Source organism: Embiotoca jacksoni, unplaced genomic scaffold, assembly GCF_022577435.1.
Source record: "Embiotoca jacksoni isolate LCO1_2020_lvr unplaced genomic scaffold, fEmbJac1.0.p SCAF_8, whole genome shotgun sequence".
In the NCBI taxonomy this organism is placed as follows: Eukaryota; Metazoa; Chordata; class Actinopteri; family Embiotocidae; genus Embiotoca; species Embiotoca jacksoni.
This window is the reverse complement of record NW_027185436.1, coordinates 2,740,955-2,862,850: the sequence shown is the minus strand read 5'-3', so window position 1 is coordinate 2,862,850 and position 121,896 is coordinate 2,740,955. Positions and strand designations below refer to the sequence as shown.

At 39.1% G+C, this 121,896-nt stretch overlaps 2 protein-coding genes across 2 annotated transcripts in view; one reads left to right on the top strand and one right to left on the bottom strand.

The window, feature by feature from the left end:
- Positions 1 to 11,834: 11,834 nt before the first annotated feature.
- On the bottom strand, positions 11,835 to 117,265 carry ksr2 (kinase suppressor of ras 2). Its single transcript, XM_069138386.1, is given in 22 exon segments — positions 11,835 to 15,958; positions 18,934 to 19,063; positions 21,544 to 21,678; positions 23,609 to 23,742; positions 23,834 to 23,930; positions 29,136 to 29,491; positions 30,381 to 30,429; positions 36,244 to 36,313; positions 38,601 to 38,642; positions 38,901 to 39,069; positions 41,396 to 41,505; positions 41,760 to 41,780; positions 43,289 to 43,374; positions 43,741 to 43,824; positions 45,005 to 45,074; positions 61,773 to 61,945; positions 87,736 to 87,968; positions 87,970 to 88,238; positions 89,150 to 89,185; positions 100,830 to 100,980; positions 102,093 to 102,233; positions 116,564 to 117,265. Coding segments are annotated over 22 exon segments (2,877 nt in total). The 5' UTR covers positions 116,738 to 117,265; the 3' UTR covers positions 11,835 to 15,811.
- A 1,867-nt stretch (positions 117,266 to 119,132) lies between these two features.
- The window catches only part of rfc5 (replication factor C (activator 1) 5), a 5,792-nt gene continuing 3,028 nt past the window's right edge, over positions 119,133 to 121,896 (top strand). The window contains exons 1-8 of the mRNA XM_069178535.1: positions 119,133 to 119,261; positions 119,869 to 119,933; positions 120,189 to 120,325; positions 120,426 to 120,505; positions 120,656 to 120,729; positions 121,164 to 121,323; positions 121,622 to 121,703; positions 121,785 to 121,896. The exon at positions 121,785 to 121,896 is cut by the window's right edge and continues 18 nt beyond it. Of these exons, the coding sequence (XP_069034636.1) occupies positions 119,215 to 119,261; positions 119,869 to 119,933; positions 120,189 to 120,325; positions 120,426 to 120,505; positions 120,656 to 120,729; positions 121,164 to 121,323; positions 121,622 to 121,703; positions 121,785 to 121,896 (757 nt within the window). The 5' untranslated portion in view covers positions 119,133 to 119,214. The remainder of the gene's footprint in view (positions 119,262 to 119,868; positions 119,934 to 120,188; positions 120,326 to 120,425; positions 120,506 to 120,655; positions 120,730 to 121,163; positions 121,324 to 121,621; positions 121,704 to 121,784) is intronic.

The following is a 121,896-nucleotide window of genomic DNA, read 5'->3' as shown; positions in this document are numbered from 1 at the left end:
TGCATTTGTCATGGAAAACTGCTTCCCCACGGATGACTGTGCCTCGTGTCACCTGAAAATATTTTGTTGGAGAGGGATTTAGGCGAGCAGGGGAGTTGAGAACATCTCATTTTACAGTCTAGTGCTGCCTTTCTTCTGCAAATTATGTTTTTTTACCCCTTTGATTTTTTTTTTTTGATCTCCTGCCACTGTGTTTGATCTCCACAGGGCCCTATTAGCCAAGTACATGTAGGAAGGTTAAGAGGAATTGCAGAGAGATAGGTCTAATGGCGTTTGTCCTCTGCCCACACTGAGTAGTCTCACGGAGGAGGCAGAGTTTCATCGTCTAATAAGATCTGCGTTAAATCAGCAGGACCTTGTTTGGACTTTCAAACTTTTCAATACTAGTGTGGTTGAATTCATATTTACGTCGGGATCAAGATGAGCATTTCCTTTCCTTTCCACTACAAACACAATAGAAATTTACATAAATACAGAAAATACGATGATTTGCATATTTAATATAAATCAATGCGTCAAGGGCTGAGTGCCACAGACGGGGCAGGGAAGTTACTAAGTAGTCAAACTTTAATGCCAGGAACACAGATGAAGCAGAAAACCCATTATCATGCCAAAGCATGTAATACACCCGCCAGTCGACTAGAGGACAGCGTGTCAATGTCACGACTACGCCTCATCTACGCATGAAAAAGCATTTGGTTAGGTGTAGGAAAAACAAACATGTGGTTACGTTTAGGAAACCATGTGGTTATGGTTGGGTACCAAAACTACTTGGTAAAGGTTCGGAAAAAAAATTCTATCAAGAAATCCATTTCGTTTTCACAAACTCAAACCCCTGCCTGCTAGGAGAAATAAATGACCCGCACCTACAAAGTTTTACACTTTTGTACTTATTCATTGACCTCCGCTACATGACCTTTTTCACATGACCTTTGTCACAAGACATGCGTATACTCCAATGGTCACACCAACCTCTCGTGAACTGGCAGGTGTATCACATGCTTTGGCATCTAAGTGGTCATGCACCAGGTTTAATTTAAAGGCAGTATGTAGTCGGAGTCTGTAATGGCAGGCCACACAATGCAAACATCTACCATGTTTGTACAGTCTGCTCTGCCTTGAGCTTTTAAACATCGGGCACATTGAAAAAAAGCTCTGTATTCCATGTGTAGTCATCGTTTCATTCTGTCAGAATTGAAATAAATAATAATTACATCACTCATGAAAATGGTATTATTAATTGAAGGGAATTATCACAGTATGAAACCATGTCAAAGGCTTAATCAGGCTCTTGTTTTGCTCACATTATCAGTTATAATGTCATCATTGTGTGCGTGTAGCCAGTGGAATGGCAGGGCAATGACAGGGTAGAGCTTTTATAATTAATTATGTCCAAGCACTGGCACAATGAATTCTTTGCTAAGGGTACAGTGAAGATGTGCTACACTGTATGTAGTTACTGTGGCCGTGAACTGAGTGCCTCAACCATGAATGGTTCGAGTGGTTTCCAGGCAGTCTCTGTAGACTGATATCAGATTTACCGGGGTGGGAGAGGGTGGTGGGGGGTACTTCTGGTGGATGAGGCTTCAAGGGCTCTCACTGAACAGGGAGGTCACTGAAATCTCCATCTTAATCAGCAAGTCAAAAACAAAAGAAGATATGTCTCCCTTCCAAACCTTCAGGATGTGGAATATAAACAAATCACACCTTTCAAATGCATGTAGAAGTTACACATATAATAAGAGACAAAAGAGGAGTTGAACTTGGTAAAAGAAATGGTAAATGCTAACTCAAAACTGTTAAGGATTATTAATTAAATATATCAAATCAACACTTCAGTAAAATATTTACCTCTTTAAATATGTAGCTGTATGTTTGTTTGTTTTCATTGCATAGCCTTGAGGTCATGAGACAACTCCATGACAGGGGGAAGAGTTTGAATATTCTAATAGCTCACAAACACATAAAATATTCTATCCAATTGTCTTTATTTTGTGCCTTTGCAATTGTGTCAAAGAGCATGGACACTGATTGCCAAAACAAATTCCAGTAACTGGGAGATTTTTAAAGCAAATTCCTCAAAAAGAAAACTCAAATTTATTCCACTCGATGGGAATATTAGTGAAGATATCTTAACGTCTGAGTTTTTGGAATTCATTCCATTCCTCTTCAATCACTTGAAAGATACTAATTTGTCACTTAAGACAATAGGGTGTACCAATTTCTAAGTTAGGAAACCATGTAATACAATCAATTAAACTGACATATTCTCATTGGAGAGTTCGATCCCCACCACCAGAAACAGGTAACTCTCTATCGTTTTCCTAGGTGATGGCTTACTTGAGCTCGCCTGTTAAAAGTTAAGCAGCTTGTTACAGAGATAGCTTTTTCAGTTTACAATTTCTCTGTGAAAGAATGAAGAAAGTGACTGACAAAATGACTTTCAGTATGTAAAGATACTGTATGTTGGTGAGATGTCAGCCTTTGGGAGCTTTGTGCAGGCACGTTCTCACTTGTGCACTTTAAGATGAAACTAGTAAAAATCTTGGAATCAACTTGGGAAATTTGGGAGAAAAAATGAAGACTTACATTTTTCTTAATAACACCTGCTGCTGAGATGTTCTTAATAAAAGGCAGTTTACCTCCCGCCTGTGCAGATGCAACTGCTCAGTGGATAAATGTCCAGCCCGGTATCACGCCAAAGCATGTAATACACTCCTCACTCCACTAAAGGGTACCATGCCAGTGTGACGTTTTGTCTCACCTAGCCGTGAAAAGTACACATATGTATGACCAGGATCAAAGGAGGTCAAGTGACAAAGGTCATGTGGCAGAGGTCATTTGATAAGATATATTTGATGTGGGAGGATAGGTTGGGTGTGGTTGGATTGATTTTCACCCAAGAGATAAGGGTTCCAGTCCGTGAGAAAAGGACATGGATTTCTTTCAAGAAATCTTTTCCGAACCACAGTAGGCCTAGTTTTTCTTTTCCTAAACCTAAGTACGTGGTTTGTGGTGGCAAAGGCACTTTCTCTGTTCTCACCTATAGGCAAGGCAACAATGTGACACCTGTAGTGGACTTGCAGGTGTATTACATGCTTTGCCGTATGATGTGTTACAACATTGTTTTTCCAATTACAGTTTGGTATTAAACTTAATCACCGCCTTGCTTAATTCTGTTCACAGTTTTTTCTTTTCCAGTGAATGAAGCAGCACATTTCTGTACTGCACAGAATCTGTGGGTAAGTGGTCAGGGTCAATGGTGGGTACAGAGTTGTGATACCAGAAAACTGGTTTTACATCTTGAGAAGCATTTTACTCTATTTTGGGAAAAGATCAAGGCTTTGCTTCTGTTTCAAATTCAGCCAAAACCACAATCTTTCCCTCATCAAATCCTTTGAGTGCTTGAACTTAGCCATGAAAATGTTATTAAGGCTTTAGTCATTAAAAGAGGAAAAAAACAATCAAATTCCTTGTCAGTGAAAGTTTTGCAGCATTTCATTGTGCTCAGTACAATTTACCAAAGGGTATTTGCCTTTTCAATATAGTAGTATATTACCATCATTTCTAGAGGCCATGTTTCCATGCTGTGGTGAGGGACTGTTTTGGTTATAAGCACAGTGAAAATAGTAAAAAAAATTAAAAAAAAAACAAAAACTGGGTTAAAGAAACAAAATGCAGCAGTTGCAATGGGAGTTTTACATGAGTTAGGCATTACTACAAATATGCAAATGTGTTGATTTTAAGTTGTTTGATTGATTTCTGGGAAAAGATTAGATGTTTCTTTCAGGGTTGAATTAAATATTTCGACAGCTTAGGCCAATAATACCCGAAAACATTTTTTTTGTAGTTCATGTCAATATATTTCAAATAGATTTTTGATGGAACTTAAAACACAAGTATCATCAGTAAAGTCTTTCAAGACTAGAGACCAAAATAACTTCAAAAAGTGTAAAAAAATAACTTCATTTCTAAATGAGATGTTGTAGTTGTAGTGAGCAGTTTTGGAGGGTGATCTGTTGTGAAAATGTCTATCGGGGATGAAGCTGAGAATGATATGTTGGACAATCATTGTAATAAAAAACATATTTGCGGCTGAACACGATTTGCAACATGTCGTTAATGGTGTTGTATGAACGTTGAAATTCCTCAGAAACAGAAAGACAAGAGTGTTATTTTTAGGGTAGGGCTTCAGGCATAGAACGAAGAAAGGCCTCTCTGTTTGAAAGTCTGCGGTGTGTTTTATCACCCGCCCTGGCAAAGTGGGCCAATACTGACCACTAAAGGGTCCAAACAGGCATGAGGGGAAACATGTATGTGCCAGAGCTGAAGCAGGAGAGCAAGGAAAGGTGGGGGTTGTGGAAGCAGGGTGGGGCAAGAGAGGGTGGGCGGGCGGGTGGCGGGCGGGCGGGTGGGCGGGCGGTCGGTCGGTCGTTCGGTGGAGCAGATGTGAGCAGAGCTGAGGACGAGCTTCACGCAAAGACACAGTTCCATCGATGCTTCTGTTACAGCCTGGAGCGGGGAGGGGGAGGGAAGGAAAACAGAAACAACATGAAATTGGAAGCGGTCCCAACGCACAGCCCTGCAGGACACCACACTGTTCGCAGACCGTGTTCAGACAGACAACTAACAATCCAGGTCACGTTAAGTCAACTCAACAATCGACTAGTGTTGTAATTTTTGGTATGAGGACAGGCTCTTTTGGGCTGAGGGATTAGGCATTAGGGGAATGGGCCAGTGTTTTATGCTAGCAGTGTGTCATATGTGTCTGGTCCAGTAATTTCCTGGAGTCTCTGTTGAAAACTTTGGATTGACGACAAGACAAGATAAGACTTGACAGGAAGTGACTCATAAAACGATAACTTGTAATTTTTACTCTTTAGTTTTTATACAGATAAAAAATATAACAGTTTATAATACAGCCTGCAAATGACTACATTTACTGAGTAAGGCTTCTCTTTTTAATTAGTTAGCTTTAGAGGTGCTAGGTGACAGATCCTGTTACCTGTGGACAGAGCTGAGCTATCTGTTTCCCTGGTTTTATGTGTTTGTGCTAAGCTAAAGCTACCTGTTAGAAAGCAAGTGTTCTATAGAGGTTAAAAAGGAAAGGCTAAAAGGAAAATTAAATTAGCCAGCTGTCTGTCCATAGCTATACAAGAACATAAAAGCCTGCAGTGGCACCCTTGCTATAGATAAATACAGTACAAACCACCAAATGTCCCAGTAAGGAGATAAAAAGGAGATATAAGGTTAGTGAAAAAGTAAATCTCTAAACATAGTTATCACTTCATACTGTGCAGATCAGAAATCCAAACTTTGCATCCAGGAAAACCACAATGGAATATGGTAAGTCTCAGTGGCACTGTCTTTGCACATTATCTGCCAGATGGGCCAACATAGGGCCCGCTGGAGGGGAAGACAGGGTCACATCCTCCATCCTCACGCATTATGTAAGATTTATTTTTGGGATGTACAGTTCAAACCAGTGTGGGTTTGCCAAGTGGTTGTCAGATAGTCAACCACTTTCAGGCTCTTGAGCATGATGTGAAATCACCAGAATTTGACCGCCCAAAAAAAATTCTCCCCCAAATCTGTCAGACAGACCGCCTCGCTGGTTGTAATTATTCAGTCAGTAAGACATTTCCACCTGATTTGACAAGAAGAATATTTCTGGCATCAGTGTTAAATTTATTTGCTCAGCGAAGGAGGCCAACAGTTGCGTGGGACTTATTGCGTTGTACATACAGGTGTTGCCAGCATGTTTCTTAGCTCCAAGGCTTAACAAGCGTTTCCTAACTGGCACGACTATGGGCTCAGTAAAGCTGAACCTTTAGGACAACCCCCTTATATGGCACACTTTGTGGTGCTTCTGCTCTCTCTCTCTCTCTCTCTCTCTCTCTCTCTCTTTCTGTCTGTCTTCCAAACCTCTGGTCTAATGGAATACATCTCCAGCATAATAAGCCACGTGGGTGTCTTTAAGTGAATAGAGAAAACCCCATAGTCCTTGGAGGCTTTTTGGCAGAGCCCGTCTGTGGCTCTAAATCTGCTATTTTCAAATGTGTATAATGTGGGTTTTTTTGTAGACGCACATCATGTTTGTGAAGGTGAGAACACAGATGATATAATTAGCCTCATTAATCCAATCAAGTACCAACAAGAGGAAGAGACTCTTTTTAGATGATGTCCCATCAAAGAGAAATTAAGTTTTAATGCCACTACGTTTTCAACTATCTCTGGAGTGAAAAGGTACCATTTTAGAACATACCCAATCATCATTATTTATCTACTGTATGGTTACAAGTTTTAAATCAGAGCTGAAAAATGTCTGCATTTATAGTAGATATTTACAAATAAAAAAACAGTGTTCTTGGTTCAACTTTCTCACTCTTATCCGCATTTTCGTCTGTTTTGTTCCCATGACTGACCTTCTCCTCTTTTGTCACTCCATTTTCCCCCTCCTCTCTGTCTTATACTCTGTTACATCTTGTCCTTACTCATGTCCCCGTAAAACCCCTTTTGCACTGGTTGTTTTGGTTGTCTATGCCTGGATGTTTTTCTGTCTGATTCTGTGTCTGTATGTTACATGAATGTCTGTGTTCTATGTTATATGTGAACATCACGCCTAACTAGAGTTCATGTTCAAGTCCCTGCTTCACCTCTCATTATTTCTGACTCCTACAATATGTAGTGGTGTTTCCATGGACTTTTCCACATTTCATGATGGATCACAATGCCTAGAGATTTATCATTTGTATTGATGGTTATAGTGATTGTGAGTATGATGTTAATGACAATAATGACAACATTTCAGAAACATTAATTCTAAACATGTTAATGTTTATTATTACATTAATCTCTTTCTTTTTTAGCTTGAAAAAAAAAAAATCTAAATTCCTGTGCCACTCAATTAAATAACATAACTGCGATAACATCGTAACCATTTCAATCAGCTTAGTGGAAAATCATACAGATCGCCTCCCATCCACTTAATCCCCAGATTTGTTATATATTTGACCACCTTCATATTTATGGAAAAGTAAAGGAGTCACTATCTATTTGAAAACGATCAACTCAATTGACCATCCCTCAACAAACACAGGAATATGATCAACCCAACAAAACGTTTTACAATATCTTTAACTTAAGAACTCATAAAATATAATCTTCCAAAAAGGACTTTCAAGCACAGCCATTAAAAGAAAACATATAATCAGAAACGGTTATCTAAACTATATAAACTCACATCATCAGCAAAATAAGAACAAAATCCATCCCATATAGAGACTTGGAAAGAAATGATACAATCAAGACTGATCTCAACTTTTGGAAAAGAAAATATAGCAAAAGCTACTCCATCGTGAACAAATCCCAACTATGACTGATTCAGTGTCAGATTATGAACTAAACACATCACCACAGTGCACGTCAGGGGCTTCACCGATTCAAATATCCGACCACAATGCACCTTCAACACAATGGATTGTTGATATCACGTTTTTTTTTGACAAAGCACACCGGCCCTCAGGTAAACACTGGGTCATAATATCCCACTGTCCCCATCTCACTGCCTTCGAGGGGATCTCACAGCCATCAGTCATTCTCACAAATATCACTGAAGCATCCTTATCACCTTGACCACAGCCTCCACAAAAAAAGATACTCCTTAACTGGAAATACAGAGACAAACTCTCACGATAAAAATAGATTTCATTTTACTGTTTTTTTTACCTGGTTAAATAAAGATTTAAAAAATGATACGACTACCTCAGTGGAAAGAATCATCACTGAACACAATAATTAATCAAAATCGTCCAGTTCAGTGAGTACTGGGAACTAATTATTATTATTAACTTACAGACAAACTGACCACCTGCAATTCTTCTTTTTGTTTCCTCTCTTAATGGATGTTGTTGTTATTGTTTACCAGCATTCATCTGCTGTTATCATTATTAGCAGTAGTAGTAATTTTGTTTTTGTTTACGGTTATCACTCATTATTCACAACTGTTTGTATTATCACTATTTATGATGATAATAATGAAGATTATGATTATTTTTTACTATTATTATTATAATCAACATTGCCATTGTGATGATTGATGAGGAAATTATTACTTGTGAACAGCAACACAGTGGGTCAAAACGTAATCTGAATTCATAAGACAATTGATGTGATGTTTTGTTTTCTGTAATTAAACTTCAATGAGTTTCTGCTGGGAACCTGCTGTTTAATATTGTTCTTTTTCCTTTATTCTCTCGTGTCGTGTTCATGTTTGGACCTATAGGAGGACCAACTCCATTCACAGTGGAGTGGAAAGAGCAGTCAGATATTAAGTTTTAGTCTTTCCTTGATAATCAGCTAAGACAGTAATACAATTAAAAAATGGAAAAAAAAATTAAAAAATGGTGACAAAGAACAAAATGTGACAAAGAAATTGACGAAGCATGAACCAAAAGGTCATATACAAACATATGGACAAACGTAAAGGATTATCCTCTGAATTGTTTTACATGTTTTGTCTTGTGAGGAATTTTTTTTTTCCTTAATGTGATCTTATAAACACATATATTTGGACACACGTTAAACTTTCCCTATCTCTCCTTTCTTTTGTTACGATTAATATATACGTACGTACAGCTGTAACTATAAATAAAGCTCAAATGATCTCAGATCAGTTTGTACATTAACTTGAGTATCAGTTTGTGATGCTTTTAAACTACAAAATCTATTGTTTCTTAGGGGTTTCTTTGGGAGTTAAACATTTTCATTGTTTCTTGACTTATTGTAATTGTATTATGCACTGTAAGCTCAGCATGTGAATGTATACCGAATGTGGTTATCTCTTGAATCCCAATTGTTTTCATTTTTGCTCTTTACGTACTCTAATGAGAAATGCACTGGACCTTTGAAACCAAACATTCATGGTCTGATGGGCTTCAGGCCTTCCTGAGATTGGGTGATGTGGATTTTTTTTTTACGCTTCGGTGGGCGAGGCTGGACTTCAGAGTAGGAGGTAGAGAAGAAGGAGAAGAACTGGCTACACAGATGGGTAGAGCTCTCATCTATCTATCTATCTATCTATCTATCTATCTATCTATCTATCTATCTATCTATCTATCTATCTATCTATCTATCTATCTATCTATCTATCTATCTATCTATTGTTCCATTATCCTGCTCCATGCCCTCACTAACTCAATCCCTCTTCAACACTGAGTCACACGTTTAACATTGTATGATACACTCACACTCAAACAAAAAAACACTATCATCAGCGTACCAGCTCGCTCACAGAGGAGTTGAAACAAATGACAGAAATACACAAAATCTCAGGATTTGTCCAGTTTGAATAGTTTCACTGATGATATTTCACCCGACATTTAGTTTATAAAGATAACATAATAAATAACACTCTTGGTTTTCAAAAATATTTGCCCCAAACGAGCTTCCAGTCAAGTTGCACAAAATAGCCATTACATGCAGATTTTTGGGAAGTTGAGAGAGTTGTTCTTTGATATTAAAGACCCCGTTAACACCTGGCATTAACAAATGAAACATGAACTGGCAATGAGATCTTATCTGAATAAGGACAAATTTGACTGCTTTGTCCCTGCAATGCAATCAGATAGGCAAGCCCACATCTGTAGATGTTCTGGCTTGTGATTGGCTTTCAACCAGGTATAAATGTAAATAATACAGCATGACCGCAAATTTAAGAAAAATCCACAAGAAGGGTCAGCTCTGATTCTTTCCAGTCTGGTACTGCCTCAACCACTGCCTTTCAAAACCTCCAAACTACTTTTATTTAGTTTTACAAGAGAAAACACTTGGCTAACTGGCTGGTTTTACAAACACTTGGTAAACTGCCCACATCTGTTAGAGGGGAGCGCCCAGCCTTTACCCTGTGCTTTTCTATTAGAGCATGTGTCAGTCCAAGGGGATGGTACCGTGTCAGTGTCACACTTTGCCTCACCTAGGCTTAAAAAGGAAGATACCATAGGCTGAGGCATAAAAAACAACGTGGTTACGTTAAGGAAAAGGTAATGGTTTGTGATAAATATGACGCAGTTACAATTTGGTTAGATTTAGGCACTTAATTAGGGTTAGGAAAAGATCATGATTTGGGTTTAAAATAAGTCACGTCACGTAAGTTAAATGTGTTTCGTTATATAGACTAAGTAACTTACATTGTGTAAAAGAAATCATTGCTGACTTAACCCAAACAATGGTCATCTGGGTGAAAGTCTTTGATAGCAACTTCCAGCTTGTGTCAAACTAGTTTAAGCTAGAAGGAAGAGAATTTAGGTGACCTTTCAACTTACTGAACAGCTTTATCATTTATTAATAATGTAGCGACAATGTACAGATTGAATTTATATCTCGCTGAGATCTGCTCACGGTGTAAGGCAGACTAGTCTCATCCTGATCACAGTGTGTTCTGCATGCACGAACACTTTGCATTAATATATGTTTGTATGTGTCGGGATTCAACGTTATGCCAAATTAGAAGTCATAATTACAATTGTAAGATCTGATATATCTGACTTGGCACTTAAAAACAAAACAAATATGGATGCCTCCCATATTGTCAGTGCGACAGTATTTTTAACTCCCACATGCTGGTGTTGTCAGAAAACGTGAACACTTGCAAGTCGATAACATTGCAGTGTCAATTCCAAATTATCTGAGTGCAGCTTGATGGCAGGTGTAAATGTCTTGAAGGTCACACTCCCCAGCCAAACTTTGTTTTGAATGAATCAACTCTCCCTGTCGTGGAGGGCAGCTACAAAAAATGTCCCTTTCAACCAAAATTAGCAAATCAGTGCTTGTACTTAATTTTGCATGGTGGTGATACTTTTATTACATTTATTCATTTCTATTGGCTCTGCTCCAATTATTAATCTATGCTGCTGTTCATATTACTAAATTAGAGGTCATACTGTGCATTACTTAAAGTAATAATTAAGTCTCAACTGAATTGTACTCTTATTTGACCTGCTTCCAGTAAGATAATGTGAAATCTTTGTGATGTTAAATGCTTGCAGGCTGAAGCGTTTCCAAGCCCACCTCATGGATGTCATGGAAACAGGTACACTGATAGAAAGAGTGGAAATAAACCTGTAAACCTCAGAAGTTATCTTTAACCTCAACCTTGAAACATCAGTTCAGTCGTCAGGGCTTGTCGAGGGCTAGAGGTTGTTTTTCAACCTATTTACGCAAGGGTTTCTTGAAAGGACACCAGTCCAAACTTATTTTCACTCTAGTTGTTTTCTGTTCACTGCTGCACGATGACTTGTATTTTTTACAGTTTATGTGAGGTTTTTTCATACGGTGGACAACTGGGAATATTCATCAGCTAATAGAAAGTGCATTCATTGTTTGAGCTCCCTGTTAGGTCACTGTTTCACAGACTAGTTGCCCGCTTTGACATTTGCTCACTGCATAACAACCTTAAAGTTACTTTAACAACGGAAAACTGGATGTTAATGTCGAGAATGCTTCTATGTTTTTTAGTTTTGTTTCCATGTGTTTATTTATGAGTTTAGTTTATGAGTTCAACCTGACTACAGCCACTGTCAATAATCAAAGAATATATTTTTTTCACATATTTTGGTTGTAGTACGACTATTTAAGAGTATACCATCAAAAGTTGCACTTATTAAAATCAGAGCAAGAGAAAATAACCGTAAATGACTAAAATAAATATTGAGGGATCAAACACTGACTATCTACCAAATTTTCTCGATGAAGACGAGTTAAACATTTTAACCAAAGTAAAATATGGATAAGGGTTGACTCATATAAAAGATGACATAAAAGAAACAGAAAACATCCAAAATGAAAACATCTTTTTATTGTCATACACTTTGTAAAGGATGAGTGCAAATAAAAGAGCTAAATAAAAGATCAAAATCTACTCATCACTAAGCCATGGACCATAAGGCATCATTAAATACAAGCTTTTGGAGCTATCATCTACAATACAAGGACGGAATCAAGGAAAAGAAACAACACAGCATCATTGCTTATGCAATTAGAAGGAAAATGGAGGAAAAGGAAATTAAATGAACAGAAAACAAAGGCAACAAAAAAACACAACACAGTTTGTACATTCAAAAGAAAAAAGAAAAAAATCACAAGGAATATTGATATTACGGCAAGTGACGATAAAACATAGTCTACAATCTGTTATGTACACTTGGCACTAATGTTATATCTTTGATTGTTGTCCAGTCAGGTTGTTGTCAACTCTAGCATGTGCACAGGTCGTAACTCTTTTTTATTTAAATGCTAGATATATAATCTAATATATCATCTATAAATATACTGAAACAATCATTCTCTCAAACAAAGATGTTGAAAAGTTTTGCAAGGCCTGACAATAAAATTTTAGATCAAACTGCTCAATGGACAACAGTTCATCAGAAAAATGCTCACATACTTTTTATATATAGTGTTGAAGGATTATTTTTTTCATAACAAGAATCAATCTTTGATAGTCCATCTCATGCACTTGAAAGTTGTAAACAGTACAAATATAAATGATCCACTTACAATATTTGAATCCCAGCAATTCCAAAATAGACAGACAGACTCCAAAAAACAGCAGCAGATTGTTTGAATGCATTTTCCAACACTGGCAGATGTATATGAGGTGGAAAATGGCTATTTAACATGATTGGATTGTCTCTATCTATTCGACGTGGCTAGAGATAATCAAAAGCAGTATACAGCTTGAATGGTGCCACAGCTTCCAATTCTTGATGATATGACTCAGGTTTGCTATATCTCTAAAACATACATGTAAAATATATTCTGATATACAGCATGAAGTAGAAAAAGGGCCTGGGGTGGTCTTCAGTATCTTGATATGTCTTTTCTGATATGTTAAAGGGAAAGTTCAGCCAGATTTAAGTTACTTTTACTTTGACATGTATGTTGCCTTAATGCAACAAGTCAATAATTCACACAGAGTTTGTGTAAATAAAGAAATTGTTGTATTTAAAAAAAGATAACGAGTTTAACGTTATATTCAAATGTGCCTGCAATCATCCCTACAGCAGTGTTGTAGTCAAAATCATGTCAGGTGAACATAAAAGATTGTCATGTGAAATTAGAAACAAATGGTTCACGACAAAAATATCAACTCTGTGAAAATCATGCCAATTATTGCAGTGATTAATGAAATATGTTTGTTTTCTACTTAGAGTGTAAAAATCTAAAGTTACAGCGCTTCACTGGGAACCTATTTAATATCCCAAAATGATGGATACAATTAAAATTATGAAGAATTGCAGGCACTGGCCTTTAATGTCCCATCAGACAGGAATGTTGCCTGCTGCACAAATTATATAGCATATGATTTCAAGCTGCATTCAGATTGAACATAAAAATATTTATGCTTTAGCTGTACATATATAGATGTTAGCTGCAGGTTACTAACAGCTCGTTGCAAAGTGCAAATGTTGTAAACTAAGCTGAACTTTGTCCTTTTGATTTGTTGCTTAAAAGGAGGACTAAGTAACATTTGAGAGGAGATATAACACAATACCTAACGTAAAAATGAAAAGTTTAACTTATTAGCAAGGAAATAAACACTTATTCAATTCAATTCACGAAAGAGTTTTGGCCGCTAGTCTTACTTGGTCTGGTGTGACCAACTTATGGAGACTAATGTTGGCAAATTTTAAATGAATATTGCTGCAAAATAAATGTTACTGAGCCAATTCACTGATCTTGCCACTCCTGCACTGCTGTTACAAAAGCTTAGCACTTTAGCATTATCCCCTGTCTCTTGCAGCCAGTGTTCACTGTTCAGCAGAAGTCTTGCTTTAATTAGCTCCAACCTTCATGAACCCAGTGTTTGTTTTGATCTCCTTTCAGCTTTGAATCAAGGTAAGCTGCCACCAAAATTCACTTTGCATTCAATTTAAGTTTTGTCAATGGTTGGAAAATTTCTTTCGGAAGCTTGTACTTTTATACTTTTATGTTTACTGTATTTAAAATCTTCACGTTTTACTTGTAATGTGTTGTTTACGAAATTAACTGTCTACTAAATATAGTAGTTCTCAAACATACACAACATAAAAGTAAAAGATAATAAGAAATGTTTTGTTTTTTGTTGTTTTGATAAACATTCAAGATTAGTCAGTATGAACTTGAAAAGTTCCATTTCGGTGACTACAACACTGCTTTAAAGCAACTCAGTGACAGGACAAATCCAAACACACACGGTTTCTCTCTTTTTGTATCCAACAGTCACATCATTGCAAAGATGAGAACCTTTTTTAGTTTGACACACTACTCTGAAGGCTAATGTGTAACTTGCAGTACTTTGTGATCAGGGTCGACAAAGTTCAAGTGTTGAATGAATAAAATAACTACTGCACTGACTAAACAGTAGCAAGCTTTAGCATTTCATTTGTATCTATAATATTCTGTGTCTATTATTAACCTATTTAAAGTAAAATAATATAAACCTATTTCTGGGAAATGGGGGATAGGGGTCTCAGTGACAGCATTTCTAAACGGTAATTAGTTCTGCAATAGTTGATGAGATACATTTCAAGTGTCAGCAATTTCACAAAACAGCGTCAAGTGGGGGAGTCCTGGTCTGACCGGCGCCTTTTTTTTTTTTTTTTTTTACCGAAGACTGTTATTGTTCAAACATCTAGCTTATGTTCACAGGCAATATTCGAAGCACAAGCTGTTCAGAGAACAGTCTCCCATCAAAGAATTGGGCCTACAAATCCCCACACAATCAGGGACGCTGGCTTCTTCACATTCAAATGGTACGGTGTAAATAAGAGTGCATTTTAAAGGAGCAGTGTTTAGCATTTAGTGGCATTTAGCGATGAGGTTGCAATGGAATACCTCTCACTTCACCCGACCCGTCCAAGCATGTAAGAGAATCAACAGTAATCACAAAACTCACGAAAAACATGAAACGCCTTTCTGGAGCCAGTGTTTGGTTTGTCCCTTGTGAGCTACTGTGGAAACATGGTGGTGCAACACGGTAGGCTCCATGGGAGAGGACCCGCTCCCTATGTATAAAAGGGCTCAATCTAAGGTAATACAAACAAATTGATTCTTAGTTTCTGGTGATTATACACTAATGAAAACATAACTATGACTATTATTTTCCATTTCTGCCACTAAATCCTATACACCGGACCTTTACGTTTGAAACCTTTCAGACAAACGTGTAACCTGGACATCCACACATGAGAGACCATGAGGTAACGCTGACAAAATGGTCTACACAGTTGACAGACATAAAGAATGGCAAGACAATGTTATGGAAATATACATGTGATGTACAACAGTTACATTCATTCAAAACAAAATAAGCGTAAGACATGGGGGGGGGGGGGGGGGGGGAACTACATTTGTTCTCAAACATGTATTTTTTTTATTTTTTTTTTAAGTCCAGGATGATGATCTGTTGAAAGTTACAAGCAAGATACATCCAAGAAATAAACCAAATATAATGAAGGGAACAAGTCAATAGTAAAAGACAAAAAAGATAAAGGAAAGATATCCAGTATGGTTTAAATCAAACCAAAGGAAATATGAGTCCCAACTGCTTTGAGAAACTGGACAGTCAACTTATCTGTACACACACATGCCAACATTCCATGAAAATACACACAGCACGGGCAGTTTTCATCACTGGGCTGGCTTTTGGATTCAGTGCATTCTTTAAGGAGGTGGGTTATTTATGTGGAGTTATGGCGGCTGCTTTTTTTTTTTTTTTTTTTTTTTTTTTATATATATAGTTGCTGATTGTTTGCTGTTTTACGTCCCTAACTCATTTGACATACTCAGCTGACTTCCAGAAGTGCCCCGGGTGGGAAAGGCGGCGGTTCCTTTTTGGCAACTTTTCCAGTAAATCTACCAGCTTGGAGAAGCTGGGCCGCTCTTCCTGCTTGTACGCCCAGCACAGGAGTAGAATGTCCTGGAAGACACAGATGCATGGAAAACAACATTGTCAGACATTTCATGTCACCATCTTTAGAAGTATCACAGGGAATGTCAAGTTACTGAACATATTTATGTGAAAATAATTTCAGTTTACTCTCTACAACTCGGTGAAAATATACTTTTCGTTCTTTATTTGGTCTAAAACAAAAATTTTCAGTCTATGATGTACACCAGTTGAAGATGAGTCATGACGGTAGAGATGTGAGGCAAAGACACAGCATGTGGTGTAAGGGATAGGTGCACGCAGGTGGTCTAAAAACAATTGGAGGTTCGTAATTGTAGTTTGGCGCCCTGATTGTGCCCACAGAATCAACACTGCAAGACATGTAGCAGCCGCGGTGGCCTCGACTCATGGCTCACAGAGGCATTTAAGAAACTTGACGTAGCAAAATTAAACAATAGCTATGTTGTGAAGCCTGAAAAATCATCCAGCTCAATGCTCTCAGATTTATGCGGCTGTAGATTATATTCAATTCAATTGCATATACGGTGTAAAACCACTGTGGAATATGGTCTCAATACAGTTGACAGTTAAAAATAACTTGTAGTAGATTGCATGAGGAGCCAAAGGAGAGCATAACTAAAATATTAAGTTATGCACTTTACTATTATAGTCAATGAAATAATAGACAATCACATTAATGCATTCATGTTAAAATATCAAAGTTAAGGAAATGTTATAACATAATGCATTAGTGGCAAGTGCATTGAGAGCAAAAAAATAGCATAGTAAAGGATTGTTTTAGCCTGCCCTGAATACAACCCTGTTTCCAAAAAAGCTGGGACACTGTGTAAAATATCGGTTAAAAAAAAAAAGGCGAGGGATTGCAAATTACATAATTCCATATTTTATTAAAAATAGACCAAAAACAACATATCAAATATTGAAACAGAGAAATTCTATTGTGTTATGAAAAATATATGGTCATTTTGAATTTCTTGGCAGCAACACATCTCAAAAAAATCTGGGACAGGGTCATGTTTACCACTGTGTTGAATTTCCTCTTTTTTTAACAACTCTGTAAATGTTTGGGAACTGAGGAGACCAGCTGTTGTAGTTTTCAAAGTGAAATGGAGTCCCATTATTGCCTAATGTAGGATTTCCGCTGCTCAACACTTTGGAGTCTCTTTTGGCGTATATTTTGTTTCATGATGCGCCAATTGTTTTCAATGGGTGACAGGTCTGGACTGCAGGCAGGCCAATTTAACATCCACACTCTTCTACTACAGAGCCATGCTGTTGTAATACCTGCACAATGCGGTTTGGCATTGTTTTCCTGATATAAGCAAGGCCTACCCTGAAAAAGATTTTGTCTGCATGGCAGCATATGCTGCTCCAAAACCTGTATATATTGTTCAGTATTAATGGTATCTTCTCAGATGTGATAGCTACCACTGCCGTGTGCACTTATGCATCCCTATACCATCACAGATGCTGGCTTTTGAACTGTGCGCTGATAACAAGCAGTTTTCCACCTCGCCTCAGTTCATCATAAATTAACTTGGGCCCAGAGAAGGCAATTGTGTTTCTGGATCATGTTTACATATGTTCTTTTCATGGTTTTTGACCTGCATTTGTTGATACACCGATCAATTGTGTTGACAGACAAAGGTTTTTTGAAGAGTTCCTAAGCCAGTCAGTGAGTTCCACTACAGAATTGTGTCTGTTTTTAATGCTGAGAGCCCGAAGATCACAACCATCCAATATTGGTTTTCGGCCTTGTCCATGGCATACAGAGATTTCTCCAGATTCTCCGAATCATTTAATGAAATGATGTACCGTTGATATGAAATCCCCAAATTCTTTGCAATTTTAGGTGAAGGAACATTATTCTTAAATTGTTGCACTATTTGCCCACACAATCTTTAACAGAGTGGTGATTGCCTCCCCATCTTCCCTGCTGAGACTCTTCCTCTCTGGAATGCTCTTTTTATTCCTCATCATGTTACTGACCTGTTTCCAGTTAACATAATTAGTTGTGAGATGTTTCACAAGGTGTTTCTTTTAGCATTACACAATTTTTAGAGCCTGATCCCAACTTTTTTGAAAGGTGATACTGGCATCCAGTTCAAAATGAGCACATATTTTTCATAAATCCCCAAAAAATTAACAATTGATATATTGCCTTTGTCCTACTTTCAACTAACATGGGTTTACTTGATTTGCAAATGATCAAAATCTGTTTTTATTTAGATTTAAGCAGCATCCCAACTGTTTTGGAAAAGTTGTTTAAGCTTCATCAAAAAAGGAAGTTTTAAACGTAGTCTTAAAAGTATACATGGTTTCTGCCTCCCACACCCAAACTGGGAGCTGGTTCACAGGAGAGGAGCCTGGTAGCTAAAGGTTCTGCCTCCCAGTCAACTTTTAGAAAATCTCAGACCCACAAATGAGCCTGCATCGAGAGCAAATCACTCTAATGAGAGAGATCTTCAAAATAAGATGGGCTCGGTTATTAAGAGCTGTGTATGAATTGAGTATTTTAGATGATGCTTCAGAACAGCTAGACTGTGATTTACGCAAAAACATGGATTTTGTGAATTAATTTTGTCTTCAACTTCAAGTTCTGCTGTCTTTCTGTGTGACTCATGACATAAGTTTACAACCACATAAAGAATGATTTAGCAGGCACCCAGGCAGATCCGACTAAACTTCATGCAAGCTTGTTTAAGTGAATCTATGTAAAATAAAAATAATGCTGGCTGGAAGGTTTCTAACTGTCCTCTCAGAAAGTTTTGTTCCTTGGTAACTTTAGGAACGCTTCTGTGAATTCAGCCCTAGATTGCTTATTTTAGTTACCACGCAAAGCTAATGTCTTAAGTTTACAGAACGTGTGGGAGCAAAATGAGTCAAAGATTCAAAGAGTGCTTAAACATGAAATCTCTGCAGCAATTAATTTTGAAAGGAGTGACTCATGAATAGTGGCACATTTATATGAAAAAAGCCCTTACTGATATCTCCTTCCCCATGCCGGTTTGGGCAAGATTGGGCTTCATCCCACTGCCGATTTGCCATATGATCACCTCTGCTGGCTGACTCTTGTAAGGCCACTCACGTGCGTGTAACTCAAACCAGATGGTGCTGTGGAGACAGAGGAACAGAGCGGGTCAGTGTTTTGGACTGTCTGGTCAGGAGAACAATACCACCGTCTTCAGGAACACACCAATAGGACGGTTCACATCCAGGCCAGTGCAAACACGACCAGGCAGGAATTTCAGTCACAACAATGACTAACCATCTAACTGAATGCTTTCAGATTCATGTGCAGCTGCAGATGATGATTCTGCACAGCTGGTTTGGGATCTACACCAAATCATCTATTGTGTGAATGAGTTTTGTCTTCAACTTCCAGGTTTTGAAGAATAATTTCATCCAGAAGCAACAGAAACAATACATTTTTAATTACTATTCATGCAAAATTTGCATACTCCTTCCCTGTGCTAATATGTTGTTTTCACTCTGCTGCTGTAAGGCAAGTTTGAGTCAGGTAAAAATAGCTCTTCACCAGGAGTGCAGTAAAAAACTGACGGCTGATTGTTGATGAATATGCAAAACCAGCCATGGGGGTCACCTCTAGGTAACACAAGGGCTAACAGAGCAGCTGGACATTGTTCACTCTTCTTCCCTCTAGAATAATATAGTGATGAAACCTCCATATGGGGGACCATCTGAAAATGCAATTGTGTTAGGAGTCAACAGAGCAGGGTCCACCCCCACAAATGAATCAGTAATGGCAGCTGAGGAAGAACAGGAGCCATGGGGGATTTTTTTAATCAACTTAGGACAAATTTAAAGCTGGGCTTCAGAGGAGGAGATGGAGAATACCTCAGTTTGACAAACCTGAGTGACACTCAGAGAAGCAATTTGTATGTATTAAGTGAGGTAATCATTGAGATGATATGGGTCAAAATGTTTCCAATACCACGTATTTTTGACAGAAGAGATTCAGGATGAGCTCATGTTTGTTACATTTTGAGTAGTTTTGCAAAACAATATATACTGTATACTACATCTGCCCGAAAAATATATATTGCAACAAAACAGACTGTTTAGGAACATTGCAAGAAAAAGTTGCACCAATGTGAACGACCCGTCTCAGTTCAATTTGAGCCAGCTGACTGTGTCGACAGCGACTCGAGAAAAGAACTCTGCTGAACAAGGAGACTGTTTTGGAAAAAGAACGGAGAAACTGACAGAATGGGAGATCTCCTGTCTCAAACTCATAGCATAAATTTGCATAAACACCCTGGGTATTCTATTGAAGCACCCATGGGTGACTCAAATTTTTCAACCCTTATTTTCTTTTTTTAAACGTTCTTTCACATTTTCACTACTACAAATGCAACTGTTGCTATAACTCACTATCACTATCCTCATTCATGTTTTAAAAAGCTACAGATGATACAACCACGTCACACCAAAGTGTGTAATACACCCACCAGTCCCTGAGACGATTTTGTGTCTGTGTTATGTTTTTGCCTCATGGTGGCCACGTGGTTCCGGTTAGAAACAAGAAAACATGTCTACTTTTGATACCGTCAAAAAGACACACTACTCTATAGTTAACTGGGAGGTGTATTACATGCTTTGCTGTGATGGTAGCTACACCAAAAAGAAAATCTGTCAGTTAAAAAGAAGTACAGAAAGATATTGCCCATTTAGCTGGTTTGGTGTAAACTGGCAGATTTCAGAATGTCTCGTGGCGAATTGTAAAAATCTTGTCGCGATTCTTTGGTCTGAACTGGCCTTTCAATGTTCAGTTGGTAACGACTGAATTCTTCCATTTGTTTTACCTGAACTGCTGAACATGGAAATGATGACCCCCACGCAGCAGAGACCTTCGCCTAGTAAATACCTTCAACCAGAAAGCTGCTTTATTTGTAACTCTTTCCTCTCTGCTCCTTTGTCCAAGCCTCCTGTGAGTTGACTCCTGTGTCTCCTTGCCATTCATGCATTTTAACCTCTTCCTGCAGTTATTCAGTCAGAAGGTAACTCGGTCTGGGTTTGCGTCATTCTCTCCACTGAATCAGCTTCCCCAGTATCCAGCTGTCTTCCAGCCAACATTGCTAATTTGTGCAACACATCCTCCCCCACCTCCATTATAAACAAGGGTCCGTTCATAAAACATATGAGCCACGTCACAATGACTTCACTGCTTATTAATCAGGTAGGCCAATTGGGGTCTTTGTCAAAATCATAGTTTTTAAGTAATTATATTTTAAAAATATTAATCTGCTCTCATTAAATGATTAAAAGTTGGATCTAAAGTCTGAAAATAACAAACAAAATTGTCTTTTAAAATATCAGGTTATTACAATATATATGTCTTTCTTCAGTAAGCAATGACAATCTTCATCTATAATAAGATCTGAATACCTATAAATGAGAGCTGACTCTTTGTCATATGATGAGGAGTTTTAGGAAACTGCTCCATAAAGTCAATAGGAGTTTACTGAATTGACACACATATTTGGGGTTTGTCAACAGTGTGCTATAATCGTCCGCGCTCAGACGCTGTCTGGACAAACAAACAGGAGGGCATCTGGCAAGAGGACACTCACCCAAAAGCAAAGACATCTGACTGTTTGGAGAAAGGAAGCTTGTCCTCCTCTGTGTCCGGAGAGAGCTGCTGGATGATTTCTGGTGCCAAGTGGCACAGCCAGCCGTTGGGGATCCTCAGTTTGTCTTCTCTCCGGCTGCAGAGAGAAAATGTGGAGACGGAGATGTGTCAGTGTTTATTGATCTGCTGTGTCATTCTGCCGAGTCTTTACACCGATGTATTTTCATTATAACACACTGTCATTACAGATACCCCCAATAAGAAAAGCCTGTGATGGTTTTCAATTATCACATAACTGTGAGCTTTCAGCTTTACAGTTGCATCACTGCCATATTGTTGTAATTTCAATAACATCATCTTTTACATTTGAGCTGAAACTATTACAATGTGTTAATTAATTCATCAAATTGTCTGTGTGTTAATGACAACCTTGTAACTTTGTCACACTGCAGAATGGCTCTAATCAAGTCACAATCTGTGTTAAACTGCAGAGTATAAGTTTGGAGGCGCATTAGATGCGACGATAGCCCACTGAATTGTAACGCTACAATGAATGAGAGAAGAGGAAGAGACAAGCAAAGACGTGTCATCATCTCACTCCATCTGGGCCGCTGTCATGTTTTGAAATTGTACATACACAGTTTTGGCCTCACTGCTGGCACTTATATTCATCAAAAACGCATACTTCTTTGTTGTGGTTCTTGGGACCAGTCAAGTTGTGAGATATCATTTTGGATCTTAAATTTTACATCGTTCAATGATTTGGACACCGCTGGTGTTTGGTAATCTCATGTTATGTGTATGTATATGTATATTACTGCCTCTCCTGATGTTAACGGATATGTTGTTGGGTAAAATAATATAATTATTTATAGGGATCAGATCAAATAGATTAGTCAGCTGTGAAATACCACTCATCGCTTTTTACCGACTCTATACTAAACTAAGCTAAGCAACTGCTGCTCATAATGTTACACTTATCACGCAGACATGATAATGGTGTCAGTGTTCTCATCTAGGTCGCAGCAAGAAAATAAATATGTGTATTTTACAAACTGAAAAATTGTACTCAATAATAATGTGATTTGTCAGATAGTGTAAAATTTTAGACTAATTTAGCAACATAATCTGTTTAGTATAATTGACATTATATTTGTATTTATTGTTTAAATGAAATATATTATTGTTAATATAATCCTTTGGATGTAGGTGTATTCAGACAGTCTCACGGGTCTGTTTCCAACAGGCTCTCACTACCTCCACACAGTCTCTGGGACGTCGAGGACAGCCCTGTCCTCATGAAGTCAGTGTTGAGCGGATACAATATGTGATTACTGGTGTGCTCAGCCATGACATGGTAAATTACAGACAATTTACTCTTGGTGTTTTGTGGATTGAAAGGCAATTTATAGCACTTTGATGATTACCAGTGATTCACCGTTTTCTTTATATGACATTACTGTTTGTACTGACTGTACTGACAAATGTGTCCAACCACGACTGAATTTCTGTGCTTATCCATCACCTGCTTTTTTTTTTTTCCTCCCTTGAACTCCTCTCTTTAAGAGCGTTTGCGTTTTTTACTGGACAAGTGGAATTTTTTTCCATGGCAACAGTAAAGATGGAAAAATGACAAAAGTTTTCAATTATTCTCCACCAAACTTCACTTAATTGACCACATTCGTGTAAATTAGACATGTTACATTGTCAGCACAGACTTTGTTTTAAAGAGCAGCAGGGATATTAGCGGCAAGAAACAACATATGATAACAGCAAATGTGCTCATACCGTATGTATCGAAAGATCTAAAATACATTCATATTTATGATTAAATGGTCTCAAAATGAATGTATTGGTTAAACAATTGTGTGAAAATACATGAAAAACAAAGCTGACATATTGTCACTTTGTAAATATTTGCGTATCCACTACATCCACTGAAAGCTGTCGTCTCTGCACCATATGTGTTAAAAATAATGGCAGTCTGTCTCTTCTACTTCTTGCACTCTACACGCAAAAAAAAAAAAAGAGCGCCCCTCTCTCTGATGTGTATTGAACATAATTACCTGCCAGCCTGCAGAACGCCAGATATGGTGAAGAGTCCAAAGTCGGTGATGACGACTTTGCCGTTGTCGTAAAACACGTTCTTGGACTTCATGTCTTTGTGTAAGATCCCCTTCGCGTGGAGGTAGCCCATCCCCTGAGGACAGGGAGAGTGGAAGATGTGACGCTTCTGTAATATGATGTGCACCACTGAAGTGTTCTGGGAAATCAGCTTTGAGTTCTTTTACCTTGACCATCTCTTGTGCGATCTGTCGGGTCTTGTTAACATCCAGGACAACCTTGGCATCCCGCACCACAGAATAAAGTGTTCTGCCTTTACACAAGCTGAAAGAAAGAGGAGAATTCAGGGATTATAGGGTAGAATCGTCAAAACTTAAAGAATAATTTAATTAATTCAGCTTTTTTCAGAGAACATTAACGGGCAGTCAAAGTAGGTTTAAGACAAATAACCGTGATGGTCATATTGCATCGTTTCTAATCTCTTTATTATAATCTGATGTCCATGTCAGCTGTTTTCTTCTTGGTCATCCTTTATACTCCTGTTCCATTATGTGGTATGTTTCCATATTTAAAGTGCGGATGTTTATCATAGTTATAAAGAAGCAATGGTGATGGATGGAAGTAGCTGAACACGACTGACAGGAGCAGAACCATGTTCTGCAAAGAAGTTAAAATGAAGCATCCTTCTTCCATTAATCTTCTTCAAGACAAACCCTACGGAGCATCAAGTTCACTTTGAATGCTGCTCTTCTGTCATCCTGCTAATTGGAGTACCATGTAAGCAGGAGGAAAAAAAAACAACTGGTAAAGTGCTCCATTGTTGTGACTTGGAAAAGTTAAGAACACAATAGTCACATAAGATAAGTGTCTGAAAATGTATTCTATTTTTGCTGTTACATATTTCTATTGGTTTGTTAACAAAATAAATCAGGGATAAATAAAATAAGTATGACTTATATATTGTTCCTTTTTTTAGTTGCTGTGTCAAATGTTTTATAATTTCACTGAACTGCCAGCGAGGATGGCTTCGCGCCATATCGCTACAAGTTTGATGACAATCATGTAGATCTTTTGCAAAGAATATTTTTAGCATATCTACAATAAATTACATCTCAGCAGGCTGACATGTTTATGGTCTGTACAACAGGATGTAAAGGTAACAACATTCAAACTGCACCACATTTCGACTTGAGTCAGTCAGACACGTCTTACGTAATCAGTTTCTGGATTCTGACTGAACGTCCAGTTTAAAGGCCCTCATGGAATACTGATACAGTCCCTGAGGCAGCATTAGGTGTTTCCTCCCTTTTCACAAACCGAAACACTGATCAGCTGCTCTAATGCATCTAACCACTCAGCTGTTCAAGGTTACAACCGATTTTATGGTTTGATATTGGCCTATCACAGATAAATTGATATTGGCGTATATGTTGTCTGATACGGAAACCTTTTTTTTTTTAACAGAACATAATACAGTAAAAGGTGCTTGGAGTAATTTTTTTTTTTTATAGTTATTTATAGTTATTATGTTCCCTATGTCGTTTATTATTTCAAATGAACTGATGCAATTTTGGACAATAAAGTGTATCATTAAAGTGTAAAATATCTTTCCTCTATTACATGTCTTTGTCACAAGCATTAGTGTATAGTGCTACCAAAGTGCACCTGAACAACTCTATTCTCCAGGTGAATGAATAAAATGTTTGCAGTTCTCTTGATCTGCTCCTGTTTGCCCTGTTTAAATTACTGCATTAAACTGATAAGACACACCCAACACTTCCTGTATCTGTTTCAAATTAAAAGCCCTTGAGTGTTTCAATAAACAGAGACCCTTCATTTCTTAACAAGGCTTTTATTTTGAATCATTTGCAGTGATGTGTTGTAACTAGAAGGTGGCAATAACACTTTAGATGAGTAATCCAGAACAACTGTTGAAAATAGCATGAATATCATGTTGACTTTATTCAATTGAAGCGATGAAAATGTACTATTGTATGTCAAATTTCCGCCATATGAATAGTGGTTACACAACCTCAGAAACAAGATACAACATGGGCCGATGTGTCCGCTCGTGCATGCGCACATCACAAGTGTGCTCTACTACAAATCCAAATAGGACTTTGCCCCAGGTAACAATGGTTTGATTTCCACAATTTGATCGATATCAGAATTTGCTAACATTGGTATTGGCATTGGCTCCAAAAGTATCCAGTATCAGTCAAACTCTATTCAGTGTGTTTTACTTCACTTTTAACTAAAACACAAGCTTGCCCTCAAGTTTCAGTGAGAGCATGCACGTGAATTTGAGATGTCGTTAGAAGATAAAATGTCTTCATTCAAAACATAAACCCACTCTGTGCCAGGATGAAACTGATACGCTGCATTTCAGCTCAGCAGTGTCATATTTCTGGAGGGGTGCCATCACAACTGCGTTTTAATAGACAGGTCTACAACCACCCCCTGCCTCATACTTGAAGACCTCAACCCCGACTGTGCCACGCAGGTGACCAACAAAGGACCTGAAGCTAACAGTTCATGCATATTCATCCTACGAACAACCTGACAGAAGCCAAATATTTAGCAGCTCTCTTCCTTTGTCCTTTTTCCAACACAGAAATGAAGTCTACAGTACGGGTTTGGTGTCACGTCGCTTGACACCTTTAGACAAACATTATGTCTTGTGACACCTCTGCACCTCTGAAAAGCAGGGTGTAGATAATCTATGCTCAGGAGAGAGAGGCGGAAATTTATGGAAGTCAAGATGATGAAAAGCTAATGAGGGCACCTCAACATGCTGAAATAAAGTCACCTCTCTGCTTTGAAATCAAGTAATTATGCCATTTCCATGAAAAAAAAAAAAAAACACTAGCAACATCACAGACGACCCTATGTTCTGTGCGATCTGCAAAATCAATCCACAGTCGTGACAAAGGAAACAATCGAAGGGAAAAAGAAGCAATCAATATTTATGTTTCCACTAATGCAACCTGAAATCCCACATCCCTAATAAACTAATACACCTCCTGTTGGTTTCATGTTACAGATGCTGTACTTTTGGCTGCAGGAGTATGATGAAGACTGAATGTTTTCGTTAGGTTTTTGTCACCAGTGTAATAGGAGCAGCGGAGTATATGATGGATAACAAAGCCACCTGTTGCACTGACATTTGTTATTACTTTCAGCAATCAACAGCGAAGATTTCTGGATTTCAGCTCCCCTGCACTCACAGCAATTTCAGCTGATAACAAAGGCAATCACACATCTCAAACATCATACAATCACTTATTTTAAACATACGACACTGTGAATGGGATGGAAATGGAGTCATTTGTTGTGCATAAAGCTTTTTTTTCTGCTGTAAAACTACAAATCCAGCGATAATTTCCCCCTTCTCTTTTCAAAACAGAAAAGACAGGAAATAAAAAAGGACAAATTATTATTTCTTTGTGAGACTTCCTCTTTTGTTCGCAGCTTGTGTAGATAGCATTGGGAAAAAGGCAAATATCCAAACAATTTCCTTTTAGCTCTGCTAATTAATTAAATGAGAGTTTTCCATGTGATGTTCTTTAACAAGAACACAGCCCCGTCTTCCCTGTTATAACTGAGAAAATACTTTTTAAATTATGCAAAAATATGAACATTTATCTGTGAAATAATTAAGGGTGTCTCACTACGTTAGAGAGTTCATTCACTCCAACCCTGTACGCCTTCATTATCTGCTGTCAGGCTGTAGTCAAGACAAATGCACCACTGCTGTGAAGAGTGGGTGCTTCACCTATTCAGCAACAGTAGCATCCTGCTCTGATCATAACCTCCGCAAGTTTCATTGTCAACCACTCTAAACTCATCGGGTTGTAAGGACGCAGATCTGTGGCTGATCTAAAATGAGTGCCAGGGGAAAAGGACCTACTGCGGAGGCCAAACAGCTGCTGAACCACAGAGCCACAGCTAACAGGTCTGCAGCAGAGCAGACCTCTGATTTCAGAGCTGTGATGTAAACTTTCAGGAGTCTCAGTGGTCTTCAAGTGATGAACACATGACCCATGAAAATACAGTTGTTGTTTTTTTTAATGATTTTTCATTCTTTTCTCTTCGTTTGAAACATACAATTACCTGTGTGGCAATTAGGCCTGGACATTATCTACGATGTGCAATAACAATACTGTAATGACGATATGATAAATGTACAAAGTGTGCATATTAGCTATACAGTTCCTATGTCCTTCTGCTTGAATATGTACACAAATACATGAACTACAAACAGTGAATAGCTTGTGCCCACCGAATAAAGACATGAAATAAATTATTTTGAACAAAATGCACATGAATACCAGTTCAACAGAACATCATTGCCATGGCCCATGTATCCAGGGATCCATCTGATTGGTCAAATGCTAGCATGTGTGTAAATAGAATACATTTTTATTCATTGCATTTAAGGTAGTCTACTCCAATGTGTTTATTGCTTATGTTCATGTCTTAATGAGGATCAAAATATGATTAATTTGTCAGCTTTAGTGTTAATTAAACATGCTTTTCTCAACACATTTGATCAGTGTGTAGGGCGTCGATAGTGTACCCATACAGAAAAGAGGTTTTGCACATGTAAAATGCATGTGTTTTTTCTGTAAGGGTATAAAGATAATTGCCAAGCCTAAAACACTTTAGTGGGCATTATCCACACTTTTAATTTAATGCAAATTTGTATTTCATACTGTACAGCAGTAGATTCCTTTATCTCATTCAGTATAATGTAATTTTATACAATTCAAATGTGGTTATATTAATTTCAGTGGCAACATTTTAAATTACACATATTTTGAGATGACAGTGTTGGTTATGCACACTTCTGCTTATATAGATCCAATATAAAAACTAAGGCAGTAAATCTAATTACTCAACTAGATTTGAAAAATGTATATGGCCTTTATTGAATTGCTGCAGTATGGTTACCCTGGTTACTCTAGTTAAATTCCTCATAATGTTTTGGTTTCAGCTCTCAGAGCTGAAATGTGCATTTGTTTAAAATCATAATAAGCTGCCTTTTATACTCTAAATGAACTGCACTTTTTCCATGTTTTATGGTGTATTTATTAGATTTGTTGATTCTTCAGAGTTGAAAACTGAGAAACTACAGGTTCTTTATAGAGTCACTCTGAATACTAAAATATGCTTAATTTTTTTTACTTTGTTGATGGACATCATTGTAATTGCAATTATCAGAGGAAACAGAGGTGTGTTGAAAACAAAAATAACACACACAAATGTAGTGGAGACAATATTCATTCTCCACAGTGACATTATAAATGCACTATAATTCATGTAAATCAGAGGATGCATTTGATGTACTGTATGCACTGTATGTTTATGTCTGTATGACTCACAAAAACAAAACACTGTAAAGATTAATATTTATTACCCATTAAGTGACAAGAGCCAAAATATGATTTAATGGTAGCAGTGGAGTATTGTATCAGTGTTTGTGGACATTAAACTGAGTTATGACAACACAGCATGTCCAGTCCTTACCTGGTAATGATGGCCAGATGTGGTGGGCTCATGCAGGCCCCCATAAACAGCACCACGTTCTCATGGCGGGTGTTGCGGTAGGCCATCACCTCGCGCTTGAAGGCCTTCAGCTGGTCCTCGTTGTCGCGCTCGATGTCGATCAAGCGGATGGCGACCTCGCCGTGCCACCGTCCGTGGAAAACCTTGCCGAAGCGACCCTTGCCGATCATCTCTCCGATCTCCAGCTGCTCAAAGGGGATGTCCCACTCCTGCAGGAAGATGCTGGTCTGGCTGGCCTTGCGCGGGAAGTTGCGCGCCGACAGGAGCGACAGATTCATCTCCTCAAACTCATCGCCGGAGTCCTCGTCGTTGTCATTCTGTAACAAAGCAAAACGGAGCTGTTGTTTGGTAGCTGAAAGCCTGCGTTTCACAGATGTGCTTGTGATTAAAAAAAAAAAAACTTACGCACAACAAAGAAGTGGTGTTAAAATATTCTACCAAGATGTCCAATTAATATGACAAATCCAGTTCAACAGCTGGAGGAGTACAATCTGCTTCTCCAAACTATCTTTAGTAGGAGTTTCAGATGAAACCAAATATCATCATGTATTCCCTGGATGAGCTCAGTTCTTTATCTGTCTGAAATACCATGAGGTATCAGACATTTTATACATTGCTAGATACAGACAGACAGATAGATAGATTACACATAGTGTATGTTACCTCTATATAAAATTGTGTATAATTTATGCCTCGCTGTGTGCGCCTGAAATACTGACTGCAGCTGTTACCGATAAAAAAAAAAAAAAAACTGAGTTATGAAAAGCGAAAACCACCAGAGGGAAAAACTGGCTGATTCATTTTGATTTGATTTTAAACATAATGTACTGCAAGAGTGAAAATGACCTATTCAAAGACGCCTGCTGGAATATCATTCAAAGCAATCTGCATCGCATTTCCTCAAAATATATCATTGTTATTGAAACAGCGATGACGAACGGTGAAGATGCGTCTTTTCCTTCTTGCTGCTTTTGACGCATAACTTACCTGGAGGCTCTTCAGGGTGCTGAGACAAATTATACTAAATGAGACAGCAACGCAAATGACTGTGACAGGTGATGTGTTTTGTCTTCATTCAGATTCACAAGTATTTTCACTCAGATATCACTGACAAAAATGTAGAGAAGTAAAGCAACAAGTGGGAAACTTACATGCACATTCAAAGTATCACACAGGTCACACTTAGAGATCGAAAGAAGGACTCACGTCTGATGTAGGTTCAACTTCGATTTGAAGTAAAGGGTTGCTCTCGTTCCTGAAAAGAAAAGAGAGAAAAAAGACCATAAGGTAAAAACATAAATAAAGAAGGCCTTCTACACATAACTGATGAGTCGACATGTTATTACGTCATTTTATGTGCATCGATCATTTAAAAAAAAAATTGCATTTAGGTTCTTTGTTGTCCTGACAATGAGTGAATGATAGATTTTTCAATTCGTGGTACGCGAACAATGTTCCAGTCTTGATTGATACTCTGAAAAGATTTATTAAGAACCGCCTATGACGCTAGATATTTATACATTTGCTGCATCTGGGAGTAGAGATTGTGAAAGGAAGGTGTGTTGTGCTAGTTGAGGTTAATGTAGCCTCCAGACCTTAAACGGAGATGAGGAGTGAACTACAGAGATCTAGTATTCTCACATCAAACATGCAGTCTTCAGCCCAAAGTACCATTTGTCAGATTTTGTGTATAGTTCCCTCCAAAAGGCTTAAAGGAACTTCTGCAACATACAGTAGATAGTCTTTGTAAAACTGGTAGAGTTCCCCCTTTTAAATTGTGCATCTACATTTTTTGAGTAATATTTTACTGAACAATACAAGTTCTACTCATGCTTGGTTTTCAAACTTTTAAGCATGTAAAAAAGTAAAACATGTCTGGATAAAATGCATCTACATGATGCAATTGGTGGTAGAGCAGCTTGATCTGGAGCCCACACCTGTGTTCATACAGGGTTATATGAAACAACATGGAAGATGTCATATCATAGCTGTATTGATCAAATATCTGGGACCACTGATTCAGGTCCAGAGGTGCCTTCGTCTTGAACTTTTTTTTGTACTTGTCAGTGCAGCTGATATAATATTGGAATAGCCATACACCACGTTATCATAAAAAATATGTTGTATTTAGGTCTAGGTTGACTGCATTTTACAATGAAAGCAGCCATTTAAGTGCTCTCTATGTAAATGCTGTCGGTGGTGTTGCAGTACGTCCGTCTTCTATTCAAACAAAGTGATTGCTTATTGATTGCCCCTCTGTCTGATACACTCAAGAAATCTGAAACTCTTAGGGACTGAAATATTTTTCATTGAGTTCAGTAAGAGTTTTTGTGCACCAGAGCACTTGAACACAATGAAATAAATATACTGCAAAGAACAATTTTATCTCTGCTGTGAGGCTTGATAAGCTGCTTGCCAACCTATTTTGTGAACGGGTAACCTCTGCAGTCTGCTTTTACCATGGCACCGAAGACGAGACATCTAGTTGGTGCGGAATCCCTTTGTTACACGAGATCTTTTATTGAGGCCATTTCAATCACTGTGATATGAAACATTTTCACTGCTGTTACATTCTCTTTATTCTTTATCATTACAAACCAATATTTATTTTCTACAGCTGCAAAATGATGATTGACATTAAAGAATAAGAGTTATACTTTTCAATTCCCAGTCTTCATTTGATTTTTTTTTTATCTCGTTTATTTTTGTTTACACATTATTTATGAGGAGCTTGTATTTTTACATTTTGATACCATTTTATTCAATCAGGCTGTGTATTTTGTTTTTAATGGTTCAATAGATTTACTGAAACGCTGGCTTTGAGACCGTAAACCACCTCCACTAGCTCACAAGTGGCAAAAGCACATTGATATTGAGACTATTTGGCAGATAAATGACTAAAATGTTAAGAGGATAAAATGTAAGAAAGAGCACTCCTAATTAGTGGAAGCCTTTTCTGACCCAGATTTTTTAATTTCCGTCATTTTATGAACTTCCAAGTGCATTATCACCCTGAGCCCCCATTAATTTCTGACCTCGGCATGTACATTGTCACCTACACCGTGGGTGCCAATGACACGACGTAAATGAACCCTCTTCCCCTATTCAACCTATCCACCTCTGTCCATATAACTGGCTGTGTAACATCAGTGTGTAACCTCTCACCACCTCTCTGGTTTATTAACACTGGTTCACAAAGCCAAACCTGGACTCAGGGCAAAGACCACCGGTGAGGCAACGTATAAAGTAATGTGAGTCCTGTGGCGCCAAGGGCCCCTACCACCGGTTCGATCTCTGCTCTAATGAGGGAATCCTGCAGGGTGTTGGGGTCTGAAACAGGCCCTCATTAACCCCGAGAAGAGGCCATTAGGGCCAGGGAAATCTGCCAGCTGCCACCGCAAGAGCATACAAAGAAGTGGGTAAGGCGAGATAATAGCACTGATTAAATCAGAAGAATATAGGTTTTATAACCGCGTAGATGTATTCACAGTCACCAAAAGGCAGAAAACAGCGAGTAAAATTGTCCATCTGGAGTTATCGCAGTTGGAAGGATTCAAAGGGTTTAAGATGAGCGTGTTTTCACATATTTTTCTACCCTTTTTCCTTATCTCATTTCATAATTTCTAATTATCTATTCTATATATCTATTTGGCTGCATATGACTGCCCGAATATTAAGTATAAATAGGGGGATATTTCTTCACTCTTTCAGAATGTGATGCTTTAATTGACTGATGCCGATGGGGAAGTTCAAATTTGATATATATACACTGTATCTCAGGTCCGACTGCAGAGTGGGCTGCTGTAAAAGTCTTGAACCGGTAGGTTTTACAGATCCTGCCCAAGAATATTAAATGCAACAGTTCCTGTTAAATTATTTTTACATGATTTTGCGAATGTGTTTCTATGGCAGAATGCAAGAAAAGTGAGCATCCTTTGACAACGGGTATATATATTTGTTCAAATCTTCCCCCAAGAGAACAAATGAGAGGGAGTCTCTTACGATTTAATCAAACTAAACAATCTAAAAAAAAAATGTGTATTACATATTGGCATATTGGCCAGCCCCTGGCCAACTTTTATTAAATTACATTAGTATTATCTTTCATGCGGTACAGTGGTGCAATGGTTAGCATTGTTGCCTCACAATGAAAAGGTTCTGGGTTTGAATCCGGGCCTGGGCATTTCTGTGCGGAGTTTGCATGTTCTCCCTGTGCCTGTGCGGGTTCTCTCCGGGTACTCCAGCTTCCTCCCACCATCCAAAAACATGCACCACATTTGAATTGGTGATTCTACAAATTGCCCTTAGGTGTGAATGAGAGCGTAAATGGTCTTTGTTTCCGTCTGTCTCTATGTGTTAGCCCTGTGATGGACTGGCAACCTGTCCAGAGTGTAACCCTGCCTTTGTCCAAAGTGAGCTGGGATAGGCTCCAGCCCCCCCCCCCCCCCCCCCCCCCCCGTGACCCTGTTCAGGATCAAGCGGGTATAGATAATGGATGGATGGATTATCTTTCATTGATCTTATTGTGAGGCTAAAACATGGCCTGAGAAACATCTATTTAAATAAGCAAAATGTGTATGCAGTCTCCTGCTGTATTAATATCAAACATCCTCATTTTGATAAAGGTTGAACCATGATTGTTTTACTGGCAAAAAAAAAAGCTTAACTGTCCCAGCCACATGGGAGTTGTGACTGAAAAGAAAACCATTGCTGTTTTATGGTCAGCTGCACAAATCTCACTTGCCACTTTACCCATTTGGCTACATAAAACATCTGGGCCTCCATTAAATTGTATTTTCTGCCCCCCCCTCCACCCAATGAAAATAAATATATAGTGTGTATTTATATACAAACAGGTGATAATTTAAAGAGAAAAAAACCAGCATAATATGTCTAAGTACCAGCTTCACTGCCCCTTTGCATTGACTCTTCGTTAGGCTATGCCCACCTATTGCTCACAGCTTCAGTCTTCACTGGGATTACAGTCTGGAAACCCTTTTCACATGAAGGCTCACTGCCCCCTTTTAAGGACGGACCAATCTGCAACCCTTGTGGGTGGCTAAGTGCGATGACGTGAAAGTCAACAATGGTGGTGGTGGCAGAGCTAGGAGAAGCGATACAAGCAGTTTTAGCAACACCAGAATATTTTGAGGACATGAAACCGAAGCAAGAACAATGCTCCTTGTATCCTCGTGTCCTTACATTTACCTACTCTGCAGTGGTCATTTATACCGACGTGGCGTTGCACACTGCTCACATTGGGGGAGTGTGTCTGTTCTTTACAGCTTGGTGAGTTTCGGCTCGCAATATAAATCATGTGTTTGTCAACATCAAATGGTTAAAGGCTGCTGCAATAGTCTCAAAATTAACACGAGGTCTATGGCCATTAGGGTGCAACGGCAGGAAGCAAGCCCCGATGGAGCGAGGCCAGATCCTATCCCATTCATGAATTTGGGTCTGGTAGTACCAGGCCAACTGATTCCACAAGTCTCTGGAACTCTATGTGGGGATTCCTAAAGATATTCCCTCATAATTTGTTTTGATGATGGTCAAAAGATGGCGGAAACAGCTGTCTAATACTTCAATCCAAAATGGGTGTCAAACTGGGATGAGATCTGGTAAAGACCACAGCATATGATTCACATCATTTTCTTACTCATCAAACCATTCAGTGACCCCTCATGCCCAATGGAAGGGGCACTGTTATTCTGTTGGACATCACACCCATTGGGATAGAGATGTTTCATCATATGAGACAGTTGATGACTCAGAACAACTTGACGTTGATTTGTAGAGACTCTTCTCTCTAAGGGGACAAATGGATCCAAAGCCAGCAAAATGCCTCCCACAGCTGAAGAGAGCCACCAGATCCACTCGGTGTGGAGGTAAAGCATTTTTTCTTGCAATTGTCACCTGTCTGTATCGACAGACCTTTTACTGCGCAGTATATCCCATAAAAATGACCATTTAGTCCTTACTGAGTTTCCCTTGCTTGAGATCAACAGCCTACATGACTACAACTCATTTACAATCAATCACAGAATGTACACAGAGACCAGTTTTAACCTGTCTTGGCCTAATAAGCTTTGCTAAAAGAAAAAAAACTAAATTACTCATCGCACCTTTGTGCAAACCTGGCAGTGGAGCGTTACAGTTCAATGACTGACTGTGGTCTCAAGATACAGAAAATAAGTAAGGGTCACAGAATGATTATGGTAATGAGCGTGGCGCTAAACCCCAAACAATCCTGTTCTATTCAAAGACATATGGAGCCCACTGTGATGTATGCACACCATTATTTGTAGTCCTATATTTTTTTCTACTGATTCTTATTATTGCCACAAAATTGCTTTCCTTTTCTTTTTTTTCATCTCAAAGCTGGCAGCTGCTACAGTTGTGTGGCATGAACACGTGAAATAATACAGATTATGTTTGAATCCAGATACACAACATATACAACCCAGTGCCCCATATCTCAATTTAAAAAGCCATTTGCCATTTTCCATGTGGTGACCACGTTGATATTTCAAAAATAAAATTAACTGTGGTCGTATTTACTATTGATTAAACCATCACAATCAATGGATACGGACCATATTTCATCGCAACTGACCATCCGACTACAGATGGAGGTTCTCTTGTCCTGTTTCCTGTGATAGATTGAGAGCCTGATCTAATTAACATGTGGGTCGAAAGGCATCTCATCACTAATCCTCCTCTTCCGGTTGTTTTCCCATGACCACTGGCTTCCTCAAAGAGCCAGTGAAAATTCACTTGGCATCCCAAGTGTAGCGTGAACTAAAGGCCATGCTAACATTAGTCTCTGAGTAACAGTCACGTTGTCTCTCGCATTGAAATTGTCACCCAAATATCTGTGCTCCAATAAGTTTGATTTGGCCTCTGACCAGCGGCCATCGAGAGAAAGAGAGAAGAGGGAGGAGGAGACGAGGAAGCATGCAGATGAGAGAAAGACGAGACAGAGAAGAGAGCTGGAAGAGTAGTTTCTGACTTTCTTCAAATGTAGTCTTGTGGTTCTGTTGGATTTCCTTCTGTAATAGGTTGTACTCACCCTGGTTCAGAGAGGACGGGGTGCAGGATGACCTGCGGCGCTCTGCTGGGGGGAACCTCTGGAGCAACATCTGGACACATTAGAATTACAACATGTCAAACCAACAAATTAGAACAAATATGCAGACAGTATTAAGTCATTTTGACTTTACTTTTCATGTTTAAGAAATGAATGGAAGATATTAACTATAAATAGGACAAACAAATCGCAGCAGGATATACTGTATAGTCCTGCATTATAGCTGGGGGACACTGATGACAGAGGCACCACATAGAGACCTCAATTAACAGTTGTGTTTTCTTCTCCCAACTTTTCTCCAGATTTTTGAATGAAGACAATACAAAATAAAGTGAAGAAAAATTCAGTGGTGTTTTCTTTATTCAGTTAAACACATGTAGCAACCTGGCAACAGCCAAGTCTGGTATTTTGGCCGTCGTCGTTTTGTTTTTTTGAAGCCATAAGTGTCCATATTTGGAAGAGCTGGGGAGGGGCGGGTCTGACTGAGGACACTATGACCGCCCACCCATTCCAATAACCTAAATGCATCCCAGACCTGTAAATCAAACCAGGCACGCCCCCAAACATAGCTCTCTTTGAGGCTTAATATGTATTTAACTGTCTAAAATATTGAATCACAATCAATTTGTGTCTCACCATTAACCACATCATTTATAGTAATCTTAATTATGTCGATGAAGAAATTGACTGGCACACTGTTTGGAACAACGTCAATGGCATGTCTAAAAAATATGATCATTAGTTTATACATTTCATACTTTTTCACAGTTCTTTGCATAAAAGCTGGCTTGACAGCAGCAAAATAAAGCATAAAAAACATCTAAAAAAAATTATAGACGTTTCAGTAACAGACGTTTGTCTCTCATCAAATTCAGCATGTAATGACATACTGTCAGTCCTGTACAATGTGGATGGGGGATGGCATAAAGCAAAAGTCCGGCTGGCTAGGAATGGAAACTGGAACTAACTGCTGACAGTATTTGCACCCTGAGACCTGGGCTGTGAGGCTCTTTTGAAAAGAAACACTGTGAATTGACCATTGTCTTTTATTTTCATGTATTCATCTCTTCACCTGGTGTGCAATAAACATGTTAGCCGCACAATGAAACCACCCAGGCATTCTCATGTGGCCAACAGGAACAGTGACACTCTTTCTGGAATAGAGTCTGTGTTTTTAAAGCGTGTGAAATAAGCACATTTAATTTGATCACCATGAAAAGAGTGTATATATACAGTACATACACTACACTACAGTCATATTGGTGGAGAACGAGAAATAAGGTTGAGTGCTCTCCTTGCTGCTCTTTAGAAGCACTAATCTCTGACATGTGAGACGGAGTAAGGTCAGTTGTTTTGTTGTACACTCCTCTGAAAGACATCAGAGGATTTGCTGTCACGCTCACTGTCTGTGTTGGCACGCTTTAACAATTTGTGACACAAAGTGCGAGCCACAAACACTGTTCCCTTTGCAGCACGATGCATTAGAAGCTGCCGCCGTCACCTCACAGCAAGAAGGACCTGGTTTTGTTTTCTGTGTGGAGCCTGCACGGCTGTTTTCATGGATTCACTCCAAAGACCTGCGAGCCAGGACGACTGGAAGCTTCTACATTGTCCAAAGGTGTGAATGTGAGCCAGTCATATATATAGCCATGTACTGTATGAGATCCATGTGACAGAATTACAATTTTAGCAGGGCATCCCCACGGTCCTGCAAAATGTATACTTAGATAAGTTTAACCCAGACCAAAAATAGCACTCGTGAAAAGTTAATAAATGATTATATTTTAAATTAAAGTGTAATTGTCCCGGGAGGCTTATGTAGATGTGTTTGTTTTTTTTCTTTTCATGTCTAAACAAGAGCCAGCAATGAATTTAATATGACATGATTGTGGCATTAGTTCCACTCATCACATAATTAGATTGATGGAACAAACAGTAAGTGGTTGGGTTTGTCATGATTCAGTTTATAAAGGTAACTGATGTAATTAAGCTTAAAACCGACAGCAGTACGCACGGCTACAATAATCCCACCCTGCTGTTATGTGCCGTGCAGTATATTTATGCCTCCTGTCGATCTCAGTTACACCTCACTCTGTTCCTCACACCACTCCAGGTTGTCTCGGCTGTAACAACCTATCAAATGAGACTGCATGGCACTAGTGTTGGCAAAAGCACAGAGTCCGAGCACAAATCATTAGGAAGCCCAAATGAGACAAGAATGAGTGGGTGTATGGGCGAAGAGTGTTCAAACAGGCCAAGGTGAGGGAAGAAAATCAGCACCAACATCATCATCGTGGTGTATTATAGGTAGGGGAAATGATCAATTATGAGGCACTTACCAGGGAAGATGAACTGTTGTTTGTATTTGAAATAACTGGAGGCTGCGGAAAGAGATGAAAGAAGAGCTGGAGTTTGATCTGAAGTTGTGTGGCGCTGCCAATCTTACATGGCTGTTTGTTATTTGAGGCTTTTTACGATCCAATTAGTTAATAAACAGATTATAACACAAGTTTGCTTTACAAGACCTATTTAAAGTTCAGACAAAGATATATCCCAGTATTAATTTTTCTGGATTAAGGAGGAGAATCTTTTTTTCCAAGGATTATTTGTGGGCATTTGAATGTGGGTGTGTCTATTACCTGTCAAATTGAACTGTTTCTGTTGCCGTGCTGACTGTGGGGAGGGGTGTAGTGGTGACGGGGGCGTGGCACTGCTGGGCAGGGGCGGAGCCGGGGAGGACGGGGTGGAGGAGGTGGTGGATGAGGGATTACTGCTGGAGTCTGGTTGGTATGGAACCGGGATGTGATCCTGAGAAAAGGCAGAAAAAAAAGAAAAGTCAAAACAAGCTTCACTTGAACTTTAGTACGGTGATTCTGAAGTAAAGTTTAAGTCAAAATGATTTCCCTCTGCTTTGCTGCCGGCCTCTTTCTGAATCTAACACATTTATAGAATTAATTTTGAATTTACAGGCAGGTCTTGGTTTTGATTAATTTCAGTACAAAATTGGAATCAACTTGCAGAGACCTGAAAGGTGCCTAACATAAGTAATCCATCACAACACTGACTTTACTTTGGTGGTTATGTTATAGTGTAGGCCTGTGCATGGAGCATTATTTAAACTACTACTACTACTACCACTACTACTACTACTACTACTACTATGAGTGGTGCATTCAAAGATGTCCCAATAAGGTTAACTAAAATCCAATCAGGAGAACTAATTTACATGCACATATTTATTACATTTGTGCATATTTCTTTTAATCAGTTGAGTCTGTGTTTGAGTTGTTCACTTAAACTGACCAGAACTCAACTGAACCCTGTCAATCAATCAGAATCTAAACATGTTATTTTATTTTATTTTTTTTTGCTTCTTTTGCTATCTCCACGTCCTATGTTCATCACAGGAAGCTTCAAACTGTCACTGGGGTCAACATCCAGTCCAGTACTCTCCTTCATTTTCCTGCTCCAGGTCTCATTGGATCACTTCAATAACTCATTTTAGATCCACATCACAACCCCTAACAAGACTCCATCCAATTCCAGTTCAAATAAATACAATAACTTGAGCAAAATTTCGCAAGAAAATGATTCTGCTCAACGGCCAAGTCTTAAATCACAGATGTCTGATCATCCTCAAACGCAACAGTTTTAGGTTTCAAACTGCAATGCAATAATAACATAACTGACCAAAAACAATAGACAAGAAACTTTTCAATTTGATAGATTATCTACCTCAAGCGAGTTCAGAGTCTCTGCGAGATGATTTTTGAAGTGCTCTGGTAAAAGGGGAAGTCAATCTAAAGATGGAAGTTTTTGGAAAATGGCCGGCAATGATGCCGAGTATATGCAATTTGGACAAAAGAACAGAAATTGGTGTACAACCATTGATATCATCCTTTCTAATTTGATCATATCTACATAAAATAATAAGGCTGGTCTGTGAAAAATCATCACCCACAACGGCAAGTGATAAAAACTCAAATTACGTCACAAAATAAGAGACAGTGGTTGTGAGCCTTAAACTACAGACGTGTTTTGTGAGGTCACAGTGACCTCGATGTTCGACCACAAAAATCTGATCAGTTCATCTTTGACTCCAAGTGAACGTTTGTGCCTGGGTTGGAAAAAATTCCCTCGAGGTTCCTGAAGTATTGCGTTAACGAGAATGGGACGGACAGACGACCTGAAAACATAATCCCTCCTGCCACGGTTTCGGTGGCGTGGAGGAGCAAAAACAAAAGTTAATAATTTTTTACATCAGTATGTTTTAAAGTGCAACGGTCATATTTTCAGTTCAAGGAGTACAAACAAAAATTGTTTTTCATAAATATACTAGTAAAGTATCAGGTTGAAATGACTATTTCATTTATAAATATGAACATAATCAAGACTTTTAGTAGGATTAGATTTATAAAGATATCAAAGAAAAATTACTGGGATTTAAGTCGTAGGAATTGTTTTTACCCATTTGTATACATTACTCATTGGAGCTCCGTGCAACATGGATTTACATAAAAGCAGTAAACTGAAGTGAATTTTGACATTCTTAACATAATTATGAGGTACCCATTAAGATAATACAGGGGGACATTATTCTGTATACTACAGGACTCAGCTCTTGGTGTCACTGGACTTCCAGGGAATCTGGTACTTCCAATTCTTATTTTATAAACCATCCTGCAGCTCCTCAAAAAAGTTGACCAATGCATTTAAACCTGACCTTGACAATTAAATCAGTGGAAAAGTATTTGCTGATCCAAGCACTTTTCAAAATGTTTAGGCACACAGCAGTTTTAAAGGATAAATACAGGTGTATGTGCATTGAGATCTTATCCAAATGTTGATACCCACATACAATTCTTCAGATCTATCACAGTGATACCACCATGCCAGAAGACGTTTTTTCCCCTGGAACTGAGTGGAAAATGTTAAATGTGCTAGCTACAAAACATTCAGTGTATGGAAACAAATCCATGTGTGTAAACATCAATACTGCTCAAGATATTTCCGTACAGCTTCCTGATCCCCCGGGACAACACACTATGACTCATTATAACCAGCCCCCAAAAATGAAGGAACACGATATGTAGGACACACAGATTGTGATACAGAGTGTATTTTTGACACTTACCTTGTTGATCTTGTTGGTTTTGGGGAGCGTCTGACTAATGTGCAGGTCTGTGTACCTGAGCGGGTTGTTGATATCACATGGCACTGATTCAGTCCGTACCAGACGAGCTACTACAGAATAAAGCAACAGAGGAACAAGCAAGCACTGAAACAATACTTGCCTAATAGCTTTAGGAAAATGAGATGAAACGCTTTATGGGTTCCTGCTCCTATTGAACAAACTGGCCTTTCTTCAACACCATCCATTTGTTATCACACACAGACACTGCTTTATAAAAAAAGTTTCCTTAAGCAACTCTGTCATTAAGAAACTGTCACTTCTCTCACTAAAGCTGGGTGGAAGAAGTCTAATTAGATTTCTTTACCTTGAGTCGTTCCTTGGTGATCTTATTTGGGGTGAAAAGGGAGGGGGAAAGCAGAGAAAAGGACAAAAGAATCTTAATTTTAATAGCAGATAATGGGAATTTTTTTCAGTACAGTCTGTGTCAGTATAAACAGTGCGTGACGCAATCACATTTGTCAAACCTAAGTGGCTTAATTAATAAGCAGATAACCTTCTATCTGCTCAAACCAGAAGAAGACGTTTCCCTTTTTTCTCTCTCTCTTCAGTAGCTTGAAGGACTCCGACACATTCAAATACGAATAATCATGAGGGAGATGGGTTTAAAATCTAGTTCAAGTCCTAATAAATGGATTTAATATCCTCATAAACACAATGCATTTTTAGGTACTGCCTGTTTGTAGAAATAACTAGTGTTGAGTCACTTAAAAAAAAAAAAAAAAACTAGTCACTACATATTATTATTGTCATTATTAAGTAATTAAATGACTTTACTATTGAGAGAAAATAGGTTCCTGACATTTGTTTGACATTTGTTACTCTTCACATTCCATTTGTTACTCAGACTAGTTTGTTAAAAGTGCTGCAAAATGTCCACGATTACATATCACATGTTCTGTATTTAACGTGTAGAAATGAAAAGCTTGCATTGCGGTGTAACACTGGTTTATTCCGTCCCTGGTGTAAAGTTGCATGTGTTTTAGGCAAACGCTGTGGCTAGTTAGGCAACACAACATTAGTTAGCTTTGGGGATACCAGAAGGCACATTTTTCTTTCTTTTCATTGTAGCAAAAACTAACCCACACCTCCAGACCCTGCACCAAGCCAATCATACCTATCAAGGTGCGTTAAGACCGAACCCGAGGCCAATTTTAGACACAGCATGACTGCATACAGACACACATGGCCTCAATTAAACACGCCTAAGGTGAAGCAAACTCAATGCATTATTTGAACAGATTTGCGCTTACCCCGGGGCTTTACAGTATGAGTCTTACTCATGAAGTTACAGAGACGAGAAAAAAGGAGAGCGATTGGGTAGAAATGACAATGAGTTTCTGCTGCAATCAGTTATATTCGGTACATTGACTTTCTGGAGGAAATCAACGCAGAGTGTACAGCGATCAAATGTGTGTAAATGACAAAGCATGTTGAAAATTGACATCGTTTTCTGTCTGAACAAACCTTTAGACAACTATACGCAGTCCTATTAACTATTCAACTCTTTATCATACCCCTGGTAAGGCTGAAAACCAACTCCACAAATGTTGAGCTCACAAGGTGTGTAATTAATAACTGTAATGTAATTAATATTGTCTATAATTGTATCATTAACACTGTAAATTACAGCATACTACAGTATCTTTACAAAAATCAAGACAGTTCAGTTTCCAGTCAAGCAGATCTGCTTCATTAGCACGTAAAAGCCCTGTTATGACACCTGCCTCATGAAAACTGAAGAAATAACTTGGTTAGCAGTATATATTTAAAATCATCTTAGAAAAGCATCACCTTTAATGTTGATAGAAACATATGTGTTACATTGAAACCTACCTTTGAGGGATTCTCGTCCGCCTCGCTGTATGATCAGTAAATGGCAAGGTGGGGCTTCTTTGGTGCATTTGTTGTGGCACTTCAGCCTAAAAAAAATGAGTACTTAATTAGTGTTTGTCTTTTTATTTTATGTTTGTTTAGTCACTGGTTTGTTTACAAAGCTATAGAGCCTGCAACATGCAAAGTGGGAGCAGTACCATGTGGAAAAACTGACTAAGGATGAAAATTGCTAACGTATTCAAGTAAGGTTAAAACGAAAGGGGTCATAAACAAGTGTCACCTAGAAAAAAGAATCAAAAGAGACAAAGAAATACAAACAAAAAACTAGCAAGATGACAAACAAATTTCACAAAATAATGACAGGAATGTCAACGATTATGTGGGATCAGATATTAATCACTACAATAGCTACAATGAACGGTTCTTTTCAGCAGACCGGTCGTGATACCTACTTGCAGTTTTTACATTTCAGTCCAAACAACATTCCCTTTCCACATACTATGCAGGTCTGGGACATCCAATACTTTGTGGAAAACCTGCAACCGAAAGAAGAGAGTGAAAAATATAGCCTCTCTATGACATGTAAGAGCAGTGCATTGCCACAAAGAGGCCACAGGTTCTACCCTTTCACCTTTCATAACCTTCCCTCATTCTGACAGATGGCTTTTGTCGAACATGTCACCTCTCTGCGAGGATAATAGATGCCTCAAGAAGCTCCTTTTTCTGAGTGTTTACCTTCCTAATCTCCCTCACCTGCTGATTTAATGTGGGCCCTTTTTCATTTTCATCTTTCAGCAACCCCGTGAACATTTTAGGCAGACGCTCTGCGGTGGGGGGCCACAGGGGTTACACCAATACAACAATTCAACAATCAGCCTGAGTGATGGCAGCTCAGAAGCCTGCGCAACTCTTTAAGAGTCAAACACAGTCGCTTCTCAAACAAACAAATCCACAGTAACAACCAATTCCCCGGCACAGGCCGACTGAGCGGTCCAAGCACGTATGCAGCTATCGGCTGTATTTACTGATGCGACGCCTGGGTGCCAGCAGTGAGGCTGGCTGGCTAATGACAGCTGACTAATGTAGTTTGACAGAATCCAAACCTCTTTAAGAGGCCCCTCCTTTGCCTCAACTGAGAGACACAACTCACTCCAAACAAAAGATCTTCGTGGACCGTCAGATATGAATGATAATACGGCATTAAGGGCAGGTTCTGCATAACGAAATTATCTTTCAGCACAGAGGAGGCCCTAAAGCCAAAGTGGTGCATTGTGCTCCAACTACACAGATGAATTTATCTTCACAGGCCAACAAGGACACCATTCGAAATATGTGAATTGACGTAAAGGAGATTCTTGGATGGAAAAATGGTATTTCTTAAAAAACAACCTTAATCTTCGAATAACACCTCTATAAATTACATCTGGCTCCGTATGATGAGGCTTAAAGCTTCTCTTTCCACCTTGCTGACTTTCAACAGGAAAAAATACATTCTGGAGGTCGCTCATATCCCACAACTAATATGGTATTGTTTCACTTTTCAGATCACTAGCATTTGGAGTCAAGCCGGTTGAGAGAGAAAGACAGACAACGAGAGAAAGTGAGCTCAGATTAGTTATGCAAGAGGCCTTTTTTTTTTTAATTGGACTGGTATTCCATCACAGAGGTATAAGTATATATGCACACACTCATCTACACTTTCCCCTCCAGGCCTACCTGTGTTTTATTGAGTTTCCCAGATCTCTTCGGGGAATCTGTGGGGACCAGCGAGGCACTGAGAGAGTGTCTGCGGAGGAACAGGGAAGAAGAAGATGATTTTCAGTTTTTTAATGGTAATACTGACAAACTGAGTGTTTTTAAGAATTGACTGAATATCTTGCATTAAGCATTCATGTAGCATATGTGGCATTTCAGGGAATGGACTGATTCTTGTAGCAACGAACTGACATTTCGGTGTCGGGTTTAATCCGCTGTTCAACTGACTCACTGCCAACTCATCACTGGAAATGAGACGTTGTCCAAACCACAATGTTTCTATTAACAATACCACAAAATACTGAAAAATATTTAATTTAACAAACATACAATTGTAACACAATAAGGGACATACGTTAACATGTCAGCATAAAAGTTTGTCTTCAAATATTCAGTAAACATATTATTGTGGTTTGTTAGAATCAGATCTGACAAACCAAATCACTTCCACACTACGAGCTGCTTCAGCCATGCTTGTGCATAAATTACATATGTAATGGGACGATGTCATCACGCCAACAAGTCCGAATATTGCCACTATATTCAAAGCTAAAACGATATCAGTGTGAATGACACAAGGCCGACAGATTATCTCAGCTCTCGGACTGCGGAAAACTTTCTTCAGATCAATGCTGACAAGACAGATGTGCTGATTGTAGCTCCAGATAGTGTTGTTCCCACAGTCCTACGAACAACTCTTTCCTCTGCTGTCCACACAAAATGAAGAAACTTGGGATAATATTCGAACATTCCTTGTCACTTGATTCCCATGTGAAGCAGCTCACAAAAACGTGTTTTTTCAAGTTGAGGAATATTGGCAAACTAAGATCTGTCGTTTCACCGGCTGAACTACAGATGCTTATTCATGCTTTTATCTACCCTCGCATAGATACTGTAATGCTCTCGTTGGTTCCCCTATTACATCTAGTCTCCATCGCTTACAGGTAATTCAGAATGCTGATTTTAGACTCCTTACTATTACAAACAGACGGTCCCACATCACCCCTGTACTCAAATCCCTTCACTTACTCCCGGTTGCACACTGAATGTTCAGATTGATAGGTATCAGTAGGAAGATAGTTGGTAGGAAGGCTACTGTAGAATGTCTGATGGATGTACGCAGATATAAATAATGGGTATTCACAATGAAAAGAAGGAAAGAGCATAAATGCAGCCTAGATTCGAGTGCATTTCCAACAACAAAGAATAAATGATGTAACATCCAATGAAAAACTGCTCTCTTCGGTTTCTGGGGTGAAAATAGAATCAACCTGTGAAAGTCCCATCTGAAGCACCTGTTTGTATTGTTTACATGTTTAGCCGCAGACATCTCTTGATGATTACTTTTGTGCCAACTATATTCCATTGTGAGGAACTCGGGCTTAAAAAGACTTTCACCACAAAAACCTTTTCGCTTGGTCCATTAGTGCTCGCAGTGACTGGGCGGCCTGATACATTTCTGCACCAGCTCTTAATACCAGGTGAGAATGGCAGCCCACGCAGCATTGTCTGCGAAGGCGGCTGTATGCGGTGGATATGCAGTGGGATGATAGCACTCTCTGATGATGCGCTGGCTGTCAATAATTCAATAACAAAAGAGCTATGCTGAAAAATGATGACCAAGCCATGGGTCGTACTGGAGAGTGGATCATGCAAGATCACTTTAGTGTTTTGTTTCAATTACAGGTCCATTTAGGTGTTATTCTGTGACACATTTAACAATTTAGAAATGAATAGAGTCAATATAGAAAAAAAATGAAAAAGGAAGAGGGACCAAAATAATTTCCACCATGTTTTCATGGCACCAAAAAGCACTGAAATATTTATTAAAAGAGTCCTATACCAACTTAGCATTGCACTCAAGATGCACAATCCTAAAAAAGGATCCAAATCAACCACAATTTTCCATCATACTAGGTTGTGTGTGTTTCACGCTGACAAAACATGTAACTATCTCACATTTTGCCGTCTATTTCAAGATTTGCCATAGTAATAAGTGGTCAAAATTAATACAGCAGTACCAGACTCTACTTTTTTTTTTTTTATTCTGCGCATTCTTCCTCTTTGTCAAAATCTACATTTACATCACTCATAATGCAAGCTGACCAACAATTCATTCTAAAGTTTGGGTGTGTAATGCTAGTGACCACAACCAACCTCAGCAAGAGATGAGGAGCAGGCTACAGATGGCAAAAGCACTTCCGTCCCTATAATTCATAAATTATAATTGTAATAATAATATATATTAATAATTTATGAGGCACTTTGTGCAGACTTTGTGCATTTCCCTATGGAGACATGAAGGGATTTATACCTGTTTTTTTCACACAATGCAGTTAGATTTTTCATTTAAACTGAACAACTCCAAACAAACTCTGTTATTTAGTGTACACACAAACACACACTGCCCCGTCTCTTGTCATCATCATCCTCATTTTGAGAGGTTTTAAGAAAACAGCTCAGCCATAAAGGTGCAGCTTTGAACAGACAAAACACAAACAAAGAGATGAGAAAAGGATACAATGGTCAGAAAAAGTGTTCCGAAAAGAATCAAAGGGATTTTCTGAGGACCGTTATGCACAGCTGTTCACAAGTCTTGTTACTTTTAAGCTGGAAATGAATGCGGGGGAAAAAAGGAGTAGAGGGAACTTGAGTCTTTCCTGTGTGTGTGGGAGGGTGGGTGCGTGGGTGGGTAGAGGAGATAAAAACTAAATCAGGGACTTGTGAGGATTAAGAGTAGACAAAATGATAAGTACTTTTATCCATGCATCAAACGCCTAATATCATGGAAATGGCACTGTGGCCGCAGTGTTCAATGAGATGGACCTAAATGTGAGAGGACAGAGCAGGTTCACGTCAAATAGGCTGACAGGAGAAACAGGTCTGAGTTGGTTTCAGAAAGAAAAGCCTTCAATATTACCTAAAAGAATGAATCATCTGTGGATCTGAGGATGTCTTTTTATTTGAATTTATTGTTGTGGTGACGGATCTCCTCTAGTGCCAGAGCTATTCTCACTGGTTGACTTTTGCCTCACTGGGTAGAACCAAAGTACCACGGTAAAACTCATAAATCTTAAGTCGGAAGAGAGAACTTCACTTACAATCTAAAGTTAGCAGTGGCACTTATGGTTCTTTATTCTACAGTTCATGATCATGACATTGACTCTCTAGAAGCTTGCTACTGTAGAAACTAGCATTAAATACATCACCTGCAGTAAATAGCTTCAGACTCTGAATGAGGTGGATGAGTATAAACAAACACACTACTGTAGAACTTACTCCCTCATGGTAGCTTTAAGATAGTACATTATGATATCACATCATATCGACTTTGCTACAACTGCTGTCAATCAATCAGCACCATGATGCTCCTGATGCATCGCTCAGTCGCTGTGGTAGCTTCCTGGAATCTGTAGTCTGTGTCAAGTAAAAGAAAGGTTCCAGCAAACAAAGCCATGAAGCCAACCAAGCAAAAATGCCATCTGACAAAGCCACACAAGGATAATGGAATAAATCCAAAGACTTTCTGCTTGGTAACATGCTTGGAAGGGAAGGTCCTTAGAAAATGTTATTTATCCCTTCTGAGTGGTCATTGGCCTGAAAGCGTTGGAGAACCCCCAGATTGAAGTGTAATGACATTCAAAAAATGTTTGAATGATAAACCTCTGTTACTAGTTTTACAGAAAATAAAATCGTGGAGGAGAAATACTTTTTTATTTTGCATTTTGAGAATAACATAAAAATGTAGAGAAAAATAAAAGCAGATTGGTAAAAGCATGAACACTCATCCTGTATAAATGTATGATCGGCTCTTATTTTCCCCAAAGTCAAAACGGAGAGACCTGAACAAGAGTCAGTCCAGTCTGACCCGATCCAAGTGCATAGAAAGATTATCAGACCCAGTGAGATTTATTAGACAAATTTCAAATAATTCTATAATGTGCTTCAAAGACAACTTCATAGAAGTATATTTTAACTTCTTCAGCAACAATGACACACTGTGCTCTGAAATTCACAAAGTGACAGCAGCAGATAACCAATCTGACAGCTTTTAACAGCATCATTTTTTACATTGGCTCTTGATTTTCTAAAACATTTTCTTATGCTTCTCATTATGAAATAACATCCATCATGAGCATGTTAATATAGATTCAGATCAAGTCAGATTTTAAACATATCAACACAGAAACCTGAGACCCGTGGCAGCAGAACAAGACCAGAACCAACCCAACTGAGTATATTTTTGATTGATTTGACTGGGTGGACCTGTGAAGTAGCCTACCACCAAAACAGTCACTGACGGTTGTCTTCTTCTGGATTAGACCTCCAAATAACTTCGAGAAAATGTAAACTTTATGGGCAAGTGACGCAAAGTAAATAAACTGGCACACGAAGAAGAGCTGTTTCTTTTAAAAGTCATATCCTAGCTTCAAAATAATCCTTTTGTATAATCTAAATGTGTTCTTTAGTCTCAAAGTCTTTATTGGGGAACAAACTCTAAATCACAAAACTTTATAATTAGTGTTACTTTTTGTAATTTGCACTCATTTCATGCCTCCCGATTTTGAACAGTGATTGGGGTTGAGTTGAAAATGATGTACGCAGATGCTGTCGGTCCTAATGACAGACAATAAGGAAGACAAGAAATCTTTGTACTGGATGATTCACTGTCAGATTAATTAATTACGAGGATGCAAGTAATCACCAGCTACTGACAGCGCTAATGTTATGGCCCTGGTGCCATACAGCATTTCCTGGTTCCTGAAACACCCTTCCTCCTCTCCTCGTCCTCCAGTCTCTCCAGAGGCCTGGTGTTTTCTCTCCGCACTCCGATGCATTGCTCAATTACACTAAATCAACCTGATAACTCAATATAAAGGGGAACTGACATCATCTGCTTCTCATCGGCCTTGTTGGCGACTGGCAGATGATCGGACTTGTCAGCAGCCTGGTCCGAGCTGTTTGTCATCCTGTGTGTGCGTGTGTGCTGCTGAAGTCACTGTCTGGCTTCAACGACAATCTTAGGTGAACCAAACAGTCCTCCAAAAGTGTGTAGAGCATGTATATGTCGTAAGGACATGCAAACAGTTAACAAAAAAAAAAAGGATAATCCTGAGAAATGGCAGAATTTAACATGGTTTATGCCAGTTCTTTATAATTCCTAAGATACTTTTGATACTGTTTCTGATCTGCAGTTTTCCTTAAAAGCATTTCAGTTGATTTACATTCGTTAATTATCTCTCTGGGAGGTCGAAGCTTCATATTGGATTCAAATTGACAACCTAAGCAGAGGATGTTCACAGAAAACATGCATGTTTGACATCTGTTGATTTCAGCCCCGCAGTTTACCGTTCAGAGTTGTATTAAGTTACTGCTGATGCTGCTGATCTTTATAATCAGTGGCTCAATTTTCACTTTTGTAAGGACAGAACAATAAGGGACCATGACTGTGAGCTGTTATATACAGAGTTGCGGTTGACACACACACCTGTAACTCCTCAACAAGGTAACCAGCACAAGATTCATGTTACATTTTTCTAAAACGTAACATGGGAGGTGAAGTGTAAATACGGGTCGATAAAAGCACAGGCACAAGGTACAAGGCCAGGTGATGTAGTCACACAGCAAAATGGAAACTTTAGAACAATGAAAAAGAACAAAGAGTATAAACTGGGTGGGGTGCGTCACTTCTACGAGCACGGCTGCATGGGCGCGCCTGTGCATGTGACAGATGAGCCTGCAGGGGCTGAGAAACCCCAAGGCGCCAGACAGCAGTGGCCTCCTCCATCTTCTCTGATTGGTTTCAGCCTAATTAAGCCGAGGCCTTCCTTCCCTCCTCCTCCACCGGCTCGTCACATGACACATATCAGGCCACGGGGTTGAGAAAGTGTGCGTGTGTGTTAATTTCTGTGTGGGTTATTAAGAGAAATGCAACTACACTGAAAGATGAAGGGATACGTGTTTCTCTCTGTGTGGGTTAAACAGAGTGGGGCGGGTGCGTGTATGTGCGCACAGATAAAGAGACTACTTGAGTCTAGGAGCCTATTTAGAGCCAAATATAGTTTATTTGAGTTAGACTGAGATGCCACTCCAACTGATTGACTGAGCACTAAACACTGCTATTCCCCATCTATGTTTTTTCCTGCGGGTAAAGGAGAAAAGCGTGAAGCGCGTGACAATTAAAAACAACAAGATACAAACAACGTGGAAAAAAATGCCACACACAAAACTAATCAATCTCATTTTCAGCACAAGTCATCTCACTCACACCTACTCTCATCATTAGCAGAATCATCAAGGTCGCGCTGCTCCACGGGCAGAAGGGAGCACTTTGGCAGTTTAGATAAAAGCTTCAATCAAATGGTTGAAATGCAATCAGCGGCACACACAACTGGCACGGTATAATCAGGAGATAATAATAACAATAACCTGAGACTTGAATAACAAACAAATGCTACAGAAAGCCTCGATGAGATGCCGAGGCCTGTTTGACAAGATGAGAGTCTGACGTGATGGTTTACATACAGTGAACTGTGCAGAGCAGCAGAAAAAGTCAACAGGGATGTGAAATTGTGTGGGCGTCTGCTGCACAATGTGCTGCATTATTGTACTTTACTATTATATGAGTGAAATGTTACAGGCTGTTGCACACGGTATTCTCCTCCGTCCGTCCTCCTTTCTGTTTTAATGAGCTCCATGAGGTGAAAGTACACAATGGAACAAGTACTTGTTTGGAGTGGCAGCAAGAATTGAACTAAGAGAGAGGTGGAAATAGACAAGGGTTTTTCTATCTATCCCTGTGTAAGAAAAAAAAAAAAAAACACTTCTGATGAACAAGAGACAAAGCCAGGTTGCACAGTTGCTATGGCAACAGCTACACGCCGATCAGCCTTTTTTTTTTTGCAGAATATTGTGCTGTCATCTTTGACGAGCAAGAACACACACACATTTACAAAAAACACACACAAAATCCCTGCGATAAACTGACAATAGCAATCACAGAGCGGGAAAAATAACAATTACCCTGGATGAAACAAGTACCTCTACACGGCCTTGTAGAGACTGGGAGTCTTTTAAAACTGGCGCTTTAAGTGTGCCAACAAGACAGAGGGAGGAGGGATAGGAGAGCAGATGATGCCTGGAGGCCTTATGGCTCGGTGGAGACTTCCTCAGTTGGCGAACTCAAACGGCTCTGAGCATGCAGACGAGCAAACCGACCAACAGGCAGAGCAGGTTTTGGTGGTGAGGCCAATCTGACGCTATACGGTAAGGTGAATGCACCCTCTGACAGCTAGATGGAGAGGTCCATAGCTTTGATGACAAACAGCTAATTGTTTTGGTAAATACACAAATTTGCTGTCTCATTACTCATCTGTGCTCTTCTGTCTCATCAAAATGAAAAACATGCTAAATCAAGATCCTACGGTGAACTGGAATTATGTTTCAGTGGCTCTAGTTGTACTCTGTAATTTGGAAAGGATAACTTTAGTGGCTTGTTGAAATTGACACAAATCTGGGGCTTTGTTCCACTACACTGATGAGCAGCTGGCTATTGAACCAGTTTGTTTACGAAGATGGATCAAAGACTTATGAGACTGCTCCTGTTGCATGCGAATCAAGTGCAGTACCGTGACATGCATGAAGCAAGGGGAAGCTGTAACGTCCGTGAGTAAGTATTCCAAGTTACGATGCTTGATCAACCTTCAAACCTGAGTTACATGGATTTTTGTGACCATGTAATTCTTGTGATTTTTTTGCGTGCATATTTCCAATGACATCATTGACTTGAGTGGAGAGTACACGTCGTATTTTGTGTCAACCTCTGAAAATCAGCAACAGAGACATGGCAGTTTGATCGTCCAACAAAACGCCGCGCCAGCACACAGTCATTGCTCCCGACCACTCTTACTGCTTTAAGCTCCCTGTGACTTGTTTCTGTTTCCCCCAAAATTTTAACGAAACTTTAATGTGCGCTCTCTGCTCAAGTTTCAGGTCAATGGTGAAACCCCAAAGGCACCAGTGGTCACAAGAACAACTGTAACACAGGTGCTGATGGTAATCAAGCAACACAACTTGGAACACATACTCACACAGGTAATAGCTTCCCCCTGCTTGGTGCTGCACTCCAGTCGCACACAGCAGGGGCAGCCTCATTACTTTTTGATTCACCCACGTAGAATAGCAGAGCTGTCAGTAAGATCAGTGGTATCTCTTGCAGCAATGGAGTGAAGACGCAGCAGCAGCAGTGTTTGAGAAGACACCCTCTGACTTGTGACATTGTGTCTAACCCCTGCCCTACTTTCCTTGGAACCAACATAGCAACCATTGACCAGTCCACCTCTGATCTGACTGCTGTTTATGACCTCATCCGCAGGGTTTAATTAGTTGGACTGAGAGCTTGATGGAAAAGCTCTGTGCCAGAGAGAGAGAGTAAATTAAGTTCCACTTGCAAAACATTTACCATCGGGTAAACATTTCCTTCTTTAGTGGTGGGTTGATGTTGCAGGACAAAGTAGTACATTTTAAAAATCCAGGTCCTTGTATTACATAGACCTGTCTGGGTTAACTGGACAAAACAGAACAAAATATGGAGGAAAACTCATCATTTGTCAGTGACAAAGTAAATGTGTTCTTTCATGGCAGCATTTAATAGCTATGGTTTAATTTGACAATTGCAGTGGTATAGTTGACATTACTGCAATCTGATTATTCGTTAGCCAATGAGATTATAAATATGTGGTTTTGAGGGCTTTTTAAGTATTATAACCAGCAAACAGAAGTCGAAACAAAACGGGTCAAAAGGTGAGATTCCTTTCTATTTTTCTGGTAGACACAAAGACACAAAAGATGAATATTCTCTTTGTGTCTGAGTCAACATGTCAACATCCATCTCATCATACCTATGGAGCGATGGCTGAACTCCAAACATTCCCATAAAACTGTATGTATTTGCTGAAATGCTGACTTGATGACGAGCTCAACTGCAGCTATTTTCCCTCGCCCTATTTTAAATCTTATTTACAGCCATTATTTATTTGCCAATTCTCAAAGGGATCTCCATTGTGGTACCACATTTGGTTGCTAGGAGATCTGTGACGCAACTGCAAAGCATCTATACAAGGTTTGGGAGAGCGGGTAACGTCACTGAAACACATGTAGAAATATAAAGAGTGAGTTGTGCACAAAGAACATTTAAGCCATTTATATCCACAAGCACACACTCTCAGACTCCCACACACGTGCTCTCTCACCATCTTACACACGCACACACACACACACACACACACACACACACACACACACACACACACGGGTTTTGCAGCAGGTGTGTGTGTTGGTCGAACGCCAGCGCTGGTTCTGGATCTCCAAGTGGACACAAGGCATCATCACAAGCTGGGGCGTCTGTCTACTCCAACTGTGTGAGCGCAAACAGCCCGAGGTGCTCGAGGTGAGCTGCCCAGGAAAACGTCCCTCTGCGGGCACCATAACTTTTCAGATCGGACAAACAATGACATCTCATAACACCCTGCAGCAAGAGCAAAAACACAGAAGACTGAATATTTATTATTCAAGTGGACCATGATGGTCAACAACACCTAAAAAAATAAGACAAATTATGCTTTCAAAACATAAAATTATTTTCTAAACTTTCTGTTGCAGCTGCATCAATGTAAGCAAACAGAAAATGAACACGAGAGTAGGTATACCCGTGTATACCAGTGAAACAGCACACTTACTGAATCTCTGTGTTGGCATTAGATGTTCTTTGTCTGCGGGCATTTGTTTATGTTGGTGTATCAGAAATTTGAATAAAGAATTTAACAAGCAAGAATCTCTCTGTTGTCTTGTTGCTCTGTGGTTCAGGTTGGATGCCTGTCTTCCCCATCATAGACGTTGGAAGTAGGGATGCAGGGTGCGACAGACCCAACTATCGACAGCTTCTCTTCACCAGAATAAATGTGGGGTTTTTTTTGGTGCTTACATTAATCTGACTTTCATTTCTGCCTTTTATATTTCCACACAACATTAAATATAAATGATCGCAGACGAGTGATGTGAAGAGAATTTATGATGCTCATGTTTGTGCGGTCCGGTGTTGCCAGACATAACGACTTTGTCACTAGATTTATCGACTTTTTAGACCCCTTGAACAACTTTTTTCAAAAAAGACCCTGGCAACAAACCTCGGGACCTTCAGGACAAGGAGTCGCCAGTACTGCCCCGGCAGTGAGAGCCACACCTTCTCTGCATCTGCTCTGTTTAGTGAGACAGCAGAGAAGCTGTGTGCTGTGTGAGAGAACAAATGAGAAAGATGTTCTGTCACCTTGAAAAAATTTGTTAATACAGCCAAAATCTCAGCGCTGCCATTGTCGCTAAATGATGTGTGTAATGCTTTTGTTATAAAAATGCGGCGCAGGCTAGAAATGGCTTGAAAGTGACTGCCTCTTCACATGTTGTCCTCATAAGGCATGTCTCAGTCTTTAGTTCACACAAAAATCTGTAAATGAGAACAGTTTTATTTGTTTATTTATCAGAGAGTAGTAGAGAAGTAACCAGGTGAAATTAATAAAAATGAAAATGAATGAAATAAAAATACGAAACGATGACACCACAATTATTCAAACCAGAGCGTGACATCATCTGGCGACCTTTAGAGACTTTTCGGGCACCCTTTCCATCGAAAGTAGTCTCAACAACCGGGCGCACGTTGACGTGATTAACCAGCAAGTGGGATTAAATCAGACAAGTTGACAGTTCGCGCCAGTGTCGCAGAGAAAAACAGAAACAACACCTCCAAGATCTGAAGCTACAAAGTAAAAGTTCTGAAAAGTGTTCAAATAGGTTCCATGCAGCAGCTGAGCAACAGGTACATATTGTTTTATTTTCAATTTTTTTTTTCATTCAGCCTCATGTATTGTTTAACACAAGTCATTTTGGGTTATACGACTATATGAATATCTAGCCTTCATTAAGAGGGGGTCTCTCATTCCAGTAATTTTGCCTATTGACTTTTGGTTTTGCACTTTTTATCAAATATTTTATTAAGGTTTCATGATTGATATGAGTATGTGTGACACAGGCTATGCCTATTTGATATAAGCCATCTTTTACTTTCATAATGCTCCTTTCAAACATCTAAATCTTATGTTCTACTTTTCTTGACAGCTGTATACTTCACAAATTACTAGAGATTTGAAATGAATGCCTGGGGTCGAGCTCATTAAAGCTCAGACTAATCAGTACTGCTGTGTTGGACTGCAATGTTGGACCCCATGACATCTCCTCCCATTTACTGCTCAGCCTCCCAGAAAACAGTTCCAACATCTCTCTTCCCTATTGCATTTTATGATGTTGTTCCAGCTCCTTGTTGCTGAACCTTGGAAATGTCAAGTCTGCTCTGAGTCCTGCTCCACCTTTAGTCATTAACTAGTTCACGGCCCCTGTCTGTGGTCAGGTTAGTTAGACCAGTTAGATCAGTCATTTTTGTCAACATTGTGCTATGAATAAATAAAAACATCCATAAACCAACAATCATACCTCAGGTGTGTTATCTGTGCTCGGGTCCAAAGAGCGACATTATGCCCTCACGGGTGTTGTTTACTTTGGCTGATAAGAGACATGCTGGTGATAATGTGATGCTACAATTGGACCTTTTTTGCTGGAGACGTTTTGGCAGGAAAAGAACAGGTGTAATTAACAACATAAATAATGAAGGCATTTCATTTAGGTGAGCCAATTCCAGGGTCCTAATATTGTGCATGTTGGCCCACTGGCTGTGCTTTCTGTGTCACTTACTGAAAGTGAGGCATCGTTAACAAAAATAATTTCAGCCATTCTTCTCCTGTTGAGAAGAGTCAAATATCTGCAGTGAAATCCAATAAAAACGTAGTACCTATTGAATGTATGCTACATCTGTCAGTGACGCCACAAAAAACAATGATTCATACAGTCACTGTCCTAAATCTCAGTTTTCTGATGTATGCTACAGAGCATGCTATTATATAGGCAGTTGTGGATTAGTGAACAAATTCTGGACACAGCCAAGTTGATGTCAGACAAGCTGACTTTGTGCACACACACACACACACACACACACAGTATTGTGAAAAATAAGTGTAGTCACCTGTGTGTGTTTCCCATGTGTAGCGCCTTTGAAGACGTGTTCAACGAGAACCGGATCGCTGATTAGTTTGTCAGATCTGCTGTTGATTTTTAATCAGGGTTTTCTAACTCCAATAGGTCTGATTATAAATAATTAAAATGCTCTCTTAGATGTAAAGTGAAGTTCTTGTGTTGATCGAGATTATGTCAGCCATTTAGTCGGATCTGTAGAAAAAATCTAAATGTGTTAGGAACAGTTCACAAACATCCAACAAACTACCAATGCTGTTCCTGATTGTTCTCTGCAGCTCAGTTCCTTGGTGGTCCCTGCCAGTCAAGTTTCTTAGTCAGTACTATGGCAAATGGGATAAACTACTTGGCAAAAGGGTTGTCAAGTCCTGTTGTATACAGATAACAATCCCGCAGAGTCACCCTTATTGTGCTGCATTTCTTTGATCGTGTACTGTGGCTAAATATCAAATCAGTCAAAACACTGTAAAGTGCATCCTTGTCCATATTTTACTCATATATATTTTTCGATGCCATTTTTGCTGTTGGAAATGTAGCTTGTTCAAGTACAAGCCAAGAGAACAAGGTTTTGTTTTTGTGCGGTATCTAGAGCGCAATTAGTCTGTCGCTTATCCACCACCAACTACGTCGCTGTATGATGGTGCAGGAAAAACAAGTTTTACAGACAGAGAATTTATTGAGGAATTTATTGCTTCATTTGACAACATTTACCATCAAAACTGATTGGGCATCCACATGAAAAGTGGTAAATTTTACTTTTAAGAGATGGACGTATGTGTTGTTAGTTTTTTCTAAGGGCTTAACATTAAGGAAAATATAGAATAAGCCTTGTTCTTTACACTCAGCATCATCCCACATTATAAGTTATCTGAAGATTTACAACAAAACCATCACCTTCTTTTCTCCAGAGCCCAACAATGTTACAAAAACTGCCCGAGCAAAGATAGACTACTGTAGTCTAAATTATTTTTGTAATCTATCATATCATAACCGGTCTATCACAAGCAGTGTCTCCAGGTGGAAAGCCAAAAAAAAAAAAAACTCTCAGGAAGGCGCTGACGTCTCCGCTCGGAGTGGGCACTGATTCATCCCGGGCAGACAGCGTTTGGTCTTGGTTACCTCTGCCAGTCTTGTGTATCCTGCGCGTGTTTTTGATTCAGACGACTAGAGCGATGAGTGATAATGCTGCTGGCCGGAGGGCCCTGACGTACGAGATGGCAACGATACCATAATCCCAAACATAGACACAGGACGGATGTTTAGCCTTGCTGACAGGGCACACACACACTCCTCTAAATGCTCACACAAGCGTCCAGACGCAAACACACACACAAGTCGTTCCTAAAATAAGAAGTGGAGCGCTTTGTGGCAACTCAGGAAACATTTCCTTTTTCTTTACACAGTGAGTGATGAGATGTTTTCAATCTTCTACTTTTCTATTATCAAGATATATTTTGTCGTGTGTCAACTATCAGATTTAGTTAAATATTGAAGCTACAACAATAAAGACAGTGATCACACTGACTTTTTGTAAAAGACTACAGTCAATTAAAAAAAAGAAAAGACAGAAGTCATCCTTATTTTCTCAGCCAGCGTCGAGTTCTTCTAAATCGTGTGCTGCTGTAGTAAAAAGAAACAGTCTAAAAGACACTGACAGATCAGTTACTGCACTAATCTAAGAAAACACACATAAGGCCATACCTAAACAGTCACAGCTTGGATGTCGCCCTCAGCATTTTTCTGTAATCGACACCAGTACAAACAGTCTGTCCAGCAGTCTAACCTGTATTTAGGAAACCCGCAAGGCACGCCTGAGGCTTGAAGCTCACGTTGAAGTGTGAAATCACAGGTGATATGTCTGAGCCCGCCGACTCCTCCTAGAGAGCCTGAAGGTTGTACGAAGCTTTATGACTCCTTCAACCTTCAGAGATGTCCACGGCGAATGACTTATTTTTGGATTGTGTGTATACAGGCAGGTTTCCAAACCAAGCTGTGATACCCACCGTGTCTAATAATGCTTTCTAGTACAGCAGGATAAAAAATAAAATGCTGTGTACTTCCCCCGACTCCTAAAAACTCTGTCTACGTAAGAAGTATATCTGCAATGTACCCTAAAGTGGACGCCGTTAACCTGGACAATCCATCTGAGGCTTTTTTTTTTTATTATTTGTACTCCCACAACACATACAAGGGTGGACATTGGAAACGACTCAGATGATTTACAGCCTTGTGATCTACCTTTGTGTCTTTATTCATTTTTACACTGATTCAGATTTAAATTCTTCTATTTTTTTTATCTCTTAATGGGGGTGGAAGAGTGACGAAGTTCCACAAAATCCCACTTTTCAACAGTATTCAACAGTATTGGATTTCATTTGTTTTTTTGTTTTTTATCTAATGTAAACATGTGAAATGAAAAAGTGGTATATTCGAATGCTTAACTGAGTTTCACGTATTCTACTTATTCAATTTAATTACCTATGTGCATGTACAAGCTGTGCAATAGATTATACACTGCATACAAATTTTACACACTATTAATTGGACAACTTTTGTTTCACGTTTTAAGTGCAAAAGTATTTCATAAAGTGATAATTGAATTGTAGCATATAGAAATTTCTTAACATACATATTCAGAAAAAATGCATGCTGTTGTTTAAAAATATGATGTTGTCTTCAATAACATATCAGCACAGCAACAACATACTGTCATTGTTTTTTCCAATTGTGTTGGAGGTTGGTGTAATTCCTGCCAGCCTTTAGGTTTTTTAAATTGAATGAATACATTTATGTTTGAACTGAAGTCGGGATATAAGTAGCTTTAACAGGAGATGTTTTGGTTTAGGCAACAAAAACACCTAGTTAAATGTTAATAAAGTAAACCTGCCATGTGCCATGTTTCAAGTCACTGCCAACTATTTTCTGCATAAAAGCAAGACCTAACTTTGACCGAGTGCTGTGACTGTAAGATAACAATAAAGGTGTTTAGTAGTTTGCTAAAAATTAACTAAAAAGTAAAAGCAAGAAACTTCCAATTTGTTTGTTTTGGCAAAATATTGGCCAATTTATTGATATCAAAAGTTTTGATTGTTTATTATAATACAAATTCCAGTACCAGCCATGCTCTAGTTATTATCTGGTATGACTTTGAGAGAGCATAAATTGTACTGAGAAGCACACATATGGTATATCATCATATATGGGAGAAGATAAAGAAACTAGAAAACTGTACCATGTAGTTTTATTAATAAATAATAAATCATTTCCCAGTTAAGCCAGTGTCCAACATCTATAAATGTTCAAAATATTTATTAATAAAGGCACAAGTTAGTCACTTTCTATTAAGCCAACAGAAATAGAATGTAAGTCATTTTTATTACCAATAATTTTGTATAATAATAATAATAAGTTAATAATAACTAGTTGTTTTTTAACAATAATCCCTCTTTAATTGTAAGAAGGTAAAAATTGTCTTATACTTCTTGATAAATTAATTTTGATCCAGATTCTCTATAGCTTTTTCAAAAGGTCAAAGTTCAAGTAATTCTGCTAGATAAACACTATCCTGAGAGATTTTTATAACGTTGTCCTTGTTAACAACTTGTTGAACGATTAAATGACTAAAAACGATAATCAAAGCCATTAACCCTTTGTGAAGAGAACCTTAGTGGAAAATGCGGCTGAAAAAACTGTTCTCTATGGTTTAGGCTGAGCAACACAAATGTGTAGTTGTATTGCTGTTCTTAACACACATGCAAGTAGCAAGTGAGACTAAATTCACATGTACGAAAATAATTACTTGTCATCTCAACATGTCTTCTGTAATCTAAGTGCACCTTTTGTCTCTCTTCCTCCTCTCATGCACATAATGTGTGATTATTCCATGTCATGCTTCCACTGACAAATATGCACGGCTGTGCCCTGCATACGGTTAGTCAAGGTCTGCAACGGAGTGACATACATTCATCACTCCTTTCATTGACAAGGCTTCCATTACTCTCTATGTCTCTGCCTTTCCCCATCTCCTCCTCAGTCTAATGGCTTCCGCAGTATGCCCATGATGTATCAGCCAATAAGGGTGCCAACGTGCAGCAACACACCACCTCCGGTCATTATGGCACAGCCGGATTCTTCATTTGTTGCATTTTCCGCCAGAGCTGCACTTAAGTATTTTTTAACCAAAAAGAATTATATTGGTGAGAACAAATATAGTCAGGAATGGTTTTCCCACATGTCAAGGTCACGACACAGTTAGACAACTGTTGCAAAGCTGATTTTTGGACAAAGGTAAGAAAAATTCAAAGATGTATTGGACAGGGTCAGAGTGCTTTATCCTTGAAAAAAAGACACATTTTGTGCTACAAATGCAGATAATCTCTCAGCCAAAGTGCAGTCAAACCCAGTGTGAACTAGACTTCGTGATTTGACCTGGCTGAGACCAGCATGACATCCCAGAAATGAAACACTGCCGGAGAACTAATTAAACAGATGACAGAAGGGATTAGAATATAAAAAGAGATATATTAAAGGGCGCGGAAAAATGTCATTTCATAAAAGCCTGAGTATGAGCTGATTAAAAAAAGATGAGTTCACTTACTTGCAGAGGGTGTTTCGGCATGGACGGGAGGTGTGGACGGGATGAAAGTGGGGAAGAAGAAGGATCGCAGGGATCGCTCGGTGTGGATGGGCGACCGCTGCATGGGCAGATTCTCACAGCTGCCCACGCTGCTGTGGATCTTAAGGTTCAAGGGCTTGGTCTTCTTCTTGGCTCTGAGGGAAACAAGACAACAAAAGACAAACTATGAGATTGAGAGACGAGAGGTGTACACAGCAAAACTGATGAATAAAATTAGTTTAAAAAAATGGTATTTACACCAAAACAGTCTGAACAGGGAGTAGTAAAAATGTACAACTTCAATACTGTATAGAAAAGTTGTAATCTTTTGATTTCAGTCAGAATAAATTCACAAAGGTCACAACCACCCAGAACAGTCCAAATCCCCCAAAAAATAACGCAATGCGAGACATGTTGCATGTCGAGTAAGTGATATGACTGCTTTATCTGGAAAACTCTCTCTGCTCCTACCAGTAAACCAAAAGCGTTATTCTCCCCACCTACACGCACTGCAGACCCCACTGCTGAAAGCAGCAAGTTCACACCAGCTCTTGAACGGGAATGAAATTCAATCTGGTGGACAAGGCAAGGAGAAAGAAAGCGAGAAAGTACATCAAGAAAAATAGATTACAGTAACATAATTAAAGCGCTGAACAACACAGACTGATGATGAGCATTTAAGATTATCTCATGATCATTTTTTTCCTCTCTACATGAACATCTGACTCTCCGCACTAGCTCTAATTTAGCAGGACTCCAACATTAAATTTGCCATTTTGCACTCCTGGTCTCTTGTAACCACACAAAACAAACTGTAGGTGTGATAGCACCCGCAGCCACCATAAGATTGATGTACTGAAACAACATAATTATGGGATTAAGTACTCCTGATACAGTGTGCCAGGCTGAGTGTCATGTTCCTAAAATGACTACAGAGCTACTGGCAGGAGACCAAGACAAAAACCAACTGCTGACAGGAAGAGAAGAGAAGACAACAAAACTACACAAAGAAAAAAGAAGAGGGGTGACATCCCAGAAGAGAAAAGACACATATCTTTGTAATTTACCTGTTTTTCTTTTTAATGGATTAAGTGTTTATATTTCAGTGTTGCTCCTGATCCATTACTGAGTTTTACTAAGTGTTACATCTGTCATCACAAAGCTCCATCCACACTAGCAGCTCAATGAGGTTTAACTTGCGCTTCTTACATCAGCACACTGCATGCGTATATTACAGCTCAACAGGTATCATGTTTACCATGTTCACCTTCTTCATTTAGAATTTTAACGATTACTAATTCGCCCAAAGTACAACTGAGATAAGTAGGAATTCATTTTTAAGATACTGGAAAAAGTACCAATTTGACCTGATGACACGATATATATTCCCTTGATGTTTACATTTTATTCTTGTTTTTACCTATTTGATGGTTTGTATTGCTATTTTTCTGACTATTGTACCACTCAGCACTTTTTCATCATGTTTTGTCTATTGTCTGTGCTGTTTGTAGAATGTGTCATGATAGACACCCCCGTCTACTGCTAACCAAATTTACCTATGGGTACAAATAAATTGACCTGTGCATAAACCTGATCCACAGAAGCATGTCATAACATATCTGATATATACAGTATCACTTTTACTGTAGATGGAATAATAGCTGCACAACTGTCAGAATTTAAATCAATTTTGCAATTTGCACAATTGATCATTGGTGTCATCGTACTCATATGAAGAAACCAAAAATAAAAACACCCTAAATCATACAATCACACATCCTTTAGGTTAACTCCACGAGGACTTTTTGACTTCTGCAAATAATAACCAATCAAGGACAATAATGTGGGCTAAATACAGGTTAAAATACAAACTTGGCTAATTGGTTTGTCAATCATTTTTGGAAAAATTATTGGTTTTAAGCAAATTGAGTTCATGCAGCTTTGGATATGAAACCTGCTCAACCATTTAAGGTCGGATGTAATCAAGGCTTAATGACCTGGTTCTTCGGACTGAGCTGAGAGGGGGTGGTACCACATGCACACCCAACAGCTGTCAGTGATTATGTTCCTTTTTTTTTGACAGAAACTTATAATTACTTTAAAAAAAAATCTTTTTAGACAAGTACTTTGTGTTAAATTGAGAGTAACCAATAACTTCCCATAATCACGAGCTTCTGTTAGTCAGCCTGTCTCCTTTTGGGAGACCTGTCATGTCACTATCAAGTTTTGGATAATTGAGCTAGTAGTGCAATTTGTCTTTGTCAGTTTCATCTCATAAAAGTTTTGTGTGTTTTGAGATATCACCTGAAAGTACAAAGATAATCATGTGAGAGTTAAATATTGCGATTCTACAACAAGTTACCATCTAAATAAAATATGTAATCAAAATGTATTCATATTGTGGGGCAATTCGCTATCAAAATATACAACTTTTTGTTAGTGCGATCTCCGTTTCCATGCGATTACATGGGGTATGACTAATAATTAAACTAAAATCAGTCACGTCAGTAGACTCTTACTCTTTACCACTCCAGGAAGTAGTCCGACCCTAAGCAACGGCCCTAGCAACAGAGACGAGATCTATCCGTTTGATTGCTTTCTAAGATCATTTCTCAAACTGAATAAATACAGTACATAGAAACACTAAACTGCTTAGCTGGTTCGATCGTATCACTAAGATATCTGCTGAAGAAAGATATCGATGGACTCATGTATTTTAAAGATTTTAGCACCGTGTCGTGTTAAAACCAAACCGGTCAAGTTAGCCGGCGCTTCGCATAGTCGCACGCTTATTCTCAGAGAAACAAAAAATGACAAAAAAATACCTGATTTGGCAAATGGGTCACATTTAATGGGCCTATAACAAATAAAAACAACATTATATTGCATATTATATATAATTCAATTCCAATTATATATTTGCCATGGAGGTGGTGGAGTGATATTTCTAGTGATGAGCAGGGTGTGCTGTTATTCTGATTTGAGCACGTTCCAAATGTACAGTTGACCAATCAGATTTCTGGGTCGGAACAACTTAAAAAAGATATATATACATATCTCGTGCTGACATCATATAGACTATACCGCCTTCTTTTTTATACATTTATTATCTTTTGGACTGATAACAGGAGCCGTAGTAAAGCCACGGGCCTGTACCACGAAACGGGATTAGTGGATTATTGGAAGTCTTGGAGATTTATTCAGGTTTTTCTTTATCACACAGCTGGCTCACGTTTAAAGAGGGGGGGGGGGGGGGTGGCATGGCAACGTATGCTGCACAGCTAACCTGCTCGGCTGCAGGTTAAATTCAGAGGATCAGATCAGAAACTGCCCACATCCACTCAGACCACTGGCAAAATTGAGTCATCAATCCTACAGGATCCTGAACGCACTGTAACGTGTTTCATCACTGCAGCTCAGGATAACACGAGGTGACTTTGTGGGATAATTGGAAATAAAAGTACACCCTCCTTTGTCCTTCATTAGAAAAATAATCCACACACTGTTAATTACCTCTGTAATTATAACGCAAACTTTCCGTCAGATAGACCTTATCAGCCTTTACTTTCTCCTATTTCCTCTCCTCCTAGTTTAATCTATTCTAACTCTTTCAAGTGGATCAAATAATAATTTGTTCATCATGAGTCAAAAACTCCAAATTTACTCTTGCCGCTAAAAAATTCACTCTACAAAACCGATGAATTAACACACTTATTTACTGTCTTATACCATGTGCAGCCTTTGAACGTTTTGATCTTATTTCCGGCATCTTATTCCTTTCACGTTGTTTGGTTATATTTTGTAAATGTCGTCCCACTAAACTGAAGTCTTTGCTGCTGCAACAACTGAATTTCATCACAGGTATCACCTTTTCATTTCATATCACATTAAGTGCTTCACTCAGGGTTCTAATGATGTTGCTTGTAATTAAACCTCTCATTTCTTTCATATGAACAACCTCAAAGCTACATGGGAAAACACAGAGTTAAGAGAGACAGCTGAAGACCAGCCTCGTGATACTAGTTATCCAGGAACAACAAAGTTAGGAAACCCGAAGACAGACTCAAGGCCCATTTGGACTGTGGGGAGATTTTGACATTGTGCTCGTCATTTTAATCCTTCCTAGAGTATATGGTAATTTTTTTACCCTCATAATAATTAAGGCTGCAATTACCTACTCTTTTTCTGTGAACTGTTGGTCCTGTTTTAGTGTATACATTATTGTATTTTACAGTGGATCTGCATTTTGTTTCACTTCAATTTTTTTTTAAAGAATGTGAATGTTGTGTGAAAATAAAAAGTCAAAAATGTTTCTAAAAATGCCAACACCAAAATCTAGGTCTGTTTGGGAACCAATGTGATGCCACAAATTTAATTAATTATCTTTTGAGAATGTTTGTTTTAGTCTTTATTTGTTTATATCTTAGTAAATTAGCATCATTAAATTTATGGCAAATAAGCTATTAGCAGTTCCTGTTTGCAATGTACCCTCTGATCTACAGACAGCTGTGACTGAATTAGTCTAATAAGGAGAAAAATGTTTTCAATCATGTCTTTTTTTTCTTTAATTTCTGAGTAGATTTAAGGACATTTCTGTATGTAAAGACCACAGAAAAGGAACAGAGTTTTTTACTCATTTCTTGCACCTTCGGCTCTCTTTTCCCTGCTGAACATCTGTGCCCATTACAGACCACATCCTGTAATTTCACAACGGTTAAAATGTCAACGAGAATTATGAGTTAATTTGTCGAAGAATTGCGGTGAATTTAATTCCCCACATCCCTGGGATGGTAATCCTGTTCATGGGGGGGCTTTAGTTGAACCTGCTTCATGAGACAAGCCCTAGGAGGCAAACAGACATGTAAATATACATTCCTAACCTCAGGTGTGTCGACAAAGTTATGTTTGAGTGATGCAGATAAACCCTGCAAGCAGGCGAGACATCGAAGGACATGTCATAGAGGTGCAAAGAAACTGAGCAAAATAGACAGAAGACAGAGGGCGCAAAATGACAATCTGTAGAAAAGATCCACAGCTTACATATACAGAAAAATCCAGCCAATAGAAACAGAACACAGAGAACATCAGTCAATGCAAACAGCAGAGAAGACATTATTCAGTGTCCAAACAGACAGAAACCTGAAGGAGACAGGTGAGAGAAGTATGAAAAGGAAAGAAAAAGATTGTTCCCTCCATGAAAAACTGACGTGGAAAGTCATAAAATGAAGGCTGCGAGTTCTGACTTATCATGCAAAGTAACCGTCATTAAGTGTTAAATCCCACAGGAGTTCTTTCCTCCCATGTCACTCTCCCACTCCCCACACTGAGTCATGCAATTAGACCTGTAAACCAGCCCAGCACTTCACTTCCATCTCCTGCAATAAGGAAGCAGCCTGCAGGTTATCACTTCTCCGTCATAGAGCTTTTGTCAGCTATTCCGATTAGCCCACTTTATGCAATTTGAATCTAAATTAAACCATTCATCTCCCTGCATGCATGCCTTTATCCTCTCCCCGAATGATTTGTGGATGTTCAGTGAGGGAAAAGTGAAAATGAATGTCGAGAGAAGGGAGAGGATTCCCAATTTTGGTTTTGAAAACGGCTGTCAGTGAAGGCAGGCAGGCGGAGGGTGGGAGGGAGGAAGGGAGGGGTGGGGGACTTTCAACTCTACAGTTGTTAAAGCATCCATTCAAATGCCTTTTTCTACTCAGCATATGAAAAGTTCAAGAAGAGAGAAAGTTAAAGAATACACGAAAGACAGAAGAGGAGGGAGGTGGGTGACTTGCCGAGTGTCAAGAGAAATCAGCGAGGGTGTGAATAGCTGAGTTGTCCTTTGATCTCGTCTAGAATTGTACATCATGATGCGACGCTCATAGATGGAAATCACCACATGTTTGTGTCTCATTTCAGGTACTGTAGCATTTTAGAGTCTTTTATTCCCCTCGGGTTTTCTGTACTGAGTAAACAGGAACACCAAAGCTTCTTTTTTTTCTTCACAGCATCATTCAGGCAGTTCCTCTTGACATCGTGCCATGATTAAATTATCCACTGTGTCATGTTTATTACCTGCTGATATGCTGATTTCTTATTCATAGACTTCCTTACAGTTATATCCTGTTATATTGTTTAAGTTTTCCCTGGGATCATTAGAGTTGTGTAACGCTGGTAACTCTGTCGCGTTAACTATAGATGAAACTGATTCTTGAGATAACTTTTTTGGACTATGGTTTCAGAAAAGCACAGGGACAGCTTCATCTCTGTCACTGCTTCTTTAATCATCTTCCTGAACAAACACGAACAACCGAACTACCTACCAAAGAATGGCCTCATCGCCTTACCTCATATCACTCCCCCCTATCCCAGTCAAGATCAACCTTACAGTTAAGGTGCACCCTATATATATACAGAACAATCACTAAATAAATCCCAACAAAAACAAATCTAATTTTACAGTTGTATTACAATTTTTTTGAAGTGAGTGAAAGGGCAAGTTTAAGCTTCACTAATTTGTGAATCAAGTGCGTTCACACTGTACAGAAGTAAAGAAACATGCAGTGTACAACAAGTACCAGGATGATGCACTCAAAACGGTCCAAGCGTGAAACGCTGGACACTTTCCACCCTGAATGTTCGCCATCTTGGCTCCATAGAGGAAGGGGCGGGGCCACTGACATAAAAAAATAAAAAATTCCTATTAAGGTGTCTGAGGAAGCTGCAGCTGTTCCTGAACACCACACAAAAGGGTTTATTTTTCACTACTGCTGCTGGACAGAAGAATCAGTGTGTTTATTGATTATGTTAAACAGAGGACACAAAGACAGGTTGATTTCTGGGTAAAATAATTAAAGCTGCAGATATATTGGCGTGTGATTCATTCAAATATCGAAATTCAAGTACTACACAAGTAAGAGTCCTAACATGTACTATTTGTTAGTGTATTGAGGGAAGCAGCCCTGCTCATTGTGGAATTTGACTCGTACTAAAAAATGAATTTACCAGGTATAACATGTCAGCACCTACATTTCAATTTCATCATACCTTAACTTTTTAGGTTTACGAAACCCATAAGGTGGGTTCAAAGTCTTATTTTAAATTTCTCTGATGGTTTACACTTTTGAAATATGAGATTTGCAAAGAAAAAAAGAATCTGACATTCATGCACACACGCATTCATCCACCCACTCCCTCCACATCCACTTTCCACACACTTGCAGAGACACTAATTACAGCGACACCTTCAAGTAAAAGTTCCATTTGATCAAGTGAGAGCAGGAGAGCAGTGATCCTTCAAATGACACCTTTTCTTTACATTCTGACATATTAAGAGGACGTTAAAGAGGCAGGTTCATGAATATTGCACGGCTTTCTGCCTACCTATCCAGAAGTTGCTCACTATCCAAATGGCATATACATCAATAATGTATAGCTGTGATACTGCAATTCATCTGAGATTTATCTAATTAACATGTGTCCATTTAGGAAAGTAAATTAGTGAATACCTCTACTTTCTACATCAAAAATATTCACCAGAGCTCTGCCGAGACCCACATGGCAAGAAAAAGCACCCTGTTGCTTTTTATGCAAATGGTCCTGTGGAATAATATCTCTGGCAGCCACTGCTCTTTGGCACTTTAATAAAGTTGGTGGAAAATGAAATAAAGGTGGCTCGAATGATTACAATAGAGAATTACTGTGAGCCCTTTGAGCAGTTTCATCCAAACACAGGTTGTCTTGCTTTCAGAAGTCGGCAGCGTTGAGCCTGTGTTGAATAAAAGCTGGCAGTTTGGCAGGTATGGGCTTTTCAAGTCTCTTTCCTGAGGCGTTGTTGTAAAGCCAATGCCAAAATGTACCTTTGTAGTCATTGCACAATAAGTACAACTATACAAATATTCCCCTTTGTTAATTACAAAACTAAATGCAAATTAAAGTCTTGATTTGCCTTAATTTTATGTCGCATATACAAAGGTTATTCAAGGGTTATTCAAAGGTTATCATACTGTGAGCGATATGATATGATGTGACTGAAACCAAACAAAAGGTGTGGTTGCACACACATGTTGTCGTAATGCACAATGCGCATTAGTTTACATTTTGCAACAATTCAAAGCCCATATGTGTACAACTACTATGCTGTTATTCTTATGTTATTTTTTTTTCATATTGTCATATCTCATACATGTTTTTGGAAAATGAGTGAATCCTAGTGATAATTGGTGGAAACTTTTTGTATTTTCAGGAGACAGGAAGCAGCAGCATGAATTTCTGTCTCCCACAGTTTATTACATATCGCCAGGAGTTCCGACAGCTCCAAGCTTTTTCGAATTTAGCAAATTTACTACAATTAAAACAGACAGGGGCAAAAAAACAAGCTGCCAAATGATCAAATTGGTGGTAAATAATATCCGCATTTTGGCTGAATTTATGTGAAAGAGAAAACAAAAGGTGAACTGTGACATTATTACCTAAACTCTCCTTTTTGTAAAAATACATCAGTTTAGAAATAGACTTCCTGGATTAACTTTTCTGTAGGAAATAATGGATTACTAGTTACATTAATTTCAGGTTCACTCTGCTTCAACTTTACCCACAAATAAATCTTTGTTTACGACTGTATTGGATCAATGCTCCCTTATACCATTGCCATAATATACATATTCATCTTATAATGGATGAAACTATGAACATGGGACCCTAAAATAATCTTTTAAAATCAAATTTTAAATAATTTCTGCTTAATGTAGACTTTCTACACAAATCAATGCATAAGAAACACTGCAACAAAACTTTATTGAAGAATCTAGCAAGAGTCACACTCACAGATAGCAGATGTAGATTTCATCAAAGATGAGGATCAGAAAAAACATAAATTTCACGAGCAAAAACCCATCTGACCACATACACGTGATTTTGCACATGGAAAAAGTGGTTTTGTAACATGTAATGATGTAGAGTCCCATGTGAAAACTATACCACACATTTTCCCTTATGTAATCATATGTTGCAACATGTGTCATACATGTGATCACATGTATGTGGAGAACATGGGAAACTTGTGTTTTTTCTTTAAGGGTCTGTAATCCTTGTCAGATTGTTGCACATAAAAGGAGATACTAAAAACATTTATGATACGTAAATATGTAACTGCTTCTACAGAAGAGCTGCACACACATATTGAAGATTCATTCAAACAACCATTAGACACGGCTGCGTATCGATATTAAATATATCGACATATTTCTTAATACATGGACACAGAGGCTCGTCTGTCTGCCAGTGTGTGCAGGTGTGTGTGACAACATCTGCAGATCACCTCTTCATATAGTTGGGTGATGATAACACACAAGTAAAAAATAAAATAACAAAACTTTGTACAAAATAAATCACTTTCCCTCCCTCTTCTTCATATCTCCACCTTTACTGTCAGCGTCTCCTACTGGGACACGGCCGGGTGTCAGAGTGCTGTCAGAGGCCAGGAGAGGCACAGCGCTCTAACAGGGGATTTAAAACCATGCATGTGCGATATGGACTGAAAAGTGAACCTGAAGCTGAGGAGACAGCGAAACGCCCGAGGTGAAAAGAAAAAGACACGCAGAAATAGGGATTGAAAGTGAGCGCAAGTCTGTTTGAAGGATAGAAAATGTGAAGGAGAAAGCTGGGGCTGGGGGGAATAATGACCAGATGAGAAGCAAGATCAGCTGTTTGGGAGCTGGAAGTGAGGCCAGAGGAGTGACGAGCTGACAGGAAAGCAGACTGTGAGATCTTATCAGAGATGTGTGTTGGTGCAAACTGACAGAGCACAGCCTGTCAGGTTAAAATAGTTTTATTTCTACATGTTGTTATGTGATCGCATGACAATGGTATGGCAATGCCGGTATGGTTTATGTTTTCCTTCTCATCTGCTTGCACATCTGTAAAAACAGCTGTTTGTTTGCAAGAATAAACTTCACTGTACACTCTCAGAGGAATGATTTTCTAAGAATAACTAGCTGTAGTAGAAGCTGAAACTATTTTAACATTCGCTAGTTCCAGATTCTTTGTGTTATATATTTGGAAATATATATTTTGGGGTTTGGGAATGTTGGTTGGACAAAATAAGCAATCTTAAAATCTTACTTTTGGTTGTGGGAAATTTAGAGAGGCTTACTAGCTGCCATGGCTCCAAAGGTGTCCATCACTTTGGATCACAAAATATCGCCACAACTATGGATTGGTTTTGTACTGACAGTCATGGCTCCCAGGTAATGATGTATCCTAATGATCCCTTAAAAGTGTAATTTGTAAAATTAAATCCATGACAATAGTTTGGGTTAAGCATGAGGAGTGAGGGTAAGAACATGAAGGCAGGTCAGAGAATCTGATGGGGGAAAGATTTAAGGTTGGTAAAATTTACACATTCTATAAAATATGACATTTTTATCAGTCAATATTATTTATTTTATTTTTTTTCCAAATACAGGGTCTGAAGACACAGGGTGTTTTATGCTGCACAGACTGTGAAGCCCCCTGGGGCAAATTTGTAATATTGGGATATATAGATAAATTTGACTTGACTTAAACAGTTAGCAATCACAATAGCAAGTGAATTAGCTCAAATAAAATGCTGGGCATGGTAAATATTGTACCTGCCAGACAACCAACCTGGTATGGCAAAATGTGAACGAGACACACCGGTTCACTGCAGCAAAACACGAAATAGCCACACTTTGGCCTTTCTAGGGGTGACAGTGAGACATTTTTCTGTAGTGGACAAAAATGAAACCGAATGCATGCTTAGAGCCATATGATTTACAGGAAAATGAAACTTTTGCTAAAACACCTGGTATGGGTTACTAAATAAGCACCTGGTTGGGGTTAGGAAACAAAAAAACAACTCAACAAAAGAATTGTTATCTGGATTCAATCCTCATCCTCCCACACTGAGACTGATGCCACCAAGAAACCCCTCCTTCCCCCTAATACTGCAAGAGAATGTCCTTTATTGCCTCTGTTGCGAGACCTTGGTCACATATAACACACGTGATACGACATTTATGTGAGTTTCACGCTTTCAAAACCTTTTAAGTATCACGCCTACAAGCCAAAGCGTGGCTATTTCATGTTTTGCTGCAGTGGACCGACATGTCTATTTCACCCTTTGCAATGATACTTGGTTGCAACAAAACATGTCAGCGTTGTCACTCTGAGCACTTAGCTCAAAGTATAGACTCGCAGACTTCCCTCATTTTCAGCAATTCATGATCAATTTGATTTTTTTTGGGTGTCTGAGAGCAGCTCATGGTCAAAAAAAAAGGATTCTGTGGACAGTAAGTACAAAACATGTTACTCTGAGTAAGCATGAGAAATTCAGACACTCAGACTCAAGGTTCAAACTGAATCTTCTCAAAGAAAGAGATTCCTTTCAGGCTTTGTCTGGAGATTACCAAATCTCCTCAAAAAAATATCCTCAATCTGTCAAACAGTTAAATAAGAGTACGGGATCTCTCAGAGCTATGCAATGTGCAGTTAGCTTGTAAACTCAGCATTAGGGTTTAACTACTCTGTGATTGGCAGTAGATGTCAGACACTGCATATTAGGCAGTGAATTACAATGCATGACAGCTGTCTGTCAGTGACATTTTATCCCTGATGTTTTCACTCTCGTATGTAAAAAAAGCTTCTGACGCAAGTTGCATTTGAGAGAACAAGGAAATGCATATCTAGTCTGAAATACAAGTGCACTTTCCTCTTGATATAACATCTGATTTTAGGCCTCGAAATCTACAATGCTGCATCTCAATAACATCAGAAAAAAGCCACTTAGTCTTACTGCTTTATTTATTTTGCTCTTTGCAGGATGTACTAAGCTCCACAGTTTTAAACTCTATGATGGAACCAAACTCAGTAAAACGTATAGGAGGCAGACGTGCAGACACTAGAGAGTAGTGTTGTCATGGAGATGGAGGACCAGATACCATTTGTGATTTTCAGTTAGATGTGATCCAGAGAATGTTAGACTTGTGTTTTTACATTGTCTTCCTGTGAATCTATGGAATGACATGAATGCAAAACCTTCTCTGAAATACGAGGCATTTAGTTTCCATGTTGGTGCAGATGTGAATGTAATTCAAAATAAAACAGCAGTACTGATTTGTAAAAATTTCCACTTTAGCACCATTTCTTCAGGCACCATTGACATACAGCAGGCTTTTCTGCCACCTGGCAGGCAATAATTTGTTGTTTTAAAAAGCGATTCTGTCATTCTATTTTGAAGTGATGACACAACGACGAATGACAAACAAGCAATTAGGGATTGTTTCGTGCAGAAATTCTCTGAGAGACTACAATTTTGTAGATCACTGACGAAATACTCTGAGCATCCAACTTTTGGACTTTTGTCACTAATGGACTGAATTCAAAAACCGTCCTCATGTCTTTTGCACATCTAAATTCACTCTAAGTGTACCTCATTTGCTGCTTATTGTTTTTGGTATGAATAAGAATAAAGAACCATTCATCTCTGAGGCTTTAAAATAAAAATAGATGTTCCAAGAATCAACTGCACGCACAAGCTCCACTCCAAAAGTGATCACAGTTCCATTTTGCTAGTATTTCTTAATTTGCAGACACATTAGTGTTTACTCTTTATGCACCGAACAGTGCTGAGATGGAGCTGCCACTGTTGAATTTATTTATTAGAATTCTAATATAGTTTCCTTCACATATCAATCAGCGGTTTGGGATTTAAATTCCACACAGGAAACACACTCTGCTTGCAACGATAAAAGTCCAATTCAGAATGAAAATGCACTGAAAGTTAATGGCTCAAAAACTATGGCAATAAATCACATTAAGATGTAGCTTTATTCTTCTTTACCATAGAAGTTTACAAAACAATTTCCAATTTCTGCCTGTCATTCATTAATTCACGCACCAGTGGCGGTGGAGCTGCATGCAAGGTGCTCAACTGGGTTCAGTGTCTTGCCCAAGGACAGTTCAGCCTGAACACAGAAACTTTAAATGCATTTGTAGTTTCAGTGCTATGAATTAATGTATTATATTGTGCTGCGAGGATTACATGCATTATACTAACATATTAACAACCAGATGACTACCATTAACAGCTTCCTGAGACAGAGAACATCACAGTCTTGAACCAGACGCAGAGGAGGAAATAAAGAAATGTTGTCCTGATGGAAGTTCAGGCTTTAATTCTTTTACCTCTTTTAACCCTTTCTTTAAAATTTCATCTCACATTAGAACTGTCTTTTCTTTTTCTCTCTATAAGGAGACTGTAAGCTGAAATGCACGTCAACAACAAAAGACTACTACTTTTCTCACGTTGCAGCCTGCTTCTCTTGTCTGTCACATGCACACTTGCAGGTCTATGTGTGTACTTGTGTGTATTTTTGACCAGCATCAAATTCAATCAGAATTTCTTTTCTCCATTGAGTCAAAATGAAACCATGTGGTACCAGCAGATATTATCTGTCTTGACTTAAACATCAAAGAGGAGCACTGAGATGAAAGCCTGCACTTGATGGTCAGATTGATAAATGATGGTAATAACTCACTTTCTGGTTGTTGGGCAGTAAAACAAACTTACTGTTTAATAAATCAGACAGTAGCTGTCACGTCGGTCTGTACTAGTTTGCTTGCTCTTCGTCAGAGTGATGTTTGACATCAATTCCACACTACAAATGTCATATTTGATTTGAGACGGATTGAAATGAAACTTTAATGATGAGGAAACTTCGGACTGCATACTTAAATCAGAAGTGAAACAAAATTAACTAAATGCCTTGAGGAATGTGTAAATGTAATAAATCTTTCCGGTGCATAACTTAGTTTCTCACAGAGGCTTTTTTTTTTTATTTCATCAAAAGAATTACACAACTTTAAAGGATAACTTCTAATCACCCACTCGAATCCTGTGATCCTCCCCAACCAGCTCCCACTCGTTCACGAATCGCCGCAGAAAAAAAACGTCAGCCTAATAAATCCATTCTCCCCCAGCAACAGTGGCATTTGGGCTAACCTCCACTCCTAAACACTCATATAAATTCATAATCATGACTCCAATTTCTGGGCCGCCAGGGAAGGACGGGATGAGAGCATTATGGCCGATAGATGGGTGAATGGATGGAAGGGAGGGGTGGAACGTCTGGCTGATAACAGCCTGGTGTTGACATCCCCTCTCACCTGAATTATCATCAGTACCAAAGGGGCCAAAGCCCTGATTAACATGGATGAGCTTTAATCCACAGAGGAAAGCTTCCTTCACCCTTCTTCACACACTCACATGCATTATTTCACTGCTCTGACATACATGGCTTTGTGGAGTACACTTAACTACGCAGTGAATGTCCCACACAGCGGAACATGCGGGACCAATAATCATCCAGGGGTCAGAGGTCGCCGGTTAATGTGACGATGTGTGTGTCCCGGGTATCTCAGCGGATCGGCTGGAGAGCGGCGGCATCGATCGTGAGCCAACTTAATTTTCAGAGTTTTTTTTCTCCACACTGAGAGGCAATAAACATGCCCATCAGATTACAGATCGGACCATGAAACGAAGCTCAGCAGCGGTAATAAGGGGTAATTTCAGTCGACCAAACAAAGTAGACGGGTTTCTGCATTAATTTTAAGATGTTTTTGAACTATTGGAGCTGCAATTGAAAGAGAGCTGTAGATGTTTTCTGATGTTACATGTGAAAACTAAATAAAACAACTTTTCACAATGTAATGACACCATAGCAACAGCCACTACTTGCTTCTGAGTGGTTGTCAGATGTCTGTGTGATCCCATATTGAACAGCTCAAGCGCAGTTTCAGTCAACAGTGTAATTCCCATTTCAAAACAGAGCACAAGGTGTATTAAACTACAGGTAACCATAGAAACAGGAGCAGATTAGCCTGGTTCCAGACCTTTGAACCATCACCCACATCCCCAGTTCGTCCAGCAGTTGCAATGCTCTGCCCAATGATGGCTGTTTAAGCCATTTGGAAGAACAGTTGACCAATCAGAGTTTAGCAGGAAAGGATTAAGAATAGAAATGTCACCTGCATAGCTAGCCAGCTCGCTGCATTCAGTCAAATTAGACACCAGAAAATGGCACCAAGCCTGCATGAGACAAACACCATACAAGTTGATCCAAAACGACTTGTGTGAATAACAATTCTGACAACTTAGTTTTTCTTTGTCTTTCTCCAAATGATTAAATATAAATGACTCACCGATCCATAATCCATGTTAAACTGTGGGGGGAAAAAAAGATTTCCTCGATGATTATATATTTCCTTAGTTAATCCAATTCATCACGACTATGTGGGTGTTGTTTGATTACATTTGATTGACAGTGGTTCATCAATGTAATGCACACTCAGCCTGGCATCTGCTCCCACAGTTGTGGGAGTCAGGTGTACCTGAGAGCCTGTCCTGTTTCATCATGCTGTGAAAGGGGCCAGAGAAATCAACCAAAAATGTAAAATCCAAGCAGACACAAGGTCTGTTTGACCAAATTTTTACACACTTTGTGTTTTGTTGTAAAATCACCTGCATGAAAATCTTATGCCAACAAGAATTTGACTTGCTTGTGAACTTGCTTGTGACGTCCTTTGCCTTAATTAAAATTTTTAGGATCAAATATGTCAGTATTTAGCATATAAATTATAAATATATACATATATATGTCGATATTGTAGTCAAAATAAAGCTGGTATGTAGTTCAGATCACAACATTATTGTGAATATTGATAGTGCCGTTTATAAACAATATTGATGTAAAAAAAAAAAAAAAAAAAAAAAAAAGCATTCAAGATCATCAGACAAGTGAAAAGCAATACCTATATTCAATTTCAGTTGAAAGTGTAACAAAATATTCAACATCAATGAGCCACAACATTATGACCGCTCACAGATTAAGCAAATGATACTGATTGTTTCATAACAAAAGCACACTTCATCGTCTGGGGCATATTAGACAGTAAATTAACAGTAAGGTATTGAAAGGTGTAAAAAATAAGGTGCCTTAGGTTTGAGCACCAAAACCCACGTTTAGGAAAAGGTCATGATTTGGGTTAAAATAAGTAATTTTACGTAAGTAATGTTATTACAAGTGTCCGTTATTTAAAATACATTGCATATATTAAAAGAAGTCCACGTTGCCTTTTTCCCTTTCACGGACAGTTGTTGAGATAAAGATCCTGGATTTGCTCCGTCCAACCACCTCTGACCTCCTCCCAACTATTATTCTGTACTTTGTCACATGACCTCTATCGCATGATCTTCCACCCTGGGCACACATGCACATACTTTTCACACCTAGGGAAGGCAAAACGGGACACTGACATGATATCCTGTTGCCAACTGATGATGGTAGTAAATGCTTTGGCATAATACTGGGCTGGTTTATGCAGGAAAAGTGAGCAGATGTCACATCGTTCTGGGCTGGTACTGTAACTGGGTCAGAGCATCTCTAAAATGGCAACACTTGTAGGATGATCCTGGTCAGCATTGGCTAACAACAGTTGCTAGAGGAGGGACAAACCATAAGCCAGTAACACGGCATTGAGGATGGGACAGGTCTGATCAGTGGCGACTAATTCAATACTTAGAGGACTTAAAGAATCTTTTGTCTTGATGCCAGATAAAACAGAGTCCATACCTCAGCAGGTCAGAGCTGGTTAGGTGGTAAGCAAGGGACCAAAAGCACTGACCGGGATGGACATACTGTTTTGGCTCATCAGTGTATAACCTGAGCCTAATCTGAAAATCAATTGGTGTTAATTTATTTGTTTACATTTGGATCACAGATTGTACTGTACCTTTAAGTATGTAGCATCTCAAAGCTGCACTTTGGTGAATTCCTTCTCTATGATGTTCGTCACTTGATCATCACAACTTGATGGCAGATTCCTTTGCACCACAGAGAAAACTAATGTATTTTGTGACTGAATTGGTAGACGTTACGGATGACTCTAAAATAACACATTGACAAGTTCTCAAAAGAGATGCATAATGAGAAGGGTGAAAGGAGAAAGAAAAGGAAACAGAGCAAAAAGGGGAAAGAAAAGGGGGAGAGAAATATATGATGTGTACACCAGCTCAGTGAAAGCAAACAGCTAAATTAGTCATGGAAGGGATGCAAATTTGCTTCCCCTGAGTGTTGCATGGTAGAATTACCCTGAGAGAAGCAGAGGGTGAATCATGCCAACCCCCGGCACCATGTGATTTATTAGCAAACATCCAATTCAATAAGAAAGTGCTTAACATTCAAAAAGCTGTGAAAGTCTCATAAGGTGGCATTAACTATATGATATTGCCATTTCTACTGGCAGGGGGAAGGCAAGACAAGAGACGGTGGAAAAACAAACACGCCCACCTTCCAGAACGATCCTGGTGTGACTTGCCAAGTGGGACTGTGACAGGCTGAAAACTCACTTGGCCTTTTCCACGCAGGCATGTTACTACTCATTAACATAGACAACGAGGTTCATTAATTGACACTCCAGCCCAAAGAGCCTCTCTGCTTTGAAAAGGGCATGGGTGGGAGGTGGGGGGTGGTGGGGATGGTGAAAAATATAGAGAGGAGAAGGAGAAAGGGTACGCAATGAAATTGCCGTTGCAGTCCTGCCTAGAAATGTAAGTTGAAGTGGCGCTCGTATCCGGCGGACTTCTGTTTTCTAAGTAAGACTATAAGCATGTTGAACAAGCTATCGAAGGTCTCAAGGGAATATTCCACCACGCACATATCATCTGTTTGCGGTTATCAAGTGTATTTCAGAAAAGTCTTTTGTAACAAAGTCAAAAACAGTTTTGTTTTTTTCAGTGTTTAGCTGAAAAAAAAATCTGTAAATAGTTTTGACAAAAAGCTAACATCAGAAAAAAAAATCCCAAAACTTATTTTTGCAGCTGCATTTTCATTCTCGTGCAGAAACCCAAGAACCAGAGTCTCAGAGAGTGAAAGAACCAAAGAAAACCAGAGATTAATTTGATTTCCTCAGCTCCTGCTCCCACACAGGTCCCTTGCTCGGGGTTATTTTCTTGAAAGGCCAGGAACTATTATTGCTTCATGTTTGTGGCCATAAAAGTCAGTGACTGGTCTAACGCAGGCGTCATGGCTGTAGCAACTTGAAACCAACATTCATTCACACAGCAGCACAGAGCTACAAAGAGATAGTGAAACAAATGTGAGAGAGCAGCGAGCTGAAGAGAGGCAGCTAAAGAAGCTCTGGAATTAAAAGAAAGCACTTCGGTGGGAAATATATTTTTTCTGGTTTCGAAAGAATATTGCTTTTATTCTGAATGATTAAGGCCTGAAGTCGTATTATTAATATTTCGAGCAGCATGATTTGCTGGTTTACTCCATTGTAAGTCTAATTTGTCAAATTGTTACCACTTTTAATATATCAATGTTGTGCTTTCACAAACAGGAATGACTTACAGTTCCTGTTTTAGATTCCTCTGTTTCTGTCTGCATGGGGCATTTATCAAATATTTCATTTAAATTGTTTTTAATCATGATATAATTATGGGATTAATTCAAAGCCCTGAGGATGGAAAATCATGATTTCTTAGTGCAACAGTAAAAACAGGATAATCCTTGAACGCGATAGCAGAGAATGATTAGCAAATCTCTTGAGGGTGTCAAGAAAGGTTGCTTTGATTGATTTATTGATTGTGTGTGTGTGTGTGTGTGTGTGTGTGTGTGTGTGTGTGTGTGTGTGTGTGTGTGTGTGTGTGTGTGTGTGTGTGTGTGTGTGTGTGTGTGTGTGTGTGTGTGAACCTGCAGATGCTTAGCGGGGTGGGTAAAAATGTATTGAAACCAGAAACTGGTTCTCACATTTCAAAGTCAAATAAGTGAATGAAGGGGAAAGATGGAGTCATTAAGACATTTGCAGCTTCCTGACAAGACATTAAATACATTAAGAAAAATGTAATTGTCTCTTTGGTTGTCTTGGAAATGGAAACACAACAAGGCAGATTGAAAGAAAATAATCAGAAACATCTGCTGGGCCGCACTTTGTGATGTGTATTTTGAAATTGATTTTGTGCTGGATGTAATCAATCACGTCAAGTAAAGTTAAGTTAACAGAGTTTCGATGACATTTTCACTGTAACACTGGGGGATGCTTCAGTCATCACCACACCACAAACATTTGGCACTTGGCACAGGTGCTCTTTAAACCTCTCTGTGGCAAATCCCCTTCAGGGAAAATGCGTGTGGCCAAAATGGATATGTTGACAGAAACAACACGTTATCTGACAGGTGACCTCTTTTAACAACTTATAATTCCCCTGCTTCACTACGAGAGGAATTTATTGTTGAGTTTTACCTCTTCTGTATGAAGGGCAATTAAAACGTTGAGAGATTACCCCTGTTGCGTATGAACGGAGCAGGAGGAAGCCATAACCTTTGTAAGTATTCCCGATTTAAGTCGCTACATGCATAGCGAGTTACATGTGTCTTTCTGACAATTTGTATGAGCAGTTTCGGTATCACAATGGTCCTGAAACTTCAAAAGAAAGCACACATCAAATTTTGCATCAAATTTTTGGGGATCAGAAACAAGAAGTGAAATCCAGTGATTAAAGGAGAATGGTAGTGAGGATTGTGTTATTGATTGCAAGGAACGTGATTTTCGAACACACTGTGAGCAGGCATGTTGTCATTTTGGAGAAGCGAAGTGTCGTCACGCCACAGTTCAGGTCGTTTTGCACAATATTTTTCCTCAGACGTCTCAGAACGTCGCAGTAGAACTCTTCGTTGACAGTCTGACCCTGGGGGACGAATTCATGGTGCACAACCCTTCGAATATCAAATCATACCTTCTTCGGTCTTGGACAGGGAAGTTCTGACCTTCTTGACATTGAAATGCCGTGCAAAACACTTGGCCTGGCTCATTGCTCCATTGCCGTAGACTTTCTGAAGCATTTCAAGGGTCTCCAATGCCAATTTCCTGACACAAAACTCGACGTGCGCTCTCTGCTCATGTCAATGGTGAAATCGCAGATGAGCTCCATTCACATGCAACAGGCGAACTTGTTGATCTAACTTTGTATAAGTCAGTTGGTTTTAAATGAACATATAATGCATTTAAGGCCAGGCAGGTCCTACAGCAAATCGTCTTATCATCATTTCTGTTGTATAAAGGTCAATTAACTGTCCTGTTTTTGAAATATAACTGTTACATGACTGATGAAAAGTGAAAAGGTTAAAGTGCTGTGTTTTGTTCTGTGTTTGCTTAATCAAGGGAACATTTCCTTCCTCTCCTTTACAGCCTTTGGTGTTTTCGGGGTTGTTTCTCCACAGTAAAGACAATGTAGATCATATCAACCTGGTCAATCTGAGCATTTACTGACAGAGAATATATGTGACAAAAAACACAGGTATATGATCAAATAAAGTTAATAGGAAAGACATTGGAAAACCAAATCAGAATTTAAATGTGAACTGTAGTCTCCTCCTGCATATTTATTGTTAGTGTACACTGAGTGACTTAGACTAATTTCAAACTAATTATTTCACTAATTCCACAAAACTTGGCAACAAGCCTGGAATCAGCATATTTGTTTGATGCTGGGTATCAACTGTACTTGAACTGTATTTTAGATGGAACAAGTAATATTCTGAATTGTTGGGAGAGAAGGTTTGTTTTAGACAAATGTAGAAATGTTTTACAGAGACAAAACAAAAGACATGTAACCATGGAACTATCAACCATGGAACCCATTGCAGAAGTTTTCCATCTTTTTTTGTCTACCATGTAGATGATTTCACATGCTACTAATTGGGAAGATTATGCTACTTGTTAAAGTCATGCCAGGAGATCTATTTTTACCTTCCACCTATCAAACAGATTCATTACCATAGGAACAAGAACAATCTGCTCAGTATATGCCTCCAAAGATCTGTTGAAACCTGACATGTAATTTCATCCCATGACTTTAAATACTACACTGTGGATGTATTATTAAATCATCACCATTTCATTAAAAGACTATTAAGTAAAGAATTGATGCATTTAAAATCATTTTATTTACGTAATGTAATCATAGTAAACCCACAGTAAATCAAGATCTGTATTATTTTAGCTAGGGTAGGGCTTTTGATACATCACACCAGTACATAGAGTGCTTTGGCTTGCAACACGCGACCTTACCACTCGCCATAGACATTAATGCAAAAATAGCAATATTAAACTTTTAGAAAATTATCAAAATTAGTTTATAAATTATCAGACAAGAAATATTGAAATTCTTAATTTGATCCCGTATCAGTCACGTCCCTTCAGTCTCGTGCCTGGCATCCAGCTGGTGCAGTAACCCCACTCAGTGGAGGTGTCCAACATTTATTTTCACCTTACTCACGTCTCCAAGGAAGCAAATTACCAGTGAAATATTTAACTTTTCAGTCCTGCTCTAAAAATAGTATGCTAGCAAACAATAGCACTGTGCTCTGACAACTGATCAACCTACATTTGAACTCATAGCGTCCCATTAGCTTGGCACCATCAAGCCCTTCTACTGGGATCTTTTAAGGACGTGCAAGCAAAGACACAGCAATCCTTCAACGTAGCGTTATTAATTTAAACCTGATAGTTCCTCTGTTTACAAGGGGCGTGGTGATGAGAGCCTGCTCTGGATGATGTGTTGCAGGTCTGAGGAACATCATCAAGATACCAGGTCAAGCGGCAGGTGGGCAGATAGAGGTGGGGATTATTTGCATATATTCATAAATCCACAAGTACTGAATACAGGAAAGGTGTAAAGTTACATTTAAGCCTTTAAGGCATTAGGGGATCTTTTGCATGGAAACTTCTAAATATTTAAGTTAAAATAACACTGATGAGTTTTGAAAAATTTGACCAAAAACAACGAATGCAACCTCTTATTTGCAAAAAACGATATTTTTGGCATGCAAAAATGTTGCAAATCACTGTTGGAAAAATAAATATATTTATAAAGTAAACATTTATTCTTGCTCCTAAATTGTCCTTTCTAGGTATTGTTTAAATCTTTAATGAGAAGTATCTCTTAAGAAAATGACTCTGTGATGTTAATGTGCAATCTAATAATCCCACTGAGAATCATTAACATATCTCTAAAGCTTTCTTTTCCTTTGGAAAACTAAGAGCAGCCAAAAATTTGCTATCCAGATAAAAATGGCTGAAACTGAAAATAGTTGAGCACTAAATTTCTTTATCAGGAGAAAGAGGCTCAAATCAGTTTGAATGCATGACTGAAAATATTTGGACAATGTTTGGCAGTTGACGGGTGCTGAGAAAGAAGAGTCCCATTTCCCCTACAAAGGTAAAGATAATACTGAACCCATCGGTAAGGAGGCGATTTGTTCATTATTTCTATGAAAAGATAGGAACCATCCTGTGGTTCACTGCAACCTGAAAGGAAAACACATTATCACACAGACAAACACATTAAACCAAGAAGCACAGAGCTATAAAGCAGAATATGAGGGTCCATACAGGCAGACCACAGTATTTTCTTAGTTTTGCAATAAAAAAAAAAAAAAAAAAAAAGCAAGCGGGAGCCAGAGAGATATATGCCCTACCACCTGTCAAATCGATGATTTATGACATGATAAAAGATTTATGATCACTAAGCCCCGCCCCCTTTTATGACTTTTACATCCTTTCGCACGGTAATAAACCAAGGATCAAAGGACACCTCTCCTGATCAAAGACGCAGACCATGTTGGAGAAAGTCATAAAAAGGGGCGGGGCTTATGGGGTCATAAATCTTTCATCATGTCATAAATCATCGATTTGACAGGTGGTAGGGCATATATCTCTCTGGAGCCATTTTCGGATCATGATTGCAGAAACACCGATATCTGAGACCCATCTAGTGCAGCTATCGATGAAAAACACTGAAATAGAGGCTGTTACGCAGTAGAAATGCCATTAAGGTGGTCGGAAAGCCAACTTTAGAAACCATTAGCAATGCAACCTCCACGCTAAATGATCTTAATTAGTGTGTAAGGTCAAATACAGGAATATTAAACCTATTTAAAAGTTCAATATGCTTTGATTATCAGTTACTAATGCAAGTTGGTTTTCACATTGTAGTGGTGACGATACCATACACAAGAAGAGAAGGTGTCATAGTAAATCAGAATTCAATTAACTTTCATTCAAGTTTTCATGTGTAATGTAGCAGCCAGAGCTGGCTACCGAACATTAAAACATTTTATGGCATTGACTGAATAACTTCTCTACAATAGAAGAATGTCTTTTCATTCGATACTAAATTTCGATACAGATGCGTCACTCACACCAACATGTTTCCATCTTAAAACGTATAACTTTTACGACGTTTACACTGGAGTAAATCTCATCAGCATCACTGAGCCACGGCGTTTAGAAACAGCCTCTATGGCCTGCTTGTGTAGATGAAATAAAGGTTGAAACGCTTGAAACTTATGTTGGTAAATCTTACATTAGAACGCCTTATTTCACTATTTTCAAGCAAATTATCGGCCACATATCTGTCTGAGTTAAATGAGCCCCAGTAACTTTAGGTATCTCTGTACGCAACCGGCAAGCGAGGGTCTACTGATAAAATCTGTAAATTGAAGCTTCTAGTGATTCCATGTGAGGCATTTAGGGAACATCGGTAAATTGCAGTATCTAGTAATAACTTGCATGTGAAATGTTCCGGGCATATCTTTCAATTGAATAAATACAGAACATATTCTGGGTTGCACTCTCCCCCTCTAAACTGCATGAAAACTAAATATTTGTGCTGTGCTTTTTTTTCAAGTAATATTTTTAAAAGTATCATTCAGGAACTGGTACAGGTACTTTTTTATGTAATCTGATAATGTCTTTATCTCTAAATTAATGGACATAATTGAATGTTCCCTGGGCAAAAGAATGAAAATGGGCATTTACTATGTTTTCACAAAGCAAAACTTCAGCTCTCCTTCAACAGCTGGATCATCTACACAGTCTTTGTGGTGTATTATGCAGTGGTAATGAGATATTAGGCCACATCTCATTAAGATAAAGGGAAAAAATGTCTCTTGGGGTCAGAGGGTAATTCCTGGTTATTGTGTCATGGCCACAGTGGCAGGCAATTAAGCACAAGAAAATGAGGACCTGAGGAGCAGTGCGAGTTTATTAAAATCCTGAGTTTAGTAACAGGAGGCAATATGGATAGTATAGAAGGAACATGGTACCTCTAAAAAGCAGCCATTTAAGTGTAAAAATGTGTCATATTTCAAATATCATTTTCAGGGTTGCTTGCTCCAGTAAAATGTTTCCAGGTTCATTTTCATCCTGCCAGTGAAAAATACAGTTGAGGAATCTTGATGCAGGATGTTATGACATTTTTAAATTGTATGACTTTCAGGCTTCAGGTATTTACCACTGCATCAAGAAAAACAAAACAAATGGAGGCTTTGCAATGAAGTCAATTCCCTTGCATATGAAGATACAACACAAACAAGTGCCTCGTGCCAGAACTGAACAACCAACCTGATGTTTGCCAGCATCATCCTCCAACCAATTATAATGTATTATGAGAGATACTTGGCGATCAGAGAAGCCAGCAGATCTGCCCCGTCTCAATGAGTTGCAACATTTCCAGGCACACACAGGCCATTGATTAGAGCAGCTCAACTCACAGCCTGCAGTCTATCAGGGCTCAGGGACCGGTAATCAATTCTCTAATGCCGTTTGAGCCTATTCACTGCAGCTACGATCCACTCGTCACTGAAAGGACACACACACACACACACACACACACACACGGCCAACGACATAAGTGGATGTAGGCCTGTCCGCAGCCAGACACACAACGAATGTAACCCAGATGGCCATTATAAAAGCAGAGGACAACCCCCAAATATTAACTTACCAAGTGTAGCAGTGAAAGGGCACTGTCATCTAATGGCATTATCAGAATGAGTGCAGCTCTCCTGAGGCCGGCTGGTTCCTGATTACCTAGCAGTGGTGGACCCTGTTCGTGGCCAAATCGGATCAGCATAGCAGCAGACGTAGGGATGGCCAGTCAGGAACTCAGCCCGAAGGCCCCCTATCTCAACAGGCTGTTGGTTCTTTATGGGCATTGATGTCCTCTTCAGAATTAATCTGATTGGGGTTAGTGGAAGATTGTGTTCTAGTAATTCTGCTGAAAGGAAAGTGGGGTCCTAACTTCCTTTCTGAGCAACTTGGAGCAGATAGAATTAGGTTGTGAGACCTTGTACAGAGCGGAGAGGGTGGATTGTGTCTCTGAAGGTTTGCTTCAGGCAGACCATCTGCTGAAATTGACTGACCACGACTAACTTGGAAAATTGTCTTGGAGACCTTATAAAAGAGGATCATTTTGATACCCAAACAAATTGGGGAACTGACAACCATGCTGTCTTGATCCTAAATTAACAAATTATTAGGCACAATTTTACCCTTGATTCCTCGTCATCTGCCTTCAAACCATAAACAATGTCACTTGAAACACTCAAAAGGCAAAAACTGACTGGTATAAGGACATTTCAGTTGTATCATCAATACATTAATTACTCAACGTCTAACTTAATACAGATGACAAAAGTCACACCTACTGCAGAAAATGTTGAAGAGGAAATAATCAGCACACTCACATATAAGCACATTGCACAACGGCTATAACCATTACAGAGTTTGATCATATCCAGCTATAAGTGTCATACATATTCAACACATCTCAAATATAATGTGTTTGTCAATTGATTGTCACAATTGGATGAAAACAAGGCTGATTTACAAATATGAACTCGTAATCAAACAGCTAAAGAACACATTAGTACCTTTGATTTTGTTTTCTTTCACAGTTTGGAAGTTACAGCATATCTCCTCTTCAGAATTTTGGCAGTAGGGTGACACTATTTTTCCCTCGTTAACACACAAAGCTCCAAAACGCCGACCACTGTTTGCCATTAAAAATCCAGAGGAGTGCACCACTTACTTTGGTGTCTGCGTGTCCTCCAAACGGTTCCCCAGCTGGAACTCGTGGGATTTGCTGCGGTGCAGTGCGGTGAAACCCGGCAGCAGATGGATAAGCTTGCGGCTTGGCGGAGGTGGCGTTCCCGGGGCCTTCACTTTGTTCCTTCGCCGCATTGGGGGAGTACCGGGCGGGGTCATGGTGTTGACCACCAAGGGAGTCCGAGGAGGTGTGTGGCCAAAATGCCTCTGGCGGGGGTGACGGTGGCAGAGAGCGATGACCAGAGTCCAAGGGAGGGAAGAACCCCATAGCAAGGTTGTCGACGGTGAGCCGATCGGCGTAGAAAGGGGGGGCCAGGGCCTGGGGGCTGTGGCACATGTGCTGGTTGTACTTGGACTGGACTTTGGGGCTTTGGGAGAGCTGGAACCGGATCCACTGACTGGCCTCTGGCTGGCACACCGGAGTGTTTTCTTTGCCAGATTCAGAGGTGGGCCACTGGATGGACCAGTCCTGTTTTGCCTGGCTCCCTGTTGAAGGAGCATAGAGATAGAGACAGCAAAACATCTGCTTATAGCATGCATAAAATACATGTTTGAAGTGTTCACACGTAGTACAAAATGATATGTTTTCTTTGTTATCTGTGGTGGTATCTAGTCATGCAAATAGTTTTGGTTTAATTTGCCTGTTTTGAGATAATCTACCTCCACATACTGTATACCATGGAGATAAAATGACATTTTGTTCCTGTTGCTCACATTTCTAGAAACAATCTCACGGTTACTCTACAAACGTAATATTCTTCAGTGGAACTGCTTTATAATGGGAAATGATTCCTTATGAAAACTGTTGAAAATGTGTTCTTATGAACAAAAGACATCATTTTAGTGAGTATCTCCATTGTAGAAATCTCAAACTAAAACCGCCTGTATGTCAAGATAGCACTTAGGTTAAGTGAAAACAAAAACAAAAATTTTTTAGTAATATGGGTGAACATTTGTGCATAATATGGAGTATCAAGTTTAACTAAATTGGTTATTGCCGTGCAATTAATACTAAAAACCCCATAAGTGCCATTTCTTGATTGCAGCAGTGGGAGTAATCCTGGCAGCAGGCAGACGTACAACAAGCTAATATGATCAATTTGGGTAATGAAGAATTGACTTTGCTGTTATCTGATGCGAACATATTAGGAGTGCAGTTGGTGTTCAAATATGCTGATGTGGAGCAGATTAAGCGTCAGTGGATGAGGACGAGAATGAGAGAAATGGAAGAGTGCGTGAAAACATAACGGGGCAAAGCTGCATGAGTCATAAAAGAAAACTGACTTTTATCGAAACCAAACTTTCAGTTGAATGATAAAGAAGGAACAACAGAGGTAAAAAACTTGAAAGTGAGCAGCCAAAATGAGTGTTTTTGAGCTCTGATGACAATACTTTACCTCCGTTACTGTGCAATTTATCCTCCTCAAGTTGTTCTTCAGAAGGAAACAACAAAAAAAAAAGAATGTGTTTATTGATCTCGCAGAGAAACAGCTGAAGTACTGTGCAATATACGCGTCTTTCCATCTGCAGTTATGCAAACGGCTGTTCAGCAAAAACATATTGTTGGTAGAATTGATCCTGGATACATCTGAGCAGCTGCAGTCTCTCATGCACGACTGAGTGAGTGCGGGCACAATTGACCTCACAATCTTCAGAAACTGCTATTGACTGCCGAGCCACAATTAATAGGTTTTGGTCAACAACCCGGCACCTCTTTTCTTTTTTTGTTTTTGTGTCATTATTTTTCTTCCCTGTGACAATGTCTCTGAGGAACTATAACCATGAAAAACACAAACTTCAAACACAATATCAACACCAACAACATCAAATGAACCATGAGAAATATCTTTCGTAAAAGGTCCCAGCTGAATTGCAAAACTTGGAGACGGGAGGACGAGTGGGGTTAGCCAGCAGCCTTTCCTATTCTGTAACGGTACGAAAATGAGGCCGCAAGGAACGATGAGAACGATGAGTTTGTGGGAAGAGACAGCTGAACAGACACAAGGGACATAATATATGTAATTTTCAATGTTCTCATTTTCTTTTTTTAAGTACTTTAAGTCATCTTGATGGTGGTGAGCTGGCATGGGGCTCTTACATTTATTTTCAACAAACAGAGTTTTGAGACTTGTTCATTTGCCAGAGGTCATGTTAAGCGCTTCTGAAACAAAAAAACAACAACAACGACAATAAAAACACTGAAACGGTGGTGCAGTTCACATCCTGATAAAACAGCAAGTGAAGGCAGTTCTGTGCGCTCTCAAAGACATTGAAGGTAAAGGTTAAGATTTATGTTTAGTAAAACAAAGTGAGCCCCATGTGGTCACATCCTTATGAATCTTTTTCCTTGAGAAGTGGGAGGACTCTAATAGTTCCTGAAGTAAATGTCCAGTTCATTCCAGTTTGAGCACTTTAATATTAAAGTCTCCCGGTTGAATAATACAAAGGACGAGCAGTAAACATGTATTTTATTTGATTTTATACACTTCATTAATCCCCCAGGGGAAATTTCTTCACTACAGCAGGGGGGGAGCTGCTGCAGCAGGCTGCCACTAGCACGGCGCCAGGTAACCTGACCTGAGGTGCATGTTTTTGGATGATGGGAGGAAGCCGGAGAACACGGAGAGAACCCACGCAAGCACAGGGAGAACATGCAAACTCCGCACAGAAAGGCCCAGGACCGGATTCGAACCCGGAACCTTTTTGCTGTGAGGCGACAATGCTAACCACTGCACCACCGTGCCGCCCTTTTTAATAAAGTAAAGGGTTAATGCTGCAGTAGCTCTAACAAACCAACTTTAAGCCGCCTGGCCAACACCAAACAGCAAACAGACAAAGTTAGAAACTGAAATTTCTGGTGAATTTGGCAGCTAAATCAGCCCAGTATCACCTCAACGCCTGTAATACACCTGTGAGTTCACGACAGGATACCGTGTCAGTGTCACGTTTTGCCACACCTCATTTTAACCCAGATCACGATCTTTTCCAAAACCCCACAGGAATTTTGGCCGAGAGCACCTTACTTTTCACACCTGAGCGAGGCAAGAGTCATGTAATGTATTTTTCTAAGGAACTGGTAGACATCATAAGGTAGAAGAGTGAATTAGGCGAGCATTAAAATCCTAATTCTACCCAAATACTTATCTCCAAGCTATCCAGGAGACTCCAGGAAACACTGATAAGAACTTTTAAATCTAGATTTACAGTGGTAAAATATGTATATCATAATATCCCAATGTCACAATGTTATATGTCATATTTAACCTACCAAACAGCAGCAAACATGAGAACGGCTGTGAAAAAAACACCAAAAAAAACCAACAACATAACATTACAGTGGACCATGTCAAAGATAAGTTTCTGCTCTCTGGCTGATTATTCTAATGAATGAACCTGGTGTTGTCTTGGTTGTCATGGAAACCAGCTGGTTTTTCAGCACTGCATGGCACATTGAAAGCCTTGCCTGAGATTCTTAACATTGACTGTTGATTCCAGAAATATAACTCTAATTTGTAAGAAGTGATCAGGCTGAATATTACACCCTGTTGACAGGTGTAATTCACACCTGTGGAAATTAGTCAGCGGGATCTCTCGAGTCCAGCTGTCACCGTCGCTCTGGCCTCAGTGTCGCTGCCTGAGGACCACGCTTCCACTCATGTCTGAACCCACATCTCACTCAAGAGTTCTCATCCGCAAACGGAGGAAAAGATGAGGGGGATGCTCAATCAGGCCTCCTTTATTAGCAGAAATGAATACCATAACAGGCCACTCAGACATGTTAAAGTTCAGTTTGACCCCACACGAACATTAATCAACAGCCACAGAAGAGTTCACACCACTGACATTAGAGATGGGAGGCAACAGAGAGCTGATTGCTTTCGGACAAGTCGCAAGGTGATTCATACCCGAAACACAATGCGCCAATTTGTACTGTACATTTCATTTCAATAGGTTGTTTTTAAGAAATGCCAGCCAATCCCTATTGATTTGAATTATGAGCTTCCCTGCAGAAATTATCCTCTCGCATGAGGCTGCCTCACTTAGAAATACTTTTGACAGCGCTTGTCAAGCTGATACCCGAATGAAATTTCTCTGCAAGAGAAGCAGTGAACTTGAATCACACTCACGGAACTGTTGCTTCAAGTAATGAGTCAATTCATGAAGCACACTAGTATCTTAGCAACTGCTTCGGAAAAATAGTAACAGGACCTGACTTCTGAATTTCTTGTTTCACATAATCTCACCTAAGTAAAAGCTCTCTGCTAAATGAGACGAAGATCACAGACTGAGCTCAACCCCCTTTGAGAACTGTGATTTAAGTTCATTTGTGCCTTGTGCTTGTTAGACTGGAAGTTTTGGAAGTTGCTCTTTGTGGACAAGTTTGATATAAAAATATGCATATATTAAGTCTAATTTATCACAACTTTTGAAGGCTAAAAGGCATTTGGACAGAGCTTTACCCTGCTGATATCATAGCTTGACTATCCTCAACCACTTTACACAAGAGCATTCCCACCGTGCACTTAAATTTAGATTATCAAAGAACATTTCTTACATTGTTGCTCATTGTCTTCAAAATGCATTAAAAATATATTTAAAGTTTATCACGGTGTAAAATTACCAAAATTCATTTTCAACCATTTTCAGCTGTCAGTGATGATGGTTCTATGAACAGGCAATCAATGTCCCATTCCCCAGCCAAGTCTAAGTGGCATTAAAGGAACATTTTAAATTTAATGAGCTCAAACAGTGTCTCCAATATTGAAACGTGAGTTTTAAGAATTGTATATGAATCTCAAAGATGAAGAAAGAATAAGTTGGACATTAGTTATGTGGTGAGATTTAAACGTCTAAAACTTACAAATTAACATTATCTTTCAGTTTTTGGTTTGTTTTGTTGTAATTTTGAATGCTGTAACGCTAATTCCTAAGTGCGGTGACTTGTCATCACTGTGAGGTTCGCAGGCCACAAGAGACAAGAGACAAGAACTAGAGACAAGGAACTAGTGAGGAAATAGATACGCTTATCAGGAAACTGTTACATGCAGCCGAACTGTAATCGCATCGAGGAGTTTTACATTAATATGTGTGAGCAAATTCAGCCAACGAGACACAACACTCTAGTTTGAGCTTAAAGTAAAAATAACTGATGTTTTACTATTATTAGAAAATACATGAAATGACTGTAAAATAAATATGAGTATGTGAAAGGGATGAACTTCGAGCTGTATTGTACGTTTCAGCTCGTTATTTAATATTTCAGTCTAAACAATGTCTTAACTTCATTTTTTTTACCCAAAACATACAGCTGTTTTTACCACACAGAAAAAAAACTGTAAAAAGAAACCACCACACAGCACACATGGTTAGAGACTGTCGTTGGTGAATATGGTGGAGCACTTAGCAGCCAAACGGCCATATATTTCCCTCAGGAGACCAAAAGCAGAGCTAAAGGAGAGAGAGGTTTGATTTACTTTGCCAGGTGGCCAGACCCCAAATGGATGTTCCTCTGTACGTGCTGGATGTGTAAATTAGAAGCATCAAAGTTAATATGTCAGTTCGCTGTTCATGACTTGTTTCCACTGCCCCTCATGCCAAAAAGAAGCTGTTGGCTACAAAAACTAAACCTACTGTATATTACCTGCCCACTGCTAAACAACACAACACCAGACAAAGTCAGCTGGTTAGCACAGTGCAGCAGTTAGCAGCTAAAATGTCCCTCAGGATATGCAGGAGAGCAACACAGAGCCAACATGAGACTGAATATTAGACTTAGATTTATAAAGTGGCCGGAAACATGACTCTAAACGAATGATGATGTTGCTCCATGTCTGCCAGAAGTTGAAATAATCAACTGGTTCATAGCAAGTTTCTCATCGCCTATTAACTAAGAGGATAATTTGTGTTTCTGCTGCCCATAACTGGTCAAAACTATTGCATATTTTATATTTAAGGTAACCCAGCATCACAACAAAGCATATAATACACCCACCACGCCAGTAGAGGGCAGTGTGACGGAGGGCCTCGCCTCTGCGTGAAATGTAAACGTACATTACATGATACAGGAGATGTTACAAATGTCAGGTGAGGGAAGTCACTTTACAAAGCACTGAAGTTTGTAGGAGGCATAAAAAGAACTGGCTTTAACCCCGGGGAACGGAGTTCAAGTCAGCAAGAAAGTGATGTATATTTCTTCCCAAAAGAAATTGCAGACCAAGTTGTTTTGGTGCCTAACCTTAGCCAAGTGTTTTTCTTTTCACAAGAATAATCACGTGTTGTTTCTTTCCCAAACCTTACCAATGATTAGGCAAGGCAAAACCATGAAAATGACACACTGCCTTCTCGTGTACTGGAGGGTGTCTTTGGCCTAATACCAAGTTGAACAACGCAAGGTGAGGCAGAGCAAGTCTATTTACATCGCACAATTCAAATACATTAGTTATTCAAAGTGCTTTACAAATGAGCAGATGTTAAAGTCAACATATATTTTTCACAATCCTCTTTAGATATTTATAAGAGTATTTGTTCGGGAAATCCAGATCAGATCAGATTTGATTGATGTTAAACAAAAAAAAAATCAACCAATAGTCATCAGATTTTGATTTAAAAGTAATTGAATCCTAAAAGGTGATTGGAAGTAAAAAATACAAATGCTAAAGTATCTCGTGTTAAACGATCAAAACTGTTCTAACTTTAGCAGGAAATGTATTTGGAAATATAGGATCCCTTTACTCATGAGTAAATATGTTTTCGTGGCCTTAAACAGATATTAGTGGTTATAAATTAAGCAAATAAACATAATTCACAAAATGTCAAACCCTTGTTTTAACAAATCCTTTTATGTTTCCCCTTTTTTTATTAACAAATGCAGAGTTTGTGTTTGTGCATAAATGCAGGTGTAATTGTGGAGCCACTTCCCGATCAATCTTCCATTCTCTCCTCTCACCTGAGTAACCCAGCATCTCCGCATCAGCTGCCCAACCAAACAATGCACCTGAAATATTTACGCCTGCTTCTCTTCTGCAGTAATTAATGCAAATAGCACAACACCATTAATGGGGCAATCTTAACATGTAGAGGCTTTGAGAAAGGCAGATAACAGCCTCATAATTGGACTAATTACCTCTAGATGTGTTGCTTCTTCAGGCTAAATGGCAGTGAAATGCCACTGGGACAGTAGCTGTTCTATCTTGCTGCCACTTATAAACAGGATTTGGTGAAAAGGGCAACGGGCTACGTTCAATAGATGCAGTGTTCCTCTTTAATCTCGACTCTTTGGAGTTGGGGGTCTGTGGACGTTCTTGCAGTGTAATCAGTGGGACTCAAAGTTAGACTCTGCTAATTAGTTAACAGCCAATAAGACCACGTAGGGGTGCTCAGGAAGACGAGTGTTGGGGGATCGGTCAATGCTTCTTCTCCTCGTTTTCCTTCCCCGTTGCATCTGCTTTTTTTCCTCTCGCCATGAGGATGTTTCTTCTTCACCTCCTGTTGTCATCACCTATCTCTCGCCCTCATTTTCACTCATGTTATTCTTCGTCCTTCTTCCCCTCCCACATACAATCCCCTCCCCACTTTCCTTTCTTCTCCTCCTCCGATTCTCTCTTCTCGCATATTCTGCGCCTCCCTCTCTCTCTGCCTTTCTTCATCTCTTTTTTTTTTTTTTTTTTCTCACTGATGGCATTTGAAGCCAATTAGGTGTTTATATGCATGCGAAGCTGTCTCAAGGCAGGGCACGGGAACGTTCCTTTCAGCTGGCAAAGAGCACAGAGGAAAAAGCACAGAGGAGATGTGTCGTGCTTTGCAAAGATCAACACTATTAGCCTGATCAACACAAGGATTCATATTCAAGAAATTCACATGTGAAAATGTTTGTATATGACTGTCTCATCGAGTGTGCGCGTGTGTGCGTGCGTGCGTGGACTAGTCTAGAGGGGCGGGCTGGATAATGTGTGTATATTGCGGCACAAAGACCGGCCGGCTGCCTCCGAATTGTATGACTCATCCTCATTGCAACTCGTGGACTGCAATCCCAAGAGCCTGTAGTGAAAAATTCTATTAACTTGCATTAGTTTCCTTCCTCCACCATTACACCGCGGAGGAACATACATTCACTTATTATGCTCTCTATTTCTCCGGTTACGTGATATCTAAACTGCCAAGATTGTAAAGTATACGAATGTTCACGTCTGCCAATTTTAACATAATTCCTGGTGACTCATAAACTGGAGCAACATAAATCTGTAAATCCTTCTCCCTGCTTTCATTCATGGTGGTTGAATATATATATATATGTAATTTTGCAACAACCTCCAGATTTCCAAGAGGAAACCAAAACTCTTTAAAAAAAAAAAAAAAAAAAAAAAAAAAAAGACTAAAGACGTGGGAACATCCTCCGCTTCTTACTTTACAGTCCTGAATGCTCCCATGTGGCGGTTTGACCTTTAAAAATATTTGCACATCTTCTCTTGCGTTTGTGTGCGTTGGCACACAGGTAGGCCACTCGCGCCATCCCGCCGACACGCGCACACACAGATATGCAAATGAAGCTGATGTGACACATCTCCCTCTCCATCTGGGTGAGAATATGAAGAACGCTGCTGTATTTCTCTCGGCTGAAAGTGCCTCTCACCGCCCAGTGTGGTGTTGCTGTGGTGCATTCACACATCTCAAGCAAGCCCCCCCTGTCAGAGAGCCCATTAGTGGCTGTGTGCGGCCAGACCCTGTCTTTGGAGAGCCGGAGCGAGAGAGGAGGGGAGGACAGGGAGGGGACGGAGGTCCAAGCCATGATCGGAGAAGGGAGGCAGAGAAGAGAAAGACACACAGTAAGCAGGGAAAAAGAAATAAAACCAAAGAGCCCAGGTCTTCACTGTGAACTTTGGTCATGTGACAGCAGGTGGTCGAATATGGATGAAGATCAGATCTCTGAAAACTGTTCAAAGATGGGTTATAAGGTCAGATGTGAACGGTATACGTGGTCTCTAACTTCATTTAGTCTATCCTAGCGCCTCACTTTTAATGAAATTCATACTGCAGTGTTAACATGGGGGAAAATATGAGATTCAATCTATAACAATTATTTTAAATTCAGAATTTGACACTGAGGGGACTTTCCTAACTATGTATTCATTGCATTTCCTGTTGCTTTATCAGTAAACAAATTTATGAATCCATAAAACACGACAATTTTATTGCTACCATCCAAATCAATTAATGCTGACTACAAATCTAAGTAAATTAAATGTCCATTAAATGAAAGCAGACATAGAAGACATAAAACTAACTGTGCTGCAGGGATAATCATGACAACAATCTCGGAAGTACTTTGAGTAGTGAGGCAGGAATTGAGAACATTTCTTAAGGATTAGCTCTACACCTATTACGCTTAATGATTTTTGAATTGATGTTCACTTTAATTTGCTCAAACTTCAGTTCTTTTTAATGAATTAAAACAGTCAACGCTGTGACCTGCTTGTTAAACAAAAAAGTGGATGATAAAAGATCTTGAGACCAGAACAGACACTGTTTGAAGCGGAAAACAAAAAAAACATCCCAGTGACAGCCAAGCGCCAAACAAACCATTCAACACCTTAAGGTCACTTCTGGTGCAAGGCAGCCCCCGCCCCGGAGACGGACACTGGGGTGATGTGTGATATTACATGAAACCACTGGGTGAATGGACACAGACAAGAAGCTGACCTTCAGTTAAACCTCTTCATGCTGAGCTATAATGTAAGAACATTGTACTAAAGATCTTAACATGTAAATATGTTAAAGGACAAGCACGTGATCCAGTTTGGACAACTTGGCATTCTTTATGCATCGAAGTCGAGAGAGATTGAAAACTGTGAAGTCCTTGACAATGATGGCGAAAGTGAGCTGGTCTCCAGTGACGCTTAAACGCCCGACTGGTCTGAACCCAGCTGGACCGAGGCATGGCCGACTGAAACCGCCTGACTCATCCTGTCGGGGAACATGTGCCTGTCTGTCTGTCTGTCTGTCTGTCTGTCTGTCTGTCTGTCTTTCTGGACAACGTACGCAATCAAACCAATGAGACAAAAATACGAGGAGGAAGTTGGAGGATCTGACAAAAGAGCACAGAGAGCGACAGAGTTTGACTGTTTGAAGAGGAGAGCTCATCATTAGCCACCTCACAAAGAGCCAGCATGGTTTTAAAGCTGTAACAGACCTGTTTGTCTCAATGTCAACAGTTAAACCTCCTCTAATAAAACACCCTTTTATTAAAGTAGAGTTTTGATGAGGGCACATTGAGGAAAAACTACTCATCAAGTTAATTTGCTTAATTATTCAGTAGTCTTCCATCTGAAAGGACATCTGTTACAGAACAGAGTGTGTCTGCGTGTTGTTGTTAAACAGTGAGTGTGTGTGTGGGGGGGGCTACGAGAGAAACAGATATGCTATCAAATGGGTTTACAAAAGGTTGTTTATTAAACCCACCGACCACTCAGTTTTAGTGATTCTCTACTGCCCCCATCTGGTTCAGTCCTATCATTGCAAAAACAGTCTCTATGACACTGAAAACAAAATGTAGTCTGTTGATGCCACCTGGTGGGAAACTATGGAACAAAATAAATGTTTCACAGCAGAGTCCTTATCAAAAGTTCTCTTGTTTGTAACGGGCCCTTTTTTAAAGTAAAAATGTTTCACATTTGCTCCCAAGCGGACAATATTTACTAGAAACTACAATCCTCTAAAGCTTTATTAATGTTCACTGATGATAGGAGCTACATTGTTTCAAGAACTGTGGAGTAATCAATGTTTTTATCTTGAAATAAGAAAGTCAGATCACTTCACTAAAAGAGATTGTTTTTACGTCATTTAAGAAAATAAAGCTCAAAGACTCAAATAAATTGCAAAATCACAACATAGATGGACAATTAATAAACAATTTGAGGATGAGAATTAAGTTTTAAAAGCATAAACCTGACTTACAAAGGTTTGAAACTTTCTCTTTCTTTTTTCTAAAGGTCATTTACAAAAAAACTAAAAAGTATCCCAGTTTTGCCCCAAAACGAACCAGTACAATGGGTTGTAAATGCTTTGATTTGGAGAGAAACAATGTGTGAAAGTAGTTATTAAATACAAGCACTTTAAATTGATGCAATTATTGAATAAATACTGTGAATTGAATGATTTATAATAAAAGCAATTCAGCCATATGTTGTGCTGGTTGGTTCTGCTTCTTATGGAATAAAATTATAGCAATCTATTAATGTGTTAATAGAACATGATAGATAGATAGATAGATAGATAGATAGATAGATAGATAGATAGATAGATAGATAGATAGATAGATAGATAGATAGATAGATAGATAGATAGATAGATAGATAGATAGATAGATAGATACTGATAGATCATGATGATATGCCTTCACTTCATGAAAACTGTTGTTCTTAACACAGCTCTTCCTCCTGAAAAGAGTCGTGTCATAGAAGTACAGTAGTACTGATTGCAGTAATTGACAGTTCAGAATAAAAGCAGAGAGGTTGAGCTACTGCAGCTTAACATGACAGAAAACAGCACCCCCTGTATAAACTTTAACAACTGACATTTCAGTTAAAAATGAGAGCACTGAGGGCACTGTGTATGAGGTTTTGTTTCAATAACAAATAAATATATATTGATATTTTCTAACTGAAAAGACATGTGATTTTTTTTTTTTCCATTTCAGTCAGGTTATCAGAGTTTCGAACATCTAACTACATGTTTCACTTCTTAAACTTGTTCTACGTAGCTGTTCTGGATTCTCGTCATGTTTCTATCTATAATTAGAGTATTTTCATGGAGTTTTTATGGAATGTTTCAAACAAAGTTTTCGAAAATTTCTACAGCACTGCAACAAGTGAACTAAAACGATCTTGGATTGGGAGCAGCTTCACCGTAATAATTTAGTTCAGTCAGTTGTAAACTGCACCTGGTGTATTTGGTCCCCACTGGAGGTGAAACGAAGCTGTCTAACTCCTTTCAATGCCTTCCTGTCACAGCAGAACCACAATGACTCTCTTTCTTAATCTCTAATAATATTGATAACTAACTTAGTAACAAATAATGTCATGGTTTAGTTAGTAGTCCTGTCCTATGCTCTACTAGACTTTACAATTCATAACCAATAACTTTCCCATTCGCAAAAAATGAATCCCTAACTACAATTTTTCCTTCTCCAGATTCAGTAAAACCTGCATAATACATCCGACACATTTTATAGAACATATTACAGTTGGTATTTAACATTGTAGGAGTAAACAAGGATCCTTTCTTTGCTGTTCCATTAATGAACTGATCAAAAACTCTATATTTTGCATCACTTTCTAAACAAATACCCGTTCTTAGATGGATTTTCTGACAGACACTGGATCTGAACCATGTCAGTTTGTTTAAAAATCCCATTGCAGCAACATAATTTGACATGAGTGACACATTAGAGTCAAACTCATTTTATTTTTTTCCATCATTAGTATGATGTGATGCACTGGCACTCACGGTGAAAGGAGTCCTTTGCTGGTGTAATTAATGGTGAAGCTGGCTGCTGAAAGTCATGAATTTACCAACAAATGACTGAAGTTTGTTTATTTCACTGTCATCCTCTTTCTGCTTCCTTCACTTCCTGTCAGCTTTCTACTGAACACTAAAACTGCCTGAAAAAAATGTGCTGCTTCAAACTGTAGTATTCTGCAACAATATGACTTTAATGAAGAAACATATAATAATACATTAAATAATGGAATATATATAAAGGTGAATAAGTGTTGTATATAAAGTTATTCATTTGTTTTTGTCAAATTTTTTGATGACATTACATTAAAACTACTCATTGTCAATCACCTGACACACAACCAGAAACTGAGATATCCATTATGGAAACAAATTTTTTTTATTCAATATCAAGTTAGATAGACATTTATTTAAAAGCCAAACTTTTCAAATGATTGAGGGACATAATTAATGGTGGTAGTAAACGTTGATAACTCTGAATAACTTCTATATTTTCCTTTCAGAACAATGGTCTTACGTTCAGGGGTGTACATTTGTGCGTGAATGTTGTGGGTGGACGCTCACCGAGCTGGTGGGCCTTTCTGAGGCAGGAGAGGGAGGCATTGAGTCGAGCACACTCCTCTTCGTTGGCACCAAATTTCTGCAGCAGTTCACACACCTGCTCCTCGCTCATCTCCAGCAGGCCCTCCAGGGTCACTTCACCTGGGCTCATCTCCTGCAGAACAAACACAGGATGCACCGACACCAAGATCAAGACAATCAGGATCTCATATTAACACACGTGCGCCACACTTAAAGAATGAAGAAACTTGTGGTGACACCTTTGATCGTTCCAGGGATAATGTCTTATTGTTAGTTAAAAGCGAAATCAATAATACAAAAAATTCTGACTACTCAGTGTTACATCACAAGAATTTTAAAGCCTGGCTGATCCTCAGGTAGAACAAACAACTGTGTTAGGCTCACACATTGTCTAATCACGTGCACACAGATCTAATTCCTAAGAAACAGTCATTCTCCGTATTGAAGATGTGACATCAACTATTGTGAACTTCTTGTGAAAAGCCCCTGACATTAGTTGTATGTGAGGGGCCACTACAGGAACCTAAAACTGACCATATCTGCTTGATACTACAGGTGGAATTTAAAAATCATTTGGCTGATTAGAAAAGTTTTGATCAGTTCACTTCAAAGATTTACAGTCACTGATGTAGTTTGTTCACTAAGCGATCACACCAGCAGGGCCCTCTGCACTGATTCTGAATTCAGTCTTCAGTTCAGGAGAAAGTTACGTTCAGTCAAACAGGTACCGCATAGTGGTGCATATTTTTGTGTTTTGTAGATTTTGTGTTTGTCCGTACTCGTTGTTATTGCTGCCTGTCTTGGACAGTCTTGGAAAAATATTTTATTGTTACATAAAGGTGACACTCTTTTTTTTTTTTTTTAAACTTCAAAACAAGGCCTACAGACACACTGCCTATAAGGTTAAATGCTGAGTAGCCACCTATGATTGTTTCTGTGGCTTCTCTGTATTTTTTTAGAAGGTAATGACTGTATGTCTAAAGCTAGTAGTTGTGCCTTTAATCACCAGTGTGGGGAGCTAAACTGCTAAAATCTAAAACTGACAGCAGCAGTGGTGATTCAGTATCCATACTCACTCACTGCTTGTTTGTCATTATTTTTGGTAGGTTTTTCAAATTAAAGTTATAAAATAAGTTTCAATTTCCTTTTAAAGCCAGAATTAGGGATGTTAGGGACAATACAATTTTTGGTATTTCAAGGAATTACAACCAAAAATAAAGGTTTATGTGTAGCAACAGGCCTTACCTGCGTGACCTCCTTCCTCAAGTTGACGATGCGGAACCAGTGGCCGAGGCGAGGGAAGTCCTCCAGCTCGGCACTGCGTTCCTCTAAGGCCACTTTGCACTTACAGGACAGCTGGCGGCTGAAGTACTTCACCAACTTCCCCTGATGAGGGAGAGGGACAAACACAGTGACGAAAGCCTTCTGCTGACCAAACCTTTGTCACATTTTTCAGAAAAGACAAGTTGCTGTCAGTTTTTCTAAAGTACGCCTTCAAAAATAGTACAGCCCAAAAAAAAAAGAAATATTTCACTTTTCAGAAATGATCATTAATTATAAATCAACCAGGTAGAATGTGCAATATGTTCTTACTTAAAACAACAAACTATTCCTTGTTTACTGGACCTGTCCTCATGAACTGTTCTTTAGCACACCAGCAAATGCTAAACTAATAACAGAAAAGGTTATTGTGTAAATAAAAGTAAAAAAGAGAGTCCTGCTCTTTAAAGCAAATCATAAATCTAAACATCAGTTTCACAAAAAAGTATTACATGATCACTTTGATCTATGACTGTAACTTTTAAAATGGCATGAAAAAACAGAACAGGTTATGATTTGTTCATCATAACATGTTGAATTGGGCTGTGAAAAGCAATCCAAATGACATTTTCCAAACTAAAATCCTATTGTCAAAGTGTCCCAAAAAATGTTTAACATGATGTCAAGTCATCCCCTTTGGAAAAACCTCATGTGTAGACCGATTACTGCAAAGTCACTAAATTGATCAGGGAAAATAAATGAAAATGCAGAGTTTCATCATATAACCTCGTTTTATGCCACTGGAGCTACGGAGTGGTTATTGGTGGTTATAAGGCTGTGATTGTTTTCTGAAGTTCGTCTTGAGAGAAACATGGTGCTGATGCAAAATAACACACATGGAAGTGGATACATGGGCGTCAACTCAGGACACAATTCTTCCTACTAAAAACACTGGCTTTTTTTTTAACAGAGGAAGGCCTCATCATCACCATCATCATCATCATGTGTCGAAATAAAATAGACCTGCAACATTGTTGCAACACATTGTTTATAATACTGCACACAAACAATGACCTGACTGCAGCTCTGAAATAGACAGCTTTTCTTTCAAAAATGATTCATAAATATATAAATGGTTACATATGTTAATACAATTTTGTGTGTATTTTTGGAGAGAAAACAATGCTATCAAGTTTCTCAAATGTTTCTTTGCTTTCTAAAGCAAATGTTTGAGCACATCACACGACGTTGCATTCACCTCCATCTGATTAGGGGGCTGACAGAGGTCTTTGCATTTAATATCACAAAAAACAGGTTTTAAACAGAAGATTATGGCTCATTGAGCATTTTTTTTACGTTATATATATTTTTATCGGATTTTGTGTAATTGGGTTCCAATATTTCATGCTGTTGCTTTAGACAGGAGAGATTTCTGATATCAATTGGTTAACAAGTTAAACAGTTAAAGTATTCCAAGCTATTCGGACAATGAGGGCAAGTTAGGGAAATCCCTACCGGTGCTACCAACTAGCCTGGTATAACGCCAAATCATGTACAGTAATAGACCCGTTACTATAGCCCACCACTAGAGCTAAGGTGTGGGTGTTTTGCCTCGCCAAGGCGACACACAGGACTTGTGTTAAAGTCTGAGAAAGCAACAGTCATCGTGGATTTCTTTTAAGTAACATAAATAAGTTACTTACATAACAAAAAATAATTATTTATCTTACGTAACGTTGATTAAGTAACACAACTGGACATGTAGAAAGTTGCTTTCACTTATTCTAAACCAAACCATGATCTTTTTCTAAACCTATCACTAAGTTGTTTTGGTGCCTAAACCTAAGGTACCGAACTTCCCACGCTGTGACAGTGACACGTTATCCTCTAGTGGACGGACAGGTGTATTACATTCTTTGTTGTGACAGTAACAGTATGGTTGACATCACGTTTAAAAAAATCCTAAATAAAATCCAGTAAAAGAGTACCATTGCTGAGTCATTTATTAAGCATTTATCTTTGAGGCCTGTTCTTATTTACTCTTATTACATTTAATTGAAGTTTAACATATTTCTGCTAAATGAGCTTCATCTTAGTTGATCATTAATTGAAATATAACTGTGGAGTTTATAGCCACTAGTAGCTCCATGTGATATAGTAACAGCTGGAACACGGTTCAGCTGGGAGAGCAAATTTCGCCAGTGAATTTTTCTTGATTAAGAGCACTGACTTTGCAAGAAACAACTGAAGAGGCAACATGCCGACTAAGGACAGGAGTTTACTCACAGGTCACATCCAAGTATTTCCTTCAGTGACAGGAACAAACAGTACACTTGTGTTTTTCTATCATTTTGGAATTTATGTGATTCCCTGCTGTTAAAACACTTGTTTCATCTTGAAAGAGGCAACAAAACAATTAAGATCACACAGTAAAACTAAAGTGTTGGCGATGATTCAAAGTAGTAATATTCATTATGTCTTGGATTAAGAACTGACTTCTTCCCATGATACTGCTGACCCATCTTTACATGGAAGCACCATAAACTTCACAATCAGAAACCTCTTCGTTCACCAATAAACAGACAAAAATCTTTACTAGTGTTGTGGTTCACAGACACTCTCACCGATCTCTTAAAGACAATATATAAAACATATAAATACCTTTTAGTGGTTTACAATATAAGCAATTGATGTATAAGTAGATAATAAAGTAAAGAATAAGTAAATAAAAGTCTCACTAAATTAAATTCTGCAATGACGAATAAATTGATTGACAGTATTTTCCAGTTTCAACATTTGAATGATTCATAGTTCATTTGCTGTTAGCCTCTTTAAATTCACCGCATGTTTATTTCCATTCTATTTATTCAATAAAATATCGACTTTATGCTTGTTATTTTTATGGTTATTTATTAAGTGGTTCTATTTAATAAAATAGGCAACATTAGATAAGATCAAAAGATCAGTCCAGCAGTTTCACCTCCATTTGTCACTGACCCCTAACTAAATGACAACGTCATGTGCAGTCTATGGACTGAATGACACTACAGATAAGGTGGATACTGAGATCTTTGGCATAAGGACAAAAGCACGTTACATTTTTTTACACATAATGAAACAAGGCAGCTTAGAATTCAGGAAAAAGCCCAAATGCATCTTTTAATGACAAAATGACGGCATTAAAGACACATTTCCAGACAGTAATATTAAAAATAAAACCAAAACAACTTTCAGCTATTATCTAGTTCAGAGAGTAACTACTTTGTCTAATCATTTATAAACCTGAAAACAAATAAATTCTAGTAAAACTCTCATGAAATGATCCATGACAGAGACATTTATATGCTGTTAAACTGCTAAACTCCACACACAAAACACGAATACCTATAAAGATTTTTTTTTTTTTAAATCCAACCCAAAAGTGCAGAACGTTTTTCTTTTTGAAGGTCTCTGTGACCTGACAACTTCAACTTAAGTTTACTTATACGTTTGGCTTTTATCCATGTTGAATGAGCTACATCACAGTGTGCTACAGCAAAAGGCAGCCTGGAGAAAAGAGAAAGACTTATTGCAAGCAGGACACGCAATTGTTACTAAGCAGTTTTGATCTGAAACAGTTGGTCTGATTGAAAACGATGGTAAATTAAGGTCCAGGCCCACAGTGGGTGACGTGATGCTTGAAGACTTAAGGATGATGCATGTGGATGGCCTCGTTCCAAACGCACACCTACAAAAAGACTGCTAGAAATTAGACAGCGCTGGCCTACATCAGTGCATACCAAAGTAGAAACCAGTGGAGGAGGGACCAGCAAGTCACCTCTGAATGTAGAAAACCCTACAGCAGCTGCCCACGGCCGCTAATGCTCAGTCCACACCTACAGAGAAACACACATCTACCCAGGCTAAATGTGTTGATGTCTTACTGTTTATCACACTCATACAATATGCAATATACAATGATGCTATATGTACTTTAAATATAACTTACTATTTTTATTTATTTACGAGATAATGTCATAAATGCAACGTATAACATATATGAAGAAATTGTCATTCACACCAAATGAAAAGGGGACAGTATAGAGACAGAGGGACAAGGAAAGGTTTAAATCAACACGTATCATTTGGAATCATGAAGTGTAGCTCTGTCAACAACCCTTTAGATGTATTAGTCAAGCTGTCAGTCATTCAATCTTCCACTTCAGACTTTAAAAACTCAAGTACACTAGACAGCAAGGGATCGATCACAAGAAATGTTGCACTGAGCACAGACACGTCCAAAAGAAGTCAGTTCTTTAACAACGTTCAAATGACGTCCACTGAGCCACCAGGATATACTGACATCCGTGGACGTCCAAACAGGGTCCTACTCAGACGTTCAGATACTGCACCTGTCTTGGACGTCCACCAGATGTACAGAAGGGGGTCTGGACAACCGATCTGAACGTCTCCCTGATGTAGCGTGTTTACTGGGTCGGCTCTTCCATTAAAACAGAAATGGCTACCAGCTGGATTAACAACACACTGACATGAGATGCACAACATATATAAACCAATCAATTTCAAGTACAGGGTTGTCAGTATGTCATACAAAATTGCAGTCTGGCATGTCACCGTTCAGAGGCGGGGGTACCATATTTCTACGAGAGGGTGAACTTGGGGAGGAGCTGGAGGAGGATCTGACTGAGAGCCCAGGGACACTTTGCACACCTACCTACTGGATACCGGCAACCTGGCTATAAACCCGGCGTGACATACCTCTCTTTGAGGCCTAGTTTTGAACTAATTATGGAAGTATTTTTTGATAAACCACCACAACACTGACTGGAAGGAATGAATTTAGCAAATTGCATCATGGTGACTTGTGGAACAAATACATTGACTTTGTATTTTAAGTGAGATGTTAATGCTTTTTGAATGAGAGCCTATTGGAGTTTTTATGAGCCACTTTAAGGTATTTCTGAACTAGTTTTACTTTTCAGACCTGGAGTCTACATCTATTTTTATATACAGTCTCAGGCTTGTACAAAAGTACTGACACTTTCTGGTCAGTTCACTCTCATTGGCCATTGAGGGTTCCTGCTTAGTATTCCATCACTGTTCCTTTCACAATTCAGGATTTCAAGTCATGAATAATTCTGGCAGCACGATGTTGCAGCGGTCAGAGTCACATCAACACGGTTCTGGGTTCGAATCTGAGCTGAGATGGGAGTTAGCTGTGGAGTTTGCATGTTCTCCTGCGTGGGTTCTCTCCAGGTACTCCGGCTTCCTTCCACTATCCAAAAACATGGATGTTACAGATTAATTGGTAATTCTAAATTGCCTGTAGGTGTGAATGACAACATGCATGCATATTTCTGACCTGTCTGGCATGTAACTCGCCTTCGGCCATAGTTAGCTTGGATAGACTTCAGCCCGGGATATAGAATGAGATAAAGCGGGTATAGGTAATGGATGGATTGAAGTCATGCACATCAAAAGTGTTTGAAATTTACAATTTAAAATTCTTAATTGGGGGAACTCTGATGTAGTTGGTAACATAAAAACCGTTTGTAAAGGCCTCACACTACAGGATCAAAGATAATCAGTTCAACTCAGCTTTAGATCAGAAACACAGCCACGATTGTCAGTACAGGTGAATTGGACCCAAAAATCGATCCAATTATTCTCAAGCGTGGGGTCAGCATGAGTGCAAACCATCACGAAGACTAAATGGCAGTCTAGCTGTAGAATTTTTGTGTTACGCAATCACATTTGTTTGTCACATCAGTGAGCAGAGTTAATTGCAAAACTCAAAGGAGCTAAATCATGGGTTGCAATCTGGGGTGGATCCGGCCCGTGGTTCAATTTCCTCATATGTTTAGGATTTATTGTTAAATCCAGCTCGCTAATTAATTCATCATTTATCATTATTTATTGTTATTATATCTAATTCTGACTTTTATCCACTTTACTAAAAAAACGTCATTTTCTAGCCTTGTTGTCTTTCTATTGTCTTTCTACATTTAAACGTGCAAGCTGCACCGACAATAAGTCTACAACTTTTCACTCCAATTTCCCACAGTGCGCCTGACATTAAAATGTCTCTTCAATAATAAAATCATGGCTAATAAAATAAAGGCTGATTAGGACCACAACCAGTTAATAAGAGGAAGAAAACTGATTATATTCTTTGTTGAGTTTAATATGACTTCTCCCTGTCTTCTCTGCAAGGAGAAAGTTATCGTTACAAGTAGTTGTAAGCATTTTGTTGTGCTTTATTTTCAACTACAAGAGTACATCTGTGACAAGGTTGTGTAACCACTGTGGAGACAAGTTTACAAGCTCACATAATCACTTTAATTCAATTGAGTCAACAAGAGAATTAATGCTACGACTGCTCTGGATTACTCATTTATAGTGTGATCATCCAATTCCATTTACAGCAAGTTCCAGCAAATGTTTCACAATAAAAGCCTTGTTAAGACATAAAGGGTTTCTGTCCACTAAAATGCTTTTATTTTGAAAAAGTTACAAGAAGTGTTGAGCTTGTGTGTAACAGGTAATGCAGTAACTGAAATAGGGTAAATGTTATAGAGGATCAAACCAAGTCCTCAAGCTGATATCATGAATCAATCAATACACCTGTAAACATCAACAACTTCCCTTTGCTTGTGTTGGCTCTCTTTTGCATGAGATACGCTTTAGAGATGATTTGATCTTCCAGCAAACAAATTGTCATTCCAGTGTACTCCAGCAGCACTACGATTGCAGGGGGTTGTTAGGAAGTTGCTTAACTTTGGAGTGTGAATACTGATATTTACTGTTGAAAAAGGAGTTTGTACCGAGCACCTACGTAGCCCCCCTTGGTGAGAACAATTCAGCCACAGGCCCCCAGGTAATGAGCATTTAATGCTAATAATCGAATGTGCAAAACCAACTAAAAAACAACATTGCATCCTTAAGCTCGAGTGAGAGCAGACTTGGCAAAGCAAACTGAAAAACAGAATGGGCTGAACATACTGTGCTGCAGGTGCACAAGCATAAGCCGTGAGGGCTAGCGGGCTAACAATAGCATGCCACGAGCTGAAAAATCCTCCATGGTTTTAACACTTTATTATCTTTACCGTCTGTCTCTCTCTTTACACAGACTGCTGGAGATGCAGAGCCCTCTGCTAATGCTGCTTGTTGTTTTTTTTTTATCATTAAGTTACAAACAAGCAATGCTTTTTGTGCAAGAAAGTCTTAAACTCAATGGACATTTGTGAATCTCTAAGATCAACAAGGCTGGACCTAGGTCCAGTAAGACTACAGAGTGAAAAAGTAAATAATAAGAATTAATTAAGAGAAGAAAAGGTTTTCTTGTCAAATTGATCAAAGGCCCAGAAGAGAGTTTTTAATTCTGAATGTGGTCAGACTGGTGAGGTCATGAGGAAGTTTGCAATAAATAAATGTAACTAAGTTTCTGACTTAACCCCGTGCTGATCCTCCACAGTTCATCTTTAGGCTTCTTGGACACCCTTGTGCAGCTGGAATAAGGGCAACAGGCAACAGTTTACTGGTCCTTAGCTCCTTTTTTTTAGACTAAGCCGGGCATTCAAAGAACCAGTGTGTAGGATTTAGGGGGAACTGGCCAAAATGGAATATTATAACAAATTGAATAGGTTATTTATAATTATGTTTTCATTACCTTGAGCCCTCTCTATCTACAATATGGAGCAGGCCCTCTTTCACTGAGCCCGCCATGTTGTACCGCCATATTTCTAAAGTTGTCCAAGAAGGACCAACCAAACACTGGCTCAAGAGAAGGCCTTTCCTGCTTGTGTTAGTTTTAGATTCTCCTTCATGTTGGGAAAGGGAGGCTTGAGGGGAGGAGTTGTTGAATTGTCGGGTTTCTCTGTATAATATTGTAAAGTTCTGCTGTAAGGACTTTAAATCTGTTAAGTGCCATGAAATAACCTGTGTTGTGATTTGGCACTACATCAATAAAATTGAATTGAATTGAACTGAGTATTCAGTTGGTTGCAATCAGCAACATCACCGCTACAGTAGATGTCACTAAATCATAAATACTGGTCCTTTAAGGGGTCTTTTTCTATCGAAGAGCTTCAAAACGATCCACATAGAAGTTATCAGGTAATAAAACATCAAAAAGTCCATCCGGGTTGTACTTGTAGAACTTTTTACAGGCACCATAATTCTGGCAAACATAACTAAACATAGCCTACTTGCTATATGCTAGTGTACTTTTAAACAGGATCTTGAAATACAGTAGTTGAGCCTATATTGTGCTATTTTCATTTGAAACATGAGCTAAACTGACCTCTTCATAGCTGCTTTATTGTTAATCCAGATAAACTGAAACACTTAACGAATGTACACCAGCTTCATCTGATCCGTTATACTCCTCTACTTTCCTGCATTACACATATCTAGCACTATAATTTAAGCTTAGTCATAAGCATAATAAATCCTAATCAATCAAACTGCACCAGTCTTTGATCAATGAGTTCAACTTCTGTTTAGGTAAAGGCAATTCCTCAACTGGTAGTTTGTAGTAATTCATAATTTATTGAAACAAACTGGTTTGAATGTAAAAATGAACCAGGAAAATTATTCACAGGCACATAAGCATTCTCGTTTTACTTATAGAGAATAAATAGGGGCCAGATCTTTACAAAAAAATTCTCCTTATAAGCACAAACATAAACTTGGAGTTGCCCCAAAATCTCAAGAGGAACTTTTTCTTTTCTTTTCAGCATCCTGGGATTACCCACAACTTGCTCAATTTATTGTCAATTTAAAGTGCATTCACATAAAACAGTTGAGCTGAACAAGCTTTCAACAGATGCATCCACACAGAAAGACCAGGGAAGCCATTACAGCAAAGATGGCAGGGGAACACAACATTATATTTACATAAATAATCATATAAAATAGTCAAACAAATAAACCATATTAAAGCAGACTCATATTGAAATGGTACTCTAATGATTTAGTAGCACAGTTGCAGTGTGAAGTTGAAATCGAAGCAGCAGAGGCTGAGATCTCCTGTCTCTTTAACCTACAATTCCCATAATGCAACTCAGTTACTGAACTTGTTAGACCTTGATGAATACTATTTTTTTTCAACTTTATTTTACAATTTGAATCACACAGCTGTTTTCACAGGCTGTGTAGCCCTCCTAACTGAATGTGTCTAAAATAATGTGTAAAATCAGTCGAGTGCCATCAAGGTTATATTAAACTTTCAAGGGGCTATAAATAATATGTATTATTCCTTTTTTATAACAATAACTTTTTCAAATGACACTGTGAAGACAATGTGATCGAGTTACAGTTCATTGTTTTATCCTGATTTGGTTCAGTCACCATTCTTATAGCATTGATTTGGCCACAGCAAGTTCTGAAAACACACTGAACACCCTGTTCAGAACCAAACAGTGGACAGACATAGCTGGCGATTAACTGCTGAGCATATTTAGTAACTAAAGAGGATGACAGCTCCCTCAGAGGATGATGGAAACCAAACGACTGGCTAAAAATAGACTGATATGTGCTAGATGTACAGGAACTCCAAATTGATGATATTATTGCAAATCAGCAACAATTTGTTTTTCATGTATGTCTTTAAGGACTGTTTGCCCAAAAGTTAGCATTTGTACAAAATCAAGAAGGCATTGCAGGTTTGATGAAGCCGAGAGGAGTAAATAATGCTGGACTTTTCATACACCCTTAAAGTGTGGTCACTCTGAACAGGTGTATAGACGTGCCCTCAGACGTAGCCAGACAACACTTTGTATGACCCAGTTTCCCTCCAGCATAATGAACTGTTTATCCTTCTCAGCTTCAGTGCTTGAACTGTTCTTCATAGCATGTGATCACCTGACTCTGAGCAGAAAAACACCCTGGTTCCGTCTTTAAAGCATAAAAAAGCTGATGCTACGTTTCATGTCCCAATAAACACTGTAAAGCCTTTGCCCATTTCATCCTTGAATATGAATGAACACTTGTGTTGACCTCCCCTAATTTCTATTGTATGAAACACATAATTGGATCACATGACATGCTCTATCATATGTCTGTATCTCTATGAAACCCTAAAAAAAAAACCAGATCATTCATGATGTGCGTTGATCGTTCCAGTGTATCCAAGGGATACCGCCAACAATGCATAATCATACTAATGCAAACCAGTGTAACAAATTATCCAGGTATTGCTATAGGCTGCTATTCTTGGCAAAGCTTTTGGCTAAAGCAAGGTCAGCGCCTCGGACAGATTGCGTCTGAGGTACAATCTGTGTCTCTCAGGTTAATAATAGAGATGGAAAACAGAGATATCGTAGAGGAATCTCCCATACACACCGCACTCAGTGAAGATCAGGTCAGGTTAGAAAGGGAGGCTTTGTGTACGGCTGACGTCATTGTGATCCTCAAAAAACCCTGGTGGATAACTAATTTGTCATTGAGGCAATAAAAGGGCCGTCATCCTGAAAGGCTCCTCAACTCAGAGGATCTGAGGAAGATTAGACCGTTCTCAGGAGTAACTCCTTTGTTGCACTCGTGAATTAAACTGTGGGTCTGTTAAGTGTGTTTCTCTTTGTTCTCATTCATTTCTAATACTTGTTTCTTTCTGTTGAGCATTTATTTCACATAGTTGATTCAATTTCTGATGACAGAGAAAACTCACCAGATGAAATAATACAAATGACAAATGAAGTGAAATGCAGCTGCCTCAGACCAAGTTTTTGCAGCAGCCTGAGCCATATCTGTATTTGTTCCTGGATATTGATCAAATGTGTGAGGGGATCGTAGCCTAAATTTAACAACAGTAAAACTGCAGCCCACAACAGAACATGACTACCAAAATGTACCACTCTGGCCTGAATTCATCTCACGGTTTCTGCTGTTTAGTCTGGTGGGCATACGCTTGATAAAAAATGACTATCATTTTCAAGCACTGTGAATATCCTATGGCATAAATTTGTTCATATTTTCTTTCACCATGTCATGCAGGTTTATTGTGAGGAGTGTTATTGCATAGTCAAATATAGTTTTAAAACCAAAACACCTACACAGAGCTACAACTTGTGGTTGCAGTCAAACCGCTTAAGTTTTGCAACATCACTTAATATTACTGCTTTATAAACAGCTTTAAGAAGTCTGCTACAACAACAAGTCATCACTACGGATTGCACATGGAAAGGGAAGGAGAGAAAGTAAGCATAAATTGAGACATAAGCTGGGACATTAATCATCCTGGGGACTCACTACTTGGACACAAGGAGAGAGGATACTGGGTCATGGGGACACCGGAGATATATTGATAATGAGCATATTAATGAATGTATTATGAAAAACACACAAACTCTGTTGTCATCGACTCTGTTTCCGGCTGCAGCAGGTGTCAACAACAACAACAACAAAGACAATATTCCAATACTTACTTAAGGACATAATGGAGTCACAGAACCAGATATTGTTTGAAGAAATTAAGGGAAGGTAAATATTATACTTATATTCATCAAAAGGCCTGAAACATTACTTCAAATGTCCCTGTGACTCTGCTGGATGTGCAGTTATTGTAATGTATGTTGTGGAATTATTCTGTCCTCAAGGAAATAAAAACATACGTTAATGCCACTTTGAATAATAATTGTATTAAAGGTACGTGACTTTAACAAGTGAATTTCTCCTACATTCAAGCCATTAATAAATCATTTCACACAATGTTGATAAAATCTATCACCAGCAGATCATTTTCACTGTATTTTACATCATACAGGGGTTTTTAAATCTGGTGTCTTGTGAGACATTCCCGCGCTCTGCATATCGGGAAAAATCTATGAGCAGAGCACCCGCATCCGAGACTTTACAAACTTCCAGTTTAGCCCGATGCTAACTTCAGTGGGGATGACATAGACATAAATTGCACGGCTTGACTACACTTTCCAAATGTTATTACTATCCTGATATGGCGTTTCTAGGGGGTTGTGACACTCAAAACAATTTATCCACAGCCAAATTATAACCACAACAGTAGCGACGGAGCCGACGACCACAACGACCACGACATCAACGCGTCAACTGTGTTTTTGTGAGCTCGACGGTAGAAGGGGGAGACAAAAGTTGTGGACAGCAGGTTTTTTTTAAATGTTGCTGCAGAGCACTGTCTCAACTTTGAAGAACTCCAGTATGTATGCAAAGTGAAGCCAAATGTTCCAAAACTGTGGTACAGAACAAAGACTAGAATCTTTCCAACACATTACAGTCACTGTGTTCAAATCAGCAGACCTCGAACAAACAGGTGAATAATTCACGAATGTTTTGGAACCTGTATTGTGAACACTAACTTGAAACTGGATCTTTCGCTTTTGTTAGCTGATTGCTTGCTTGCACTAGCAGCCTCCGCAGTCAGCAGAAATGCGTTTCACGTTACAGCTCTTCAGTAAGGGCCTGCAACATCGTATCGTTCGCGGTAAAATCAATAGGCAACCGGTTTTTTTAACAATTTAAAAACTTCATATTGAGATAAGAACAACATTTTGACTTGTTGACATAAATTGTGTGATTTTGAAATTAATAATAACATGTTTTACAGTATTATGACACATCGCATTATCGCAGAAATACCCTGAAATAGTGTGACATCATTTTAGGGCCATGTCTCCTATCCCTTCGCCACAGCAACCGTGGTCCAAATTTCTGCAAGGTCCCTTTAACCAAATAATCACTGCAAACAGGGTAGAAATGTAGCCTACAAGTTTGTACTGGCCATATTATCGTCACTTTTTAAAGGATATCATCTTAAAAGGCATCTTCTAATGTGCAGCCACCTTGTGCACATTAATAAAATACTTGTGTTCTTGCTGTAGCGACCTTTGTAACTTTTCACAACATTGCCAAAGAAGACTGAAATGAAATAAAAATGTAGGGTGAGAAAAAACTCTCATCTCTTCAACACTTTCTCCTGGTCTCTTTAAAAATCAGACAACCCTTCAGCCAAAGAAAATGTGCCATTTCTTTCTTTTCCCTTAACTACCAAATGTTTTCTGCACAGTACCACACACACACACACACACACACACACACACCGCAGCAGCACAATTTGTGGATATTATGGTATATTTGGTACAGAGATACTGATCATGTTTGCCTAAATGTTGCCAGTGTTTACTTTCTAAAAGAACTGAATACAATATTTGGATATATTTTTACTTACTCTGTACTTTGGGTAAACTATGGCATTCATCCGTTGCACATATTTCCATCTCTTCTTTCAGTTTGCACAAACACTTAAAATCACAACCCAATCAATCAAACCTTACATTTCAGAAATCCATTCACAGAAATCTGTCAAGCTTACATAAAGAAGACTACCTCTGTAAGACTTGCAAGAAATAACCCAGTACCCACAATGCTTTGCAAGGCATCCAGGGAACATAGTGAACATTTATCTTCACACTGTAGCCTGCTCATTGCTGGCAGCACAATTGTACTTAATAGTTCCCTCTCCGCTTGCATTGCATTGCTGTCCCCCGTCCAGCACTTGCAAACTTCACTTAACAGCTCAGACGTGAATACATGACAACATGTATTTTATAACACATACAACCTGTGGGGGCCGGGATCAGCGTGTGATCATGTGTGGCACTCACAAGTGACTTTATGGTGTTTTTCATGTAATGTCTCAAATATATTCCCACTGGGACTTTAAAGTGTGTTGATGGGGCTGAGTTTATGGAGACCTTATCGCACTTAATGGTATTTGTTTTAATCTCCCGAGACATCACCATAACATTCTTACAGGCCCTTATAACGCTGTGCTGTGTCTGCAGTGCTCAATAGTGAGTTTTCAGTGACCTTATCGCACTTTATGGCATTTTTATGCCCTGTAACAGCCTGTCACTGGTGAGGGCTTCGTTAAGTGGTCTCAAAACGGACAGTCCTGATGTCTCAAACACAACACAGGGATATTATGGCCATTACGTAACGGAATACCCCACGGACCAATTAACGGATAACGATATTTTGTCACAAATTCGGTAATCTGCCCGCCTTGCATAACGGCAGAGCCTGGATGCGCGGCGAGAACAGATGCGCAGGCTGGCATATTGGTAATGGATTGTAAACACGGGCTGCCATAGGCCTCGGCTGCCTGAGATATTATTCTGATGGAGAAGAGCCACCTTCTCTCCCCGCCACCTGCAGAATGCGCAAGTCTATAACAGCCCACTGCAGCCCCGTGGCCTCTTGATTTATTGCACTGCACAAAACAGATAGCAGTGGGCTTCGGCAGAAATCTTTGCACAGCCTGTTTATGCAATGGCAGCAGAAAAGCATTTGGTCTCTGAAAAAGGCACATACAAATATGCACGGTGTCCTCGAAATAAATAACAGACGGTGACAGCTCCGTGTATTGATTCACATGAAGATGCACAGCGGAAATTCAGTCATTGCGCTCAAAGGGTGCTTACCTCCAGCGTTCGTATCTCTTTTTGTGTCAAGTCGTTGGATGTGGCACATTTGGTCCGTAAACCCTCCAAACTAGAAATGCTTATGTCTATCATATTTTGCACCAACTCGCACTGCTGCAAGGCTTTCTGCAAACTAAGATGCTGCTCCTCGCTTTTTGTCATCTCCTCGTTCATAGTTTTGCGAGCAGTGGACGTTATTTTCCCTTTGCACTTAAAAAAAAAAAAAAAAAAAAAAAAAAAAAAAATCAAAACAAGAAAAAAAAAAAAATAGGAATAATAATTTAAAAAGAAAATGTGGAAAAGCCCACGGAACAGAGCAACCTGCGAAACGCCATGAAACGAGATGGTTTAGAGACGCGGTTTGAGCCGTGAGAGAGTCGACTCCATTGCAACAACAGTCCTCGTAGTTCCTGCTGTTTCATCAAGGTGTCTCTGGTTGGAGGCTAAATCAAACCCAATGTGAAGATACCGAGCGGGACCGCACGGTTTGCCACAGCATCCATTGGGCGCCCCTTCGTTTCAGATGTTAAAAAAAAGAGAAGCAGCTCATCACAAGCAGACGGATCAAGGAGAAGCCCGGTGGTTTTAAAGGTGCTGATGTGTGGACTGGATGCAGGTACTCCCTGTCTCCCTTGGCAGCAGCTGCATCCCGGTTCGCTCCCACCACACCGACATGTTTCCTGTCAATCAAACCCACAGCAACAGCATCGCAGCGCCCAGGCACCGCCGTGAGGGGCCGCTCTCGCGAGATTAGTGCCGAAGTGCAGCGAGCTCCTGCTTCAGTTTCCAGGCCTGGATGAGGAACAAAACTAATACCTTTTTAATGTTTGGGTGAAAGATGGTGGCCACTGAATGAATATAGTTTCTAGACACATCTGCATGGTTACAGTAGCCTACACTCAGTCTAAACTTCCCTAAAAAGGTTAAAAAAAAAAAAAATTTAATTAAAAATTAAAATTAAAATTAAAAAAAATGAGTCGTCTCAAATGAATCCAATAAAAAAAGACTTTTAAGTTAATATATTTTGTCAATTATTTTTTTTTTTAAAAAAGAAGAAAACTAGCATCAAATCAGTCTAAAAATGCTCAGACTAGTCTGTACAAATATATGTAAGGGGTGTATCCCCTTTATGTTTGTTAGTGTTGGCTGTGTTGGCTGTGATTTGTGGTGTTTTATAGGTTCCTTATCTCTTCTCCTGTTTCTTCTGTGTGCCTAATGCCTCACTTAAAAAAAGAGATCTTGATCTAAATGAGGCTAACTGATTAAAATATGGTCTATGTTTTCAGGTACCAATAAAGACAGCTTGACATGATCAAAACAAGGACTTACAGGAAAAATATTCACCAAAAACATTAAATCAAATGATCTTGAAAGGGCAAATGCTTTATGCAGTGTAAAATTATTGTACTTCATGAAAAGTTTCCTGAGGGTGAGGATGCTACGGAGGTGTCTGACCTTAAATCTGAGGAGTTACAAAATGATTAAAAATTATAACCATCAACATTTAGCTTTTTATTCTTTTAAAATAGCCTCCTGGTCCAAAATACTTTCACCTTTTCACTCCTCAAAAATATTTCAAATGAATCTAAGATGGAAACAAACATAATATAGTCTTATGAGACTAATTAGGAGCATCACAGTGGGGCCACTTTACCAAACTGGCTCATCAAAGATCTAGGTCAAACTATACTGTGAAACTATTACAACATTGAAATTTCGTTCAATACACTGAGCATGTTGCAAAAACATAGATGGAGCTCTCAACTGCTGTCACACCTGTGATCAGGCAGACTCACACTCAGTTCATTTTAGGTGGGTCACAAACCAAAAAGGTTGGGAACTTTCCTACAAAGTTTTGCATGAAATAATACTGTGAATGCAAGTTAATCCTAATTTCTGAATAGATATGCAGGTATTGCACTGTTATAAATGCTGTATAGTCTGAAGTATTTGATTGTTGTCACAGTAGCCTCGTGGTAAAACAAAAATAGTATCCAAATAACTACTAAACACCACATGCAAAATCAGTTTAGAAAAGGTTTGTGCAACATTGTCTTTGCCATGTCATTAAAAGCCTAAATAACTGCACGTAGGCTACGACCTGGTGCATGTAACAATCACAGACACGGTCAAATGCACCAGGGCAAAACTAATTCACACATTCCTTGTGTTTTGAAAATGTTAAAAACAACTTAAGGTAGCAGATTTGTATAGTTTAATTTAATGTTTGGATTAGTCATCAGTACCATGACATAGTTTTCTGTCACTGGAGACTTCAGCCAGAGTTGGATCCCAGTAGGTCCAGGTCAACGAAGAGTTAACGGGATACTAAGTTGGTTTAATCGGTTTACTTTCGATCATTAAATGCATTTGTTCTAATAGTAACTCTATAAGTAAACCAGAAAGTATGTCGCTTTAACGTACTCCGCAGGCTTATGTAAATGTTTTGAGTTTTTAACGTCACGCAACTTTTCCCCTTTTTGTTTTTGCAACGTCACGCGAACAGTTAATCGATTGGACGTACGTGATGACGTAGCCGCACGTTTTGTTTGTGCCGCGCGCGAAACGAGGCCATCGCCTGAGCGCGTCGTGCCTGAAACTCTGAAAGTGTTTCACTGAGCTCGGCGCTGAGTTCACAGCTGACAGGACGCATGGCTTCTACAAGTAAAGCGCCGTTACAGACCAGAAACTTACCATGGTGAGCTGAAAGTCCTCGTTAGAAGAGTTAGTGCCAGCTTGGCTGACGTGCAACACCATTGGGCTTAACGCTAGCTGCAGACTGCGCTGTGTCGGTCTGCGTCCTCGGTGCACCGACGTTAGGAATAACGTGACGTATTCACTATAATCGTAAAATGAATATTTAATGTGGAGCCGCGTTCGCTTTTCTTTAGCTCGGCATTCATAATACCTCGTGTGTGTGTGTGTGTGTGTGTGTGTGTGTGTGTGTGTCGAGCATCGACCTGGTGCAGCTTCACCAGATGGATCATCGGAAATGCTGCAGCGTCAAACTACTCTGACATTAACGTGAAGGTTGAATTCGTCTTCAGTATGTTTGGGCATGGTGCAAAAAATATGAATGCCGAATTAGAAAGTAGCCTCCAACAATGTAAAGTCTTCGACGTCCTTCGAGGCTTCCTGCATTAATATTCAACATTATTAGTACGATTTTTTTTTTAAAGGGGACAAATTATAACCGAGTTCGTTTTGTAGTTCCCGGCAGTATACCAAGAATGATTTCGAGGTTCAAAAGTTATTTATTATTGATAACAATACTTATGGACGACGTGTTTCTTCCTCTATTCCAGGGTTGAAAAATACAGACCGCAGACACTTGATGAACTGATCTCACACAAAGATATTCTGAACACCAGTAAGTACGTGGACCGCCAGCAAACATGTAATGTTGCTGTAGTCTTGGATTAACCTGTGTAGGGATAAATACCCCTGCTGTCTGTTTCTGACTTGTATCACTGTAACTGTATTGAGAATGATATTCTTAATTAAATGTATAAAAACCTGCTCTCTAAATCTAGATGATGCCTTCAAATCAAAGTACAATTCAGGAGGACCAGCATCATATTCAGACTGTTTCCTTGTGTTGGTAACTGTTTGTTTACTTCTTCAGTCCAGAGGTTTATCAGTGAGGAAAAGCTCCCCCACCTCTTGTTCTACGGCCCCCCAGGAACTGGCAAAACCTCCACCATCCTCGCCTGCGCCAGGCAGCTCTACAAGGACAAAGAGTTCAACTCCATGGTGTTGGAGGTACACTACAACTCTTCATTACTGGCATCACTCTGACAGTTCAGGGTTGAGATCTTGTGGTTCCTTGATTTGATATTCAAATTAGAATTTTGTTTTGTAGCTGAACGCATCAGATGACAGAGGGATCGATGTTGTCCGAGGTCCCATTCTGAGTTTTGCCAGCACCAGGACCATCTTCAAGTAAGATGAAAAACCTGTGACACACAAACTTGTTAGATTTCTTCTATTCGGGAACACGTGTTCTTAATGCTCCTTCATTTTGTCTGCAGCTAATAACTGCAAGCAGAATTATTAATTGGTGCTTTTCTGTCCGTCCGCCTTGTCCTCCAGGAAGGGCTTCAAGTTGGTGATACTGGACGAGGCCGATGCCATGACCCAGGATGCCCAGAATGCATTGCGGCGAGGTAGGCCATCTGTTCGCCCGGGCGTCACCCACTGAGCCACACGGCTCACTGAGCAGCCACATAATTTGTCTGCTGGTGAATTACGGTGTACTTTCTTGTAAACCTGGACATTCATTTCAAGACCGAGAAGGAGATTTGAACTATGAATGGAGTCAAACTGGAACATTTCATCTGTGAAATTAATATAACTGCTGTTTTTCTTAGAACACAATCTTGTATGATTACACATCACAGATTTCACTTTCAATTTTTGTGTCATTTGTGGCTGATTTTGAGAGATCGCATCAGATGAATTTGAGAAGACTGAGACATTTCCGGAGCTGATACCATTTTACTTTTAAAGCAACATTTTATCTTTCACATTTCTTAGAGATTAATTTCTGTGTGTTTTTTTTCCCTCCTGCTCTGAACCCACTCTGTCCTTCACTCGTTAGTGATTGAGAAGTTCACAGAAAACACTCGATTCTGTCTCATCTGCAACTACCTGTCCAAGATCATCCCGGCCCTGCAGTCTCGCTGCACCAGGTTCCGCTTCGGCCCGCTGTCCCCGGACCAGATGATCCCTCGGCTGGAGTACGTCGTCGAGCAGGAGAGGTGAGCCGATGTGTGATCGATTCTTCTTCATCTTCTTTCAAAACAGCCTGAGGTGGAAAAGATCTGCAGGTCACTAAATAAATTCACAGACTTAAGTGTGATCTGTTTGACCAAAGTTATTGAAACCATTACTGAAAAATTATCATAACCCCTTGATGGCCTTTATGTTCTACTTTTTTTTTTATGCCGCTGGTTTGAATTTAATAGGAAACCTGTCAACTGCTTCGTGGCACAAAACAATAAGATGCATGTCCCACATTTGACCATTGATCTGACAGAGTGAATCTTTTTGTGGCAGTATTGACCTCAGTCCAGATGGAATGAAGGCCATTGTGACCTTATCATCAGGTGACATGAGAAGATCACTCAACATATTGCAGGTACGACCGCGAGCCCATTATGATCGCTGTTCTCAGCCTGACCTGAACTGTACTGACGGTGTTCCACCTGTTGGATTTCAGAGCACCAATATGGCGTACGGGAAGGTCACCGAGGACACGGTGTACACCTGCACAGGTCACCCGCTCCGCTCAGACATCGCCAACATCCTCGACTGGTGCCTCAACAAAGACT